Consider the following 111,163-nt stretch of genomic DNA (forward strand, 5'->3'; position numbering starts at 1 on the left):
CTTTTGCTCCAATGACCCAGATACTTCTTCCTGAGAAACAACTTCAGAGTTTATTGGCCTAATATTTACTTCTGCAGCTTCAACTGCTCCAGTGGACACTCTCATTCTGCCATTTCAGTCAGTATAACATAATCAATTACCCAACAACATTGTGCTTTTTCTCCAATTACTGCATCTAAAAAGAAAACTAAAAGATCTGAAAATAGAAAGAAAGAAAGAGAAGGAATAAAACATCAATGTACTAATAGCGTTAGCCAAAATGTAGATTTTTTAAGAAATAGAATAAATAAATTCCTATATTACAAACTAAGTAAAAGAAACTAGTCCACATAAGTAATAAAAGTTTCTAAGATCACAGGAAGATTGTTGAATTTAAATTACACACAATGTATTCTCTTACTTTACTTTTACCCTCTTTTTCCATAGTATAAGGAATAGCTACAAAAATAGATGTATTTTTTGGAGAAACCTTCAGTGTTGTAAAAGAATAAGGTATGTAGCCCATATCAGATATGTCAGTTTTTCTAACAAATCTCCAAAATGAAATTGGAATTTTCTCTGCATTAGAAAATTGCATTGAAGTTAGATTCTCCAATGTACCTCCACAGGACTAGAAAATGCATCTAATTGGTAGTACAAGTAAGAAGAACAGATACATTTAGCTGAAGAGATAGTACAGAATTTGCTGTGAATCTTTGGAACCAACTTCAAAGCTTTTAATAGTAAGGAGAAAAAATCATATAAATGGGAACCCAGTTATTGAGTGCATAAGCAAATTACATTAAAGATGGTAATATGAATAAAAAGAAAGGAAAAGGTTACAGAGTAGCAGAGTGAAGTTGAAAGTATAACCTTACTTTCTTTGGTTTTGCAGTGTTGTATGAGCTTGAAGAGCAGAGCAGGAAGAATGTGAGATAAGCTCTTTGTAGTATGTATGTATACTTAGAAGAACTTGTGTAGCAGTAGTCTAAAAAGCTCCATAAAAAGCTGGGAGTAGGAATATGATATTCAAATTGCAACTGGGATTCGTAGCCGTTGGATCCCAATTAGAACCATTTTGTCAATGTCCTTTTTTGTGATATTATGATTCCCACGCTGAACAACATAGAGACCTGTTCAATATAGTATACTAATTTGGAAACAACATTAATAGTTTATTACATGCATGATCATGATCAATTACAACACACCGTTAGTTACATTAGTTTGTCTTCTTCAGTTGTTTTGTTCCTAACCTTTGTTTTGACTCTCTCTCTCTCTCGACATGGTCCTATTAAAAGTCCACCAATCAGCACTATGGTTTCACACTTCCATGAGGAAAATGTGGACAATTTGACCGCATTGTACATTACACCTGGGGATGGGGTGGGTAGAAAAATTTGAGATAATCTCCATCATTCCTAACTCAAATGAAAATTCTCCTTAACGTGTAAGGAGTGGAGTGGAAGCTTTTTGTTTTATAACTCAAAAAATTATTGTATTCAATCTGTAAAGATTTATAATATAAGTCCAGCTGTAAGGAGACATTGTCACAAGAATTGGGGAATCAATCCTATTTAGTTCAAATACACATTCTAGATTCACAATGCCGTTCACATAACTTAAACAACAAGGCTTCTTGTGTAGTTGTGAATCTTTTTCTCTTTATTTTTTTTTTAAGGATTAATCAATGTAACTTTCACCCTCACTTAATTTAATTTGTATTTTTCTATTATAGTATTTATTAGACTACATGCTTGGGTAGGCTCATACTCATATACTTTATTTGATTTGATGTGTACTCATATTACTTGTACGTACAGCACTCATATTATTTATATGACATTCTTATTACGTGCCTATATATAGGTCTCTCTTGGATAGTTGAATAAATATATAATTGTTCTTACATTTTCACTCCTCCCATGTTCAACTTTTAGTATTGCTTGTAAAAAAATGCCAGTCATCATACCATGTTAAATTAAGAAAATATTTATTTAAAAAAATGTAAAGGGAATAAGGGAGAAAACTAATTATAATTTATAAATTAACATGTTAAAGAAGCATAGAGATAGAATAATAAGGGTTTGTGTTTTGATTTGCTTCCTTGAAAATATTTCAAAATATTTATATATTCAAACGTACATATGTACGTATACTGATAAAAGCTTGTTTACAAGATAACAGATACCTATACTATTGTATTTAGATTACATGAGAATTCCCTAAATGCTATCAAAATGCTTTGGAGGTATTTGGATTAAAAAGAGGTTTGGTGAGTCTCTACAAGTTGATCTTTGGAAGAAAGGAAGCAGAGGAATTGATCATATAATGCCTTGATTTTAGCTATAGATAATGTTGTCTCAATAAGACATACATTTACGGTACAATTAGTGTTTGTTTAGCAACTTCCTTTAACCTTTTGAATTATTTGTTTATGTAAACGTCACATTTTCTAAATACAATTACACTTCAACAAATAATGAATCTAGATTAGACTAATATAATGAGTCTTTGTCTAGAATAAAACAATCCGGCTTGAATTCGTGAAATCTCTAACATTGCCCCCCCCAAACCCCATCGTCGGAAAGCAAAGGCAGAGTTAAGTTGAGTGAGAGTGACTCACACATTACTGTGTGGGCATTAATCAAATTAGAAAAGTTGTAGTAGGAGATGAAAGATGGTCTTAATTATTGTTTGATTATATATGTACTGTTTATTTAGACAAACAAGGCTAAAGACAAGACAAGGTTTGTGGGCCAGTCACGTTTTCTAGAGTATGTGGGCCCAATTCTATAAACGCAGTCGCGCGTCCTCGTAGACTATTTGGTATTTGCAAGGCTGTGAAACATATTCAATTAATAAACAATCTTTTAAACATGATTCTGATGCCAATAATAATAATAAGAATTGTTGGGACTTTCATTTTTATATATGTATAAAATAAATAATATAATATGATAGAAAGAGATGAAAGGTATATAAAATTGTTTCAAAACTAGGACCTTAAACGAACCAAACCGTTCATGAAAAACTCGGACTCAGTTTGATAAAAAACTCAATCATGTTCTTTTGTTTATAAATAAGTCAAGTTTGAGACTTAGTTTTAGACTTGTTTGATAAACAAGCCAAGTCCAAACAAAAAGAAAATTATTTGTAAACAAACTCGTAAACAATAAGACTCGATAAAAACATGTCGACCTTAGACTCGTTTATAACTTGATATATGTTTACTAAATAAACTCATTATTATGACATTACACATATGTTTTAGAATGTTAATTCATAACTTTTTTATTCATATATGTTTTGAAATGTTAATTTATTTAGATTTGTGAAGATTATAGTTGCATGGATGACAAATGTGGATGTAAAAATTGTATTTTGAACAATTACTCAAGCTATAAACAATGAATGATGAATGGATGGATTTAATTATGTAAAATTGTAATTTGAACAATTTCTAATCACGGGTGGAATTAGAAGCATAATAAAATGAGTATATTATTTTTTTTGTTTACTTGATTTTTGGTGATATAAGCATTTGATGATGCAATTTTTTTGGATCCCAAGCTAAAAAGCTTGACTTGAGCTCGAGTTTGAGCTCAAGCTTTTTGGCATTCTTACGAGCTCGAGTTCAAACATTATTTTAGGTTTGTCTCAAGCTCGAGCCAAGCTCGAGCATTTGATTTTTATTGACAAGCCAAGCTCAAACATGTACTACTCGATAAAACTTGACTCGTTTACAGCCCTATTCAAAACCTTTAACAAATGATGATCTAGATTTTGGTTACCTTCCACAGAAATGAAAATCCCATTGTCTTTCATATTTTGGATTTATAAATTTCTCCATGTATCACTTACATTTTTTTATATATTTAAATAGGTCATTTCCTCTTTCATTAAATTTTAAATAAAATAAATATTAATTAAGAAAAATTATGAATTACTTAATTTTTATACAAACTATGAAATTTATTTATATGAGGCAGAGAGATTAGTTAAGTGTTGAAAACATAAAACCAAGAAAAACATCTAATAGTATTGATGGATGGTTGTTCACTTTTTGGACTTATATGAGAGAAATTTTTTTTTTTTTTTTTTCCTGGGAAAAGGCTATGTGATTATTTTAGTCTTATCTTATCTCAGTCTTTGTGTCGACCCTAAAAATGAGGCTCCTGCTCAACAAAGGGAAAAATAAGAAAAAACAAAAATCAATACCTAATATTAAGATTCTAACACAAGATTTACAACAAAAAGTCATTACATATATTCGAGGTGTGTCTAGTCTAGTCTACTATCTAGACTAGAGAGCTAAACTCATCCTTAATATTAATAACCTATCACATTAACAATTGAACAAAGACACCTAATCTAACTATATTGCATTGCATTGCATAAGCGTAAAATCAAAATGTACTTAACTAAGAACAAGGTAATCCATAATGGGCGCTTCCTTCTTAATTTCACAACTAACTTTATAGCTAGTCTCATACATTTATTAATTTAAGCTGACTTTAGTGTTCCACTTGCACACCTTAGTCCTTACTATATATATTTTGCATTTACATGCCGCTGCAGCTTGATATCTTAATCACCAAGTTAATTGGTTTGTGATTATTAAAAATGTTCAGAGATTCTATTTGGTTTATGTTTGTTTCTTACTTCTCCTCTTTCTGCACTCTTTGATTTCACATTACTAATTCCTATGTCTACCTGTGAACTTGAATCTTCAATATATAATAATGTATATCTTTGTGCTGTTAGGTTCCTCATCATTGGGTTTAGGTGTGTCCTTTAGAGTGAGTAATTTGAATCGTAGTGTGGGTTAGGCTTGGTGAAAGTTGGCAGGATTGCTGGCTAATGCATTGCCTGAGTAAAGCCCCATCTCACCTCCTTCTACAAGTTTCAATTTCTTTTTCTTTTAAATTTGTATATGAAATTTTGTTACAATGAGAAAAATCCATTTTTTGACCAAGTCAAAAATAGTTATGGTAGCTGAATTATCCGAAAAAGTCATCATTCCTCAAATAACTAAATTCATAAAAATGGGTAATTCTTTTTTTTTTTTTCAACAATTTCGCCTACAGATAAAGTTGGGCTACTTCAACATTTTTCTTTTTTGTCACTTTATCTTATTTCAATCTCTTTCATATTTAATTGAAGATGATTTACAGTGTCATGTTCAATTTCATGCCTAAAACAATTTTCTTTATTTATATATAGATATAATGGTGATAATAGCTATTTAATTATATATAAAAAAAAATATGTTGGTTTCATAAATCATATTAACATTTCTTTCCCTCTCAATCTTTCTTCTCCTTTTGAAACTTATGCTTCAAAAATTTTCCTCCTTTCTTACCCTAACATTACTAAGCACCGGAGGAGAATGTAGTACTGTCGTAGTAGTGTGTAGTGTGATATTGATCCAAAACAGAAGGTGGGCCTAATTGGATCTGTGGGGGAAACCAGATCTTGTTAGCGTTATTGGGCTAGCTCAAATAGATAGAATTAGGTGCACGGGCTGAGCATGTAAAATATTAAATGAGTTAGGACACAAATTGGGCTTTCGTGGCAGCCTTCAAATATAAGTTAGAGTTCCTGGCAGCCCTTGACGTGATTGATAGGCCTGGAATTAATTACTTAAATTATTAGGATAATTACAGATTATCCACATGTAGTTTAGCTTGAATTTAACTTACCTATCCGTGATTTTATTTTTGACACTTTACCCACCTAAAGTTATTTCTATTTAGTTTTTGTTACCCACCTCTGTTAAAAAAGATGGGTAAATAAATTTTTTTACACCTATTTTATGTCTCTCTTCTCCCAAAACAAGAAAAACAAGATTAAAATATGATATTAGTTTCTCACAATTCACAAACATGAAGAATGTTGGGGTACATTTCTTTACACCTAATATTATTTAAATAACACCTATTTATTTCTTTTCAAATGTCACAAACAAATTATTGGGCATGCCTAAATATTTTCTGACTATCACTATGATAGCCTACAACCTTTCTCCTCTCTATCACAAAACTGGGTTACAAATGCAAAACGCTATGGGACCCAATATTTTCTCATAAAAGCCCAAATTATTTAGTAAGTGAGATAAAATCTAATCCTTTCTAAGGCCCAAGAATTTTATACTTAACAAATATTCGAAAAAACCCATGATGCAAATTCATGGTAATATTATCTTGTCCAAATGGGATTCAACCCCATGATCAAAGCCCATGATTCAAACCCGTGGCAAATTATTCATCAAAAACCCAATTCTCACTGGCAATATCAAAAGTCCAATCTTCATTGACAATATCAAAAGTCCAGTTCCCACTAGTAATATCCAAAACCCATTTTTTATTGGCATTATTTTATCAAAGAGCCTAAGATTATTAACACTTGGCAAAAAAAGAAAATATCATGGTATAATCATTACTTAAATATTGCTATGACAAATCGTCTTATAGAAACTCACTGGGAGTTATCTTGAAGATTATGATCTCATGCTATAAACCCATGAAGTGCATGATCACCATTTGTGTCACAACATCAATACTCATGGTCAATATTCAAACGCACAAGCTCAACATTTAAATTATGATGCGGTTATTAGAAACCACAAGCATTACTTACAATGCGGAATTCACGGTAAATGATTTACAAAGGCATTTTGAAGCTTGTCCTATTGTTTCAAATATTACAACTAATTGCCCAAAGGCCCATTGCAAGTATCTATGAAAAAACCCAAAGTATTCACCAACAAAAGTCCATGAGGAATGAAAACCCATGGCAAACATGTGTTATTAATGTCCATTTTGTAGGATGCACACAACCTGGCCCAAAGGAATCAACCCATGTAAGCAAGCCCAATCCAAAAGACACCAGCAAGAGGCAAAGGATTGAGAGTGGACAACTAGCCCTTGTTCATCCCTAACCAAAAAACAACTAGAAATCCCTACAAGAGAACCAAGCCTTTGAGAATGAACTAGGGGCTGTCCTATTAGTTTTTTGCCATCCTCTACCTGACATGAATAGTGCCCAAGGGCTGTCATATTAGCTGAAGTCTGAAGGATGATGGAACTCCATCATCTTCCTCAAGATTGTATCTCCAGTGGAAGGGGGACTGAAACCAAATTATCCAAATCTCAACAAATTGATGCTATAAATGTTAAAAACATTCAAGACATGATTCATGTGCCAAGCCCATGAATCCTAAAGGGAAAAAATTGGGAACATGTGGTTTGGAGGGTATAAAGGGATCTCCAGCGAAACCCCCTGAAGTGGACTTAAAGCTTGACACCTGGATTGGGGTGTTAAATCTTACTTCTTAGGGGTCCAAATCTCAGTTGCAGCATTAGGATTCGTTCTTGATACACGCCTTAATCACATTCATTAAGCTCAACCCCAGAAATCCTAGCATTTAATGCAAAGTACTCTAAAATCTCATCATTACCCAAAGAAGTAAGGCAGCCCCTAAAGTAAATCTCCTACTTTTGACCAAAAATCCCAGGAAGATTAACCTTGATTCACTACCTCTGATTAGTCCTACATTTTTTGGATTCTTGTTAATTAATGCTTTTCTAAAGCTCCATTATAAAAACATAAACACCTCAGCTCACTGGAGGACAGCTACCTTATCTGAAACTCTGGATTTGTTTACTACTTTGCTCATGGTTTACCTTTCCTTAAGCTCACCACTCATCATCTTTAGCCCACACTCATCTAATCTCAGATACTCTTTTCCCCCTTTCATACAATCACAACTCATAAATGTCTCTCAACGAGTCACAAACAACCTACCACTCACAAAAAGCCTTAATCTTAGCATTAATTCTATCTCACTCACTCAAAATAGCCCACATTCACCTCATTCATGCCTTATAAATACACATTCACCAAAATCTTAGTTTAACACTTGCTGCACTGAGCTGGGATCTCTCTCTCCCTTCATACCATGCCAATTAATCCTTCTTTTCTTTTTCCTATGAAACCTTTAATTTTTACTTTTTATTTTATAGTTGAAGGATATGATATATTTATAACAATCGAACTATTCCCTCACATTGATGTAATAATGGCCAAAAGTACAATAAGTTCCTCTTTATCGAGACATACAAGGATCCCTGGGAGTTAATATTTTCCTAAATTTATCTAATTATTTATTGTTGGACTGTGTAATTTCACCCCTACTGTTGGACAATTTATCTTTTTGGACTTAAGTGTAACTTTACCCTTACCGCTGGAGAATTTATTTCCCTTGAACTATCAAAACAGGATCACTAAGGGCCCGTTTGGTTATAGAGTTAAAAAATTGTTGTTTAAAAAGATGTGAAAATTGTAGTTTAAAAAGTGTTATTGAAATACATGTTTTTAGTGTTTATAAAACAAAAAAATGTGTTTGGTATCATGGTTTAAATAACATGTTTCAGTGTTCAAAAACATAAAATATGTGTTTGGTATGTGTGTGTTAGATGGTAAAAAAAAGCTAAGCAAAGTACAAAATAAATATTTTTTAAATCAGCAAAGTACAAAATAAATATAAAATATTTTTTAAATGCTGCTGGGTTGCTATCTGTGTGGGTGAGAGAGTTGATCATTCTTTCAAAAAGCTGACCAGTGGGCCCATAATACTGTTCAACCTAATTACGAAAGTGCCACTCAACACTAGTTTTTGTTGTTAAAAATCAGTCCGAAGGTGATTTCAAAAACCATTGTTTTAAACATATGTTTTGAGCAATATTTTTCAAACACCCCTGTTCTGGAATGGTCCACCAAACGTATTTTTTTTGTTTTTGAACAATAGTGTTCAGTGTTTAAACACTAAACAATATGTTTTGAAATCAATGACCAAACACCCTCTAATGTACTAAGTATTGTAAAGTATTTTTCATTGGGTTTCTGTTGCTGTTTTGTTAAGTGCAGCCTTTGTTTTCTTGCTTGGATAGGCTTGTCATCACACCAAAAGCTTTTGGATATCATCTCAAGAGCCCATAGTTGAGTTTTGGCTTGACTTCCCAACATTTTATTCAGAGACATCAATTTCCCCCTCAACAAGGAACATACACAAACATAAAGAACATACACCCAGAAAACTAATACAAATCAAATCAAGTAATACCATCAAAGTACAAACCATAGATCTATCAAAATACAACCCCAAAACCCAAGTCAAAATATAAACATCAACACACCCACACACATCCAAACCCACGGATCCATCAGTAACCATGCCTCAAATCCCATTTTTCAAACCCCAATAACCAAAAGAAACCAATCCCTAAATCAAATAAACAAAGAAGAAGAAAAATATAGCACAATATTTGATCCCACGTTTTATACCAGATTGGCTTCAAAATTAAGCCCACTACTTTTTTGAGGTTACCTATCTCTTGGACATGGTGGTATTCTTGAATTACAAAGCTTTTTCATGTGCCCATGGGCCCATGGTAACATTAGAAGGAGACAGATTTACTTGGCAGTCTAAATTTGGGTTCATCTCCTAAGTACCCAACAAATGCCTCACTTACAATTTTTGCAGCTAAAGACGAATTTGAACATGCTTTGCTTGGTTTTTTTTTTTTTTTTTTTTTGTGATTTTGGTATGGGTTTCACAATGGTTTGTGTGTTTGGATTTGAGTTTTTGGCTAGGTTTAGATCTCATTGTTGCCGGCGTTGGATATGTTGTGGTGGATTTGCTGGGTTTGTGTATTTAAACATACAAGACATCATTTGAAAAGGAAAAAGTATGTGTGTTTTGGGGGAGAGAGGAGTGTTTGATCTGTTTTGGGTTATGTTTTTGTTAAAAAATGTGTTAGAGTAATGTCTGAAAGGGAAGTGGGTTTCAGAGTAGTAACGGAGGGAAGCATACGTGAGTAAAGTATCAAAAATGAAACCATAGGTGGGTAAGTTAAATTCAGGCTAAACTATAGATGGGTAATATGTAATTATCCCTAAATTATTCAAAAGACTCTTCTTCACCACTATTCCCTACCTTAACTAAGAGCACTAGTATTGGGGGTGTAAACGGTGTAAACACTCCCAGTTGCTATTTTACAACCCAAGTCACTTAAAACCCACTCCATTCGAATTTGTAAACTTAAAAAAATTTGCAACCTATAAATAGTAAGGTTGCATATATGCAACCTTACTATTCATAGGTTGTAAAAAACTATATTAGTTTAATCTTGTGATTGTGTATGAAGACATTGAAGAGAAAAAGTGAGTGGGAGGAAAAAGAGAGAGAATAATACTTTATATTCTTTTATTAGGTAGTTTATATTATTTTATTGGGTTGTATGTAAAAATAAAAACTAGGATGTAGGGTAAGTTGTAAAATAAGTTGGTAAAATAGATAAAATAGTGTTTGAGGATACAAAATAGGTTTTTTTTTTTTTTTGTGGTATTCATGATCATAGCATTAAACTAAGTAGGAATAAGTCTATTACAATAAGAAGCCTCCTTATCAGCAAGTAGAAGGCTAGCCATCACAAGCGGTGGAAAAAAAAAAAAAAAAAAAAAAAAAAAAAAAAAAAAAAAAAAAAAACAACAACAACAACAAAAAAATTATAAATGGAGCTCCCCCCAAATCTTGCCAGTGCGTCCGCGCAATGTTTAGCCTTGCGGAAGGTGTGCACAATCCTCTTGTTGGGGATGGCAGCTAGCAAGTTCCTGCAATCAGATAGTAAAGGTTTCATTAATAGATTTGCCGTATTATTATTCATTAACATGACAATGCTCAAGGCGTCCATCTCTACAATCAGGTTGTCTATTCCAAGCTCTTTGGTGATTTCAAGGCTATCTCAGAGAGCCCATAACTCAGCTATGGAGCTGTTGGTGTTGCTGTGAGCCCTTGCATATCCTCTGACCCAATTTCCCTAGTGATCGCGAATTAATCCCCCTCCTCCTGCCTTACCCGGATTTCCCAAGGCAGACCCGTTGGAGTTGAGCTTCATCCAACCCATAGGAGGCTTTTCCCAAGCCACTTAGATCATTTTCTTCATTCTGTTGCACCGAACCTTAGCCTTTATGGAAAAAAATTCAGCACTTTCTCTAATGCACTTCGTGTGGATCTTTTTATCAACAACTCCCAATCTGAACAGAAAGTTGTTACAAGCGATCCACAAATGCCAGATTCCCATAAGGAAGATAATCTTCCACGGTATGCCCATATGGTCTGAAATAACCCCAGCTTTACAGTTAGTCTCCAACCACTTCTCTACTGGTTGGTCAAAAGAATATAAAAGTCCTTGAGGCACCTTGAGTCTTCACCATAACTCTTGAGCTACATTACACCTTCGCAACAAATGGTCCACCGATTCATCACCTAGGTGGCACATAGTACATATCGGGTTGAGGTTTAAACCTCTTGAACCTAGGACTTCTCCACTGGGCAGGCTGTTATGCGAGCACAACTAAATGAAGAATTGAACCCGTGGGTGTGTTTCAGCTTTCCAAATCCACGCCATGAAGGGAGTATCTAGGTTCAAAGGGTTTAAGCCCCTTGTTAACAGATAAGCTAATTTGAGCGGAAAAAAAAAAAAAAAACATCCTTCGAGAATGCCCAAGTGAGTGAATCGTCGAATTCTTGGTTCAGCGAGAAAGGTATAGCCTTGATTAAGCTAAGGACTTGTTCCAGAAGCTCGAAGGAGATGTTGCACTCATTTCCATTGAGTCTTGGGTTCACATATTGCTGCACAGTCAGCTGGTCTTCAACCCGGTTTAAAGGTCCTTCAATGAGCTTACGATCGAACCACAGGGCAGCTAAAAGTCCTTCCAGAATTTTATAGATCTTCCATTTTTCACTGTCCACTTAAGCCCTTTAACATACACTAGCCCTCCTACCTTGCAAGTAGCCCATATTCTTGAGCATGGCATCTTTCCTTTATAACCACTATGTTGGAATTGAGCTACCTCAAAAGGTTGGATTAGTGATTTGTAATTAGAAATTTAAACATAAACTCCATTACCACTTGAGTCTATGATGTATAGAAGTTATGAATATTGTTTTGGACCTTATTTTAGTTTGTCCATTAGAACGAAAAATTTCAGTATTGACGTTATTGCTAAATGATATTACACCACTTAATATTTTTCTTATTGGATGTGAATTTTGACAAATTCATCGTTGGATTATATTATCTTCATATATTCTCCTTACTTGCGAAATTTCAAGACAATCAAATATCAATAACTAGGTCATTGATTAAATATTTAAAATGTAAGTTTTTGTAGTTTAAAATTATGCATGAAATATAAGTTTATGAATTAAATAGTAAATAACTTCTAATTGGCATGAAAATTAGCATGCATGTTAAGAACATATAAAACATATAAACCAACAGTTGGATTTTCAAATTATTAATCCAATAAAAAGTTAGTAGGTAGTATAATATTACTTAGAGTTATACCACGCAATATTTTCTAATTAGATGCAAATTTTAACAAATTTACCATTAGATTACATTATCTTCATGTATTCTTCATTCTTGCAAAATTTCAAGGGGATCAAAGATCAATAGTCATATCATCAATCAATTGTTTAAATTTAAGTTTTTATAGTTCAAAATAATGCATAAAAGATGAATTTATGGATCAAACAATAAATAACATCCAATTGGCATGTATGTTAAGAACATACAAAACATGTAATCAAACGATAAGATTTTCAAAATATGAATTCAATAATAAGTTATTGGGCAGTGTAATATTGCTTTAGAATTACACCGAGTATAAGTTACACGATTTTAAGACGATAGATTTAAAATAGATCTAATGGTTTAAAAAAAAAAAAAAACAGCATTAAATGCTAATTGCTTTATATCTCATTTACCTAATTAATAGCAATACTTTTATTTCTCTCTCCTTATTTATTATTTAAAACCTCTTTTGTTTTAGCAACTTTATTATTTAAAACCTCATTAAACGACACCCATCCATTATTTTTGTTGAATCACTTTACAAAATAGCACACCGACTTTACAAAAAAGTATGTGTAAATAAAGAGTTTACTCATATACTTTTTTTATTTTTATTTTTTTATGAATGACTTTACAAATGTATTTGCAATACTTCTTTTTCTTTTTGTTGAGTCTATAAAACTCTTATCTTTTTCTTTTCTTATTTTAAGTCGATAATACTCTTATCAATTGTGAATATAGTTATGTTCTACCTTCTTATAAAATAAATAAATAAATGGTTTGGTGTTGTTTAACAAGATTTTAAATAATAATTAAAAAAAATTAAATTAAATAATAAACAATGAGAGAGAAACAAAAGTGTTACTAATTAGGTGAATGAGGTACAATGAAATTAGCATTTAATGTTTTTTTTTAACCATTATTTCTATTAGAAATCTACAGTCTAAAAAATATATAACTCTTGTCAAGTTATACTAGGTGTAACTTGAGTTCATCTCATATATATCTAAACTTGAATTTAAAGTGATGACATGGCTATTGATCTTTTATCACCTTGAAATTTTGCATGCACTGAGAATATACAAAGATAATGTAATCTAACAATGGATTTGTCAAAATTTGCATCCAATTTAAAAATATTGAGTGATGTAACATTGCTTAAAGTTATATTAGATTTAACTTCTTATTTAGCTTTTTCCCGAATGTATGCTAAAGTATATTTATACTTTGAAAAGTGGAGTTTTAAAAAAATTGTACATAAAAAACCATGTTTACATATGTTTAGGGTTTGGGGTTTAAGTGGCTACAAAAAGCCCATGTTGGTGCCTTTTCACAAATCTAGGTGTGAGGTGAGCTCCTCTAAAAGCCACATTGATGATCTTGCTCAATCTAGGTGTTCATTGGGTGACCGATGAACCTCTTTGAATGAATCTTGCTCGATCCAAATTCTCCAATACAACACATTGAATAGAAACTTGTTACATCTCTCAATTTTACACCCAACCCAATTACAATTGATATCAACTAAATACATGAAAATTTTGCAATTACAAATGACAGTTTTGATATGGAATTTGCCAACATTAAAATAATCCTAACACAAGACAATAACCCAATACCATTAGTCTTTGGGTTAGAGTGGACACCATAAGTTATAATTATATCGTGTATAAAAAATAAAAATAAAAATAAAAACAAAAAGAGGAAAGACTATGGCTATGTTTGGTTCCCTTAACACTCATATCTCACTTCTTATAACTTATATCTAATAACCTATTTTATCCTAACTCATTTTACAGTCTGTTCAGGGTGCCAAATTCTTTTGGTTTTCTTTTTGAAAATGGCTATTTAAAACTCATTTGGTGATACCCACAAATCATGATGGCTATTTGCCTTATAACCTCAAAACCTACGTGAGACACAAATTGTCATTTCTTTCTCTCCATAGATAACCAAACCCACAGTGCTAAGACAAAACTAGAAACTCACAACAAACCTATAAATCCATAGCCTAAACGAAGAAGCAAAACCCACACATGCTCACGAAAGTTCTCTACCCTAAACACATAGATCATTAGTTGTTGAGACTCTCCCCAAACTGTTGGCCCTTTCTCTCTCCCCTACAGTGTGGATTACTCCTTTCAATACTCTCTCTCTCTCGTCATATTCTTTGTATGGTGGCTTCTTAATTTATAGGTTTTATGTATGTTGGGAGCAAAAATTTTGTTGCGATCTTGTATTTGGAGAAGAGATTTGTGGATTTTGGGAGGATAAAAATTGTTGTGGTTTTGATTGGAGTGTTATATATGTGTTTGTTGTGGGTTTTCTTGTAGTGTAATATCATAACCCCTGCTTACTTAGCTGATGCACACATACCATGTAAAAATTTTAGCTTAGACTCTATTTGACCAATATGGTGTTGATTAGTAAATTATTCTATGCTATAAGCTTAATTTTGGGTTGAATATCAATATTATATAATTATACATTTGTTTTTTGGTGCTTAGTTTTGGAAAGAAATAACATAAAAAAAAATGTTAAATATCAGGAAAAAGCAGGAATGACCATGGCTAGGGGTGTCAATGTTTGACATGACTTGCGAACATAACACGAATACGATCATAAATGGGTCGACCTAAAAGCGACGCTATAAACATATTATGAGTGGGTCATCTTGATTCACTCTCAGTTGACACATTTAACATGTCAATTTATTTGTGTTAACTTGAAATGACTCATTTAATACAAAACATTTAACTTGTATAACAAATAAATATTCAATTTATTTTTAGATTTGTCAAAAACTCCTTACATCCAATCTATATTTTAAACTTAAAAAGAAAATAAGAGAGACATAAACTATGCTATATTTTTTATACTTAACATTTGATAAGTTTTGTGGATGTTATTTTTTTGTTGAACTATGTTATTTTGAATGGGTTGAAGAGTATGCACTTCTTTTGGGATGTAATTAAAGAATTTATTTCTAGATATATGGTACAACATTATGAACTTAATATTTTATTAAGTGTTTTGATGTTATTTTGAATTTTTTGGCAATGGGTTTTAAGAATTTGATGTTATTATTAACTTTCTATTTGCATGCATAATAGGTGTTTTGATATTTTAAGTTCATATTAAATTTATGGTTTATTAAATTTATAACAATATTAATAAGGTGCTTTGAAATGGGTTAAATAGATTGAATTTGTGTTAACCCAACCTATTTAATATTAAGCGGGGTGAAATAGATATCACACTTGTGTCAACCTAACACGACTCGTTTATGAAGTTTATCTAATGAGTTGTATTGTATAAAACTTTATTAAGAGGTTGTGTTAGGGTAGAAGAGTCATGACACGATTATTAAATTGGTCGATTTCAAGTTAAGTTATTTAGCCAAATTTCCCTATCTCAACATGCACAAACATGACACTCGAAATGGCAACGTAAGAGCAATTGCATTAGTCATGGTAAAATACAAAAAGTGAAGAAATTTACACAATATGACACAAAAAAAACCAACATCAGTATTTCTAAACCTTTGTAAATATAGAAGGATGCAATAGTAAACATGTATATTTATATAGTTACTTTAGCTTTCTATCCTATTATTTTAATATTATCCTATATATCTATATTAATTAAAACTCATACGGAATCTTTTGCTCGTTTTTTTCTCTCTTTTCTAACCTGAGCTCAGACTCATCTTCTCCCTCTTCATTTTTGAACTCAAAATCCTCTTCTCCCTCTTCATTCCACCTCTCTCCCATCTCAGCTCTTACTCATTCTCTTCACCACAAAGCAAGAATGTGATTGGCTTAGGGGTTTTGCAGCCCGGTGAGGAGGGTGGATAAGCTTATCTTTATTGGCAAATTTTGGGGCAAATCTCTCAAAAAAGGTATGAGTTTCTCTAATGGAGGTTTTGGGTTTTGTTTTCTTTGGTTTAAAGCATGAATATAATTAGTTTCTCTCAACTAATTTTTTTAGGGTTTACTGGTTTACTGATACTATATAGAATTTATTTTTTTATTTTTATTTATGCCGAAACCATATAGAATTTCTTGAGAAATCTATCTCGTGTTTTGAGATAGAGAGAGAGATTTCATTGGTTTAGATGGGTATGTGCAAAATAAAAACATGAAAAGAGAGAAACAACATGATAGAATGCTTGCTCACTCCCAAATGCAGGAGATCGTAGCAATATAATTCTCGAAGTACCAAGGTCGAACCACAAGGAGTAGGGTAAATTTAAAGACAATATAATTAAACAACAATTTGGGTGATGAAGAAAAGTACTTTTGCTTAGTGATTGTTAACAAGAATAATAATAAAAGCCGATTTAAATCAATAATGTATATACCAGGGTATCGGGGTGTTTTCCTATATCGATATGAACTTTTTTGTGATTTAAGAAAATATATATTTCATAATTGATTGTTCTTAAGTAATTAAAAACTTATGATTCGGTTGAACTGAGACAATTTAAGAACGCATGATAACCTAGATTAATAATGCGGTTAGAATAGTTTTCAGAAAAACTCATTCACTTTAAAACCTGATTTCTATTTGAAACTATTAAAAATTCATCTAAAAAAATAAGAAAAATATGATTGAACTTATTGAAAGTATGAAAGAATTAATATATCAAAAGAAATCTTGTACACATAATTTTCGTAAAAAATAAATCACACGGTCACGAAATAGTATAACAAATAATCAATTTGTATTGATTTGTGTATATGTAAGTACAATCCTCTGTATGAATCTTTACAATGAAAGAGTACAATAAATTCCTCTGATTCGATCTCCAAGAAACTTTACGATCCAAGGGGGCTATGAAGTTAGATCTTGAATCGTACTTTGATGTCTCCAAGTTGAATGAATAGTTAAACGTACTTGATTTGATGTGAGGGCCGTTGGCTTGATCTAGAACTAGATTAAAGGAGAATCCCCACTTTGATTTGAAGAAGTAGGAATAGGCCTTGATGAACAATGGAATTCTTGTAAACTTTAGAGATGACTCTCTATTTTGGCAGAGTGTCAATTGAGTTTTCTCTCTAAGTGTTCGTCCCCTTCTCATACGAGAAGTTTCTATTTATAGGCAACTCAATAGTATTTAATTTGGGAATCTTCTTTCAATATTTATTGAGAGTTAATTATGAATTTAATTTAGTATTTCATTTAATAAGAACTTTCCATATAGGTATTTTCTTCTAACGTTGCCATATGGCTTTCTTCATTTGATGTAGCCACGTGACTTGATTTCATTCGCCGATTGTCCACATCATCAATTTGAGATTAATTCGATCACAAATATTTTATCATGAAAAATTGGACGATTATGAATACATTATAAAATTTTGATGTCTACAAATCTAATTGAACAATCAAATATGTTATTGTCTAAAATCTTAGAAAAAATCACATTGAATATTCATACCATATAGAAGAAGCATAATCCCTAACCCTAGCAAAGAGTTTAGGCTGCCATTAGATAAAGGAAAATACTAAGTTTTCTCTCCAAAATTCGTTCAGCTTAACCTCCATTCAAAACCCTCACGTCAAAGTTTCCAAAGAAAATAAAAATTTTACTATTTTAATTTTTGTCCAGATTTATAGTAGTAACTTGTGAATTAGTTTTGGCCTTAAAAAATTGTGAAATTTGAAAAACTCAAAATTGGAATGTTGTAGATATTAAGTCATGGTTCCAACCTATCTGGCCTTGTGTCAATTGGATTTTTGAGGAGAGAGATACGCCCAAAATACTAATCATTATTCAAATCTAATTTTTCCTTTTTAGATTCTGCCTCTTCAATTTCTTTCCATATTTGAAGCTTCCAAACATGGTAGATGAACTAAGCATTCCAACTACACCTCCTTAAACATTTAAACATGGTCCTTTAGCTCCTCTTTAATTTTAGTTTGGCCTTTTCTCACAAACTCTTGTAAACTCATATTTTCACATGATTTTCTAAAAGTAGAAAATTACACGCAATGAATGACATCTTATTCAAGAAATTGTGTAAAGATAAATAATAGAGACTAAAGCAAATCATGGTTTAATTATACAAATTAATCATAATAATAAGGAGATAACATCCACATTAATATATAATAAGTATGCATTTTAAGGCGTTATCAGAGAATCATGCTTAACTTTCTAACTTTCCATTGGTGAAGGAGAAATTGGATATGGTAGGTGATTGAATCCTATTGATTGTCAACCACCTAAAATCACGCTTCCTTATTTTTATAGATTTTTTTTTTTTTTTTTGGTTGGAACCATATATAATTTCTTGAGAAATCTATCTCACGGGTTGAGAGAGAAAAAGATTTCTTTAGTTTATATAAAAAATATTATATGATGAGCATTTCCTATTTAAATGGGTATGTGCAAGTTTCTCAAAAAAATGGGTATGAGTAAAATAAAACGTGAAAGAGAGAAACAATAGAAGAAATTTAATTTTTTGACTTTCCATTGGTGAAGGAGTAGCTAGATATGGTAGGCGATTGAATCCTATTGATTGTCAACCACCTAAAATTATGGTTCCTTATTTTTTGCGCTTTCAGTTTTAGCATTAGATAGACTGAAATATTTTGGTTTCTTATGAAATGGATATCATATGGTATATAGTATTTGGTACTATTAATAGTTGCTAGTGTAATTGGTTTTTGTTACTGTAAGAGATTTATTACTGATTGTACTAATTTTTTTTTAGACGATAGACTCATAAAATCCCTTATTCCTTGACATTTTACAAGAGGAGAAACAAGGTTTTGGCAACAATAGTATTTTGATGGCCATTCCACATTCAGACGTGAATGCCCATCAATCTCCACCCCAAGTTGAAATGTGACAATCTACACCCTTCCATTGAAATAAAATCAACTACTAAAGAAAGATCAATGGGGAAATAACTTCACCATAGATGGAGACATTAACCTAATGTCGGCGTGGCTCAATGTTAGCTTAAATGTCGTGACCTTAACTGACCAAAAGTACACAATATTTTGAGATAGAATTTGGTCCTCCTTCCACAATGACAAAAAATTTAACAACTCCAAGGACTCTTTAAGTAGTCGGTGGTCAACAATTCAATAGGAGACTAACAAGTTTTGGGATTCTTGTCCCAAATTGAGAACCAAAATGAAAGTGGTAAAACTAAGCATGTCAAGGTATATCTTCTCAACATCTAATATGTATTATACATCAATGCACTGAAAGTTTTATAATACTCATTATTTTTAATTTGTTACTTTTGTAGATCGATGGTGCAAAAATTATATATAAAAGTAAGAGCAAAAACTCATTTCAATTGGAATATTGTTGGAATAATTTGAGGAATGAAGCTAAATGGTTGAATTTAAGAGATAATGTGAAGGCTTGTGCAAGATAGCCAATCACACCATTTTATCATACTTTTTCAGGTTCAATAAATTTAGATGAAAATAATGATGAGATGATTTCCGGCGAAACCTTGGAGAGACCTATAGGCAGGAAGGCTGAAAATGAGAAATTAAATAAAAGAAAGACTAGCGATGATGTGGTCCCAATATTTTTCCTCCCAATTGGATGAAATCAATGAATAAAAGAGGAAAATGCATTATGAGAAAAAGGAATGTATGTGCATTGCATCAGTAGAATGAAGAGAGTTAATGCACATTGTATTAAAAGAACAAAGATAGTTGATTCATATCAAGAAAGAGAATAATGTAGAATATATGAAGTGGAAGATGAAATTATGATGAAATATACAAGCAACATGGATCTCGAGCAAAAATAATATATTCGTCTATGTCGTTTGGAAATCTTGGAGAGTCTAAATTTTCATCATAATTTAATTATTATTATTATTATTATTGATAATATCTAATCAAGTAATTTGTGTATAGTGCAAAGATACTAGCACATGGTTGACATAGATAATTTGATGTTAGATATTTCTTTTGTAGTATTTACTTGTACAGGGAACATGATTGTTCAATATCTAATCATGTTAGGTATATTTTTTGTAGTTTTTACTTGTGCAAGGATAATAGAAATGTTGTAATTTTCGTAATGTGCAAGGATAATAGCACTTGGTTATAAAAGATAATTTAATAGCATTTATGTGATTTGATAGCACTTTTGTATTTGTCATTGCTTTCATTGTTGTTCATTCAAAAGGTATTAATGGGAAAGTTGCCTTTGTTGTTACCTGTCATGGGAAGCAAGGTCAGTTGATGAGTGGGTATAAAATGATAGTCTGTTTGTAGTGTGTCTCATTATGTCTCTATTTTTGTAGTTGTGTTTTGGTTGAAGTTGGTTCTTTTCTTTGTCTTGCATTTGTGCATTATACTATATTACAATCGCAAATCATGCTTAAAGCACTCCAAATGCACGCTTGATATCCTTCCTTGCCGCCTTTTGTGCAGTAGCAAAATGTTGTCTTTTACTTCCTTATGACACTGGAATTGTTTTGACAAATGTTGCCCCATAATGGATATATACCATTTGCAAGATATTACCCTATCAAATAGTCATTACAATTTATTGAGTAATTAAATGGAAGAGCACGCCCTCTAGCAAGCTCGGAAAATACAGAAGACCGCCCTAGGACATTGATGTCATTGTGAGACCCCAATAACCCAAAAAATGCATGTTGTATCTAAAAGTCATACGACACCTTCCAAAATTATTGTTGGATCATGGGAATGACTAGTATATTGACCTTTCCACTTACTTGGACAATTCTTCCATTTCTAATGCATATAGTCAATACTCCCTAACATTCCTAGAAATCCATGGTGTTGGCCGATTGCTAACAATCTTCCAATGTCATTGTCGTTTGGTGACCTTAAATACTCTTTAGAAAAGATTGAAGCTACTGATTTAACAAATTTTTTAAAGCTTTTTATTGTAGTACTTTCTCCAATCTTCAAGTATTCATCCATGAAATCAGCCAGCACTCCATAAGCAAGCATTTTGATTGCAGTGATCATCTTTTATAGGGAAGACAACTCGAGTGTGTTAGTTGCATTTCTTTTTTTTAACAAAGTATGTTTCATTAGCTTCAACTCTCGAATGGATACATAGAAAAAGAGAATGACTCATTCCTTCGAAATACATTAGGAGGATATACTAGTGTTTCAGCAAAATAATTGTGGTAAAGCCTTTCATGACCTTGCAGAGGATTGCGCCAGATAAACATGCTGGGTTGAACAGAATGATGACGTGATATTAACGCTCCTTCATTGTTTAATTCTTCTATGGCAATAGCTAGAGTAAGTTCCAAATCATTATCAGAAGAAGATGAGTCAAATTGAAGCTTATCATTCGAAAAAATAAAATCAAGTTCATAATGGAAATCTATTAAGAGAAAACAAATACTGAATGGAATAGATAATTTGGTAGAAGTGGATAGAAATTAGAGAGAAAATGCTCTTATTTATAGAGCAAGCATGTGACTTGAGTTTGAATTTCAAAAATATGACCATTAGGTTTGAATTTATCGTTGGATTTGAATTTAAAAAATATGACCTTTAGGTTTGAATTTACTGTTGCGCTTGAATTTCAAAATTATGTCCGGTGGGTATAAATTTAAAAGTTATGACCATTGGGTTAATTAAATAAATGTTAGGTTTGAATTTACTATTGGGTTTAAATTTTAAAAGTATGACCGTTAGGTTTGGATTTACCGTTGGGTTATTTGACACCGATCTTGCGGTAGTTGTCAGAGCCACTATTTCGACAGTGGTCATTAGAGCCACTATTCTAGCAGTTCAGTGATTGGAGACATCGATTCAGCGGTGGTCGCCGGAGCCACAATTTTGATAGTTCAGTCATTGGTGATGGCAGTACGGATGGTCAGAGACATTGATCTAACGGTGGTCGCCAAAGCCATTACTATGGCAGTTCGGCCACCAGTGTTGGCGGTATGGGGGTGGAGACATCGATCCAACGATAGTTGCTGGAGCCACTATTCTGGCAGTTTGACCATTGGTGTTGGCAGTACGGGGGGTGAAGACACCAATCTGATAGTGGTCGTAGGAGCCAGTATTCCTGCAGTTTAGCCATCGACCTCCGACATAAGCAGCTCGACTAGCTAAGTACCAGTCTTGGTAGTTTACTTGAAATATAAGTTCAAATTAAAAAAGTATGACCATTAGAGAAAATAATAAAAAATTAATGAAGAATGAATATTTTATTGAAATATCTTTTAAAATAGATAGATTAATATGAGTGTTTTGTAAAAGTGATTGTATAAAATAGAAAAAAGAGAGTAGATTCTTATACTAAATAGGCGAAATATTTTACACATAGCAATGTGAATACTCTAAGGGTGGCTATAAAGTCCGTTTGAGAAAAATTTATTTAGCTGAAATTGAAATTTTTTTGCTGAAAGTACCATAGATAAAGCTAAAAGATAACTGAAATAATACAATGAGACTCATAAATAGTACTAAAAAATGCAATATAACTAATAAATAGTAACAAAAATAAGATAAATCATAGTAAAAATGAACTAAATAATTAAAAAAACTGACTTTTTAAGCCAATATAAAAGACAACCATATTTATGACCAGTATACCGTTTGATAAAAAAAGAAAAAAGAAAAAAAAGAGAGAATGACGTGTTTACGTAAAACGTGACAAGTAAATTAATAAAAGAAAAAACAATGTTGGCATGTAAATATATTATTGGACAAAAGACGTTAGCTAATAGCTACTTAAAAAGAAAAGAAAGTAGTGGAGTAATTGCTCTGTAATTGTAGGAAAGAAAATGTAATTAATACAATATACAGTAGTAATTCCTTAATAATAATATGTGAAAAGCGCATTTTCTGTTTTACTTACTTCGGTTTTCTAGCCTTCGCACTATCACGACTCAGAGAGGATCCCCGACCGAGCGAGAGAGAGAGAGAGAAGCAGAAGTAGCATAATAGCGCAATTGCTGCAGCGACCTGTCACTCACTCACTCCCTTCTTTTCATTTCAGGTGCTCTAACTCTCTCTCTCTCTCTCTTTTCTTTTGATTTAAAAATGTTCTTATTCGAAATTCTCACAATTCAATTCAATTGATATAAAAAACCCCAGATCTTCGATCTTTCTTGGCAGTTCGTGCTTCATATTCAATTGTTATGTGAATTTTGAATCCAATATGTACCGATGAATCTATTATCATAAACAATTTCTGGATTTGAATTCTCATTTTTCCCTGTGATTTGTGATTGTGTGTTGCATGTTTTCTTTGATTCTTGCTGTTGTAGATTCGGATCATTTCATTGATATTACAGTGATTTTTGTTGAAGAACAAAGGGGGATCTGATCTGTGTTTTTCTGGAATTTGATTTTGATTTTGATTTTAGATCAATGGCAGCTTTTGCCCCTCCTGGGGCACCTAGGCCCAACAGCAATAACAATGACCCATCACAACAACCACCCCATAATTACAACCCCAATTTGAATCCAAATTCGTTAGCTGCTAATTTCAATAATTTGAATCTCAATCGACCTCCTCCAAATTCGGCTCCTAGGCCTTCCCCTTTTGGCCAAGCACCCCATTTCCCTTCATCGGCCCCACCCCCGGGGGTCCCATCCGGGTCCCCACCCTTTTCTCGGCCTGGCCCACCACCTGCTGCCTTTGCTCGACCACCCCAACAACCCACATTGCCCCCTAATGCCGCCCCAGTTAGACCCACTGGGCCACCCATTGGCCACCCCTCCTCACCTTTTGCGTCCAGACCCCCTCCTGCTTCTTTCCCATCCTCCATGGCTGGTAATGTACCGCCTGCTTATGGGGCACCTAGTGGTCCGGTTGTTTCTTCACCGTCACCACCACCGGGTTCTCGTCCAAATTATGCCTCTCCACCTTTTGCTACTAGTCCGGTCATGCCTCAGCCTCGTTCAAGTGCACCGACTGGTTTTGTGAGTAATGGGCCACCGGCATTCTCCTCGGGGGTTTTGCCAGGTGGGCCTCGGTTTCCTCCTGCTGGTAATGTACAACAACCACCTGTTGGACCTCCATCGGCAATGGGGTTTGCTGGGGCTCCTCCTCAGGCTCCAAGCATGCGATCTCTTTTGGGTAGTCCAGCGCTTGCTCAGCCTGGTCCTCCTGTACAACCAGCGTCACCATTTTCAGCTTCAGTTCAAGGTGTACCTCCACCGCCAGGTTCTTATGGGGCACCGGCATGGCAGATGCAACCCGGTCAGGTAAGCAATGAGTGTTTTCATTGTGAATTTTGATCACATTTAAATTACTAGTAAAGCATGAGGATTGTATTGTTGTTAAGCTGACTGATAAGAGTAATATGCATGAAGCATCTATGCATAAAATTTAAGTTTTTCTGCTCCTTCCCCTTATTTTATATGCAAAGCAATTTTTTGGTTTGATTAAATGTGGAATTTATGTTTGTTATTAGTGGATTAGCACTTATTAGAAGTTTGAATAGCAGAGTTGTGAGACAATGTGGTAAGCATAATATCATCAAATACTGAGGAGGTTATTTTCATGCATGGAGTGTATTAAACTGACATACACATTGCAGGTCATTGATAAATCTGGAACTTTAAAAAAATTCAGAGTACTTATATTGCATAAAAATTCTTGCCAAGAGCCTTGTAACTCAACTGACACCTCTTGATGTTTCTAACGGAGTCGTCCAGGGTTCAAATCCCCCACTCCCGTTGTAACTATTGAACTTATATTGCATAAAAATGCCACTTGTTAATAGTGAACATGTTTGCTGAATGATTATTTAATTAGAAGATAGAAATAACGCATAAATCATCATGTGCATTCCTCTAAGTCTATTCAGCAGCCTGAATTTTGAAATTTTGAATTCCTGTAGGCAACTCCACCTCTACCAATGCCTGGTTCTGCACAACCGCCTAGAATGTTTGGAATGCCACCACATCCTCTACCAAATCAATCTATGACTTCCATACCTCCAATGGGTCAAACTGGAGCCCCTGCATCAGCTACATCAAAGATTGATCCCAATCAAATTCCACGGCCTATTCCAAGTTCTTCTGCCATTATGTATGAAACTCGTCAGGGCAATCAGGCCAATCCTCCTCCGGTATGTCTTTCTTGATCTATACTTTTTAAATTGAAGATAACTATTTGATTTGATTTTAATTTTTTGTTTAACATTTAGCTATATTGTCTTGTACCTTTTCCCTTAAGTTAGTTTTTTCCTTTCTGGTCTGCATTTTCACTTCTATTAACATTGTTTGTGTGAATGATGTAGTGATTTAACTACCAGCTTTGGCTATTTACCTTTGTTGTTTGTTAACTTCTTCATTGTACTTTTTAAGCCTGCTACAAGTGATTACATTGTCAGAGATACTGGGAATTGTAGTCCACGCTACATGAGGTGCACCATCAGTCAGGTCATGATCCAGAATTTATAATGCATTGGTTGGCAGTATTTTCCTCATTTTGTAATAATTTTACAAACACGTGGATCTTAATGTCCCACATTTATTGATATTACATTGATTTCTTTTGATGATTGGACAGATTCCATGCACTGGTGACCTTTTGACAACATCAGGGATGCAGTTAGCTTTGTTGGTCCAACCTTTGGCCCTTCCTCATCCATCTGAGGAGCCTATCCAAGTAATGCATTAGTTTTATTTGTTCCCTAATTGTTGTGTACTACACTTTTTTGGTCACTATAATTGTATGTAGTTTTCCTTTTGTTTGTTTCTTATAATCTTTTTTTTCCCCTTTTGAGATATGAAATCTTCAAGTGTAGCAAATAAATTTTGGGTTCAGAGGAAAGTACCTGACTTGTTTAAACATAAAATAACTCTATTTGGCTCCTGGTTCTGTTAGGGTGTCAAAATTTCATTACTGGTTAATTTACTTAATCTATCTTGTGGGGATTCTGTGGAATGAATCTTTATTGTTTATATTGTCTTAGACAACAATGGTACTTATATTGGTATCAGGAGTGCCCTTGTTGCAGCCACACAAAGCCTAAGCATTTGCCAATTTTTTTTCAGATAAATATATATTTTATGCATCTAATGATGCAGTCCAAGAAAAAGGGTTTTGACCTTTATTTTCTTTGAAATTCCTTGAAACAGAGAAGCTTGGTTCCTTGTTATGAACGGCTGGACATGGCTTCTTGCTTGTGGTATATGAGTCATTCAAAAAGAAGAAAAAAAAAGTTAATTTGGAAGGGTATGGCATTTTGCCTTGGGCAATGGGGGCAATATGATTAAAAAAAATTCTCCCTTTGCTAGTGTTTGGGAACTTGGATGAGGAAAAACTGGTTTCAGTAAGGTGTTTCTGCTCTTGCAATGGTGGTCAGAATTTAGGCTTTTTATCTAGTAATTAAAAAAGATTAAAGAATATTTATCTAAATGATAAATAAATGAGGTTTGACTGAGATGTACAGAGTGTCAAAATATAAAATAAAATGAATTGTGCCTCCTTACTACAATATTCTCATTGCTTTAGTAAAATCCATGATGGTCTAATCCTTTAGAGAAGGAAATTAAAAAAAATCCACTGAGAAGGGTTTGAGTACCAGGTGGCGGGGGGTGGGGATTTGCAAGGTTTTGGTAAAATAATTTCTCAAAGTTAATTGGGGTGATTTTATTTTCAAAAAATTTCCAAGGTTTTTTTTTTTGAGCCCTATCTGTCCCTGCCTCCTAATGTGTATTTCCTTTCGAATTTTGGTGCAAACTTAGGGTATTTCCCCTTCCCTGTTCTTTTCACAAAATAATTTTTTCAATATGACTTTGATAATTTCAAAATAAATGATGAAAGAACAATTAAAGAGTTGTTTGCTATAAGCGTTTGCATACAATTGAAGTTTTTGAATAAATGGTGGACTACTAAGTAGGGAGAATATGATTGAATTATTGGATTAGTTCACACAATTGACACTACAGTACTTTTTTACTTATAAACTTGGTGTCTTTCTGATTTCTAGGATTGACTGAAGAGTCAGTAGGTCCTTGTGGATGCTTGAATTATGTGGATACCTGTAGATCAGTGAGCCTTAAAGCTTGCTCAAAGAGGAGCTCATTTCTTTCCATTTTCTGATTGAGAAATGTCTTTAATATTTCTTTTTCTGGTTGTTAGCTCTTTATGGTTTTTCCTTGTTCGTTGTCTTGTTACATTCTCTTTTCCTACTATAAGTTTCCTCTCTTATAAAAGATTTAAAATCTCATATATCAAGAAGGTTTGGGATTAGCTCTGTCATTATGTTCTCTATCTTGTCTTTGGGCTGAGATTGAACAAATGATTGCATCTAATTCTTAATCAATTTTCATATTAGCATGTTATGTGTTTTTGTTCTTATAGGTTGTAGATTTTGGGGAAATCGGTCCTGTTCGATGTTCTCGCTGCAAAGCCTACATAAATCCTTTCATGAAGTTCATTGATCAGGGAAGGCGGTTCATCTGTAACTTCTGTGGTCAGTTTAAAAAATTCCTGTATATTTGTGTGTTTTTTTTTTAATTTTTTTTTTTTATAATTATAATTTTATTATTTATGGCCCGATTGGATTGAGGAGAAGGGAGGGGGAGTAGAGTAGAGTAGGGTAGAATTGGCCCAAGATTAGCCTATTTTCAGCCAACTCTACTCTACTCCCTCCACTCCCTCCTCCCTCCCCCCTCAATCCAAACTGACCCTTATTGTTTAGCTCTTTACTGATATTAGGGATAAGAAGATAGAAACAGTAGGTTAGTGTACTTTGTTCTGGTTACTTTGAGGGAACCAGTACTCCTTCGAGAAGATAGAAGGGATAAGAGATTGAATCAAAGACTAAAACAATTGTCATTTCTGTTATGATCCTCCAAACAGAGTACATTCCTCTTTAATAGTCTCTTCTAATGCCTGCTGGTAGTTACAGTAGGTTAGATACTCTTAACTGTATCCCAACTGACTTAACTACCCCTAAACAATCACATGCCCTCTATTCATCATGTGCTAAATCCTAATCATAGAATGCTTCTCTATCTATTAGTCATCACTATATTACAGATAACAATACAGATTGCAATGTATCCTACACTATTTCATAGCAGCTACATCTTGTACAGCAGCTACAGCTTGCATATTATGCAGCTCCCACCTGTAACAATACTCCAGTGACGCATCCCTTGACATAGTAGCTCAATCACTAGGTGCATATGTACTAGGGCCTTAACATATATCTAGTATTTGTTAGCTTGTTTGTATGTTGTGGTGATTGGACATTTCATAGATCAAATGTTATGTGATGTGTACTACTCCTGGGTTTCAATTTTGTCAAGATTTTAGAATGGCATACACAACCAAGATATGTTATTGGAAGCTGTGTAACTTAACATTCTTGTCATAGTTATTGGTATACAAAATAGCGCCTACAGTTTAAATATTTCTCAGTATTCATTATTGCATCTTTTTGATTTGTCTCTTTAGTCCATTCCATGTCTTGCCCATGTACTAGTGGTCAATAAGGTGGTGGCTTTACACATGGGCATTTCTTGCAGGATTTACTGATGAGACCCCCCGTGACTACCACTGCAACCTGGGTCCAGATGGTAGGCGTAGAGATGCTGATGAAAGGCCTGAGCTATGTAGAGGAACAGTTGAATTTGCGGCCACCAAAGAGTATATGGTTAGTTAATTGACAAACATGTTATGTGAGCTGTAGTTTATTTATTTATTTATTTTCTATTGGTTAGTTTAGTTCTGTTTAATGACAAATAAGATATTTACTTTCAATAATTAGCATGTTGGGTGCTTGCTTTTAGGGCACATGTTGTCATTTTAGGATATCTGTGTAAAAATCCACCTTATATTGCTTGTTGGATTTATACAAACAGGTGCGTGATCCCATGCCAGCTGTTTATTTCTTCCTCATTGATGTATCGATGAATGCCATACAAACTGGTGCAACCGCTGCAGCTTGCAGTGCAATTAGTCAAGTTATTTCTGATCTTCCTGTAAGTTTATGTCTATTTGCATATCGGCATGGTACTTGATTGTGCCTGTTTACAAAAAAATTCTCTTTATTGCTTTTTTCCCTGCATTTATCTGCTCATTATCTAAGGCCTGTTGCAGTTTGTTTGTTACTTGTATAATAACATATTCTTCCTTTTTTGGTTGGATATGTCTTGAGGCTTAGGCTACATGTGCTTTCATTTGTACATGTTAATGACATAATAATTTTATTGTTTCAGGAAGGCCCTCGGACGATGGTTGGAATTGCGACATTTGACTCCACGATCCATTTTTACAATTTAAAACGTGCATTGCAGCAGGTTACTATTAGTTTGCAACAAATTTTCCCTTCTTCAAAAATCTTAACAATTGAATTCTGAATAAATATTGACTCTAATTTAACAAAATCTTTTTTTTTTTTTTTTTTTTGTTTCATAAAAATATGCTTGAATTGGTTGTTTAGGATGATTTTGGGATAATCTGTGAAAGGGATAAAGGGTTTCTTGTGGTTAGATCTGTAATGAAAATTATATGCATCTTCATCTGTGTGCTTATTAGTCCTGGTCCGTGATATGGAATTTTATTTTTGTTATATCCAGCATGGTCATGTTGTCTAATTAAACTTGAGGATTATTGATATCCTACTGTTGGAAGGACAATATAGGCTTCATGACATGGCTGACTCAGAGCTGAAATTAGAATCAGTGTTTGAGATAGATATAAGTTTTGTAGATTCATGTTTTGTTGGGCTAGGCTGTTGGTTTCAAGGTTGAAGCTTTGCTAGGGCTTGGAGTTTACTTGATGTATGTAATGGATGGAGAAGAAGAAGATTCTATGAGAGTTCTGGTAATAGAAAGGTTTCTACATGATTTTGTTATGAACTGCATATCAAATTTCAATTTTGTCCCTGAAGTGATGATTTTATTTTATTTTTCAATTTAGTCCTTGAAGATCTAAAAATGTCACAATGTTATCCTTAACTGCCTTAATGTCATCATGCAAACTGGTTATACAAACTTTGTCACATCTTTAGTCATTACCAGGGAAATTTGGAAACAAGTAATGCTTAATGTGGGATGATATGTTTCTTATAAAAAAAAAAGGTGGGATGATATGTTTAGCTCTCTCTCTCTCTCAAGGAAAAACGAGTCCATTGGTCTTAAGATGGAATGCAGTAGCTTAACTTGGAATGGGAGAGGTACTTGCTAAAAAAGATTAGAAAAGAAAAAAAAAGAAAAAAGAAAAAGAAAAACTTGGAAGTTGGCGAGGTGGGCAAGCTAGCTGTCACTACTTTGGTTGAAACTATCTTGCATGAAATGAGGTCGATCTGGAAAATGCTGACTATGTTTAGTTGAGGCATCATTCAGAACCTTGAATATGGGACGTATATCATATGGGTTGATGCCTGGTCTAGTAATAGATCCATTTATTGGCTTGATATGTCATTTAAGTGATGCAAAAGAGATATACAATGTGTCGATTGCCTTTTCTTGAGAACACACAATACTGTGTAGGAGTTTGTAGCTATATATTAAGGGTACTTCTAAAGGGTTTGCCATATGTCCATGCTAAGGTGCCAAGTCCTTGTATCGCTTGAGGTGTGAGGCACCAAAAATGAACTCACTCAAATGAAGTGAGGTGCTGATCTCTAAATATAGTTATTATACATATTATTAACTCAAATCATATGTATCTAATGCTTATTAGGCGCAATTTGAATTTTTCAAATTGGTAGGAGGCTCTTTTAATTAATCTAAAAATTGACCTTACAAAAATCTTATCTAAAGTTTTAAAACACAAAAAGAGAACAGCTACAATTCTAAAAGATTAAGAGAGGCCGGCCCCTTGTTAATTGGTGTTGTTTATGTTGTTGTGATGGGGAATCTGTAGACCATATGTTGCTACACTGTCAGTTTGCTCATTCTCTATGGTGTGACATTTTTTTGGTATTTGGGATCCAGTGGGTGATGCTGAAGTCGGTTGGGTCTCTTCTTTTTTCATGGAGGAATTGGCAGGGAAGGCACTAGTCAAAGATCTGTAATATGGTTCCGGGGTGTCTGTTGTGGTTAGTTTGGCAGGAACGCAGTACCCGTATTTTTGAGGATAAAGAAAGATCTTTGAATCTTTTAAAATCTCTTATTTTTGGTACTTTGTTTCAGTGGTCCTGAGTTTGGGGTCATACACAATGTACTTCCATTCATGCTTTTTTGCTTTCTTTTAGTTCTTTTTTTTTGACAAAAGCTTTCCTTTAGTTCTACTCCTTGAGTTTTTTTGTATTTGCTTCAAGTTTAGAGTGTTCATTATCGTGAACATGATGTTCTTTTTTTTATCAATAAATTCTCTATTACCTATAAAAAAAAATTATTGAAGTTTTTTTTTTTGTTTTTTTTTAAAAAATTTTATTTTATAATTTAAAAAAAAACTACTTCTAAATTGATTCGAAAAGAGACGTGAGAGAGAGAATACAGGAGGAGAAAGAGACACTTCCTAACTTGAATTAAAGTATAGAAGTGCATATTTGTGTCCAATTATAAAACTGCTTTTTTTTTTTTTTTTGGGTTGAATTTCATTGAGGCTCTTGCCTTAAGTGCTGTACATAGGCTCAAGTGCCTCACTAAAGGCACCTTGCCTGGTCCAAGCACCTAGGCGATTGCCCAGCTTGCCTTTGACTACACTGTTTCATATGCATATCAGACATAGGCGAGGGCCTCAATTTGCCCAAGCATCTAGACGAGTGTTTGGCTCGCCTTTGACTACAATGGTTCACATGCAAAAAAACACCAGCTGGAACTCACCAATATGTAAATGATTTTTCATAAAACATAATACTTGGCATTGCAAAAGCATTTGAGCCAATGTCCATAGTTGCTTTGTCTTTGCATATCTTAGGGAAAAAAGTCATGTGGCTCATCTTTCTTGCATATTTGGACAAATTTTATTATTATTATTATTATTTTACCTTATAAAAAATAAACATAATATATATATATATATATGTATATATATAGGTTACTTCTTGGATTGATTGATTACTTATCAGAAATATATACTTTTTTTTCCTTCCTTTTTAGCCTAGGCAACACATTAGAGACATATTGGATATATGTCAAATGCCAAGAAAACATCGTTCTTTATTGAAAACATAAGAGTGGTTGATGGGGGACTTTGAATGGTGTATAAATTTTGGATTCTTGAATGATTTAAAGTTTTTTGAATGAAGATAACAACAAGAAGAAGCCTTAATCCCAAATTTATGGGGTCGGCTATGGATCCTTAACAGATTAGTTAGGGTTAGCCACATGCATTTTTGCTCTCCATTCTATTGTATTGAAGTCAAAATCTCTGTTACTTTCTTAATTGATAAGCATGGAATTTGGTGTTACATAAAATAATCAAGTTTGAGTGAATATGTGTAGCATGTAAAAGATGAGAAAATGTACAAGGATCTTTGGACTTATTATTTTCCCATAAAAAACCTTCAAAAAAATTTCCCCTTAATTAAAAGTGGGGATAGATACACATAACAAAGAGGTGGGAGAAGATGCTATAGGATAAATTTCATTTAGTGGGCTGGGATAAGGTTTGATCTCCAATTGAAATTGGGAAATTAGGAGTTTGGAGAGTGACCACTCTTAATAAAGTTTGGTTGGGTAAGTGTTTATGGAGATGTGGGGTTGAACATGAGCAAATATGGGGTGGTGTTATTAAGGCAAAACATGGGGAGCAGTGGCGTGATTGGTCTACGGCGGTAGTGAGGAGACCTCATGGTTGTAGTTTACAGAAAGGCATCCGGGTTGGTTGTGATAGATTTTTTTTGTTTTGTGTCTATTAGGGTGGGGAATTGCAAGAGAATCAGGTTTTGGCATGATGTTTGGTGTGGAGATCAATCTTTGCAGAGAATGGTAGGAGCAGAGGTGTTGGAATCTTAGATTCCTCAGGGATTTCCATAGTTGGGAGCTAGAAGGGGTGAATGAGCAAATGGATTTACTTTACTGAAAGAGTAGTTCAGTGTTTGGTCCTTTTGCACTTGTTTGTGACATTCATGTAACTCCGTGTTCCCCTATAAAGGTGTTTGGGGTAGAAAGGTTACTTAACGTAAGGTTTTTTATTTTTATGGACAGTAGCTTTGAATTCCATACTGACCATAGATAAATTTGTTAAACGGAAGCAAGTGGTTGTTAATAGATGCGTAAAGGCAATAGTGAAGCAGTTGAGCACTTGTAGTTGTGGTATTTTGTTTTTAAAGGTACCTTTGGTAATGTCTGGCCTGGTATATTTGTTGACTATCTGGAGAGGGGTGTGTGGACGTCACTGTAATAGGGTTGTGTGGCAAGCTATTATGGATTGCATTATGTGAACCATATGGACTTTTGAGAATGAATAATAATTTATGCAAGATATTAAAATTTAAAAACAGCCTTTTGAGATCTTTGTTTGAATATTGTATTTTGATGGGGGGTGTCTTGTTCTATTGCTGATTTTTTGGACCTCATGAGTGTTTGCTTGTTATTCTTTAAGGGAGCACTGCACTTTAGTGATCATTCTTTCAAATAAATTATTCTCTTACTCGTAAAAAAATATGCTATGGAGATTGTCAAACTCTTCTCCAACTGATTATGGATGGAATGGGCTTTTTAGTTATTTGTTAACTCAAATTAGCTTTGACTTTTAGTTTTACTGTCAATTTTTGGAATTTGTTTGACACTGATTTCGTTTTTTGACATATGTTTGCAGCCATTAATGCTCATTGTTCCTGATGTACAAGATGTTTATACTCCTCTGCAGACTGATGTTGTTGTTCAGCTTTCTGAGGTTAGTTTAAACTGTGAAATTTTTTCTATTGAAAAAAAAAGTTGATCTCTAACACGTTTATTTAGTTTTTGTTAGTTTAACAAATTTCAAATGACTTTGTTATTTTAATTGTTTGTTTTATGTACTTAGTGCCGTCAACATTTAGAGCTATTACTGGAAAGCATTCCAACCATGTTTCAGAATAACAGAACTGCTGAATCAGCCTTTGGTGCTGCAGTCCAGGTATGCTTCCATATAAGGCAATTCTGTCAATTTGTTGTGTGTGGTCTATGCTATTTCAATTGGAAGTGTTAAATCATGTTATAGTGTAGTGGTTTGTGAATATGCTTTGCATTGTATCATGAGTGACTTATATAAAAAAGAAAGATAAAATCTATGAGCTTGAAGTCTGGTTTCAGCTTTGAATAGCAATGATAGATGTATTCAACATGCTCAATCCAACAAGTCTTATTGATATACTACAAGAAGACATGTTTTTATTGGGGATGAATGTTAGGTGTTAGCGTTTTGTTGGGTTCATAATGAAATAAATGTCAAGTATCCTCAAACTTAGGACATTACTTGGTGCAGTATATGAATTCTTTGCTGCATATGAAGCCTTTTGCTTTATTTCATTATATTATAGTCTCACTGATTGTTCAGAAATATACTTCTTTCTGCTGTTGTCATATGTATGCAGATTGAGAACTTTAAATGTCGTATAATTTACTGAAAAGTATATGTATATACTTTGACAGATATTTGATTATTTGTCCATTAATCTTTTTAGTGCATATATATATAAATATATTATATTTTTTCACAAAAAAGAAGAAGGTATTTTGTTATTGTACATTACAACATTTTAAAGATTTTGTTCTCATTGTAGGCTGCTTTCTTGGCAATAAAGAGTACTGGAGGGAAACTTTTGGTGTTTCAATCAGGTAAGCTCATAATTTTCTATACAACAAATTTTGTCCTATTGTCCTGTTATAACACAATATTTGTTACATTGTAGTTTATGTTTCACATTTCATATGCAGTCAATTATGGGGTTCCCCCATTCTGCAGTTTTCTTCTTAAAGATGTCTATATAAGATTACACATACAAAAAAGAAAAAAAAAAGGCAACACTGCTTCTAGTTTGATTCATGTGTCTGTGATTCTGTGACATTCTAATGTAGCTATGCAAATGCAAAATTTGGAGATTTGTGTACAACGATTATTAATGATGATGCAATTGGTCACCTGTACAGCCAAGTCAATGTGGAAATCTCATGCAGAATAAATAAGGAAATAAAAATATCACTAGGGTGTTAATATTTGGGCTTGTACCTAAGTAGAAGAAGTTGAAAGAGGGATGACCTTAGAACATAACATAGGGACTCTTTGAGACTTTATGAGAAATAGTGCTCAGGGTTATGTTAATCATATCTAAGTGCTGCATTTTTGAAAAATCAGTTGAGCATTTGGTTAATTTTTTGAGAAAGGTTGCTTTTGTTAGTTAAGCATTTGGCTAACATTGCTATAAAAGTGTTGTTTACAAAAAAGCACATTAAACTTTAAGGTTTTGGATTTTTTTTTTTTGAGGCATTCAATGTTAATGATTGACAATGATTGTAATAACAATGATGATGTTAATAATGCAATATTATTTTTTATTTATTTTTGTTATGATTTAGTATTCATTTTTTAATTTCTCTTTTCATGGAGCATGAAATAACTCATACGCACATGCACACACTTGTGTGTTCACATATATTTCTATATATTAATAGACTAATACATAAATATAAACAAATAACATATATATAATTACAACAATATTTGGTTCTGTAATATGAGGGCATTCACTTATGAAATAAAATAAAATATATATTATTTTGAGATTTATTTATTTATTTTTTACAAATAGCATAGAAAAAGTTCAATTTCAAAATAATCATGGACCCTTTCTTATTTGTCTCACAAGCACACAAGGCTGTAGCATTCCTATGAAAAAGCAGTTCAGATGATTAATAACTTCACTAGTGTCAGGTGTTCCTTATCGGCTCAAGCATGGAAATCTCACCTTATTGACCTTTTCCACACTCCTGCTCACCCTTCTTTTCTCACTTTCCCCCGAATACTTGTTTTCATAAAAATTCAGATCTACAAGCCCATTCAGAAATACTTAAATCTGAGGGTGGAGATTGGATTGAGCCACTCAACAAGGCCCGGTGGAAAATGGAGAGGACAGCCAGCAGAGTAGCAGCTGTGAGACTGAGAAGAGACTAGAGAGAGAAAGCAGAGAGAAGAATGAGAGAGGGGATCAGTTTTTGAGTTGGTATTTTTTCATTTTGAATTTAATGAGGGTATTTTTGGTAAAGTTCACTCTAGAAACCTGCTGTGAGAAAGCACAAATTTGCTTTAATAACACCCTTATTTGAAAAAGCTACCCCAGTACTAAATTTTGGACGCCCCTTCTGGTTCTTTCCCTTGGAAGAGTATTTGGTGTGTAAAGGTACCTAAAAGGGTGTCTTTCTTTTTATGGATAGCAGCTAGGGGTCAGATTCTATTTGTTAAGAACTTACTCCTTGTGAATTGGTGTTGTTTTTGTTGTTGTGGTAAGCAAACTGTGGCTTAGGGATAAGGAAGATTAGACTTTTCAATGAAGCTTTACTTGGAAAGTGGCTTTGGAGATTTGGGGTTGAGGAAGATGCCCTTTGGAGGCAAGTGATAGAGACAAAGTATGGTTGTATGTGGGGGGGCTGGTTTTCCAGAGCTGTGATTGGCCCTTATGGTGTTGGTTTATGGAAAAATATCAGTCAGGGATGACCTTTTTTCTCTCACCATATTCTGTATAATATTGGTGATGGATCTAGAGTGAAGTTTTGGCAAGACCGGTGGTGTGGAGAGACTTCTCTTGCTGTTAGATTTCCAGACTTGTTCAGATTTTGTAGGAATAAGGATGCCAGTGTGGCTGAGCTTATGATGTTCGCTCATGGTGTCCTCTTTTGGGATGTGAGATTCATTAGGAGTGTGCATGCTCGGGATCTAGAGTCTATGTCTGACTTCATGGCATCTATTTATGGTTCGCATATAAGGGGGCGAGGTGAGGATAAAATGTGTTGGATTCCTAACAAAGTTAAGGGTTTCTTGGTTAGTGGTTATTATAGAATTTTAGCTGGCACCGCTTCCATTGGGTTTCCTTGGAAAAGTATTTGGAAGCAAAAGATTCCCTCTAGGGTAGCTTTCTTTGTTTGGACTGCTGCTTTAGGGAAATGCTTGACGATTGATAATTTACGTAAAAGGAAGGTGTGGATTCTGGATTGGTGCTACATGTGTAAGAGAAATGGTGAATCGGTTGAGCATCTATTTCTTCATTGTCCTTTTGCTTCGGATCTATGGTCTATGGTTTTGGGCCTTTTTGGAGTTTCTTGGGTTATGCCGCACTCTGTTCTGGGGCTGTTATGGTGTTGGCAAGGCAGCTTTGGTCGTCATCGAAATGGTTATATTTGGTCCATCATTCCTCATTGCTTATTGTGGTGTCTTTGGAGGGAGAGGAATAGTAGATGTTTTGAAGATACTGAGAAATCTATTCCTGACCTCAAGCTTCTCTTTTTTAGAACTTTAAGGGATTGGTTGTTTGCTTTGCAAGATAAATCTTTCCCCTCTTTTATTGATTTCCTAGACTCTTGTAATTTTTGTATTTGATTTCTTTTCCCTTGTACACTCCCTGTGCACTAGGGTGTCCCCTTTTTTATCAATATATCTTTTACTTATCAAAAAAAAAAAAGTTTGCTCATGTGCTGTGGAGTGAAGTTTTTCTGATGTTTGGGCTTCAATGGGTGATGCCGAATATAGTTGCCTCTTTGCACTTTGCATGGAGGAATTGGTTGGGGAATTTTTCTTCAAAGGTTTGGAATATGGTACCGGCTGTCTTATGTGGCTTGTTTGGCGGGAACACAATTCTTGTACTTTTGAAGACATTGAGAGACCTGTAGATGTATTGAAGTCTTTGCTAGCTGGGACTTTGTTTGAGTGGTCTCGTATTTGGGGTTTTACGCACTGTCTTACCATGTCTGATTTCTTATTATCTGTTAGCTCTTCTATTTGATTTGTTTGTACTCATCTCAAGTGCAGTGGGTTTACTATCGTAAACACATTGTACTTTTCTATTCAATAAAACTTCTATTACCTATAAAAAAAAGTCCATTGATGACTGAGTCTGACAGTTACTGTTGGGAAATATCCAACATAATTTGAAACGTGCTCATCATTGATAACTAGAAGTTAGCAAACTTACAATTATTGGTTCTTTTCCTTAGCAGCAATGATAGCACAACTTAATGAGCACTATTTCCACAGAATATTGTACATAGATATGGCCTTAGATGGAATGTGTCTGCTAGTGTGGGATATATAGTTTTTGATAGATGTTTGTACATTGCATCATGTGGACCGGAGTGTTGCTTTTCATTCTGCTCCCTGTTTTTCATTTTTAGATATGTTTGAGCATTATGATTTGACAGTTTGATTATACTTCTTCCCAAGTACACCGGGGGTGTACTTGGTTTGTTTATTTGTTTTTTTCAATAAAATTTCTCGTAACTTGTCCAAAAAAAATGTGGGATATATAGTTGTATGTGCATTAAATGCCCCCTGGGTGGTACAAAAGTCCATCCTACTTTCATGGAAAATTTGTGGATTGGGATTTTAGCATTAGAGGCAATTCTGAAGGATCTCATAGGGCTGACATAAATAATGTCTTTATTTGAATGGATTAGCTGTTTGAGTCCGTCCCTATTTATTTTGTCTTGCTAAATGTAGACAGCCCACAGCATAAAGTCTGAAGCATGTTTGCATCTCAATCCTCGATGTATGACAGTAGATTTGTGCCATTGGTGTTTGTCATCCCACAGAATTAATGAGATGCTCCAGCTTTATAGATTTAGCTATCATATAACTTACTAATTCTCTCCTGTGTATTGTGTTCTTTCTCATCTGTTATTCCTCACTAGTCGTAGAGCTTTTAACTTGATATTCAAAGCCATTTCTGCGTTTAACTTGGTCATTTTCTTTTCCAAGAGCTTTAGTCCTTTGAAACTCATAAAAAAAAAGTACTAAAAATTTATTGTATTGGGGGATGCTGATGATTGTAGTATGTTGTGTGCAGTATTGCCATCAACTGGCATTGGGGCACTTTCTGTTAGAGAGGCTGAAGGGCGAACTAATATTTCTGCAGGGGAGAAGGTATGAATATTTTATAAATATGTTTTGTTTCACCATCTGTGTCATGTTTGGATAAATTTAAATAGTATGGGTATTGTTCTTGCTTTTCCCGCATTAAACTTTCATTTATAGAGATGAGGACAGGTTACTGCCCTCCAGAAAAAAGGAATAAACCAACTTGTGTATGTTATGTTGGTTGGTTCATTATATGTACCATTCACTTTGTTTTCCATCTTGTCTCATTGTGTTTGTTCATTATATGTAAAACTACAATTATTTGTAGTGAGCTGCTGGTATTAATCAGTTCAAGAGAAGACTTTAGTGGTGTGCTTTTGATTTGAATATTTTCCCACTGGATTTCAGGAAGCCCATAAATTACTCCAACCAGCAGACAAAACTTTAAGGACAATGGCGATTGAATTTGCTGAATATCAGGTTTACTCTAATTTCATCTCACTTGAATGTGATAAAGGTTTTATGATAATATCTGCCAACAGACAAGTATTATTGGGCATAGTAGCTAGTGAGCATAAATATCAGGGCTAATCGTTCTTATCATGATATATTCCAGGTCTGCGTTGATGTATTTATAACTACCCAGAGTTATCTAGACGTAGCTTCTATCTCTGTTATCCCAAGAACTACTGGAGGACAGGTATCAAAGTATTTCAGATCCCTGTGTTTCTCTTTATGTGCGTGTGAGAGAGAGAGAGAGAGGTTGATGTGAACTGTTAGCCCTTGATTTTCTGCCCTAACAGAAATTTAGGAGCACTGTCTGTGGCAAATTATCATTATTGCAGTTGAAGTGTATTTTTTTTTTCCTTACCAATGTTAAAATGAGCCTGCCTATGTGTAAAGGATGACTAGCAAAATTTTAAATTGCCTGCTGGTAAGTAGTGTATAGTGCAGTGATCAATGTGATCTTCCTTGTATATTGTTAAAACCTGCAAAGCTAGGTTGAAGTAAGCTTAGTCATCACTGTTTTTGATAATTTCTTTATATTCTTCTCTCCCCCCCCCCCCCCCCCCTCTTTTTCTCGGGAAGCAGGCATGCCCTTCTAGTTCACCTTTTGTTTTAAATCATATATTGACATCAAATATCAAGTCTCAATTGTTGATCGACAAATTGGCAGTTTTTTATATTCTGGTTTTCTTCCCCTCCTATGATGCCAGCATCATTTGAGCCTAAGCCTGTGGCACCTGTAATATAAGTTACATAACAATAGTTCTCCGGTTGCATTTGTGATCGAATTTTGCTAGTATTTCATTTGATCTTGGGTTGCTTGAACTCCATGATCAAAACTTGACCCCTGCTGGGTGTGTGCATTTCTGCTGGGTGTGTGCATTGCAAATCTTTAAGTATTTCTTTCCCCTCCTCTTGTGGGTATGGTAAAATAACAAGCATATTAGATCAATATCTGCACATGTTTTATTCAATCCTCAAATAAATTCTTTCTTTGGTTAACAGTAAAACTTGAACCAAACCCATTCTGTTCCATGAATTCTTTAGTATTATGCTAGCAGGGGAATTGTGAAAGAACCCAGCAGTTTCTTGTCTTCCAATTTGATAGTTGCCTTGAGGCAAAAAGTCCCTGTTGGTTTGGACGTTTTGCAACCTTTAAATTTCCTTCTTCTGCAACTCCTAATTGCTATGCATTACCTCCATCTGCTCTCTTCTTCATCTTCTTGGATAAGTTATGCACTCAATTGGTCAATGTAATTCTAAATATAAAATAGAAGATTAGCTCAACTTCTACTCTTCTTCACAAGATATGGAGGTGCCTGACATTGAGAGAGAGAGAGAGAGAGAGAGACCTAAGACCTCTCTTATCCCATTTATGTAGAATTCCTAATAATGGGTCAAACTTCAAAGATTCTAACTGCTGCTTAGGAAACCTGTGTTGTTTACCCATTAAAGGGTCTCTTGCATAGGGCTTGGTTCTGAAGGGTAAAACTTGTTTTATCTCCCCCCCCCCCCACCCCCTCTAAAAAAAAAAAAAAAAAAAATTCATAAGTTTTTGACAGTTGACACTGAATGTCACTAAATATTAGAGAAAATCAAAAAAGGAAAAAATGGGTTACAAGTGTGTGTAACTATTTTGTTTCGACATGAACTGCATTGGTGTTATAACTAAATTTCAACCTAGCTGAAACATGGGATGATGCTTTGATCTTATGGTTCAATGGATTGATATGCTCTGGTCATAAGACTGATTATGCAAGTTCATATGCATCCCAAGAACCCTTGTTGCTGAAGGCACAATATTTTGACCTCTTAAAATCTCTTCTCTTTGGTACTTTGTTTCAGTGGGCTTGTATTTTGGGTTGTACGAATTGTATTTCAATTTCTGAATTCTTTCTCTGTTCACTTATGCTCCTGATTTTGTTGTATTTATTTCTTGTTCAGATTGTTCACCATTGTGAACATGATGTTCAGTTTTTTTAATAACAGTCTTATGACCATCCAAACAAAATTTACAGCTTTTATGTATAGTATCAACTAAAATTAGGAATTCAAGAGTGCTCCTATTTCAAATTCCTGCTTCAACCCTTTGCCAAAGGGCAAGTGCACCACCTGGAATGGTTTAAATTATTGGATAGTGAATCTTCCTTGTTATCTTGAAATCACCAATGTCAAAAATCATCAATGATACCTGTTTCCTTGCAACCTCCCTGTTTCAAGCTGGTTGAAGGATTTTTCAACTCTTCTTCCTGCTTAGTAAATTTATGAAGCAGATATCAAAATAATGTAAATGATGCAATTGTAGACCTTTTATGCATGTTCAGGTCTAATATACAGATTAAATTTTGTTTTTCTCCTATATGTTGACCTTTCATAATTCAATTTTAAATGTCATTTACTATCTTCCAGGTTTATTACTATTACCCATTCTCGGCTCTTTCGGATCCTGCAAAGCTGTACAATGATCTTAGATGGAATGTCACAAGGCCTCAAGGTTTTGAGGCAGTGATGCGTGTGAGATGCAGTCAGGTAGTCTTTTTGGTATACTGAAGTTACTTTATATGTAATAATAGGTTTTGTTTTCTTGATATTTGCTCTATTCTAATGTGTTGGTATTGTTTTCATCATGTATAGGGTATTCAAGTTCAAGATTACCATGGAAACTTTTGCAAACGCATCCCAACTGATGTTGACCTACCTGGGGTCTGTACATTTACATAATGCTTGTCAATCATTCTGTTATCACATTTGTTTTTGTTTTCCATGACATTTTCATTTTACAGTAGCACAACTTATGTTGACCAGCAGTAACATTGAAGTTTGAAATTTTTAATCATTGTCTAGCAATAGTCTGAAAGGTTTTGGCATTGTAACTTTGAGCTGTATAAGTGAGTGTTATTCTTATAGAGATGATTCTATAATTGGTTTTCTTAATTTAAATTCGAGTATCAGACTGAATTCAACTTATATTCACAAGGTTATTTTTTTACTACAAAGAAAGAATAAGGAAAACAAAGAGGTTGATAATTCTCTCTGCAATCACATCTACTGGAGAGAGCTATACACACACATACATTTTTTCAGTAGGCTTTCCTTTTCCTTTTGTGTTGTGTGTATCAATCTTGCTAGAGGAAATCATGCTTATTCTTCTTATTTGCCATAGATCTGTGGTCTATTCTCTGGTTTTTCTTTCTACAATTGTGGTTGCTTTTTGCTTGAGGCAGATTCTGTAGTTCTTTTACCATGTTTTTTTAATCCTACTATATCTTTGTGCTTTGCAGATTGACTGTGACAAAACTATAATGGTAAGCTTAAAACATGATGATAAGTTGCAGGATGGCTCAGAATGTGCTTTTCAGGTAACAATGAATTTCTCTGCAGTATGGAGTTAGTAATGATTATACTTCTCTTATAGTTCATGGAGTGTTTGTGTTATCTGTTGGTGCAGAAAATTAGTTTCTTATTATAATTTTATTTTATTTTTGTGTAGTGTGCCCTTCTTTACACCACTGTTTATGGCCAAAGAAGAATTCGAGTTACAACTTTATCTCTACCGTGCACCAATATGCTAAGTAATCTTTTCCGCTCGGCTGACTTGGACACTCAATTTGCTTGTTTCTTGAAACAAGGTATTTGATCTGTTTTTTACCTCCTAACAGGCAATTTTGTTAGTTTGTAATGTTCTTTTGTCAATGTATTTGTAACTATTAATATTTAAAACCCATGACAGTAAAAAGTCATATCCAGTGCACAAAATTTTCACTTTTTGCGGGGTCTGGGAGAGGTCATGGTAGGCAGCAGCCTTACCCCCAATTTTTTATACCCCATAATAATACTTATAAAAAAGTTAATTACCCATAATAATGGCCTTAAAATTCTAATTTGGATGGTTAAATTTTGGGTTCAAAACCCCTGGATGCATGTGTAACTTACCAACAACTAATAATTATAATAAATAAATGGCCTTAAGTCAGAATATAAATGCTTCTCCCTGGAGGGTGGGGAATTCGGTGGTGGTTGCACTGCCTCCTCTTGGTAGTGTTCTGCATTTCTAGAAACATCATGATTCACAATTTCATCATCTTTTGAATTTATTAATTGTATGTTTATTATTATTTTGATTACTCTTTGTAGCGGCAAGTAAAATTCCTTCCACTCCTCTCCTGCAAGTCCGGGAACAAGTGACAAATCTTTGCATCAGCGTTCTGCTTTCTTATCGTAAATTTTGTGCCACAGTCACATCATCTGGACAGCTTATTCTTCCAGAGGCACTTAAGCTTCTGCCTCTATACACCCTCGGTATATTCTTATCTTCTAATTTATCTGCTCATATGGATGTATTAAGTTTAAGCAGCTAACTTCTGATGAAACTTTGTATGGCTAACATTTATTCTGTAGACCTAATGTTTATTTTTTCCCTTTTATGTGTGCATACTTTTCTGTGCATGGTGATAGAACTTCCATTCTTCAATAAAATATTACAAGAAGGATCTTAGTACACCATATTAAGGATACCCTTGTGGTTAAATGCCAGCCTATTGGAGATCAGAGTTTGGTGATTTTTGGCATGGAACTAGGAAGATTTAACAAATTTGGTGGGTTTAAGGAGTGTTTTGCTGCAGGCAGCAAAGCACATCCATTTCCTGGGGAAATAAGGAGGGCAATGAAGATTACACCTGGGCATTCTGAGCGATCACATTTAGCAAGAAAGCAACAAAACTATGTCAGAAAGAGCTTGAAAGCTGATTGCATTGATCTCAATGAAGGTTTATGTATGCTGATTGCAACTTCCTAATTCTTATTTTAATAGAAGTTAGAAATCCAAATCAGGGTCAATAAAAATTCAAGAAAAGACTGCACACAAATCTCAATTACACAAGTGGTCCCAAAAGTAAGACCCTTACACCACAACCAAAATAACCCTGACTACTAAATTTATTCAAAACTTTAAAAAGGTTCCAGCATCATTATAACTTCAAATACACAAAAGACTCAATTTAAGTCAAACTTGAAATTACAAGTTCGCTAGTTTCCCCAACTGAATTTCAAAATATTTATAATCTTCTTGGTGTGTAGAGGTTTCTGTTTTTTGAGTGTCTTGTCTTCTTTTTTAAAAGATGACATGATACTTTTAAGTGTTATACTTTTAAAAGTATGTACCAACCCATGCATATGATGATTGGTAAATTGTTGTGGAGTTTTACCATTGTTTTCTTTTATTTTCTCTTACCTCTCATTTTGCTTTATATAACTTGAGTCTTTCATACATTTGAGAATTTTCTTTATATTTTATGGTTAATGATAATTCTTGATTTTATTGATAATGACACATGGTTGTCATCAAACATGTCACTTCTGCTTGGAAAATTTGGAGCCACATATACAGTTTTGTTAAAAGTGCAAAGCGCAAAGCCCGAGGGCTGAAGCGTTTTACTTGCCTGAAGTGAAGCTCATTGCTTCTTCTTTTTCATTTGTTTTTTTTGGAAAATCACAAGGAAGTTCATTTATCTGTTTTGTTGAAAAATATATAAGAATCTCTAAATTTAATTGTTGGATCTTACAAGAATTAATATGGATTGCTAATTTGCTATATGAACACTCTTTTATGGTATTGTACAATTAAAAACGAGGCAAGATTCTCTTAACTCTATTTTTTCTAATCTTCTTATTTTTTTCCCCTCAACTTGCTTCCCTCGTCCATTTAATATATTTTTATTTATTTTTAAATTATTTAGTAATTGAACAAATTAGTAACTTTAATTATGACATAATATTTATGTTAATTCCTTTTTTTATAGGCAAGTTAGAGACATGCACCCTATGTTTGTTTAACCCATGACCTCATCCTCCGCCTTGCTCTTGTAAGGGGAGGAGGTGACATTTGAATTAGAGCTCATTGGCAATACTTATGTTAAAATTGAGGATATCCTTTTTAAAAGTCTTGAGGGGATCTTTTATACATTGTGGAGATCAAATGCAATAGGCTAAACATATTACCATTTTGATTATTATTATTGTTGTTTTTTAATATGGTATCTTATGAATCTTTCTATTAAAAGTTATACTGAATTATATTTGCTTCAATCAGGTGTGGTGGTGCATGATTGCACTTCACACTCTGCTTTGCACCTAGGCAGGCTAGGCTCTATGTGACCTTTGTACTCAAGTGCGCTGGCACTTTTGACAACATTGCACAAATAATATGTGATATCAGCGATCTTTTCTATATTAAGTATTGTTGGTTGATATATTTAATTCTTTTGTTTCTTTTCAGCATTAATGAAAAGTACAGGGCTGCGGAATGATGGGAGAATAGATGAGCGGTCTATTTGGATCAATTATGTTTCTGCTCTCTCTACTCCTTTGGCAATTCCACTGGTGTATCCCAGAATGGTGGCTATTCATAACCTTGGTTCGAAGGTGCGAATTATGTCATACAAAGTTATGCGTTACATATTTTAATATGATCTCAACCATTCTGTGACCTTCTCTTAATTGACAGGATGAGGATGAATCACTTGTTCCTCCTGTGATTCCGCTTTCTAGTGAGCATGTTAGTGACGAGGGAATTTATCTTCTTGAGAATGGTGAGGACTGCTTGATCTATATTGGGAACTTGGTGGATTCAAATATCTTGCAACAACTGTTCAACATCTCCCCATCTGATGAAATTCCTACTCAGGTAGTTTTTGTCTTATCCTTTCGAAATATGTAATGTCAGCATTATATGGTGACAACTTGTCTCAGACTCAAGAATGTTAAGCATGACAGTTTGTGTCTGAGTCTCAAGGATGTTAAGCACCCAAACTCGATTCTTGAAGCATAATTAGGCTTACTGTCTCAAAATAGGCCAATGTAGGACATTCTCTGCAAAAAGATCTTGAGGACCGGATGGCATTGAACCATTTAATCTTGAAACCTTGCTTAGCCTTTTTCTTTTTCAAAAACTTCAGTGGGAGTGTGGAAATAGTGAGCAAGCTCTTGACACATGAAAGGAATGCAATCTAAGTTTTTTTTTGGTTATGTGCTTCAAGATTTTTATAATGGGGTGCACCTACCTTTTGTTTTGATGTAAAACGTGACATGGGCAAGGGTGTGCATAAAAAGACTGATCACTCAATTCATTTTTTATTAATGATGCTGTGGCCGGTGGCGTGGTTCTCTGTTGTTTTGCCTATGGTTTTTGGATCAAAAGGAAATTTCTCCCCTCAATAAACAAGGGGTATGGGGTGAGGTCACGGTTAGGTTTTGTTGACATTAAGGAAAAGGAGTAAAAAGTTTCCTTTGGTGTTTGGACTTTGGGGGATATGCGTTTTGGATTGCGACAAATGAGGGCATTTATCATTGATGTATATCTCTAGAAATCATTTGCTGGGATACATTTCCAGCTCTGCAACGTTGCATCTTCTAACTTATGACTTTGTGATTCAGTTCGTGCTGCAGCAGTATGACAATCCACTATCAAAGAAGCTAAATGATTTGGTAAATGAGATTAGGCGTCAAAGATGTTCCTACCTCAGGTATGATTTTCTTGTTTCTGTTACTTTTTCTTTGTTCTTGAGAGAAATTATTACAGTATCTTTTGGTATATTTACCTAATTCAATTTATGATTTCTTTATTTAATGCGGTTGTTGATTGTCTTTGTGACTTTTTTTTTTTCAGGATGAAGTTGTGTAAGAAAGGAGATCCGTCAGGTCAGTGCAGTTGAAACCTCATGAGATAACTTGGAATCTAAGATAGATTCCTAGTTTATGATTTCATTTCAATCTAAGATTCCTAGTTTATGATCCAATAATTCTATTCTGCTGGAACAGATGATCTTTTCATCTTAAGATTGGGATGGGAAATGGACATTTTTTTATGATTTCATGTGCATTGGAACAACCCTTACTTTCATAGTTGATTTTACAGACTACTAGACAAAGAAATCATTTCTTTTGAATGAAAAAGGTCACTCAGTTATATCCATAGATCACATAGCTTTATGCTGTAGTTATATAATCTTATGTATTTAAAATGGCAAATGATCTTGTTTATTTATCTTGTTTCTATGTTAATATACTCTATTTGTTTACTGCCACGTCACTATTCATAGTATGCACTGTCCCTTCTCAAGTGCTAGGATTGTGAGACAGAGACAGGGTAACATATTAAATTATCCCTTGTTTTGTCACTAAGATACTATCAACTAGTCAGGCATGTCTTATCAAAAAAAAAAAAAAAAAAAAACTAGTCAGGCATGTGCTTAATTTGAATATTTCATATCACTGTTTTTTTTTTTTTTTTTTTTTTTTTTTTTTTTTTTTTTTGTATTTGCATTATTCTCTTTCTAGGGCTATTTTATGAGATGCAGAACATAGTTTATATATAATCTTAATTTTATCTTTTAAACAAATTACTGTCACTTTTTGTGTTGTCATTAAATGCAGTAAAGGGATTTTTTTATTTAAGAAATTATTTCATGACATTCTTTTTACTCAAGCTTTTCACTATTTATTGCCCCCAGGAACATTGTTCTTCTCCTATTTGGTAGAAGATAAGAGTCCAAGCGGCCCTTCATATGTTGAATTTCTAGTCCATGTCCACCGGGAAATCCAAGTTAAAATGTCTTCTTGATCATTTTATGCCTCTTCAGTCTGATATACAAGTTTTGATCACCTCTGGCAAATGGCATACTATGAAATTCAAAAACAGAGGAAAGCTCAGATTCTTGCCATCTGTATGCAGTCATTGGCTATCCCTGCGAAGTATTGATTTGTTCAGAGCCATGCAAGCACAGTTAAAGTTTTGCTACAGGAGGTTTGTTAGTATAGGCAATGTTCAGTGGAAAATACAAAGCGTACTTTAGTTTATGTATTTTGGTTGTCCCCATCCCAGACATCCCCTGCCCCGGGGGGGTAAGGGGAAAGAGAATGTATAAACGATTTTGTTGTTGATCACCATTGATAACTTGTAATTTTATCATCGAAGAAAGAAACATTTCACTGGTTTAGTTAAATAGATAATTTATGTTCTGTCATTTGAAGATGGAACTCTCTCTCTTCTTTAGTCTGATGCTTGAAATGACTCAATAAAGGGGGTAATTCTAAACATTATCTAATGGAAAAAATCATTCAGTTTATTATTTCCTCCTCGTTCTTTTCATGTTGGTAATTTTCATTACTTGGCTTAGGTACTGGAAGTTTACAAATAGAATGAACTTTGTGATAGAGAAAAAATGGTGAAAGGGAAAGATGGTTTAAAAAGCTAACTTGTCTAGAGAAAAGAAAGAATGAACTAACTCTTCAAGACATATTCTTGGAATAATAACTCATAGGTAGATTTTTTGGATTCAAATTCAACTAGTTACAATAAGGGCAGTCTTGCTTATTTATAGTTACATAAGCAAGTTGCTGAGTTAGTTACAAGAACCCACCAAGTGGCTGCCATGTGATTGGCCAAAGCCTAACCAACTTCTCTACCCAACTAATAGGCTATTGCACTTATCACTAACAACCTATCAGTTAACTTGCTTTCTATCGTAAGTAATAAAGGCTATTAAAAGTAAAAGAAAACTAGGAGAAATTACACTTTACCACCCTAAACTATACTCCGGATTACACTTTGCACCCTAAACTATTCGAATGCATGCTTTGCACCCTAAACTATTACATTTGTTACACTTTGCACCCCGATGTTAATTTTATTGTTATGTTGGATGGAAATCTTGAGCACATGACTTGCACATGTGTATTGCTTAAGTGGCACAAAGTCAAATGACCAAAACCCCCCTCTTTCCAATTAATTTCAAACAAAAAGTTATTTCTTTATTTTTTTACCCAACTCTCTCTTTCCCTCTCTTGTGCCTGCGTAGCAACTCCTCTTCCCAAATCAAATCATCAATGGCACCACTACTGCTCCACTAGGACCACCACTGCAACGAACGGCCAACTTGACCTCTTGAATATAAATGGTTAAATGGTCTTTACAAGAGCCACTGAACATGTCCCTGAGGGAAAGTGAAAAACAACCTTTTCCTTAATAGTTAATATGTGGCTTTGCCAATTCCACGAGGCTGCCAATTTTATGGCACTGGATCTTTAATTAATATTAACTTGTAAGCCATATATCAGCTTTTTGATAGCCACTTACTGCAAAAAGGAGTGTAGACTTACCTTGAACTTAATTATAATATTCAATGGAAAGACATAATTTCAAATGCTCACTTGATGGTGGAGTGGTGGTGGTGCCATTGATAATTTTGTTTTGGGGATTTAGGGTTTCACAAATTTTGATTGGAGAGAGAGAGAGAGCTAGGTAAAAAATAAAGAAATAAATTTTTGTTTTTAATTAATTGGAAAGAGGGGTTTTTGGTCTTTTGACTTTGTGCCACTTAAGTAATACACATGTGCAAGTCATGTGCTCAAGATTTCCATCCAACATAACAGTAAAATTAACGTCGGGGTGCAAAGTGTAACAAATATAATAGTTTAGGGTGCAAAATGTGCATTCGAATAGTTTAGGGTGCAAAGTGTAATCTAGGGTATAGTTTAGGGTGGTAAAGTGTAATTTTCCCAGAAAACTAATTATACAACATAAGCTAGTAACAATTAGCTTTAAAAATGAACTGCATCAAGACTATCCCTCTTTGGAACACACTTGTTCTCAAGTGTGGCTAATTGTAAGATGATTTGGTGCATGACAGGGTGGTAAGTGATGCACATTGATGCTATTGGAGATATGCACATGATTTGGTAGTCCCAATGATCTGCATTCTCATTAGTTGATGTATTAAGCTGTTGCATCATGCTAGAGATTAAGGTCTGTTGTTGCTTTGTGTCAAGGTTGCAAGTGAATCAAACTCAATCTTGAAGTTTGATTCCCATTTTGGTTCTCCCCTTGGAGGACTAGGTACTTGTCTTAGAACACCTCCTCTAGGTTAAACAATTGGGTTACTACAGTTGTTGTGATTATCAGTTTCAGTATCTTTAGTAGGTTCATTTCTAAGATGATAACGCCGATTTCTTCTTACTTCCTCAGTCAAGGAAACAAGCTGCCCCCTTAGCAGCTCCATAGTTTGCTCCAATGTCACCTGGGGTTCTCCTTCTTGGTATGGTTGCGGCTGTTACCTAGGATGAACCTGCACCACAGGTTCATGTGTTGCAGAAGCTTTCTTGTCCCTTCTATTGTATACTATTGGTGCCATCTACACAAATCCTTAGGCTCACTAGTAGAGAATAAGAAAATGAAATCAAAATAGGATCTTGACAAGTTCTTGATGACTAAAAATGAAGAAACAAATTGCAAACCAACTTGAATCCTACGGATCTCAAGGTCTAATACTATGATGGAGGAAAAATGGTGAAAAGGAAAGATGTTTTAGAAAGCTAAGTTGTTTAGAGAAAAGAAAGAATGAACTAGTTCGTCGAGAGACACACTCATGGAATAATACCTCATAAGTAGATTTCTTTTATTCAAATTCAACTAGTTACAATGAAGACAGCCTCGCTTATTTATAGTTACATAAACAAGTTGCTAAGTTAGTTACAAGAACCTACCATGTGGCTGCCATGTGATTGGCCAAAGTCTAACTAACTAATAGGCTATTGACCTTATCACTAACAACCTATCAGCTAACTAACTTTCTGTTACAAGTGATAAAGGCAATTAAAAGTAAAAGGAAACTACTTATTATATAATAATATAAGCTAGTAACAACTAGCTTTAAAAAATGAACTGCATCACTTTAAATATTTGTCAACTACTGTATGCATTTTCCCATTCAGTTTATAATGGTAGAACTTCATATAGAAAGTTGTGCAGTTAGGACTTGGGAGAGCATTAGTTGCCTGCTACAATGCACAAACTACATATCATCAACGATTATGGTTGGGAGTTACAACTTACTATTTAGGTCCAAATTGAGTTCCCATGACTAGATATTCTTTATCCCACTTTTTGTATTTCACTTTGTATTTATGTTACTTTGTATTTACCGTTGTACACCATTGGTACAATGGTCACTTTACTTGTATAAGTGCTTGTGGGGTGTGGGGGGCAAGAGGTGGGGTTCAAGTCTCCAAGAAAAAACTTCACACACACATACACTTAGATTATGTTAGAGTAGAATTTTTATTTTGTATAAAAAAAAATGTTACTTTGTATTTATTCGAGCTCTCTTATCTGAGCTACAACTATTGATGACTAAAATTTGTCTATAATTACTAAAAACAACTAACCAAGCTTAGTTCTTAGTTTCCTAATCTTTCAGCCCTAGGGAATAATCATGTCATGCAATTTCAAGTTTGAACTAAGTCAAGATTTTGTTGGGCTTCAGGCTTCGTTTGATTGGGGAGATAGAAAAATGGGGAGGGATGGAAAAGTGTGTGTGTGTTGGGGGGGTGGGGGGGGGAGAGGGTGATAGAAAGAGATTTAATTCTCTCATGTTTGGTTGAAGGAGTGGAAAAATAGAGGAATGAAACACTCATTTGTTTGGTTGAGAAGATAAATGTGAGGATAGAAAGTGTAGTTTGTATGAATTTACTCTTATACCCCTATTATATATGAGAAATATTTTTTAAAATAGAAGTATATTAGAAAAGAAAAAATTTCCTGGAGAGAAAATATATAAGAAATAATTTGACACATAATAAAAGTGACACAACCCAATTATTATTTTAACTTCTCTCTCTATATATTTATTTTTATATATAAAAGATGTGGTTAATTAAATTGTTTAAAATAACAAATTAAAAAGAGGGTTGACTCTAGATTTTTAAGCAATTTGTGATATATATATATATATATATATGTGTGTGTGTGTGTGTGTGTGTGTGTGTTAGGTTCAAGTTACACCTGATGTAATTCTAAATAATGTTACATTATTCAATATTTTTTAATTGGATACAAATTTTGACAAATCTACCGTCTGATTATATTATCTTTGTATATTCTCCATACTTGCAATATTTCAAGGTGATTAAAGATTAATAATCATGTCATCAATCAATTTTTTAAATTCAAGTTTTTGTAATTTAAAATAATGCATAAAAGATGAGTTTATGGATCAAATGGTAAATAACATCCAAGTGACGTGAAAATTGGTATGATTGTTAAGAACATATAGAACATGTAATTCAACAGTGAAATTTTCAAATTATGAATTCTATAACAAGTTATTAGGTGGTGTAACAAGTTATATATATATTTACATAAAGTTACATAATTCAATATTTTTTAATTGGACGTAAATTTTGAAAAATTCAATTTTAAATTACATTATATTCATAAATTCTCTATGCTTTAAGGTGATAAAAAATTAATAGTTATGACATCAATCAATTATTTAAATTTAAATTTTTGTAGTTTAAAATAATGCATAAAAAATGAGTCTATAGATCGAATGATAAATAACAATCAATTGACATGAAAATTGGTATGCATGTTAAGAATATATAGAACATATAATTCAACTGTGACAGTTTCAAAATATGAATTCTATAAAAAGGAATTGGGTGGTATAACGTTGCTTAAAATTAGTGTAACTTAAACTTAACCTTTGTATATATTCATGGCTTCAAGTCGGGTTAACGTTCCGGATTCAATTTTGTGAGGTCTAGCTGAATCGAACCTATACGACCCGGCTCAGTGTCTTTGTAAATTGTAATTGTGCGTAACAAGTTCGGCGGCAATCGTGTGTCGTGATTGGGAATAATGTGGAAACCAAAAGGCTAAATTTGTCATTTCCAATCGATCTCAATCTGATCTTTTTAGGGGGGTCGAAGGTCGTTTCGTTTGTTTGTTTGTTTGTTTGTATGAATGGCGGGAAGAATTCTCCGACAAATTCCTACCTGAAATCAACAACCTAAATCACCCCCAAACAAATCCTTTATCCCCAAAATGTCCTTCCTCGATGAATTGCAAATCAGTAAGCTCTCTCTCTCTCTCTCTCTCTCTGTGCTTCGATTGTACTATAAACCCTAACCCTATTCCTCTTTTAGTATTTCTTTTTCCTTCTTTAAATATCTTTCACTTCCTACGAAATTTCTTCAATTTTTGGCAATCAATCCTAGTATACTCTGTTATAAAATTTGTTGAAACATATGTATTTCTGTTTTGATTGCACAATTAAGGTTAATTTCTTATTAATAATACTTTTCCAGTTTGTACTTGTGTATGTGTTTTTATTACATTTTTTTTTTCTTTTCTTTTTCGGTTTCTCTGTTGAATGAATGATAATATGTAACATCATGTTCATGTGCTATGTAACATTACACAGATTTGGAGTCATTGCCTGGTATTCTGCAAAAGAAGTATGCGTTGTTGCGTGATCTAGATAGAAGCTTACAAGGTATGACTCAGCATCAGTAACAACGTCATTGTTTTCATTCTCACCATTATCATCCTTATAAATTTTACTATGGCTATTTTTATAATTTATAATATGCCTGACTTAACTGCTATATAAATGTGAGGAAGACCAAAAAATTCAGTCACCACTGGTTTTGTGCAATATGGCTAAGAGCCTTGTAACTTAGTGGCATTGACTGGTTTCCTTTACGAGAGGAGAACTAGGGTTTAGAGCTCCCGTTCCTCCATAAATTGTAACAATCGAATTATTAAAATAAGAAATTAAAAATAAAAATCGTTTTGGTGTCATAATATATATATATATATATGTATGTATTAAAGTAATGTACTTTATTGCATAAGAACTAACTTATGTGTGTAAAAAACACAAGGTAGTGTAAAAAATATATCAAAGATTATTTGCACTAGGTTAGCAATAATTATATATATGTCCTGTACCCACAATAATTTTAATCCCAAACCTCCATGTTTGCAAGGAGAATTACTACTACTCTACAAGGCCATTGGTGGGATAATTATGTTCATGAATGTGTACTTAATTCTTAGAATTTGTTAAGAAGACGTGAGTCAAATCTTTGTTTTGACCAAACTACTAATTAAAGATCATACCTAGTGCATAAAGCTCCCACTTCTCTGGGGTCCAGGAGAGGTCATTGGCAGCCTTTCCCCAAATTTCTTTAGGGAAGTTGATTCTTGGACTTGAACCCACGAAAATGTCACTTTAGGACTTATTATCACATTAAAGCCTGACCTAAACCAGACTCAAATGAGGTTGTTAACTTGAGTTAGTTTTGGAAGAGTAATTTAGCAAGCAATGATATTACAGAATATTACTACAAGAGTTTTATTATAATTTACACAAACTCTGTTTCTACTTTGGTTTTCTCTTTATTTTATTTTTGGCTTTTGACTTGCATGAGAGAGCCTGGACACCTCCTCCCTATAAGTTCTAGGTGCAGGGTGAGGTTGTGGGTTCAAGACCCATTGGGTGCATGTGTAACTTATCAATTAAAAAAAAAAAAAAAAAAAAGAGAAAAAAGAAAAAGGAAAAGAAAAAGAAAAAGAAGACTTAAGTTTTATTTGCATATGTATAGCTTTTGTTGTACTGGACTTCTTATGCATATGAACAGAAATTCAAAGACAGAATGAACAGCGTTGTGAACAAGAAATTGAGGAGATGAGGAGAGGAGTTAGGTCTGGAAATATTACACCTAATTCATCACTTACCAAAATTTCGGATGAAGCACTTGATGAGCAAAAGCATAGTATCAGGATTGCAGACGAAAAGGTTGCCTTGGCTGTTCAGGCATATGATTTGGTATGTGAAATCTCCATCTTTCCTTGTACTTTTCACTGCATATTGCTTGTTTTGTATTTTATCTTCATTAACCAAGATTGGCAATGGTGATTGTTATGCCATTCTGGCAATTGTTTTTGTCAATTCTGTTGCTGCCAAATTTTCTGTTCATGTATTTGTGATTTTTCTTTCCTAGGTATTATTTTATTAGGCTAAATCATAAGTATGAAGATGCTGCTAGTTTGTTTTTATACAAGTTATCCAGAATGGACTGTTCTCAAAGAATTTTTTTATACAACATTATATTATGTGTGTTTGCATGCGCGCTTCAAAGATGAAGCTATGCATGCTTTAATGCATATTTTCCTTAAAATGGGTCATGCATTTGATGTTAATTCTATACTTGGTTTAATTTTCCATGTCATTTGTATAATTTTAGATCTATGTTTCTTATGAGAGCTCATATTTGATCTCATAAATCTTGGATGAAAATGTTTGCTTTTCTTGCTTTAGATGACACACTTTCCATGCCCTTGTTATGAGTGAAATCATATATTTTGATTGTATTCTGTTCCAATAGACTTGTTTAAAAAATTTCTGTTCCAAGTCATGGATTAGACCTATTGGAACTGATTGTAGCTTGTAAGAATTTATTGGACATATGTTTCTATCAATAGTTAAAATAGCAGTAACTACCAATTATAAGCTATATCTTGTGAAGGTTTTTTGTTTCTCTTTGCTGCACAATCCCATAAATGCAGCATGAGATTTAAGTGACATCAGCAGTAAATGATGTAATTTTTTCTTTAGAAAATTGATATCATAGACTATCTAATAAAAGTTCAGTCCTGGAACTGTGGTTGCTCTAAATAGTTATCTTTTATTGAAGGTTTGAATAAATTATATAATTCCTGCATAGTGTGGGTTGGTTTCAAATAAAACCTTAAATTTTAATAAAGTTTTTAATTAAATCCCTGAAATTGTTTCAATTCACATCCTCAATGAGTCTCAATTTCTGATAATTTATTAGTTGGAGGTGTGGCATTTGAACCCTAGATGTCTCCGTTGAATTTATCAGGAAGTGTCAACTAGTTGAGTTACAAGGTTAGCTAAAAGTACTAGAAATTCACAGATTTTATGACTAAAACTTATCTAAAAACAAAAAATCCTTTCACAACATGAGAATTTCAAAATTATATAATAATCAATCCTTTATGATGTATTGCCACAAAAATATGTTCAATGAAATTACATATTGTATAGGTTCATGTCCAAATCATTTCATAACAAGTATCGTATTTGGGTCCTATAAGTTGTGGTTGGGCTAAGTTGTTAAATTCTCTCTATAACAGGTTGTGACACTCTTCTTTGTCCCAAATGGCTATCTAAATTACGTGATTCCCCTAAATTTTGGGGTAGTTTCAAATGAAACCCTAAATTTTAAAAATTGCAATTAATTCCATGAACTTTTAAAAACTTTTCAATTCAGTTATTGTCACCAAACATTCATAATAAAATTACATAACATATAAGGTTATGTCCTAATGATATCATATTCCAATAAAAAAATAAAAATAAAAATAAAATAATGATATCATATCACAGACCACATAATAAAAGTTATGTCCTACACCTAATGGTTTTGCCAAAGGATGCCCTTTCTTTTTTAACATTTTCTTACCCATATTTTATGTCTTGCACTATAAACATGTTAAAATTTTAACGTAGTTTACTTTAAGTGAAACTCTATTACAAATTTTTTTTTTTATAAAAAAAATTAAAATTAAAATACCACTGATTAAAAATACCCAAAAATTGAAGAATTTTACAAAAAAGGTTTGAAAAAAATTTAAAAGGAGTTCCATTATTTAATTTAAATTATTTTATAATCTATCATAATTATTTGATCTTACACAAAAATACTTTTCACAGTGTAACTTGAAGTAACTTTTTAAATTATATATTTATTGTTCAATTTCAATTGTGCGTGTGTATATATATATGTATGTATGTATGTATGTATTTGAATTCACATACGTTTTTTTTATTAATATGTACATCACATGGTCATAGTACTTGTTCACATAATAGATCAATTTATTTTTGTGAAATTGAGATATGACATTCATTTTTTGAGAAAAAGGTTACAGTATTTGGTACTATCAGAACAATGCACTCAAAGGCTTAAAGTTTGGATTTTCCTATTTGATTTCTTAGCCACTTGAACCACATACAGGAAATGATACCCTCCGCCAAAATCAGTAATTTTCCTGAATTATCTGTTAATTGCTAATCAGGTAGTGACAGGAGTTTCTTTTATATTCTGATTTTATGGCCTCATTGATGAGGTTAAATTGCATGTCTTAATTCTAGGTAATCCTTATTATTGCACCTAGTATGGGGTTAAAATCTCTCTCTATTTTGAAGGAATTAGCTTGGAATTTTTGTTGTATACGTTCTCTGCTAATTGTGTCTATTCATAATTCTGCTTCAGGTAGATACACACATACAGCAACTTGATCAATATTTGAAAAAATTTGATGAAGAGCTTCGACGTGGTACTCTACTTATTGTCCATATTTCCAGAGTCAATAATATGTATCGACTTCCTTGCACTTTCATAGGTTTAATGGTGTGTGAATACTAAAGTATTTCCAACTTTATTTGGAAATTCTTTATTTTTATATAATAATAATATTTGTGACAGAGAAAGAGAATGCTGCTGCAAGTGGGGTGCCCTCTCCAAGTCTCGATGGTGGTGGGAAAGCTGGAAGGATGAGTGAAAGTGGCAGAGGAGGGCGTAAGAAGTATTTATCTGGCCTATATATGCTCATTTGTAGATAGTTTCATGGCAGATTACTTCACATCTTATTTAGCTTAGGCTTTTGATCCTGAATTTTTTTTTCCCTGGAAGCTCTTAAGTTGAATTTTTATTTAAGTACTTCTGTTTTTATGGCTTTCTGCTAGAGTACTTATTTATATGACATTAACGGGATGCTCCCAAAGTTAAGTAAAACATTGGCTGTGTTAAAATATAATTGGATATTGAAAAATATTTTAAAAACGACAAGAAGGGGGAATAGTGCAAGGACCTCACAACATAACATGAAAAAGAACTGAAGGGGTGGACTAATCCCTTTTATGAGAAAAATTCATTAATTTTCAAACTATAGTAGTAGCTTCACCACATCCAATTTAAGAATGTGAAGTGTGATTGCATGTATATTCAACACACTTGGTAGAAGACATGGTGTAACATCGATTAAAATAACATTTTTGTCAGAACACGCCAGGCAACAGCGGCAGCTGCAGCAGCAACAGAAGCAGCTACTACTGGTGCAAATGCTACAGGTATGGATTTAGAGCTGCCAGTGGATCCAAATGAACCCACATACTGTTTTTGTAACCAAGTTAGCTATGGGGAGATGGTTGCTTGCGATAACAATGATGTATGTAATCCCTTTCTATCTTTTTCATTTTTTCTTCTAAATTTCTCTTCTACATTCTTAATTTATGATCTGATGAAAGCCCCTGTTATCCTTTCAACAGTGCAAAATAGAATGGTTCCACTTTGGTTGTGTTGGTCTGAAGGAGCAGCCAAAAGGAAAATGGTACTGTTCAGATTGTGCTGTGCTGAAAAATCGTCGGAAAGGCAGATGATGCTGGGAAGCTATTCTTGGGCACTCTATTATTTGCATTTGCACTGCCATATTATGAAATAGAGTTATTTTTTTCTTTTTTTCACTGGATCTGTGTATATTCAACTATATTTTCTTTATTTTATTTATCTTTGCAATAACAGCATATGCTTTTGGCCTTGTTTAGTGTGTCATTCTTCCATTATTTCGTTTAAGAGAACTTATGCGGGCTCTTCTTCTCTTTTCCTTTTTATTTTTTTATTTTTTAAGAGAGAGAGAGAGAGAGAGAGAGCTTTCAAATGGTTCAACCGCTTAGATGTATTTTGAGGTCTTACGGAAGTATGATGACTCAGGGTATTTGAGTTAATTTTTCATCTTTTTGTTTTCTAGTCATCTGAATGTAACTTCGTGGTGTTAAATTGTGGGAACATCCGAGTTGTTTAAGTAAATTTTCCATTTTTCTTTTCGAGTCATCTGAATGTAACTTCATGGTGTTAAATTGCAGGAACATCCGAGTAACTTTCCTTCTGATGAGCTAAAGCTTCATCAACCTTTCAAGGTTTTGATAGAGTAATTTTTCACTCTTAACCAGATTTTTTTCCGCATAAGCAACTGTGGTCTGTTTAGGACCATAGGTCCGTCATATCCAACATTCATATGTCAGTTTAGAAGTCATTAACCGGTGAGGATGGGTTTCATTCATGATGATGGTACCTTGATGGGAAGGCGCATAATGCCTGTGTAAGTGTAACACCTCGGGGTTGATTGTAAAGACTCAATCTTTGCAATGAAATGGTCCATCTTCATTTAAAATACAGACGGAAAGGGTCCTAATTTGACCAGAATCCCTTTCCATTCTGGGCCTGACGATTTTCAAGAAGTTTCCTTCGTATTCTAGGCAGACAATTGAACTATTATCCATCATAATATCCCATATTACAGTCCAATCATACTTCGCACTAGCTTCCTACTGGTATGGTGATCCCACAATTAATCTAATCAACTCCTTGTGATTAGTCGTAGTATATTGTTCTCTCTTCTTTTGGTATCCACAGCTTCTACTTAATTCAATGATTCTTGTATTGCCTCTAACTTGAGAATCGCCACATTAATAATATCTAAGATTTCTAAGTATAACTTCTAGGGCACCACTTCATCATGGCTTATCCATCCATAATATCATGATAAATGCAAAGGAATAGAACATTTTGTAGTTTCTTTTGACCTTGTTTTAGAATGTAAGTATCGAATATATGTGTAAAGGATTTCTATGGGGGCACGACTTCGTGCAAATCCTTCCTGGGTTGTCTTAACTCTCATTTGCTTGTCTATCAAATACCATCCTAGATCTGAAACAGGACGACGTTAAACCCTTTCTATGTGTACTTGCATTCCCTAGAGGCATGGAGTTGGGCAAATTTGGGTTGGCTCAGCTATAAGGTCAGATTTATTATATTGTGTAACCATTGCACACACCACTTCTCTCACATGAATGAAGACCTCTCAAGCTTGAGATACACGAACTGTTATACAAGATATCACCTCGTAAAGTTAGGGACAATAGGATTAGACTTTTCATCATTCCAAATATACAATAGACACGAGATATTACTGTGAAACTTTTGATCATTCCAAAAATAGCAATTCATTCATTACTATAAGCTTTTAAGGAGCAATATTTAGGGTGTGTTTGGTTCAGCTTTTTCATGAGAGGTGTGAGTGAGGAACAGGCGTGAGAACTGAGATGAGAGGAATGAGGAACAGGCGTGAGAACTGAGGACATGAGCATGATTTATTGAAGGGTAATTTGGTAATTGTCTGAAGAGTCCAACGGATAGTTGATCAATGCGAATGGATTTTTTCTAAAATAGACCTCCAGAGCTCTTTTATGGCTTGCGCGTTCTCAGCCTTGGTCCAAAACACAACTTTTTCCAAAAAGTTGCGTTTAATACCTAACCAAATGGGTTTTGTGGTTCAGTTTTCTTCAAAATGGGCTTTTTGAGTTGAAAATGTTGAAACAAACAGGCACTTAGATTGATACAAATAAGTTAAGACCAAAGGGGACACTAATAGCTAATATTTTAATAGTATATATTGAATTACTGAACTATTATTTTAAAGTTTTGGTTAAAAACATTCATATTTGGTCCCCAACATTAAAAATTAAACCCCTCCCCCCAAAAATTGAAATATGGCTCCAAAAACCCCCAAAAAAAAAAAAAAAAATGAAGTGACCAGGATATTTGCCGAAACGACTCCTTCCAAAACAAAACAAAAATCCCTTTTACTAAAAAAAAAAAAAAAAAAAAAAAAAAAAAAAAAAACAACAACAATAAAACAAAACGCTTAGTATAAAAAACAATGGCTAATATATTATAACTAGTTTTTTTGTATGACAACGAGTTTGCAAGAATCACAAATCATGAAAAAATATTGTTGAAAATGAAATTTCATCGTTATGAGCATAGTGTAGCTCAACAGAGACTTTAAAAAATTATTAAATATTTTATAATTATATAAATGGTTAATAAGAAATGGAAAATAAATTTATTTTTAAAGTGGTTTTAAGTATTATTACTTCTATGCTTTTTTTTTTTTTTGCAATTATGGAACAAAAATTTTCAAAAATAAATTTTATAAAAACTGTGTTTCATAAAAAAATGGAACATGATATTCTAATAGATTCTTTGATTTTATATACTAAAAGAGAAATTGAGGCAAATTTAATTTTATATATTAAAAGGGAAATTATTTTAAAATTTTGAACATAATCAATCATAAATAATTTTTTAGATTTAATAAAAGTCAATGTCCATTTTGATGTATCATACATGATTGAGTTTGAGTTGATGTATTAAAAAATCAAAAAAAAAAAAAAAATTTGTCTTACGTAAACTTTTTTTTTGTTTTTTTTTTGAGAAAAAAAAGTTTTTTAAATAGGCTTATAATATATTACATAACCATAGTCCCACTACAAAAGACCTAACCTTTGTAATAGTAACATGAAATTATAAGAACTAAAACTCTAACACATACAACCAATGTAGAATAAATATCCCTATTGTTTAAATATAGTTCTCAAATTGTATTTAAACACTTTATTGCATTAGCGAATGAAACACCAATGCTATTTAGTTTTTGATAATTAATTTTCACTACCCTTTTATATCCTTTATTTGTTATTCTAATTATATTTTTATTATATTAACTTAGTTTTAAATTTTAATATTCTTCTCTAGAATGATCAAAATTTTTGGTTGATGTTTAATTTGGCCCCAAAAACAGAATACTAATTGCTATTTTTACCGTTCATATTAAAAGAATAACCTCCAAAAGCTTAGCCTGCAAAATTGCCAAGTTTGTTTGACACACTATGCCAATTCCGCTAAGCTAAGCCTGGGTAGATTTGAGATATACAAGCTTTGACTTGATGATCAAAGCTAGTTTCATGTATACCCAATTTCCAAGTTGGTTTAGCTCATGATGTCAATTCCGGTAAGTCCGAGAAGATTTGAGATATACACACTTTCTCCTCAAAATCTGATTCATTCATGCATATACCCAACTCTTTAGGATTGATAATCAATGTCCAATTCCCTCCAGCATCCAAAAATTGATTTCTTTATCATTTGCATTTAAAAAGGAAGGAAACCGATGGTTTATTTGGAAAAAAATAAATAAAGTTCCGATACATGATGATTCCTCATTGAAGCAACAATCACAGGTTTCATCCTAAGTTACCAAAGCTACCTACTTTGTTCTCTATGATTACATGGATGCCTTGTGACCAAACCAATTAAGACATACAAGAAAAATTCCTGATGATTGCATCAGTTATGGATCTTGGAGTGAAAATAGGGATGATTGTTCAACAAGCAAAAGAGCCTCAATAATCCATGCCACCCATGCCACCCATGCCACCTCCCATTGCCGGAGCTTCTTTATCATCCTTGGGTATTTCAGTCACAATAGCTTCAGTGGTCGTCATCAAAGATGATACACTATACAGAAGGCAAACAACATGATTAACACATGATAACAATGACAAACCATAACTGTAAACACAAAAACTGGTGGATCTTTATGCCTACCTTGCAGCATCAACCAAAGCAGTTCTAATCACTTTCACTGGATCAATTATTCCGGCTTTGACCATATCAACATATTCACCTGTTTATGCAATTGAAAGGTAGAACCAACCAAATCAGTACAAATTGAATACACAATTCATTATGGTAATAAGCACCCGTGTGCAAAAAGAGCTGGGGAGATTGAGATACCTTTGGCTGCATCATATCCTTTGTCAGGGTCATTTTCCTCCAACAGCTTACCAACAACAACAGCCCCCTCAACTCCAGCATTACAAGCAATTGTGTACACAGGTGTCTGACATTATTAACAAATGCAAACAGATAAGCCCAGACAGCCAGATAACAATGTTCAAGATTTATTAAAGCTAAGAGATCTAAGCAGTATTCAAGACGAATTTTTTCAGAACTCAGAAAGGGTTTTTATTTGGAAGGAGGGGGGTTGGGTCACTTGGGATCTCTTTAATACAAAAATAATAAAAAATAAATAAACAAAAAAAAAAAAGTTAATCTAAAAGCTAAGTGCTGTTATATACTTTTTTTTCATAAATAAGTGCTGTTAAATACTTGTATATGAAAAGTATTGAGTCAAACCTTCAAAGCATTCTGAATAATCTGAACACCAATCTTCTGATCAAAGTTAGCAGTTTCCAGCTTTTCCAACTCTTTTGATGCATAAAGAAGAGCAACGCCACCACCTGCTTATTGAAAACTCAAGTTAGATTTGTACGCTATTTCAAATTCAACGAGATAACCCAGAAAGAATAGATAGATGATTCACCTGGCACTATACCCTCTTCAACAGCTGCCTTTGTGGCATTTAAGGCATCAGTCACTCTATCCTTCTTCTCACTAACTTCAGTTTCACTAGCTCCTCCAATCTGCAAATAAAGAAAATTTTAACCACTGTTTTGTTCACCATACAACGCCCCAAGTTGCAAGGACAACAAAAGATATAGATAAAGCTAGTTTGACCAGACCTTCAAAACTGCTACACCACCAGAAAGCTTTCCCAATCTCTCTTGTAACTTTTCTTTGTCATAATCAGAGGTGCTATTTTCAATTGCGGACCGGATCTATTATCAAATTATTAGCATTATTAATCAAGTTAGGATCTGACGAGATCTCATTATGTTTTAATGAGAAAACAGCAACATCATTGATAGTTCAAATATCAAATAATGCAAAAAGGTGGTTAAACACAATCTAGGAGGTAGCAAGACAGACCTGTTCACATCTTTCCTCAAGAGCCTTCTTGTCCCCAGCACCATCAAGAATAACAGTGTCATCCTTTGATATTGTAACCTAAAACAAAAACCATTAATCATGCTCTGAAAACCATCATATGATATACTAAGGGTTAGGAAAAGGGGGGAAACCCTGAGCTTTGAGTGCAAAAATCCATTCAAAACACTGAATACACATAAACTTCAAGTGATAATCAAGCTTACCTTTTTGCATGAGCCAAGCATATCCAGATCCACTTTTTCAAGATTCATGCCAAGCTCTTCAGTAATAAGCTAAATATAAAAGTTACATACATCAGGATATCAGGGTCAAGCAGGAGCATGAATTCAGAGGTTCAAACTTATACAAGACAGTACACTTACTTCGCCTCCTGTAAGAATGGCAAGATCCTGCAGATTGGACTTCCTGTTTTCACCAAAACCAGGGGCTTTGATAGCACAAACCTGTAGAAATGCAGTCACTTAAGTTAGTAAATGATGAGATCATAGTATAAAAGGAAATACTGCCACCATAGTATAAAGAGTAATACAGGAAACAAGTAATACTGCCAACCACAATAAATAGAAAGCCAACCTTGATTCCAGCACGAAGCTTATTGAGAATGAGAGTTGCCAAAGCCTCACTTTCCACATCTTCTGAAACAATTAGTAACGGCCTTTGTCTCTGGAAAGAGGGGGGGAAAAGTGAGAAGAACACAACAGTAAAAGGTGAAACCAAATAAAATTGATTTACCAATAGTTGCCTCACCTTCAAAGCCAGTTCTAATACTTTAATGATGGCATTTAAACTTGAGATTTTCTTCTCATGGATTAGAATGAGAGGGTCTTCCAGTTCCTGTCAGCACATAGACATGGACATTGTGAATTGAACAAACATAAAGGTCTTTAAAAAATATGAAGACAAAAACAACTTGGACCACTGGTGACTTAAAGCTGTTTCACATTTTCCAGTCAAAAGCATGCCATCAGAGCTTTCACGATATATGCCAGGAAGTTGTGTCCTGAAAAGTAATAAACTTACACATTTCTGGTTTTTCTGGTTAGTAATGAAGTAAGGGGATATGTAACCCCGTTCGAGCTTCATGCCCTCAACAACTTCCAACTCATTGTACAATGTTTTTCCATCCTGCAACAATTAAAGAAAGTACAATCCATGTTTCAGGGAACTTTTGGAAACAGCCACCAGGCAGGGGGAGTGGGTTGGGTATGGAGGATTTGGCAGTGACAGTGAGAAAAGACAATGTATCAATAGGTAAGTTACTTACTTGAATTGTGATTACTCCCTCTTTGCCAACTCTCTCCATTGCCCTTGCAATCAACTCACCAATTTCTCTCTCTCCATTTGCAGATATTGTCCCAACCTGTCAAATTATCACATATCAGACACCTGGATTAAAACTCCCACATACAATCATAAACCCCCAGCAACAAGGCAGGCTGAGTTACAAGAAAGCAGCTAACACACCTGTGCTATTTCGTCACTTTTGCTGATCTTTCGTGCACTACTCTTCAAATGATTAACAACAGAATCAACTGCCATGCTAATACCACGTCTTAGGTCCATTGCATTCATCCCTGCGGCAACGGATTTGCACCCTTCGGTAAATATTGCCCGTGTAAGTACTGTGGCACATGTGGTCCCTGCAAACACATTGAAAAATTCTCAGTTGTTCAGCTTAACATGGTGTCAGAGTTACTAAGTAAAATTATTTGAGGTTCCATTACACCCCTTTCATGGAAAGAAGATCTTACCATCCCCTGCTGCATCATTGGTGGCACTTGCAACCTGCTTCACAAGGCTAGCACCAATATTCTTGACTTTGTCCTTGAATTCAATGCTCTTTGCTACAGTGACACCATCTTTTGTCACTTTTGGGGCACCCCAACTTTGTTCGATTACCACATTACGTCCCTAAAATAGCAAAATACCAACATTAACAATTGTTAACCATATAAAGTGGTCCAACATTAGGATTTTTTTTTTTTTTTTAACAAAGCAACAAGCTGATTCAAAATCAGCTATTGAAGAAAGCAAATACAGAGAACTTCAAACACTGCTTCTTTAGATTTCTAACTTTCTTTCCCTAGTTTTCTTTTATTAGATAGGAAGCATAATATTTCCAGCAATTTCCGTACATTTTAAAAGGATCTGTATATTTTCAATGTTCAAGTGTTCCCCTCCACACTCCTTCTAAAAGTCAGAATTATTCAAAACATTGCCATCGCACTCTCACTCACACACAAAAAGTAAGATCACAAATATCTTCAGCACTCAAGCAATAAGCAATTTTATAATAAGCACAAACCCAGATATCTATACATCAAGCTCCACCAAGGAAGTACATTCATTATAAAAGATTGTTTTTTGGGCCTAAACTCAGCAGAAACATCAATGCTAATCAAACTTCTTACTGAAATATGAGTTGCATAGAAAGCAAGTGTTGGAAAGATCAATTGATGAATAGTTTAATTAGGTAGTTTAATAGTTTAATTCAGCAAAAAAGAAGGTAGCTTTTAAATACCTTAGGACCCATGGTGACCTTAACAGCATCAGCAAGCTCCTCCACACCCTTTAGCATCAGAGCCCGGGCCTCCACCCCAAATCTTATATCTTTGGCGGCATAGTTTCTACTAGAACTCAATCTACTACCAATCTAAATCACCAACACACAAACAAAACACAACACAGATCAATACAAACAATAACCAACACAGATAATCATAGTAAGTTTCAAACTTTATACAACCACTGATTCTCTCACCTGCTGGGTTGTGTTCCTAGCAAGCCTGCAAAACCAAAAGGCACCCAAAAAAGAGAAAAAAAATGAAAAACCACAAAAGCAATAACTTTTACTAGGTCTAAACTATAAACCATGAACAAAAAAACGAAATCAGAAATCAAAGCTATTAACTTTTTAAACTAATTGTCTTTTACTGACGATTTTCCAACATTTTCTCTGGAAAAAGAGAAGAATAAGAAAAACCCAGATGGGAAATAAAGGAAATGGGACGTACCGAGCTTTAGAGGCGAGACTTGAGGCAAAGCGGTACATGGCTGAAACAGAAAACAAAGAGAGAGAGAGTCTGAGACTGTGAGAAAGAGAGAAGAAGACGAGAACAACGATGGGGTTTTGAGAGAAAGTGGGGAAAAGAGTACGAGTCTTTTAAAGGGAAAAGAAGGGTCTAGAATAAGTCACAGCACATGAGTAGGTTCTAGGGTTTAAGGGTTTTTGTGTTTTTTATTTTTATTTTTTATTTTATTATTATTATCAATTTGCTTGCTTCTCCGTTTACCAGAATAATAAATAAATAAAAATTTTGCTTCTCTTTTTTTTCTTTTACCATTAGTCCAACCCTAACTTTTAACTCGTAACTTGGTTTAAGCTGGTCTCTTTATTATTGACCTTTTAAGTTTTAACCCCCTTAATTGGACCGTACAGAGAAACTAGAAAGTCCACATTTAGTCATTTAAGCCCACGTACAATTTTTTTTTCGGGGGCTAATTACTTTTTTTTTTTTTTTAACACTAAAGTATTGTCTCGAATACATTTAACCTTTTTATTATTATTATTATTATTATTAAAGAGTTTTGATTTATGACGTCGGCTTCTGGTGATTGTCCTCTTTATCATCAGACCAAAACATCAATCAATTTTTAGTATATGCGAGAATTGAACCCCAAATCTCTTATTCAACCATCACAATTACACTTAACCTATTGAATTATCAAAATGCACAATCAATCCCCGTAATTTTAAAAATATGTTATACTTAACCCTTACTAGTTTGTTTACTATTAAATTTGATGTAATTTAGCATTGAAATACTAATTTATATCCATTTGTCATATGATTTAGAGGGAGGGATAAACTGGATTTTAAAAAAAAAATACATTTTTTCATACCTAACACTAAAATAGACAACAAGGAAACATTGAAACAAAATTATAATTTTAGAAGATCAATCATGCACTTTGATAGTTCCAGAGTTAGTGTAATCTGGGTAAATGATTAGAAAAAGTATATTTTTCCCTTATTTTTATAAGACTATCTCATGAAGCACTCCTCTCTTTCTCTTAGTATGTAGATCTCATAAAGGACACGGATTTCCTCCAAACCTGTTTGGAGGAAATCCTGCAAATAGGGGCAGCTGTCACTAATAGAAGGAGACACGACAGTTGGGGTCATGTGCGTGCTGTCACTAACAGAAGGAGACACGACAGTTGGGGTCATGTGCAACGCACATGACCCATTTAGCACATGACCCATTTAGGCGTGGAGATCTTAGGGTTAACAGTGTTAGCCACACTTTCTTCTCTTCTCAAACACACACAGCCCAGCCTTATGCCTCTCTCTCATCTCCTCCACCTTTGTTTTCTGAGCAAACTCAGACCGGCGAGATCTTGTGAGGCGAAATCGACGGCGGCCGCGTGCAACAGCTGCCGATCTCACCGGACAACTGACAGCCCCTCTCTCTTATTTTTTAAATTAGAAAGAAACCCTGGTTTATAATAAGAGACAGACTAGTCTAAATCTAAATCTAATACACAGACACAGCCGCAAAGCAAAGCAAAGCAACGCTACTATGGAGATTTGGACATTGTCTTTCCCTGCCGATAGTCCGCCGCCTCTACCGGTGATTGTGGCTGCCAAGCTTGCCGGCCTTGCTCTTCCAATCGATACTTCCCTACCTCCTAACTCTACTCCCACGCTTCTCTTCTCTAATGGGTATTCATTCTTCTTCTTTTTCAATAAAGATTTGTTTTTTCTTCCTAAAGCTTAGATTTTGTGTATCTGTTTTTATTTTTACTTATATGGGTCTTTTTAGTTGAATTGATGTATTGGGTTTTGTTTCTCTCTTTTGTCTTTGATGTAATTATATATTTCTGCTGCTTCCACTACTTATAGGGATTCCGCTTCCATCTATTGATGTTCTTTATTCAATCAGTGTACCCCTTTTATGGGTTCTTAAGTTAAAACCCAAAGATGCTGTCTTTTATCGATATGTAATGTAATCACTGTGAGAGATTTTAGAGATTCTACAGTACTCAAACTCAACCTCTGCATTGTAGGCATAAATTACATGGAACATATGTGCTTCTTCACTATATTGCTCGTGTTGCTAGCCTTCCCAATTTCTATGGACAGAATGCATATGAATCTAGCCAGGTTATTTTCTTTGGAATCTTTTTTTAAGTTGTTTTCTGTTAATGTTTTACTTCATTCTAATCCTGTCGTTGCTTCTTCTCAGATTGATGAGTGGCTGGAATATGCCCCCGTCTTTTCATTGGGTCCTGCATTTGACAAAATTTATGTGATGGTAGTAGTTGGAGTAGCCAAATTGAAAAGGAAGTTTCAACTACTCATGACTCTGGTATTTCACAACTCATGTCATGTTTAGAGCATGATGGCCTCTCCATCATGAATAATTTCTAAATTCAAGCTCTTGATGCTAACATCCATCCGTTTCTTCTTGGGCAGAGATATAACCACTTCAGTCCCAAGTTTTGTTTTCCACTTGCAAGTTGATGACACCTGAGTTTCTAGCTGACATCAAGTTGATAGTATTTAGCTGGAAGAGCTTGTTTTTCTCTTACTGCCAATGTAGCTGGACTGGAAGTGCTTGGTTGGACCATTTTAGCTTTTGCCCAAATGGGTCTGAGCTATTTGTTTGTTGGTTGGTCTCACTGGGAATTAGAGAGGAAAGGAATTCTCTGGCATTTCACCATACTTGTGGTCAAATTGAGTTTGTGCTACTAGCACTTTGAGAGTAAAGCAGAAAAATTTGTAAAGTATATCATGACTTGTAGATGAGGTGAAACTAAAAGCAGAAGTGCAGAAAATTGATTGGAAATTGTAGCCTTGACTTCCCTCAATTATTATTATTTTTTTTTTTTTTTGTAAAAAGTGGCTTTTTTTCCTCTTTTGCGTAACCAGTGGCACTTAGTTGGTGATTTGTGTACAAGTGCATGGTAGCATTGATGTTTTTCAGCAGATTATCTTTGATGATGTAATGAATGGAAATGTAATGAATGGAAAGTGTTATTGATCATGTATTTTTCAAGCTATGTTGTGTTATTATTGTGAGGCAAATGAGCCTTTTTAAACAAAGAGATGCAGATGGGTTATGGTATGGATATTTCTTTTTGATGACTGAAAGGGAATAACAAATGGGTTTTTCTTTCTTTCTTTTTTTCTTTTAATTTACCTTTCCCTTTTTCTTTTATGTTTTCTTTCCTGAGAAGAGAGTGGCCTGATTGGCAGATTCATTTTGTTCTTAGTAGGGAAGGAGGAATCAAAGAATCTGACCCTAGAGGCTGTCAATTTGGCCATTACTACACATTGCTTTTAACATACAGTACTAATAGCACCATTACTACACAATGAGATGCAGGTTTGAGGAGTTTGAGAGAGAGAGGGGTTGTCCAGTTGTCCAGTGAGATCGGCGGTTGCTGCACGTGGCCGCCGTCAATTTCGCCTCACAAGATCTCGCCAGTCTCAGTTTGCTCAGAAAACAAAGGTGGAGGAGATGAGAGAGAGGCGTGAGGCTGGGCTGTGTGTGTTTGAGAAGAGAAGAACTAACGCTGTTATGGTTAACAACTCCACGCCTAACGCACATGACCCCAAGCTGTTTTCATAAAAAAAAAAAAAGAAAAAAAAAAGAAAAAAGAAAAAAAAAGACCCCAAGCTGTCGTGTCTCCTTCTGTTAGTGACAACTGCCCCTGTTTGCAGGATTTCCTCCAAACCTGTTTGGAGGAAATCCGTGTCCTCTCATAAATGTGTTGTACTAGTCAAATATTAGGAGATGCTCCCCAAGACAATCTCATGAGATATATTTTTCTGGTCGAATCATCATCAGTCATGCTTGAGATCCTATTTTTTATATAACGTATTTAGTATTATGTGATTAAAATTTTTTTATTCAGTTAATATGGCATAATCTAGCATGTCAACCATGAACACCAAAAACGAAAACAAGCCAAACAACTATAATTCTTGTTATTTTTAACATTAAGTTTGAACGTGTGGTTGTGATGAGAAATGTAGTCCTTACCAACATATGCCTATTTTGGAAAGTGCATACTGTTTTAGTCTTTGATCTTAAGGATTTATTTCAAGCCAACCTCATTCAAAAGAAAATTAGAAAATTAGAAAATAAGTGTTATTGAATAAAGAAGCCTGCAATACATTATTAAAAATCACATCTTGTTGTTTCTATTTTTTTTTTAATAAAAAAAATCACATATTGTTTAGAAGTAAATTTGAGAAGAACTTCTGAAGTCCCTAAAAGGCTAAATCATCAATAGTGTGAGAATTACCGTGCATAATTTCTTTTTATTCTACCATAATGCTTAGCTTATTAATTTGTGTAACGATTGTTATCAAATATATATATATATATATATATATATATATATTCATGTGTGTGTGTAACGATTACTATTGGTGTGGGTATCATTATTTGAGGCTCACTTAGGACGTGGCTTTTGATTATTTTTTCTTTGATTTCAAAGGTTTCAATCAAAGAATAGTTTCCGTTTGGCCTATATTGTAGAGATCCAAAAGGAGAGTCTGCAATTCATGGAATCACTCCTTATAAGCATATTCCTATGTGCTTTCCCAAGCGATGTAGGAAAGATCGTAGGAATGAGCTTATAAAGAGTGACCTTTCTTTAACGTGTAGAGGTCTTCTCCCCCATTGAGGATTGTTCCAGTAGAGTAATTCACAATTTGATTGTGCTAACATAAATGAAAAAGTGATGTTAATGGCAAGCCTAAATGAAAATCAATAAGAAGTTGACCATATCAACAATTTGTAAAAATGTTGTAAAATATTTAATTAAAAAAAAATGCACCTATTTAGTATTATTATTATTATTATTATTATTATTTTAAATAGTTAAATTGCGACTTCAGAACTTGCCTTCTTCAAGCACCAAATCCACAATGACAAGTTCGTTATTAGACTGGATACTAAGGGTACGTTTGGTATGCTGTAATAACTCCTATAATGAAATAGTTATTCATGTGTAATTAGGGATTTCAATTTTTTCCCGCCTCGCTTAACCCGCCCCTCCCTACTATGTCTCGCGCGGGTTTTCCCCGCCCTACCACCTTTGTGGGGCGGGGATGGGGCAAGATTTTAGCCTCGCACCACAGGGCGGGGCAGGGATAGGTTTAGACTTTTTAGACTCACCTCGTCCTGCCCCTTCACATCCCCGCCCTGCCCCTCGTTGCTAAGGGTTATAATTATAAATTTCTTATACCCTAAAACCCTACTATTTAAACAAACATATTAATATTAATTTATTTTATTCTACCTAATGTGGTTCTCTGCTTTTATTTTGTCATGTGTTATACTATGAGTTTTTATTTTTTATTTTTTTATTGTTTTGTTAAATACTTGGATATATTATTCAATTTTTTCTAAAAATTAATTTGATTTGATGGGATAAATTTAGTTGTAATTTCAAGTATATTTTTCTTAATGAAATAGGTTTCATTAAAAAATTTGTACTAGTTGTAAGGTAAATTAACAAAAAATAGAGTTTTATGGAGTAGAGCGGGGCTTCACAAGGCCCTAAGGGGTGAGGATGGGACAAGAAAATGTTTCTCATCATGCGGGGCGGGGCAGGGGTCGGGCAAGACAAAATCTAGTAGGGCAAGGGCGAAGACCCCATCCTTCGAACCCGCCCTGCCCCATTGCTATCCCCATGGGTGCAATTCGGTCATTTGTTGCATCTTTATTACATGGATTAGTTATTACATTGGAATAACTATTTTTTAAATTGAAGAATAACTATTTATCTTTAAAATGGATATAATAACTATTCCTTAGTACATATAATAGCTTTTAAAATTAATATATTTTCAAAAATATAAAATTTACTTATACATCATCTTTTTCAAATTTTCTATATGTAATAACCAAATTTATGAATAGTAATAGTTATTCTATTACAATGTCTTCTATTCTTAGTAATAAAGATTACTATTCCTAATATAATCTACATTTAGTGTATTAAACGTACCCTAAGTAAAATACACATTCTTATAACTCTTACTTTAATATTTTAGTCATCTTCATCAATATTGATTTCATTCAAGAGATTATATCTCCCACTTTGTTCATCCATCCAAATAAAACTATATAAATGAAAGCATGCAATAGGATTAAAGAGTTAGGTTTAGGAACCTTACCTTAGCAATAGGATTTTTATTACTCGTAACAATGGTATCCCTAAATTTATAGGGAAAAAAAAAGGATTTTAATAAAGAAAAACAATTATGAAGTAGATTTCCTACTTAATAATATAAGTTTACTTTAATCGTGGGATGGCACGTAAAGATAAAAAAGCTTCAAGCATTGCACGAATTTTTATGCTATAGTATTTTGCTTTAAGCCCCAGGAATCACCACACCATATATACATGATCAGACTCACTTTACAAATTCAAAAGATATAAGTCTAAAAATATTTAAAATTGTTGTAATATATTAAAATAAGAATTTGATTTAATAATCACCAAACCATAAAAATTCATGAAATGGTCCAAATTTCTGAGAATTAAAAAAAAAATACAACTTTCTCAACATTAAGCGAAAAGAAACTCACATATTAAAGTGAGGAGGAGGCAAGCAAACTTGGGTGGGTTTTGCTCCATGAAACAAAATAGAGGATATATAAAATTAGAGAGAATATTCCATCAAATAAGGAATTTTGAGTTGAATCACCTTAAGATTTTTTATCAACTTCGAAATTTTCAGTCACTGAAGAGAGAGAGAAATAAACAAATCCCTAATCACATGATATTATATTGTAACTCCTTAACATGTGCTTTTGTAATGTAGCTCACTAATTTTTCATATAGTTTATTAAGATAATTTCAATAATATTAATAAGATATCTTCTTTCTTTTACATACAATTTTTTATTAGTCCGTGCCACGAAAATATTGCTTGTTAATGAAAAAAAACAATGTTTCATTATCTTCACCTAAAAAAAAGTTACTAATTTTACTTTTTAACTTCGTATCTTGGTTGCAAATGGATCAATAATTGGAAGTTGGAACATTGGGCTTGGATCATTAGTTTTACTATTTTCCCCTAAATTTTGTCTATGTTTTATCAATGTGATATTATTTTACAAAATATAAGACATTTATCATGATCATTTTCCTCTCTCTCACACCTTTATTTTTTTGATAAGCCCAATCTATTTTTTTAAAATCATCTTAATAAATATAACTAGTCGCTAACCCGTGCAATGCACGGGATTCTTTAAAAAGAAAAAAACAATATTATAATTATCATTTGCTGGACTAAATCAGAATGTCTCAAGACTCACTAATCAAATAATACAACTAAATGGAGAAGACCCAAGCATAACATAAAATCTTCACTAATTCAAATTGATGAACTCTGGGATATCAGTGGACTGAAAATGCCGGGCCTTGGTAAACTTGCAACTGAATCCTGAGAAAACAAGTAAAAACTCAGAGGAGACCGGTGGAAGCCGGCCAAGAACCCTCCGATGGTGAAGTTAGTCTCTGACTGAAAGAATGTAAACTTAGTTTCTCAAGAACAGAATGCCTTACTCTTCCATTGGCGTGTGCTTATATAGTATACGGGAAGCGGTTACTTGTTTAGTAACCGCTCCTACAGTTGGGGAATCCAACAGGCTTGGAAATAACTTCCGTAACTGATGTAGAAGTTCGTATTTCGCAACGGTTGGTCTTGGCTGGCGACGGTTCGTTCTTCCACTCGGCGGAGACGTAGTAATCCTCCCTTGTCCTTTATGGACGAGGAGATGGTAGCAAGCTCGTCCGTCCTTTACAGACGGACGGATGCTAAGAAGCCCGTCTGTCCTCAAGGACGGACGGATGATAGTAAGCTCGTCTGTCCCGTCTGTCTTGAGGACAGACGGACGAGTGACTGATGACTTACCTCGTCTATGATTTGGACGACACGTATGGACAGGAGACGACTTGGCGAATTTTCGTTGCACATCACAAATATTAAACATTGTCAAACCTAGTACACAATATGCTTGTGCCCAATAAAAGAAATCCTGTATATCAGCTCCATAAAAATACATACATGCCGAAAAGATTAATACCACTACCATAGGTCCATTGGCAATGAAGATATTTTCATAGTTACATATATTCTATGAATAAATAAACAAATAAACAAATTGCAATAATGATCGCAATCTTATTTTCATAATAAATAAATAGAATATAGTTACTAATGTCAAATTCTTTTGCTATGACTCAAAAAGAGTAGAGAAAGAACATAATACAACAAATTTGTATTATATAAAAGAGTACATCATATATTTATTTAACATAAAACATTGAGTTCTATAAATTGTTATTTAGAACAGAGAAAGCAAATATTTGACCTCACACCACATGGAGAGAGAAAGAGAGTAAGGAAGCTTTTACGAATTTGAATCAAAAGAGGATGTCCATGGCATCTTGATTTTGCTCCCTTCAATCCCAATTCTGCAAAGCTCACAAAAAACCAATAGGAAATCGATTGTCAATTGAACTGAAGGTGAAACAAAGAGAAAACAAATCTCTTCATTTACTTTTAATCGCTTACAATCATTAGGAGCAAAGACAAAGGAGAAGGTGCACTAAAGACGAAGCATAGAGACTGGAGAGAGAAACGGATGAGAAGCTATGGTTTTCCTTCTTCTTCTTCTTTTTTTTTTTTTTTTTTGATAGGAAGGGGCTATGGTTTTTGATTTGGGGGGTTTCCTACGTATTAGTGTTATCATGGGAAATTTTAGCACAGTTCAAAGCATACCACATCAATGATTATGTTTGTTCAACATTAAAACAATGCTAGAATGGAGGGGCATAAAGCATTTGAACCAAAATAGATAGAAGATTGAAAGCAATCACCAACCTTATTAGATCTTAGAATATCTATCAGTCCACCGGTGAACTTCTGACCAATGGCCATGTGATAAGGAAAGGACCTTGTAGCCTCCACTAAGTCAAATGGATTGTCCATGCACATGGCAGCCGTAAGCGATGTACTCTCTCCAACTTCTGCCAAGTACTTCGTCAACATGTTTGCACCATATTCCCAGCCAACGGCCATCAATGTAATCCATGGCCTTGCCTTATTGATGAACTGTACAGCTGTGGAGATATCATCGCTGTCAGCAGCTATAAATAACCTGCAGAAAATAGAATAGTAAAGAAGCTCCTACTATTAGCACATTTAAAAGAAATCTGTATTAGACGATTCTCCTATTCATGTACCTGAGCATGAGATTGATTAAAATTTACCATGAAAACAACTACTTTGAAGTAAAAGCAGCAAGGTTTCCTCCCATGCCCACACCCTTGAATTTTTTAAAAAAATATTAAAAAAATGGTCAGTCCTAATTCACCCCACACATCTGGAATGCGATTCCTCATTGCTTGATGTGGTGAAATGAAAAACCATGTAAAGTATATGTCATGGTAAGAACATGGAAACACATTCTTACAAAGATGCCCTAAAATCAATGCCATAGTAGTGAAGTTAAAATTTTCTTAATAGTGACTTATGAACAATTATGAAGCATATATAAATCTTTAAACAAACTTTTTTAAAAATCAATTACATAGATAACAGATACTCACAAAGCCTTGGCAGCTTCTCAAAATTATCAAAGGAAATAGAAACTCAACCACAAAGCCTTGGCTATATTTGTCCATTTTCACCACCCTTTCTTCTACCAAAGTTCCAAACTTGTCCTGTAAATTCACCTACTTGGCTGCCCTGTTTTCAATTGATATAATGGTGGTTAGGATGTTGATATAAGGCTTTGAGCAAAGCACCTTCAGTGAGGAACTCGCTTTTAGCGCCTAGGGGCCTCATTTTGGTGCCTCTCAACTTGAGAAATTAGGCATTGGCGACTTAAGGTCACCTTTTGCTTATGATTACAATAGTCCAAACTGAGTAGTGAAAGGAGAAAGAATATCCACAATTTATAACCAAGGATAAACGCTCAAACAGGGTATAATCAAGCCAAGTATCACATGTGTATGAGATACAAATTGCAATGCATGACAACTCTGTGTAATGTCAAGCAATAAAAAGTTTGCATTAGAGAGCATAAAAACCTAGCCATTGTTACACTACACCATTGCATTGCCTTGTAACTTGAACATTGCAAGCTGTAAAAAAATCAGCATAGCCCTTTTGCATAAATCAACACATAATGAATGACTCTAAAGGGTTTTCTAGCAAAATCCTGCTGATGGCAGCATAGTAACCGTAACAAACAGCAATTAAACTTCCTCAGCTCCAGGGTTCAATTGCTGTTTCAAACCTAAATTGCTCAATTTTGTTCCAGATAATAGAAAATAAATAAAAAATTGTTGTAATTCTGTCAAATTTATCATTGCTCTCCATATGCAGAATCCCACTAAGACCTATTTAAATTGCCACAATTAAATGTGCAACCACCATTCAAAATTTGAGAGATAAGTAGGATAATTAATTGATATTTAGTTATAATAAAAAAAGAAGACGAAGCAGAAGAAGTTACCCATGACTGGATTAGACTATAACTGAATCAAGCGAAGAATGAACTTTGCCCATACGCAGAAATCATCTTTCACCATTGTCATCCAAAAATCTCTACTTAAATCTCAAATCATGAACCTAGAAACACAGAAATCACAGGTCCTCTTCTTCGGCTTGCTCTTGCTCTTGCTAAAATTTGATATATTGAAAGGAACCAAAATTGAGGGAGAACCTATATTAGGGTTTTGAGTATTGATAAAAACCAATTCTAAATCAAAACAAAATCTGAACCAATTTCGTAAATCAAAACCAAACAAAATAGCCAACCTAAATCCTATTAAACACCCAAAATTAATATAAAAGATTATACCTGTAGCCGTTGGTTGTGAGGCGAAGCGTTTGTGGCTTAGTGGAATTCGTTTACTGTCGCAAGGGAAGAGAGAAAGATCCGCGTCTAGCTTGTTGGGCTGAGTTTGCGTTTGAAGGAGACAGAGACTGAGAAAAAGGTTTTTGTATTGGGCTTTGTTTAGGGGTTGAATTTGCGTTTGAAGGAGAGACAGAGACTGAGAAATAGGTTTCCATATTGGGTTTTGTTTAGGGGTTGTTACTCTGCTGAGTTTGCGTTTGAATGAGAGACAGAGAGACTGAGAAATTGGTTTTTGTATTGGGTTTTGTTTAGGGGTTGAACTGAGTAAATTTTACCGGGTTTTATTGGGTTTGGTTTAGGGTTTTAATTTTTTTAATAGTTTTATTTTTTTAAATAATGCTGATGTGGAAAAATATGGTAGCTTGAAAAGCTTTGGTTATATATATATATATATATAGATAAGTCATATGAGAATCATTTGCTACAGTCACAACTTTTACTATCCAAATTTATTATATAATAATATATAATTTGGTTACAATTTTTTCCAAATCCAATATACAAATATATATAATTCCATTGACCACTAGCTGTTGTAAGTTACGAGGCCATAACCTCTAGAAATGTTTTTGTTAGATTATTTGCATCCTATATATGAAAGGGCAACATTATAGTGATTTTTTTTTACCACATAGTGATTTAGCAAGAAAAGCATAGGAGAAAACGAGGAGTACATATTTTTGGGACACTGAAAGTCCGTTTGGTACATGTTTTTAAACACATATTTTCAGTTTTTAAACAACATTACACGTATTTCCACACACTTTTTCATCCACACATATTTTCAAAAAATACAAACAACGTTACTAGAACAACATTATCAAACGGGCCCTGACTTGATAAAGATTATTAACAATTTTTAGCTACATGTGAATGGAAAATTGCCTTACACCTTATCATTTATATTGCTAAATCATCCAAATTATGTTTCCCATCATCAAGGGAGTCAATTTCGTATCGTATCAGCTGGCTAGTACTGTTGGAATTTTTCATACTAAAACCTATGCCGGTATAGAAACACGATTGTTTTCTATCGGTTTAAATACCGGCCATACCAGGTCGTTTCAGCGATACCGAGGCATATATTGGATTTTGGCTTAAAAATTAATACTGGACTAAACAAAAAACAAAAGAAAATATTGGGTTTTAGATCTAAATCCCTCACTTTCCTCTCGCAATAACTTACTTGCTCTTGCTCACAATGCCACCTTTGTCTATGTGCTTTCGGTAGCAACCCATATCAGTATATCACCATCTCTATTCACCTTCCTCTTCTTTTTCTTCAGACATTCACCCAAACCATACGCTTCCTTTGCTATTTCAATGAGACGTTTCTGCTTCTTTTTAACTTGCTTTTTCCTTTTTAATGTTTTTGTGGGCTTGGCAACCCACGTGACCATCATCAAAATTTCAAATTTCAAGTCTTTTATTTTTTTTTAATAAAAGTATAAAACTAATATTTGATTTTGCCTTTCTTCCTTTTGGGTGCCTTGCTAGTTACTTGTTCTCTGTCTCAGACTCATGGCAACTTATTTTTGTTTTGGTAATTTGGATATTGAATTAAAACTTAAGTGGAAAAGTCCACTTCATTACAAATACGTTCCTGGGTCGTGCCCAGTTTGTCCAAAATTAAAATGGGGGCAATAACAGGGGGAGGGGCATCAAAAACAACAAAATTCTCCACCATATCCGTTCCTAGTCTTGCAAGTCTGTCAGCACATTTGTTTCCTTCCCTGTAGCAATGCTTAATCCGAGCTTGAGGTATTCTCTTCAGCATGTCCCTGCAATCATCAACAAGAGAAGCAATCTCACTATTAGTTTCTGCTGCGTTAGCGAGTAAAGTGACTACGGATGAGGCATCCACTTCCACTTATACTGCATTGATCCCAAGACTCAGGCAAAGCCTTAGGCCGTCCCTCAGTGCCCAAAACTCTGCAGCAAAGCTGGTGGTAAAACCGATAGATCTTGCTGTAAGGTTGAATTTATTCAACCATCTAATTGGCTTTATTCCGTGCCAAATTTGCTTGTAATTCAGCATTTAGTAACCCTGTATTTAGGTGGAATTGTTGTAAGGGTAGTGAGTGAGATAGAGTGAAGATTGCTCAAGAGTGTGCAAGAAAACAGAGTGTCGCGGCTGGGACTCGCGGGTGGACTCGCGGCTTCAACCCGCCAGAAGATGCACACATGCCAAGCATGCTGGAAGATGAATAGTCATGCTAGCTGGAGCACTACAGGACAAAACAGGACAACTGGCCATACGGTTAACTCGCGACTGGATCTCGCGACTTGGTCAAGCCGCGAGGTCAAGCCGCGAGCCACCCCTGTTTTGGAAAAACCTGACGTTTCACATTCCTCTTCACTCCAGTATAAATACCCTTTTAACCCACGATTGAAAGAGAGCTTCCAGAGAGAATTTTGAGAGAGAAACCCTAAAGAAAAACCAGATTGTTTCACCCACAATCTCTACCTTAGAGTCTCATCAAATTCCCTCACTTTCTTCCTCTCCATTGTCAAATCCTTGAGAGGCATTATACCAAACCTGGTTCTCACCATTATCATCTCTGTGAGACAGACGTTTGGAGTTCTGGGAAGCAGTTAGGAAGGAGCCAATCTTCATTGGTTGATGCTACGGTGTAGTAGCGGAATCCGGAAAGCTAGAAAAGAAAAAGGTTCGGCGCAACCTCGTTGGAGCAAGAAGCTTGGAGGGCTTAGGTGCATTGGGTAGATTAGGCTTGGAGGGTCTATTGCTGTCCTTGTATCCCAACTGTATTTTCTAGTGGATTGATTACCGCTTGGAGGGCGGCGGAGAGGTTTTTCGCCGAGGTCTTCGGTTTCCTCTTCGATAACACATCGGGTGTTATCTGTGTGTTTGCATCTTCCTTCCTCTCTATCTCTGTCTTTACATTATCTGCTGTGGTTTATTTTGTTATGACTTAGATAGTTGTTTAACCAATTCCATATTATAGCATATGTTAAGTTTCCGCACACTAGTTGTTTGACATATTGCTTGTGTTGGTTAAATTGGTTTCTGGGGGTCTAAACGTTCAAAAGTGTTTTTGTACACGTTATTGAACTTTCAATTGGTATCAGAGCGGGTACACAGCTGTTTGGTTTCATTACCATTGTGTGATCCTTGACTCCCTTTTTGAGATGGATAGGTCTCAATCCCTTAATGCACCTCCATATTTTGATGGAAGTAATTATGCGTTTTGGAAGGTTCGTATGAGAGCTTTTTTATGCTCTATTGATGAATCCTTGTGGGATGCTGTTGAGATTGGTTGGACCAAACCTGAGGCAGCCAAATCCACATGGGATAAGGCAGCACTTGCTGCATCTAATGCTAACAGTAAAGCACTAAATGCTATTTTCTGTGGTGTGTCTCCAGATGAATTTCACAGGATTTCTCACATTACCATTGCCAAAGATGCATGGGAAATTCTGGAAACAACTTATGAAGGCACGAAGAAAGTGAAAGATACCAAGTTACAAATGCTGACCACTCGGTTTGAGGAGCTCAAGATGAGTGAGGATGAGTCTTTCGACTCTTTCTATGGGAAATTAAATGAAGTGGTTATCAGTAAGTTTAACTTGGGGGAGAAGATGGAGGACTCAAAGATTGTAAGGAAGATCCTTCGATCATTGCCGGAAAGCTTCCGTGCTAAAGTGACAGCCATTGAAGAGAGCAAGGATCTTGACGACATCAGAGTACAGGAGCTGGTTGGTTCACTACAGACTTATGAGATGTCGCTGCCAAATCAACGGAAGAGTAAATCCCTTGCTCTAAAGACCATTATTGAGAAGGTGGAGGATCAAGGCTCATCGGGAGAAGATATGGTGGACAAAGATGTAGCCTATCTTGTTAAAAATTTCAGAAAGTTTTTGAAATTCAAAAACAATGGAAAATTTGATGATAAGAGAAAATTCCAAAATTCTGGAAGGGAGAAGAGGGATTTCAAAAAGAAAGATGGAAAAGAATCCCAATCCACACAAGGTGTCACTTGTTTTGAATGCAACGGGCATGGACACTTCAAGAAGGAATGTCCTAATTATTTGAAATCGAAAGGCAAGGTGTATGCCACGACCTTGAGTGATTCAGACTCGTCCGACTCAGAATCTGAAGAGAGCTGTGATGGAGAAGGGAACTATTCAGCTTTCATGACTATTGCTCATGTTGAGTCTTCAGATGAGTTGAATGTGCTTGTTCAAGACCTTGGAGATCATAGTGATGATGACTCACTAGGAATTGTCGAAGAATCAGAAGCTGAAGAAGAAGAAAGCACAGCAACTCTTCAAGAGAATTATAACTCACTCTTGGAGAAATCGGGTGAGTACACAAGGGTGGCCAAGGCTGCTGTGAGAAAGATGAAGAAGGCTGAGGAGGACTACAAAAGTCTCCTAATCCGGTATAGGGAGGCCAAATGTAAGATTGAAACTCTGAATGGTGAGCTGTCCGAAACTTACACTAAAGTGAGATTTCTTGAGAACGAGGTGATGCAAGCAAATGCTAAAATAGAGAGGGTCACCACCAAGAAGCTAGATGATGTTATATCTTCTCAAAAGAGCTTTTCAGACAAATCCGGACTGGGATATACCGGAGGAAGTAGCTCAACTGGAAATGTCACCAAAGAAGTGAAGTTTGTCAAAGCCAAAGATCCAGTTGTAGCTGACCCTACTGGTGTGAAGCTCGAGGTGGAGGAGAAGAAGAATGTGGTGGACCAACGGATGCTGAATCATCGTAATCAGTATGTGGGCAGGTCTGAGTCTCGTGCCAAGTCACGTCCACGACCACAAAGAGGTCCTAGAGGAATGTATGTGTGCCATTATTGCGGACTTCAAGGGCACACTCGACCAAATTGCCAAAAGCTGAGAGCAAAGAACAGTGCAACTCCTCAAAGGTTAGGAGGACCAAGAATTGATAGGAGAACTTGGGCAGGTGATCAACCCAGAGAGCAAAATGGAGATCCCGGAATGATGAACGTGATGAAGATGATTGGTGCATTCACCAACTGCTTGGAAAGCTTCTCACGAAGGTTTGAAAGCCCTAACTCTCGTACCCAATCCTTTAAGGAAATCACCCCAAACGCAAGTGACGTGTGGGTGAAAAGGGGTACTCATGCATAAGCATTACAACATGTCCATGCATTAATACTTCCTATGCTTTGTGACTATGTTTGTGTGGTATGCTTGTTGTTTTTGTTTTTGGTTGTTTGCTTGTCTTCTTGTGAATATTTCTTAATTGTGTTTTATCAGTCTTTTTGTTTCTTGAGTCAAAAATCCAAAAATTACATAAAAATTTGAAAATCAAAAAGCTTGATTGACTTTGTTGAGTTTTGTCTTAAAACTCGTTTTGCCTTGTACCTTTGTGCTAATGGCTTTGTGCATTTTCGAGCATTGCTTGTTTTCATGCACTCATATCACTATGGGAAAAATCTTGAAATCTATGTGATTGTTGTAAATAGATCTTCAAACTTGTCATGAATGATTAGTGAATGGTTATGTTGATCTTGAAACATGCATAGACTTGTGTCTATATCTCTTCCCACTTTTTATTTTTTTTGCTAAAAAGAGCTCACCAAATGTAAATCTCCAAATGAAAAGAGATATTGAGCTGCAAAAGCCTGTCGCACATTCTAGTATTTGACTAGGAAAAAGGGTAAGCGACCTTATTTTAAAAGTGAAATTTCATTCAAAAAGGCCAAAGGCCTGTTCTTCAAAGAGAAATGTTACATATTCCTCTCACAATGAGAGATGATTGCCTCAAAAGATCAAATGTTATGGCTGAAAGTGGAGTAAAATGAAAAGCTCCAAGTTATGTTATCAAGTTATGTGGGAGGTCATATATTCATATTTCTATAATTGAGATTGGTCACATGATCTAGTGCTAATTGTGTATGCCTTGGTTGAATTGATCATTGAAGCTTCACATTAGACAAAGGACTATTTCATTGTTGATATCCACACACAACACACAAGTTTATGTTCGATAAATGCCATATTCATTTGTGTGATTGTACTTGATAAAATGTGTTTTCACATGCTCAATCTTTGTTAATTCAAGCACAAAAAGATTTTTGAGTGTTTTAGGTGTTTTTGGAAAGTGTTTTGTTGAAAAAATCTGAAAATGTCAAAAATACAGTTTTGCCCTGTTTTGGCAGCTCAGTCGCGGGTATGTCAAGTCGCGAGCCTCAGTCGCATCTTCGCTGGTCAGTTTTGGCGACTTGTTCGCGAGTGGAAGGTCCAGTCGCGAGATTCACTCAGAGATTTTCGCGGCTCAGCTCGCGACTCACTCGCGGGTAGACCTTCCAGTCGCGAAAAACACTTAAAAAAATTTTTCAAAATTTTGTTCTTGAGTGCTTTGGCGGCTTGAGCTGGCGACTGTGTGGCGACTTAATCCAGTCGCGAAAATCGCGTGTTTTGCAGAAATAGGAGCAGTTTTTAAACTTTTTCAGTTTTTCCCTCGAATTTTTGTGACTGTTCATCTTCTTTCTAAACTCTCTCCCTCCCAAACACTCCGTGCTCCCTTTTCCAATCTCTTGTGTTGCACTCTTGCAGCTCAAAATCGTCAAGTTACAGGTATGGGTTTTCTGATTTTCACTCTTTTCTACTTGATTCTGTGCTTTTACCTTTGATTTTTCGCATATGATTGTGTTTTTGAAATGGGTTTGTGTTTCGGTCTCTGCTCCTTGTTCTTGCTTAGCTTGTGGATGCTGTTGCTATAGTTTGTGTTAAATGATTGTCATATGCTTATTGCTCTTCATCTTGTGCTTAGCTAAGTGTTTCTTTTATTTCAATCTGATCTTTGAGCTGTTGAGTGATTTCTATTGGTTCGTTCTGAGGTTGTGAGTTTTACTGTGCTAGATTTGCATGTTCTAGTGTGTCTCTCTGTGGGTAGCTTCTGTTTGGATCAATATATTGTTTGAGTGTCATATCATTTTTCCATTATCTGCCTCAATGTCATTTATCTGCCTTCAGGATAGTTTCACCATGTTGTTCATGTGTTTCCTATCCTAGGCTTGGTTTATCCATATGATTGAACTAAATAGCTTGCTGTTTAAGTTTTTGAAGTTCATTTGTTTGGTTGATATCTCTCTCTGTTTACTACATGGTTCTGACTGGTTCTGCACATATATTGCTATATGTTGTTGTGGCCTTTTCTGATTGTTCACAGATGGCTCCCTCACCTCAGAAGAAGAAATCTACTGCAAAGAAGGCTGACAAGAGATTAAAGATGGATTCTAGATTGTTTAGGTCTGTTCACCACTTTGAGAGATACAAGGATAACTTCTTGAATGCAGGAATCATTCAAGAGAGATTTGTGGATTTGGAGGACTTAAGGCAAACTTTTATTCCCAGTTGTTTTGAAGGAAGAGGATGGGAAAAGCTTTTGGGTGGTTTCCCTGTTGTGTGTGAACCCTTAATTAGGGAATTTTACTCAAATGCTGTGATAAAGGATAATGAATTGAGTTGCTGGGTGAGGGGTAAAGAATTTGTCTTGGATGCTCATGTCATAGATGATGCATTAGGGCTTGAAGGATTAGATGATGAAGTATTTATCAATTACAAGGATAGAAGTGTGTCTATTGAAACAATTCAACAAAGGATAGGTGGGCAGAGAGAAGGGAAATGTTTGAATACCACTGCCTTTCCAGTGGACATGAGGTGTCTTACGATAATTATGATGTTTAACCTCTATCCCATTAGGAAATTGACTACAATCAACTGTGCTAGAGCAGTCTTTCTGATGGATCTCAAGGAAAAGAACTTCATAGACATAAGTTCCCACATTTATGACACCATTGTGGATGAGACTAGAACAACCTCTAGGCCTAAATTGATCTTTCCAAGTTTGCTTATGAGGATTTTTAGGAATAAGGGTGTTCCAATCCCTCAAGACATCAGTCCCATGTCTACACCCTCTGCAATCAACAAGCTCACCTGCAAAAGGATAAGTGTTAGGCTTCCAGGAGAAGAAGATGAAGGTGATGAAGGAGAGGCTGCTCCAATGGAGACTGAAGCAGAGGCAGCAGGGCTTGCATCAACTTCAACACCTAGGAGAAGTGGCAAAAGACACAGAGCTTCAACTTCTGCAGACACACCTCCAGATGCTTTCCAGATCATTCTGGAAAGGCTTGATGGGATCAGGGCAGTCCAAACTGAGCATTCTGACAGGATGAGAGCCATGCAAGACCAGATTGATGTCTTGGCTGCTACACTTGACAGCTTCACAACTCAGCATGACAAGTGACCCTTTGGCCATTCCATGTCAAAAAGGGGGAGAAAGTTCATTGATGATTGAGAAGCAGAAAAGCAGCTCTTAAGGGGGAGTAATTAGTTGAGGGGGAGTAATGTGTTTATATATGTTTATGATTTGGGTATTTTAGTGTTTTTATGGTTTTGATACACTGTGTTGTGGTGTATAGTTGGTTTCTAACTCTTTTCATATACTCTTGGTTTAAAACTTTAATATATGTTTGATGATGTTTTTCAGGAAGTTGTTGTTTGTACCCATATGCTTATGTAAGCTTTTAGGGTTATTGTTTTATGCATAGTTTGTAGGCTTTATGGTATGTACCTTGCTTAAGTGCAGCCTTTATGCTATGTTGAAATCAGTATTTTAATCTAAATGTTCTGCATTTTGGTTTATGTACTGTCACTCTTGTGCCCTTGTAGGATTGTTCCTAGATGCATATGTCTTGTGTGCTATGCATTGGTTGAGTGTTGAGCATACAAGTGTCTTGCCTTGTGCTTGTTAACTTGTATGTCCTTGGGTTCATTCCAAGTGTGAATGAGCACTGTGATCACTACCTTGTGGTGTTCACTTGGTTGATCAAGCCATGGTTTGTTTATTAACTCCATTTTTGCTTGATCTCATATTGCCTGTTTCATATGTATTTATAATTTTCTGCTTACAATGATCATGGTGTATTGTTGTGTTTCAGGAGTTTATGTTCATATGATTCAAGTGCTTCACAGCTTCTAGAGTTAGGTGTGAGTGAGTTTTGATCAACTGTTCCCAACTCACATGTTAAGTCTAGAGTCTGTTTTAGGGTTTTGTCACGGAATAGCCAAAGGGGGAGATTGTAAGGTTGAATTTATTCAACCATCTAATTGGCTTTATTCTGTGCCAAATTTGCTTGTAATTCAGCATTTAGTAACCCTGTATTTAGGTGGGATTGTTGTAAGGGTAGTGAGTGAGATAGAGTGAAGATTGCTCAAGAGTGTGCAAGAAAACAGAGTGTCGCGGCTGGGACTCGCGGGTGGACTCGCGACTTCAACCTGCCAGAAGATGCACACGTGCCAAGCATGCTGGAAGATGAACAGTCATGCTAGCTGGAGCACTACAGGACAAAACAGGACAACTGGCCATACGGTTAACTTGCGACTGGATCTCGCGACTTGGTCAAGCCGCGAGGTCAAGCCGCGAGCCACCCCTGTTTTGGAAAAACCTGACGTTTCACATTCCTCTTCACTCCAGTATAAATACCCTTTTAACCCACGATTGAAAGAGAGCTTCCAGAGAGAATTTTGAGAGAGAAACCCTAAAGAAAAACCAGATTGTTTCACCCACAATCTCTACCTTAGAGTCTCATCAAATTCCCTCACTTTCTTCCTCTCCATTGTCAAATCCTTGAGAGGCATTATACCAAACCTGGTTCTCACCATTATCATCTCTGTGAGACAGACGTTTGGAGTTCTGGGAAGCAGTTAGGAAGGAGCCAATCTTCATTGGTTGATGCTACGGTGTAGTAGCGGAATCCGGAAAGCTAGAAAAGAAAAAGGTTCGGCGCAACCTCGTTAGAGCAAGAAGCTTGGAGGGCTTAGGTGCATTGGGTAGATTAGGCTTGGAGGGTCTATTGCTGTCCTTGTATCCCAACTGTATTTTCTAGTGGATTGATTACCGCTTGGAGGGCGGCGGAGAGGTTTTTCGCCGAGGTCTTCGGTTTCCTCTTCGATAACACATCGGGTGTTATCTGTGTGTTTGCATCTTCCTTCCTCTCTATCTCTGTCTTTACATTATCTGCTGTGGTTTATTTTGTTATGACTTAGATAGTTGTTTAACCAATTCCATATTATAGCATATGTTAAGTTTCCGCACACTAGTTGTTTGACATATTGCTTGTGTTGGTTAAATTGGTTTCTGGGGGTCTAAACGTTCAAAAGTGTTTTTGTACACGTTATTGAACTTTCACTTGCGAATCCACTAATCCATTCTCCATGACAATCTCTGATAAGGCCTCCTCCACCTGCAAGACCCGGGCTGCCAAGCACTGACCCATCAGTGTTCAGCTTTGTCCATGAAGGCTGCGGTTTGGTCCATCCCACTGATATCCGCATTGCTCTTGTGACATTTGCATGGTCCAACACACAGTAAAAGTACTCCGCTACCTGATTCTCCACTGCCTTACGAAGACTAAAGGAGAATGGCCTAGCAAATAATCTTTTATTTCGAAATAGCCAAAGATTCCATACTCCAAAGAGAAAAAAGGTGGTCCATTGCTGATCCTTACCAGGCACGTGGGTGGAGGAGCAGGCATTCAACTTCAGCCACTCTGTAATATCAAGATCAAAAGAACACCGGAGATGGGATGGGCAGTCAGCCTCTGCCCAGAATTTGGATGCAATCGGGCAGTCTCTGAGAACATGTGCAATGGTTTCTTGATCCTCATGACACCAGTCACAGGATGTGCCTCCATTAAAACCCCTCAGAGCTAATATGGACTTCGTGGGGATGCTTTTTAAAAGACATTTCCAAACAAACAGTTGGATTTTGGGCAGAATTTTTAGCTTCCAAACCCAGTTACCTGCAAATTTGGGGTCATTTGGGTTTAATCCTGTAGCTAAAATATACGCATTCTTTGAATCAAAATCTCCTTTTGAACTAGAAATCCAACAGATGTGATCTTCCCTTCTCGAAGCAGCCCAAATGGGCATGGCTCGGATAGAATGAACCAAAAGGCGGGGCAGCTCAAAAGAAACACTATGCAGACCCCATATTCCATCCTTTTGTACATCAAAGACCCGAAGGCCCTCCTCACCCTTGTTCAGGGGTCCTTCCACACAACTCCTAATTGACCCAAAATCAAGCCATTTGTCTGCCCAGAAGGAGAGTTGATTATTGTGTCCAATAACCCATTTCATACCTTTCTCACACAGAGTGGCTCCCTTATTGATTGCTGCCTAGGTTCTCGACTTTGGCACTTTGCTAGTATCCATTCTCTTGCAATATTTATGCCTTAGAACTTTAGCCCATGGTTTCTCCCCCTCATTCTTCATTCTCCAACACAACTTCGTAGCTAAGGTGAGGTTTCTTTCCTTTGCTGCATGAAGGCAGAGACCCCCTTTGTCTTTTGGTTTTGTTACTTTGTTCCAACCCACCAAATGAATCTTCCTTTTTTCTTCAGTGGAGCCCCATAAGAAGTTCCTACTAATCCTGTCAAGATTGGTGTGAATCCTCTCAGGCAGATAGCACCCTTGCATAGCATATGAGGGGATGGTTGATAGGATTGCTTTGGTTAAAGTTAGCCTCCCTGCCATGGAGAACAGATTGGCTTTCCATCCCTGAAGCTTTGCCTGGACTTTGTCAAGAATGTAATCAAAATCATGTGTGGAGGAGTTTCCATACTTAATGGGGAATCCCAGGTACTTCCCAAAGTTGTGTGTAGATGAGATTCCCAGCAGATTGCTAAAGGTTTCACGGGAATCTGGATCAACATTAGCTGAAAAAAGAACTTTAGACTTGCTCGAATTAACTTTCTGCCCCGAAAGGTCACATAAAGTATCCAAAACATCCCTCACGCTTTGGCAATTCTTTCTATCAGCCTTCGCAAAGAGGACAAAATCATCTGCGAAGAAGAGGTGAGAGAAGGCAGGACCAGATAGGGATGCCCTAAGGGGGTTCCAGAGATTATTTGCACACATATCATTAATCAAGAAGCCCAACAACTCCATGCACAGGATGAACAAATACGGGAGAGTGGGTCCCCCTGTCTGATACCCTGAGATGGAAGGAAAGGCTCAAGGCATCCTCCATTGAAGAGCATGGAGATGGAGGAACCAGAGATGCAGCTCATGATGATGCTAATCATTTTTGGGGGAAACTTGTACATGTTTAACATAACACGGATGAAGTGCCATTCTATTCTATCGTAAGCCTTCTCGAGATCCACCTTGATTGCCATGTAACCTTGCTTTCCTTTCTTCTATTTCATGGTGTGGATGAGCTCTTGGACGATGATCATATTATCCATACCTTTCTTGCCCGGAACAAAGGCAGCCTGAAGAGGAGAGACCAGGTTGTTCAACATGGGTCTCATTCTGTTAACTAGAACTTTAGTGATGAGTTTGTAAATCGTATTGCATAGGCTGATGGGCCTAAATAAGCCCAAGTAGTCAGCCCCGGGGCATTTGGGGATTAGAGTAATGAGGGTCTTGTTTAAGTGGTTTGGCATTGACCCACTTTCAAAAATATTTGCAACAAGCTTAGCAACCAAATCTTTAACAATATGCCAATTTCTCTGACAAAACCCAGCATGATACCCATCAGGACCTGGGGCTTTGAAAGGCTTCATACTCCATAGATTGATCTTGACCTCCTTCCTAGTCACATCTTCATCAAGCACTTCTCTTTCCTTCTCCAATAAGCGGCTAGACCAACTTGGAATGTCCCAAGGTACCCTCTGAGCTATGCACTGGCTAGTTTCAAAGAGAGCATAGAAGCGTTCCCTTAATAGGCCAGCAATCTCCTCCTTCCTGTGAACAAGATTCCCCAGCCTATCTTTAAGGTAGGAAATTTTATTCCTTTTCCTTTTAATCAGTGTGGAAGTATGGAAGAAAGTTGTGTTCCTGTCACCTTGGATTAGCCAGTTATACCGAGATTTGACAGACCAAAACTCCTATTCCTGCTGATTGACTTCCTAGTACTCCTCACTTAGCTGCTTTTCTAACCTAATGAGGAACCTACTGGGACCATTAGCTAATGCTTTCTGGATACCCTTCAGCCTTGCTTCAATTCTTGCCTTTCTTTGAAAAATATTCCCAAAGACCTCCTTATTCCATATCTTCATTGCTTTAGTGAACTTCTACAGGTTGCCTTCCAACTCATGATGATTTGTCCAATTATCCGACATTAATTTTCCAAAAAGGAGGTGAGACATCCACACCGGTTGAAACCTGAAAGGTCTGGGAAGTTGTAACTCTGGGGGATTCTCTAAGGACAAAAGGATTGGGCAGTGATCAGAGTGTATCCTAGTTAAATGCCTCACAGTGGCTTTCGGATACAGATTGGACCAAGCACAATTAGCAAATGCTCTATCCAACCGTTCTTGAATAAAAAAACCTTCATCTTGTTTATTAACCCAAGTGTATCTGGCTCCATGAAACCCCAAATCTATCATACCACATGAGTCCAAACAGTCTTTGAACAGGAGAGCTCTGCTCATATTAACTGGGTTACCACCACTCTTATCATCATTTGAGAGTAATTCATTAAAATCACCCAACATCACCCAAGGCAAGTTATGTAGTAAAGCAACATTAGAGAGATTGCCCCATAACAATTTACGCTTTACAAATCTAGGACTAGCATAAATGCAAGTTAAAATCCAGGAGAGGTTAGAGGAAAGTACCTTGATGGATTTCCTGCTCAGTTTTTGCCAATTGAGTGACTTCCACCTCATCAGACTTCCACAGGAGCCACAGCCCTCCAGCGTAACCAATGGTGTCTGTGTGGATTGCTTCATCAAACGGCAGAGTGTCAGTGATATCCTTTGCTCGGTTCCCTCCAACCCGAGTTTCAATTATAATTACCATGGGTGGGTTATGCTTACTAATAAGGTTGTTCAGTGTAGGTTTGAAACGAGGGTTCGACACCCCTCTACAATTCCAGCATATGATATTCATTGATACTGGAGGAAAAGAAGCAGGATCCTTAGTAACTTGAAGTTGGTTCCTTGCTTGATTCAGCAACTTCCAACTCAAATTCCTCATGTTGGTCTTGGCCATTCCCTTGATCTTCGACAAGCATATTGCATGCTCCAATATCCCCATCGGTACTTCCCTGGATATTATTTGGAGACTGGTTTGGATGCTTTCCCCACACATTTGGATTAGAGTGATGGCTTCCAAACACCCCATCAAACTTGTTGCTAAGATCGGTTTTCCTAACATTTTCTTTATTTGTATTCCCTCCAGAAGGTTTGATTTTGGCAAGATTCGCTCCAGCGAATTTGGTGACAGTGATTTCCACCCCAAGATTCTTCCTTCCTCCCTTGATGGGATGTTTGTTGGGAATCTCCATCAGAGGCTTTCCCACTCCAGCCAAGCTGAGTCTGTCAAGTGTAGAAACCCCCTTTTCTTGCTCTTGGGAGTTAGAGGGCAAATGTGGCACCATGCCTCCAATAGATTTGGTTTGAACCAACCCCATATCATGGTGGGGCTTGATCGGATCTACTCCAGCGTTGACGAGGCTAAGCTCGTGATTTTCCCGTTGATTTTTATTGCCCATTGCTGCCGACTTTTGCTCTCCCTGGACCTGCTGTTGCAACTTTCCTTTCCCTTTCCCTTTAGACCCATTTTTTGCTTTGTGATTGAAGCGGCTGTGATTGGTGTTGGACTGAGACAAGACTACACCACTTGGGGAAGTAGTGTGGTATACGTTAAGGTCCTTCTTTAGAGGTATGGATAGGTTGGCAGTACTCGTAGTGTCCAATCCCACTAACTTGCGCTTACCTTTAGGTGAGTAGCTAGGAGGGCTAGATGGTGGAGCAATAGATGGACGGGACCGTAGTTGATGGCCTAAATCTTTCATATTAAATGCTCCAGCTTGGGATGTACTAGGCTTAGTGTGATTTGGTCGGCTAATACCCTACCTCGGGCCTTGTTTCCTCCTTTCCACTAGCATCCAAGGCCCATATTCATCCTTAACGTTACCTGCTTCTTCTGATGGTGAAGCTTGGGGATTTTCCATGTCATCTAGATTTTTTTCGGGCTCCCTGAGCACTGCCTGTGCCTCTGTTGCATCCTTAACAAGGTACGTACATGCTTCTTTTCGGTGCCCCAACCTGCCGTAGGTAAAGCAGAGGGAGCTAATACCCTCATACAAGACCTCTTGCCCAAAACGTCCGATGAAGACCTTCCTCACCAATGGTTTTGCGAGGTTCACTTGTACAAAAATCCTCGCATATCTCCCACGGGTACTGGAAGCTGTGATAGCATCAATCCGTAACATTGGGCCTATAGCATTCCCTATATCTTTCAAAACACCTATGTCATAAAACTCTATGGGTAGTCGTGGTAGGCTTGCCCACACAGCCACTTTGGAGCAAGCAGTGGCGTTGGGTTTGAAATACGGTTCCTATATGCATATGGTCAAGTAATGCTCGCCTATAAACCACGGCCCCCCATTCAAAACCTTATCATAATCTTCAATCAACCAAAACTTTATCAAGAAAAAATCCTCCCCCAAATCAATACAATCAAGTCCTTCTACGGGTTTCCATAACTGCATGATTCTAGAGTGCAAGAAGTGGAAGCCCACAATCCTTCCATGAACCTTAACAATGAGCGAGTGAGCCCATCATCCCTTGATGTGTATCTTCGTCTCTTTAGAGAGCTTGATGGCAACCTCCCCTTCCGACAGATCCTCTTTTTCATCATCAAAATAAGCTTCTATCTCAGGATCGGAGTGTACCTCAAAGGCTTGGGCATAAGCCCCAGGGAGTTCTCCCACGAGCTTTGCCTTGTAGGATAGAGGTTCCCTCGCTTGGCCACCGTCGATGGCCGTTGTGGAGCCAGGGGAGTGGTCCTTTTTGACCTTCTTTGTGCTTCTCTGTAGTTCCGCTGCTTCTTCCCCTATCTTCTCTAGCCTTGAAAATTCACACTCCATGTCTTTTGAAAAGAGTAAAGAAACACCTATCATCATGGCAACTTATTATTACAAGAAACAAAAAAAAAAAAAAAAAAATCTACAGCCACTTATGTACTTCATCTTATTTAATTAAAAAAAAATTACTATTTCCAAAGCAACCTACTCATATGTCATATCACCCACTCTCCAATACAATATCAGAGCCAACTAGCCAACACTTACCACTCTCACCTCTTCCCCTTTGCTGAGATTTGTTGGCTGTTGGTAAGTTGATTTAAGATAAAGCTTGTGGGTTTGAGAAAAAGCCCTTTCGTCTTCTTTTCACTTTCACTCCCCAAAATTTTCTCTATCCTCATAGTCTCTCTTTACAAACACAAATTTATTCTCCCTCCGACAGAAACTAAACAGCAAAAACCAGTGATAATAGAGAAAGATCCAGTGTCCTTCACCCCGCGTCTGGGTTTACATATGGTGTTTGCAGACACAGCTTCGTCCTCCTCAGTCATTGCACCATGTTCATCATCCTCCTCCAACGCAGTTCCTGCACCTAAGGTAAGTGTTTAATGTTTATGTTAAATTCAAAAATGGTATGTTTACCGTTACTGAAATTTGTTCTTGGTTGCTGTTCATTGTTACTTGTCGCTCTTGATGTTGGACACATTTTTCTTCCATGCCCTACTAACTGTTCATATATGTATATCTTTTCACTTTCACTCCCCAGAGGTCTCTCTATCCTCATAGTCTCTCTTTAAAAACACAAATGTATCCTCCCTCCGATAGAAACTAAACGGCAAAAACCAGTGATAATAGAGAAAGATCTAGTGTCATTCACCCCGCGTCGGGCATTACAAATAGTGCTTGCAGACACTGCTTCGTCCTCCTCAGTCATTGCACCATCTTCATCATCCTCCTCCAACGCAATTCCTACACCTAAGGTAAGTGTTTAATGTTTCGGTTAAATTCAAAAATGGTATGTTCACTGTCACTGAAATTTGTTCATGGTTGCTGCTCACCGTTGCTTGTTGCTCTTGATGTTGGACACGTTTTTCCTCCATGCCCTATTAACTGTTCATATATGTATATCTTTTCACTTTCACTCCCAAGAATTCTATCTATCCTCAGAGTCTCTCTTTACGAACACAAATTTATCGTCCCTCTAACAGAAACCAAACGGCAAAAACCAGTGAAAATAGAGAAAGATCCAGTGTCCTTCACCGTACATCTGACATTACAGATGGTGCTGGCAGACACTGCTTCATCCTCCTCAGTCATTGCACAATCTTCATCATCCTCCTCCAACGCAGTTCCTGCACCTGAGGTAAGTGTTTAATGTTTCTGTTAAATTCAAAAATGGTATGTTTACCATTACGGAAATTATGTTCTTGGTTGTTGTTCATTGTTGCTTGTTGCTCTTGATGTTGGACATGTTCTTTCTCCATGCCTTACTAACTGCTAATATATGTATATCTTTTCACTTTCACTCCCCAGAATTCTCTCTATCCTCATAGTTTCTCTTTACAAAAACAAATTTGTCCTCCCTTTGACAGAAACTAAGCAGCAAAAACCAGTGATAATAGAGAAAGATGCAGTGTCCTTCACCCCGCGTTTGGCATTATATATGGAGCTTGCAGACACTGCTTCGTCCTCCTCAGTCATTGCACCATCTTCATCATCCTCCTCCAACGCAGTTCCTACACCTAAGGTAAGTGTTTAATGTTTCTATTAAATTCAAAAATGGTATGTTTACCGTTATTGAAATTTGTTCTTGGTTGCTGTTCATTGTTACTTGTTGCTCTTGATGTTGGACACATTTTTCCTCCATGCCTTACTGACTGTTCATATATGTATATCTCTTCACTTTCACTCCCCAGAATTTTTTCTATAATCATAGTCTCTCTTTACAAACACAAATTTCTCCTCCCTCCGACAAAAATTTAACGGTAAAAACCAGTGATAATAGAGAAAGATCCGGTGTCCTTCACCCCGCGTCTGGCATTATATATGGTGCTTGCAGACACTGCTTCGTCCTTCTTAGTCATTGCACCATCTTCATCATCCTCTTCTAACGTAGTTGCTGCACCTAAGGTAAGTGTTTAATTTTTTTGTTAAATTCAAAAATGGTATGTTTACCGTTACTGAAATTTGTTCTTGGTTGCTGTTCACTGTTGCTTGTTGCTCTTGATGTTGGACATGTTTTTCCTCCATGCCCTACTGACTGTTCATATATGTATATCTTTTCACTTTCACTCCCCAGAATTCTTTCTATCCTCATAGTCTCTCTTTACAAACACAAATTTATCCTCCCTCCGACAGAAACTTAACGGCAAAAACTAGTCGTAATAGAGAAGGATCTAGTGTCCTTCACCCCGCGTCTGGCATTACATATGGTGCTTGCAGAAACTGCTTCGTCCTCCTCAATCATTGCACCATCTTCATCGTCCTCCTCCAACGCAGTTCTTGCACCTAAGGTAAGTGTTTAATGTTTCTGTTAAATTCAAAAATGGTATGTTTACTATTACTGAAATTTGTTCTTGGTTGCTGTTCATTGTAGCTTGTTGCTCTTGGTGTTGGACACATTTTTCCTCCATGCCCTAGTAACTGTTCATATATGTATATCTTTTCACTTTCACTCCCCAGAATTCTCTCTATCCTTTTAGTCTCTCTTTACAAATACAAATTTATCCTCCCTCCGACAGAAGCTAAATGGCAAAAACCAGTGATAATAGAGAAAGATCCAGTGTCCTTCACCTCGCGTCTGACATTATATTTGGTGCTTACAGACATCGCTTCGTCCTTCTCAGTCATTGCACCATCTTCATCATCCTCCTCCAACGCAGTTCCTGCACCTAAGGTAAGTGTTTAATGTTTCTGTTAAATTCAAAAATGGTATGTTTACTGTTATTGAAATTTGTTCTTGGTTGCTGTTCATTTTGCTTGTTGCTCTTGATGTTGGACACGTTTTTCCTTCATGCCCTAGTAACTGTTCATATATGTATATCTTTTCACTTTCACTCCCCAGAATTCTCTCTATCCTCATAGTCTCTCTTTACAAACACAAATTTATCCTCCCTCCGACAGAAACTAAACGGCAAAAACCAGTGATAATAGAGAAAGATCCAGTGTCCTTCTCCCCGTGTCTGGCATTACATATGGTGCTTGCAGACACTGCTTTGTCCTTCTCAGTCATTGCACCATCTTCATCATCCTCCTCCAACGCAGTTCCTGCACCTAAGGTAAGTGTTTAATGTTTCTGTTAAATTCAAAAATGGTATGTTTACTGTTACTAAAATTTGTTCTTGGTTGCTGTTCATTGTTGCTTGTGGCTCTTGATGTTGGACACGTTTTTCCTCCATGCCCTACTAACTGTTCATATTTGTATATCTTTTCACTTTCACTCCCCAGAATTCTCTCTATCCTTATAGTCTCTCTTTACAAACACAAATTTACCCTCCCTCTGACAGAAACTAAACGGAAAAAACCAGTGATAATAGAGAAAGATCCAGTGTCCTTCACCCCACGTCTAGCGTTACATATGGTGCTTGCAGACGCTGCTTCGTCCTCCTTAGTTATTGCACTATCTTCATCTTTCTCCTCCAACGCAGTTCCTGCACCTAAGGTAAGTGTTTAATGTTTCTGTTAAATTAAAAAATGGCATGTTTACCATTACTAAAATTTGTTCGTGGTTGCTGTTCATTATTGCTTGTTGCTCTTTATGTTGGACACGTTTTTCGTCCATGCCTTACTAATTGTTCATATATGTATATCTGCTTTGAGTTAATCTTCACTCTGTGTTGCTCTGGATGCATCACTTTCTTTTATACATAACTCTACAACTTGTTTGGTACAGTTTTCTGTTCAAATGGCCATTTTACCATTGTGCAGTTACTGGGTTAGACCATAGGGTTACATTCAAGTTGAGAAATCATAAAACAAATATTTAGGACTTAAGTGTATATGTCCTATTAGATGGCAGAGCCAACCAATGTTGCGGATTTGAAGATATGGCCTAGTCTAGTAGAAAAGCAGTTCATTGATTTTTTGTTTGAAGAAGCAGTTAAAGGGAACACTCCTTATGGGAAAATGAAGACAGACTATTGGCCATTTGTCACAGATGAATTTAACAACCAATTCGGAAAAAGCTATAGCCTCTCACAAATAAAAGAAAATTTTAAACGTCTTAAAAAGAGATACGGTGCGTTTTCCTATCTAATGGGAAGAATCGATATGAAATATGATCCTGTTACCAACGTCGTCACCAGTAGTGACGCGGCGTGGTCAGATGCAGTGAAGGTGAGTGTTATACATTTAATTAATTTCCATGCCGTTCATTCTTTAAATTCTTCATGTAAAGAATCCCATATATACTAGTGTCTCTAATCCTATGTATACCACATCTTGTCTGTTTCTAGGTGAATAGTAGGTGTATCGACTTTTGTAAAATGGGGCTGGACCACTATGAGTTGCTAGGACAACTCTTCCACATGGTTGCACAAACATTCTCTGCCCAACACATCAGTGCAGATGATATGGATGAGCAAGGCAGTAACCCAAAAGGGAAGCAATTAGCTCACTCCGACACCTCAACCGGGAAGAAGAGGAAAGCAGGGTCCCTTGACAGAGCCACTGAAAGTCGAAAAACCGTAGAATCTGCACAAGTTCTTGATCCCTTCTCAATGGCAAAGGCCACATAAATTTTGCTCTCTATTTCTGGTCTTAATGATATAACCGCGTTCAAGGCCCTTGAAAAATTAGAAAAGCTCGAATGGAGGCAAGTTTTCATCACCTTGACTCCGGAAAAATGACGGGGCTGGATTGAGTATCTAAGTAGTTTACAATAGGGGAGTTGAATGTATTGTTTTACTAATTTCTTCCCAATGCAATTATTGAAATAAATTTGTAGCATTTTCACAATGATCAAACATCTTCTTTTCTATTTCAGCACTTTTGTTGTATCCAAATAGATTTCGTTTAATTCCATTAACTGCTTAAGTCAATAAGCACATTGGTATGAATAAAAAAATGAATGGCATCCGTGACTATTTAATTATCAACCATATATCTGTTATAGCAATTAAGGTGATTTATAAATTTCAACCAGTTTGTTTTGTAACACCTTTTTTTTGTTTTTGTTTTTTTGTTTGTTTGTTTGTTTTTTTTGTTTTTGTTTTTTTTTTAAAGATATATACCTGATTGAATGACTTTTATTCAAAAGTAAAAAACCATTTAAAAGGTAAAAACCTGGGCACACTGCCCCAGCTAGTTCGTTAGCCATACAAATCAGGAAGAAAAAACATACAAGGCTTCAATAGTAAAATTCTTAAGAAGATTCAATAGAGAGTAGAAACACATTGATATCACTTTAGTTATTAAAAAAAAGTCTTAAATGATGACAATTATAAAACAAAATTCTTCTCAATGAGTTTATAATCAAACATATCTATTGTAGAAGCAAGCATATATGATGTCTTGGAAATAAAATTGATAGCCTTCTTCATGGACATACAAGGCCCCAGATTTTTGGGTTTTACACGTTGCCAAAAAAATAAACATTCTTTTGCAATTCAGAATCACTTGCAATTCATAGACATATTGGATATTGTACTTCCATGCGGATATCTAAAAATTTCACTAATACAAATCTGTTAAAAAAAAAAAGAAAAAAAAAAGGACAAAGTGTTATCATACAACCACAATTGAATTGAAGGATAGTCAAATTAGCATGTTGTGTCCCAAGAGTCAAGATATCACATAATCATTTGGTATCTAAGAATTGTATAAATATTGGACTAATAGATGCATTCATATCAATCTTTGTCAAAAAAATATAAAGTATCTGGAATATGCATTATGCAGTAGAAAAATGTAGTTATAATATATTTGAATTCACCAACAATTATCATTTGAATAATTGCACTGACTTTATAGTTTTTATTTATTTATTTCATGTACTATATGCATAGATGTCTAAAAATATGGTAGGGGAGTAAATCAAAAACTAAAATGGGATGATGAAGCTCATTTGACAATCCCAACTCTTTTTTACAAATCAAATAGAAGTAGCAAATTAAAAGGAAGCAAATTGCGTGATGCTGATCTTGCCAATTTATCCATCTTTGGGTGTTTAGAACTTTTCTCTACACCTACACGTCAATCATTATGATTAACCTATCACTGATTGTAATTGGTAAAAATCTAACAGCCCAAGAGGATTTAACCATATGCCAAAAGAGTAACTTTGGTTCCACCCATGGGTAGCTTTACTTTGTTTAACCCAATTGTAGTGTTTTTCTAATATCCTAGAACTTTTTAAGAACAAAGGCTAATCCAATAAGTTTTTCATATAAATTTAACCCAACATGAGATCAAAACTCTAATAGTGCTTGCAAATCAAGAGGCGCAAAAACAAAGTCTTATAAGTTTAATTTATAAAACCAAAATTAGCAAAATTAAATCTCAATGCAAACCATGACAGAGCAAACAATAACAAAAGTAAATCTCAACATACATGTAATATTTAGAAATGAGTTCAAGGCTTACATATGAAGGTTTGGAATATATGTTCCTTCCATGCCATTGTACACCACAGCTACCTTCTCAGGTAGAACATTTTGTCCACTATTTTCTAAAGACCTGCTTCAAAAATTGTCACAAAATTAGGCCTAAAACCTGATGATAAACTCCTTAGTCTATAAATTCAAATATACAGTTGCCCCAAAAATTAGCTAGAGGGAAAAGAATTGCACCCACACACACAAAAAAACAGGGCAGACATACTTCACATCTGGCTGTCATTTTTCTGAAGCTGATCACTCATAATTAGACTTTGCTTTACAATTTGGGCAATAGTAATCTACATTCTCCAGATCCTTTAAACCATACACAAGTTAGTAGGTAAACACATATATGACAGGAATAGAAATTAACATCACAATTCATAAATCAAGTATATTAAGCACACCTTGAGAAGCCTGCTGGAAATATTCTCACACTCAGCATGCACCCAAACATTACAACCATCACAACACACCTGATCAACATCTCTGAATTCATAAAATTGTTTTTTAAAAGGAAAAAGAATAGGAAAAATTATAAACCTAATTCAGATTTGCAGGTAATCTCACCCAATTACCGAAAAAGAATGGTCTGATATTGAGGCCGGAAGGAGAATCTAAAAATTAGAAGAACAGAGACAGAGATTGAAATTCCACTGTGTTCCAAAAATTTTATGCTAAAAATTCTAGAAATTTTCAATCAATGCAAACAAATAAAGAGAGGAATAAACTACGAATTTTTTACTAATATATTGCTGTGGCAAAGCTTCTGAGAAATAGTTTGGTACAAATCAGTTGATGAATGAAACAAAACCACTCACTATCTCTAAAAAATCATAAATTTTCAACCAACACAAACAAACCCACATTGCTCCTTTTATAGAACTTGATATACGAAACAGAAAATTGGTTTACAAAAAGTTATTCAAAACAGTGTGCAGTGCAAATTTTTGAGACATTTTATCAAACACACATCATGCATTATTGTTGTAACCATTCCTTGCATATAATGTGATCAAAGAACTACATTGCTTCAGCAGAACTACCTAGAATTTCAACAATAATAGAATACCATAATACCTCCAAAACATAGTCAAATAACAATTTCAACAATAACCAACTCTAATCAAGATTAACTCGAAATAGACAACACAATAGTTATAGTTCCAAAGCCACAAAAAAAAAAAAAAAAAAGCGCCGTTTCCAATTCTCTCAAAGGATACAACGTTTTGAACTCTTGGGTAGCACATAAACCAAAAGTCGCCTCTTTTCATGTCTTAATAAAACAATTTGTCAACAACAACATAAATCTATAATATAAAGGGCTAGAATTTCCCAATTCAATATAATTGAAGAAAGAAAACCTTGGATTTGAAGTGCGACTGCAGGTCAGCCTTGCAAGCCGTCAAGAATTCTGGCTTCTTCGTCATTGTACCAAGTTCCTTTCCTTGGTTTGTCAGATGGAGAGTAAGGTGAGCTCTGAGAGGTAAATATGATGGGTCAATCATTTCCCAACGTATCCGATCGGCTCTTCCTTCTTTCTCATCCTAAGTTTTGGATTTTGATTTTGGATTTTTGGGGGAAGGAGAAGGTTTTGATTTTTGGAGAGAAAGAGGGTTTCTAAGGAGAGAGAGGAATGGTCGTATGTGTTGCCCTTGGTTTTGATTAGAATTTAGGTTTTGTAATATCGGGTGTTGAAAAGAAAAAATCAGAATTTTTGTTTTTTTTTTTTTAAATAATGCTGACGTGGAAAATTGTGGAAGCTTTAAAGGCTTCGGTTTTATATATACTAGTCGCTAACCCGTGCGATGCACGGGATAGTTAAACAAAATTTATACACATTCACTTTTATTGGTACAATCATTTGAAAATAATTCTAACTAATACCCAAATGTAAGAGACACATTGACTTACTATTTAAAATAGCCTTCTGAAGAATTTACACATATTGTGCAACTGAGCCTTAATTTCTCATCAACAATAAAAACATGGAAAGAAAATAAAAATTACAACAATTAATTCCATTATCTTTCATGCTATACTTTGTAATTGTACAAAATTAAGTCAACTCAATTTAAGTAGTTGTAATAAAATTGGCTTCTACTATTCTCTATTCTATGGAGATATGAACATATTGGATTTCTCAAACAATTACCGGTATTGCAATAAAATGATTTATTATTGAAAATAAGAAACAAAGAAAATCTGTCTATAGCTTAAGAAACACAATATAATAAAATTAAAGAGATAAAATTTTCGGAGGACAAAATATTATAGATAATTTTAGAAACAGATTATACACTTAAAAGGGTTAGTAATTTATAGCACTTACCCCCCCCCCCACTATTAGTATACAGATACCAAGTGCGGTCGTTGTAACCTTTTGAAAGAACTTTCCCCAATTGGACCTTATAAAAAAAAAAAAAAAAAAAACACCCAATTAACAAAATTGATCCAAAAGGGTCTAAAAAGCACACAAAATCAATTCAAAAAACAAAAATATGAGACAAAGTAATTACTTTCCGTTGCCAATGAAATCATCTTTTGTATTGCTGTTCCAAACTGCAACACTTATCTCTCTAAGGCCTTCAATTAACGAAAACACAAACTTTTCTTGGAATACCGGAGTATTATGACCATCTAAACACACAAAAAAAAAAAAAAACAAAATCAGTATAACTTACTATAACTCTATAGAAGCCTCAAAAATATAAAGAGAAATTAAAGGGGTTGAATTTGATATTTACGTTTGGAGAGAGAGAGTTTGCAGAAACTGTAGCTTTATATTTCTTAACTTGAGAGAGGGATAAAGTTGCTAGGGTTTTGAGGGTAAGGTTGCTAGGGTTTTGAGGTGTTATAATGTTTTTATTTTATTTTTATTTTTTTAAATATTGTGTTGACGTGGAAAATTGTGATGCCAGCAGAGGTTTCGGTTTTATATATATATAGATTATTAATAATTTATTACAATGTTATTTAAGTCTGTCAATATTTATTATATTATATTATTATTATTGAACTAACATTTGTACTAGAGATTGAGATATTAAAAAGATATGAGTTTATAAGTTTATATTAGCGACAATCTAAAAATGGTACACCGATTCTGAAATATTTTATTTCTGTAACTAAATTAAAACGCTCTTTAGTACAGTATTGACTCTCTTTACTCATCACACAACAAATTTCCAACCTTGAAGGAACAAGATAGCAGAATTCTCTTATTTGTTATATTGATACAAAATTAATATCAAATATTAGTCAAGTGCTTCTTTATGGGTTTTTTTAAAGTGTTAGTCTAAATCTTCCATTGGTGGAGTCAAATCCTAGAAATTTATTTCTAATAAATAATGCTCCCAAGAAACTCAATACAATAGTTCCAACAATTATTCCTCTGATGGGATCATTGGTTGAAGTGAAATTCAGTAATACATTCGGGCATTCATTAGTAAGTTGACTCAAACTGATTTATCATATTTTTTATATTATTATTTGATTTTTCGTAAATACATTAGGATGCTTCAGCTGCATACACCATTACATGCAGTTCCACTTGACAAATATTGACGTTGGACAAGAGGGAACGAGCAAAATCAGATTTAAAACTATCGGTCTCTAATCTGTGTAGCGCTAAGATTTAAGGATTAGGGTTAGGTTTTAATTGGGGAAGATTGCATATAAAAAGGATTACTAGGGTTTCTAATGAGGAAAAAGAATAGTGGGGTTTGTGGATGAAACAAAGGGAAAAACCAAGATTTGGGTTGTTGTTTTAGGGCTGTGAACAATAAGGTTAAATTTGATCTTTATACAAACTTTTAGGCTAAGGGTGCAATCATGGAGTTAAAGATTGACATTTCCATGCAAAGATTTTTTTTTTTGGCAAAAATACTATTTTAGTTATTAGATTTGAGGTTACAATCAATTTAGTCCCTACATTTTGATAATAGTTAATTTGATCTATGTTATTTTCAATTTACAGTTAATTTTGTTTCTACCATTAACTCACTAACGGAAAAAGCATATATAGCACACTTAAAACCTACATGCCTAAAAAAAGTTTCTCTGATGTTTGGCATGGGCTCCCAAACCCTAGCCGCTCAGTAGAAGGTCGTGCCTCACCCTAGGGTATAGGCTATTCAGTTCTTTTCTCCTTGCTTTTCTCTCCAATACGTAGTGAGATATCGTCTTTCCTTTACATTTTCCTAAAGCTTAGTCAGTTAAAATGGAAGATCTATCTGTTATGTGGAAAAAACTTTCTTTGTCAGAGGAGGAAGGGAGCGAGTACAGTGGCCAATCACCGGAAATTTTGGGAGGAAAAGTCATTGCTGCCAAGTTTTATACACGACGTGTCCTTAATATGGAGGCCATTGCTCGAACTTTCAAACAACTATGGTCAACGAAGAAGGGTTTTGAAGTTAAAGATATGGGCAATCATGTAGTTCTCTTTGTGTTCTCTGATAAAACAGATGCGGAGAAGGTTCTGCTAGGTGAGCCTTGGAGTTATGATAAATATCTAGTGTCTTTGTGCAGGTTAGAGAAGAACGGTGTTGTTAAAGACCTTGTGTTCGAGAAAACGGTCTTCTGGGTGCAATTACATGATATACTTGTCTGTGATATGACACCGGAAGCAGCAGCGGAGATTGGTAGGGTTTGTGGGGATGTTCTACTTGGTATCCGGGATTGGGGTAATCAAGATGGTAGTACGTTCATGAGGATTAGGGTCCGGGTCAATACTTCTAAACGTTTATGCCGCGGCCGGAAACTTCGCAGAGAAGATGGGGAGATTGGATGGATACGTTTCAAATATGAACGGTTGCCGATATTATGTTACTGGTGCGGCAGACTATCTCATAGCGACAAGGACTGTGAATTATGGATTAAGAGTAATGGATCCCTGATGGAGAACGATAGACAATTTGGAGCGTGGCTTCGTGCTCCTCTCTTCAATATGAGAAAATGTTTAGCTATCAGGGTGGGGGGTGATGCCGATGATAGTAATGGTGATACAGTTGGGAGGATGACGAAGATATTGGTGGAGTTGTAGGAAGTCGTGGAGTTGTAGGAAGTCGTAGATTGTTAGGCAACAGCTTTGAGCACGTCGGAAACCATCATCAGAGGGAGGAGATCTGTGAGTAGGCAGTTACAAGCAAGGAAACCGTCGCAAATCCTGTTTCCGCGATCTCAGGGGCCGGAGTTAATGCAGTGCAGGATTTTCGATTAGTAATGGATTTTGAGGATACGTTACGCGGGATAGACGCCGCCATTTCAAAATTTGATAATGCTAAGTGGATTCTGCGCTTAGTGCTTCTGTTCCTACCTTGGGCCTATCCAAGGCCCAAAACCAATTAAACCAGCTGGGACCGGTGGGCTGTGATTCAAATGGTGACGTAGAGATGTCACAAACAAAAGGCCCACATGCAAATGAACTTAAGCCTCGTGGTTGGAAGAGATTAGTCACTGAACGGGCCCATGCTGGAACACAAAGCACTACCATGTAGAGTACTCCTACGCAGAGAAAACGCCAGGTTCGTGACAAAGAAAATGAAAATGAAGCAGGGGTGACGGGGAAGAAGTTTTGTGCAATGGACACCATATTTGACCAAACGGTGGAGGCTGCGAGATAGCCCCGCCAAGAGCAATGAGTTGCCTAGCCTGGAACTGCCATGGGCTTGGGAACCCACTGGCAGAGGATGAGCTTGAAGCTATTATTCGAGCTCAAGATCCCTTGATGGTTTTCTTGTCAGAGACATGGTCTGGAAGAAAACAACTAGAAAAGATACGGTGCAAGATAAAATACGCTGGTGTGTTTACTGTTCCTAGTCAAGGTAAGGGCGGGGGTTTGGCTCTCTTATGGAAGTCGGAAGTGATGGTGTGGGTGGATAGTTTCTCAAAGTTTCATATAGATGTTGTGGTGAACGGAATGACGGCGGAGGCCTAGCGTTTTACCAGTTTTTATGGTGAACCAAATACAAACTATAGGGAGGAAGCTTGGAGTATGGTATGGATGTTACGATCCAAACCGCACTTGCCATGGTGTTGTATGGGCGACTTTAATGAGATACTCCGGATGGAAGAAAAGAGAGGAGGTAGAATCAGAGCGCATGACTAGATGCAAGCTTTCCGGGATGTGCTAGACGATTGTGGTTTTGTGGATCTTGGCTTCACTGGACCTGAGTTTACTTGGCATAGTAGAAGATATGGTCACCTAATATGGGAACGGTTAGACAGGGGAGTAGCCAACTATGATTGGTTAGCAAAATTCCCGGCTGCTTCAGTTCTCCATCTCCATTGTTTCTCATCAGATCATCACCCCATAAAGCTGGTTTTTGATCCCAATAGCGAATCACAACGTTGGTTTCGGCAGCCTTTCCGTTTTGAAGAGATGTGGTTGGCTGATAGGGGATGCAGTGACATTGTCCTAAGAGCATAGAAGTACAACATGAAGGCAATCCCATGTTTAAGGTGTCAAAGAAGCTCAAAAAGTGTAAAAAGATGCTCAAGTCATTAAGCAAAGATCACTTTGGTAGTGTAAAGAGACAATTGGCCAAGACAAAGGAGTTATTATGGAAAGCTGCAGAGGAAGCAGCCAACGGTGGAAATTATGGGAATGTGATCCATCTGAGAAAGGAACTTAATATTTTGTTGGATAAAGAGAGTAAAATGTGGAGGCAGAGAGCTAGAACACAGTGGGTGGCAAAGGGAGATAAAAACACTAAATATTTTCATGGAGTGGCTATCCAAAGGAAAAGAAGGAACTTCATTAAAGGAATAAAAGACTTTGAAGGAACTTGGCAGATTGATGAAGGTGTTGTTTCGGGCATTTTTGTGGAGTTTTTTACTAGATTGTTCACCCAATCACAACCCCATGATCTTGACCGTGTCCTTGAAGGAGTTAAAAGGGTTGTCACAGAAGAAATGAATGCTGAGTTGGTGAAGTCATACACTATGGAAGAAATTGACACAGCCATTAAACAAATGGTTCCTTTGAAAGCCCCGGGTCCAGACGGAATGCCGCCTCTTTTTTACCAAACCTTTTGGCAACATATTGGTCCAGAGGTGTCAAAAGTTGTCCTTTCTTGCCTAAATTCTGGTAATCTTCTAAAATCCATTAATCATACTTTCATTACTCTTATTCCAAAAGTGAGTAATCCTGAAAGTGTTTCATAATTTAAACCTATCAGTTTATGCAATGTGCTTTATAAGATTATTAGCAAAGTTATTGCAAACCGTCTTAAACCTTTGTTAAATTCTATAGTCTCTGAAGCCCAAAGTGCTTTTATAGCTGATAGACTTATCACAGATAATATTTTAATTGCTTTTGAGTCCTTGCACTATATGAAAACTTTCAGTTCAGGCAAGGAAGGTTTTATGGCCTTGAAGCTCGATATGAGTAAGACTTATGACAGAGTGGAGTGGAGTTTCATTGAAAAAATCATGTTGAAGATGGGGTTCCAGGATTCCTGGGTGATTTTGATCATGCAATGTGTATCCACTGTGACCAATTCCATACTCTTAAATGGTGAACCAAAAGGATTCATTCGACCTTCTAGAGGTTTGAGGCAGGGTGACCCCCTGTCCCCTTTTCTCTTCTTATTTTGTGCGGAAGGACTAAATGCTCTTCTCAACAAAGCAGTTGATAATGGGGAAATTAGGGGCTTATCTCTATGTCGACAGGGCCCGAGGATTACTCACCTCTTTTTTGCAGATGATTGCCTCCTATTTTGCAGGGCTAACAGAACCGAATGTCAAAAAATTCAGCAATTACTTGATTGGTATGAGGTTGCTTCTGGCCAATTGGTGAACAAGACTAAAACTACTCTCTTCTTTAGCTGTAACACACCGGAGGAGGTCCAACGTGACATTCAGGTCTTGCTAGGGGTGCCGGCTATCAATCATTATGAAAAATATCTTGGTTTGTCATCATTTGTGGGGAGACAGAAAAAAGCATGTTTCAATCAGATTAAAGAGCGAATTTGGGCTAAAATGCAAGGATGGAAGGAGAAGCTACTTTCTCAAGCCGGGAAGGAAGTCATGATCAAGGCGGTGATCCAATCTATTCCCACATACTCAATGAGTGTGTTTCGACTACCCTTAGGTTTAATTAAAGATATTGAGGCGATGATTCGTAAGTTTTGATGGGGCAACCAAGATAATAAAAGGAGAATGCAGTGGGTGAAGTGGGGTACTCTTTGTTCTCCTAAGTCTTTAGGAGGTATGGGGTTTCGAGATCTCAAGCAGTTTAATGATGCACTCCTTGGTAAACAAGTGTGGAGACTCTTTCATGAGAAAGATACGCTGCTGTACAAAGTGTTTAAACCAAAATACTTCCCATTGAGCAGCATTCTGGAAGCAGACTTCAATCAGCGAAGCTCTTTTGCATGGAAAAGTATTTTACATGCAAGAGAGGTTATTTGCAAGGGTGCACGGTGGAGAGTAGGAGACGGGTCGTCCATAAACATTTGGAATCATAGGTGGCTGGATTTCTCAGGGGGAGGCAAGATTGTATCTCCCAATATTAATCCTTCTTTGTCCACAGTGAAGGATCTATTCATCCCTGGCACTAAAGTTTGGAACAAGGAGCTTATTGAGCAGAATTTCTTACCATGGGAAGCTGAGAGTATTCAAAGCATCCTGGTTAGTCATTTTCCAATGGAGGATTTGCTTATTTGGCCACTCACCAATGATGGGAACTACTCGGTTAAGAGCGCTTACCAGCTGTTATCCTCAGAAATCAAATCTGCTCTGCCTAGCTCGTCTGAAACAGAGGATTGTAAGCACTTTTGGAATGGAATATGGAAGTTACAGGTACCTAACAAAGTGAAGCATTTCGTGTGGAGAGCTTCAAGGGAGTCCTTGCCCACCAAGCTGAACCTGTTTTCACGACATGTCTTACCTGATCAGTTTTGCAACCTTTGTAAAGAACATCCTGAAGATACCATTCACTGCTGTGTGATGGAGCCAAAAGTATTTGGCTATCGGACCCATCATTTAGCTCCCTACGTTCAAAATTTTTTAGAAGTTTTGGTGATCTTGTCGCTGCTGTGTTGGAAGATACAAGTCCAAATTTTGCTGCTCTGTTTTCAATGGTTGCATGGTGTATTTGGGTTAGACGGAATAAATTGAGAGAGAAGCAGCTGGTGTGGGATGTAGGGGAAACGGCGTGACGAGCTTGGGAGCTATTGCAAGAATTTCGGGACGTTCAGGACAGCCCATCTCGGACCTTCGTTCAGCACTTGAGGCAGAACTGGACGCCGCCGGACTTAGGAGTTTATAAGCTCAATTTCGACAGCGCCATCTTTGAAGGTTCTGCAAGAGCGGGGTTGGGGCTGGTAGTGAGGGATGCTAAAGGTATGATCATCGCTACAATGTGCCAGAACATCCAACTTCCTAGTTCAGTGGACTTGGTCGAAGCCTTAGCCGCTCGGAGAGCTATCCTATTTGCCCAAGAGCTTTGTCTTGCTCACGTGGTGGTGGAGGGTGACTCACTGAAGGTCATTACAGCTATTAATAACCCACAAAAGAATAGGACACAGTGGGGTCATGTTGTTGAAGATATTAAAAAAGCCAGCTCTTGGTTCCAAACTTGTGGCTTCTGTCATGTCTATAGGGGAGGCAATAGTTTAACCCACTCCCTAGCTAAAAGAGCAGTTTTATCTGCTGATTTAGATGTGTGGTTAAACGAACTACCATAGGATTTAATTGATGTATTTTAGTCTGATTTACTTTAATAAAATTGACTTACCTGTCCCTCAAAAAAAAAAAAAAAAAAAAAACCTACATGCCTAATAAAATAAAAATACTAATAAATTTTTTTAATAAAATTAAAAAATTGTTTCATCATATTTAAATAAAAAAATTAAAATGACTAAAAATAAAAATCTTTTTTTTTTTTTTTCGCACTTTCATTTCTATTTTTGCAGTTTCTTCTCTTTCTTGCAGGGGCGGAGCCACCTATAACATGGCCCCCCCAAAACTATTGTAATCCTCTGTAATAATATATTAGTTTGAGGTGAAAAAATAATCTGGGCTTCTACCCCCCGCCCTCCACCCCAAAATTTAAGCCCAAGTTCATGGTTTGTATTTTCTTTCCTTTGAAATCTGCAATGTACAGCCAGTTCAATCCACTGTTGGTTTCTCAAATTAATAGACCCCCACCCAAATAAAACATAGCCTTTTACCAAAACCTATAATAAATGCCTAGCTGGCTGGAGTCCTTTCTGTATATATTTTAAGAATATACAAGATTGCATTGTGTTCTTTGTATATTCAATTGTTAAAGTGCAATGTACATAGGCACTGTTCAAACTTATGAGGTTTTTTCCCCCACAAATTTGATCTTTTTCTGATCCTGTTACTTTTTC

The 111,163-nt window shown here is 35.6% G+C and overlaps 7 protein-coding genes and 1 long non-coding RNA gene across 14 annotated transcripts in view; 5 read left to right on the forward strand and 3 right to left on the reverse strand.

The window, feature by feature from the left end:
• LOC126688478 (uncharacterized) overlaps positions 1–1,444 on the reverse strand; it is a 9,080-nt gene extending 7,636 nt beyond the window's left edge. For 2 of the 5 annotated variants that reach the window (XM_050383181.1, XM_050383177.1), the window contains exons 1-2: positions 853–1,444; positions 1–106 (exon numbers count right to left, since the gene is read on the reverse strand). The exon at positions 1–106 is cut by the window's left edge and continues 136 nt beyond it. In XM_050383181.1, coding sequence (XP_050239138.1) covers positions 1–105 — 105 coding nt within the window. In that variant the 5' untranslated portion in view covers position 106; positions 853–1,444. The remainder of the gene's footprint in view (positions 107–852) is intronic. The other 3 variants (XM_050383180.1, XM_050383179.1, XM_050383178.1) reach the window with 3 other exon arrangements.
• Positions 1,445–23,220: 21,776 nt separating this feature from the next.
• On the forward strand, positions 23,221–48,832 carry LOC126688479 (protein transport protein Sec24-like At4g32640). 2 transcript variants are annotated; one of them, XM_050383183.1, is made up of 25 exons: positions 23,221–23,385; positions 23,657–24,599; positions 25,238–25,468; positions 25,707–25,781; positions 25,912–26,010; positions 27,712–27,823; positions 28,884–29,011; positions 29,220–29,339; positions 29,577–29,657; positions 34,072–34,149; positions 34,279–34,371; positions 35,018–35,072; positions 39,287–39,363; positions 39,706–39,777; positions 39,914–39,997; positions 42,214–42,333; positions 42,439–42,507; positions 43,086–43,163; positions 43,295–43,433; positions 43,939–44,103; positions 46,079–46,224; positions 46,307–46,486; positions 47,236–47,324; positions 47,468–47,499; positions 48,312–48,832. In XM_050383183.1, exons 2-25 carry the CDS (start codon positions 23,760–23,762, stop codon positions 48,419–48,421), a joined length of 3,273 nt encoding a protein of 1,090 aa, XP_050239140.1. In that variant the 5' UTR covers positions 23,221–23,385; positions 23,657–23,759; the 3' UTR covers positions 48,422–48,832. The 2 variants fall into 2 exon arrangements, with proteins under 2 accessions (XP_050239140.1, XP_050239139.1); XM_050383182.1 differs by having other exon boundaries at positions 23,756–24,599.
• A 4,542-nt stretch (positions 48,833–53,374) lies between these two features.
• Positions 53,375–59,269, forward strand: LOC126688480 (PHD finger protein ING1). The gene is made up of 7 exons (XM_050383184.1): positions 53,375–53,711; positions 54,063–54,134; positions 55,285–55,472; positions 57,946–58,009; positions 58,159–58,258; positions 58,735–58,900; positions 59,001–59,269. The coding sequence occupies exons 1-7, from the start codon at positions 53,684–53,686 to the stop codon at positions 59,109–59,111; spliced, it is 729 nt and encodes a 242-aa protein (XP_050239141.1). The 5' UTR covers positions 53,375–53,683; the 3' UTR covers positions 59,112–59,269.
• Positions 59,270–62,723: 3,454 nt separating this feature from the next.
• On the reverse strand, positions 62,724–67,611 carry LOC126688482 (chaperonin CPN60-2, mitochondrial). Its single transcript, XM_050383185.1, has 18 exons — positions 67,440–67,611; positions 67,187–67,211; positions 66,947–67,078; positions 66,177–66,336; positions 65,890–66,065; positions 65,690–65,785; positions 65,446–65,550; positions 65,173–65,259; positions 64,999–65,088; positions 64,788–64,868; positions 64,629–64,697; positions 64,405–64,482; positions 64,158–64,253; positions 63,959–64,058; positions 63,772–63,875; positions 63,370–63,475; positions 63,181–63,259; positions 62,724–63,090 (listed from the first exon to the last, which is right to left on the reverse strand). The coding sequence occupies exons 1-18, from the start codon at positions 67,475–67,477 to the stop codon at positions 62,976–62,978; spliced, it is 1,737 nt and encodes a 578-aa protein (XP_050239142.1). The 5' UTR covers positions 67,478–67,611; the 3' UTR covers positions 62,724–62,975.
• Positions 67,612–68,739: 1,128 nt separating this feature from the next.
• On the forward strand, positions 68,740–70,491 carry LOC126688483 (glutamate--tRNA ligase, cytoplasmic-like). Of its 2 annotated transcripts, none has more exons than XM_050383187.1 (4): positions 68,740–69,151; positions 69,496–69,592; positions 69,675–69,797; positions 69,905–70,491. In XM_050383187.1, the coding sequence occupies exons 1-4, from the start codon at positions 69,009–69,011 to the stop codon at positions 69,950–69,952; spliced, it is 411 nt and encodes a 136-aa protein (XP_050239144.1). In that variant the 5' UTR covers positions 68,740–69,008; the 3' UTR covers positions 69,953–70,491. The 2 variants fall into 2 exon arrangements, with proteins under 2 accessions (XP_050239144.1, XP_050239143.1); XM_050383186.1 differs by having other exon boundaries at positions 69,949–70,491.
• A 5,129-nt stretch (positions 70,492–75,620) lies between these two features.
• Positions 75,621–78,621, reverse strand: LOC126688484 (uncharacterized). The gene is made up of 5 exons (XR_007644271.1): positions 78,330–78,621; positions 77,982–78,191; positions 77,071–77,209; positions 76,343–76,619; positions 75,621–75,933 (listed from the first exon to the last, which is right to left on the reverse strand). It is a non-coding gene; the product is annotated as an uncharacterized LOC126688484 (long non-coding RNA).
• Positions 78,622–105,024: 26,403 nt separating this feature from the next.
• Positions 105,025–105,846, forward strand: LOC126690100 (uncharacterized). The gene has a single exon (XM_050385231.1). The coding sequence runs from the start codon at positions 105,025–105,027 to the stop codon at positions 105,844–105,846; it is 822 nt and encodes a 273-aa protein (XP_050241188.1).
• Positions 105,847–106,911: 1,065 nt separating this feature from the next.
• Positions 106,912–107,232, forward strand: LOC126690101 (uncharacterized). The gene has a single exon (XM_050385233.1). The coding sequence runs from the start codon at positions 106,912–106,914 to the stop codon at positions 107,230–107,232; it is 321 nt and encodes a 106-aa protein (XP_050241190.1).
• Positions 107,233–111,163: the final 3,931 nt, after the last annotated feature.

This window comes from Quercus robur, chromosome 6 (genome assembly GCF_932294415.1).
Source record: "Quercus robur chromosome 6, dhQueRobu3.1, whole genome shotgun sequence".
In the NCBI taxonomy this organism is placed as follows: Eukaryota; Viridiplantae; Streptophyta; class Magnoliopsida; order Fagales; family Fagaceae; genus Quercus; species Quercus robur.

What these genes read in the sequence shown, in the direction of transcription:
- LOC126688479 (XM_050383183.1), top strand. Translation starts at nt 23,760, where the DNA reads ATGGCAGCTTTTGCCCCTCCTGGGGCACCTAGGCCCAACAGCAATAAC. An exon ending in TTGAATTTGCTGAATATCAG is followed by an intron (nt 39,778 to 39,913) that starts GTTTACTCTAAT and finishes GATATATTCCAG; the next exon opens with GTCTGCGTTGATGTATTTAT. An exon ending in GCTCAGAATGTGCTTTTCAG is followed by an intron (nt 43,164 to 43,294) that starts GTAACAATGAAT and finishes ATTTTTGTGTAG; the next exon opens with TGTGCCCTTCTTTACACCAC.
- LOC126688480 (XM_050383184.1), top strand. Translation starts at nt 53,684, where the DNA reads ATGTCCTTCCTCGATGAATTGCAAATCA. An exon ending in CTGTTCAGGCATATGATTTG is followed by an intron (nt 55,473 to 57,945) that starts GTATGTGAAATC and finishes ATTCTGCTTCAG; the next exon opens with GTAGATACACACATACAGCA. An exon ending in TGATGAAGAGCTTCGACGTG is followed by an intron (nt 58,010 to 58,158) that starts GTACTCTACTTA and finishes TATTTGTGACAG; the next exon opens with AGAAAGAGAATGCTGCTGCA.
- LOC126688482 (XM_050383185.1), bottom strand. Translation starts at nt 67,477, where the DNA reads ATGTACCGCTTTGCCTCAAGTCTCGCCTCTAAAGCTCG. An exon ending in AGGTCACCATGGGTCCTAAG is followed by an intron (nt 66,337 to 66,946) that starts GTATTTAAAAGC and finishes TTGCTATTTTAG; the next exon opens with GGACGTAATGTGGTAATCGA. An exon ending in GCTTTGGTTGATGCTGCAAG is followed by an intron (nt 63,091 to 63,180) that starts GTAGGCATAAAG and finishes CCTTCTGTATAG; the next exon opens with TGTATCATCTTTGATGACGA.
- LOC126688483 (XM_050383186.1), top strand. Translation starts at nt 69,009, where the DNA reads ATGGAGATTTGGACATTGTCTTTCCCTGCCGATAGTCCGCCGCCTCTA. An exon ending in ACGCTTCTCTTCTCTAATGG is followed by an intron (nt 69,152 to 69,495) that starts GTATTCATTCTT and finishes TCTGCATTGTAG; the next exon opens with GCATAAATTACATGGAACAT. An exon ending in TTCAACTACTCATGACTCTG is followed by an intron (nt 69,798 to 69,948) that starts GTATTTCACAAC and finishes TCCACTTGCAAG; the next exon opens with TTGATGACACCTGAGTTTCT.
- LOC126690100 (XM_050385231.1), top strand. Translation starts at nt 105,025, where the DNA reads ATGGAAGATCTATCTGTTATGTGGAAAAAACTTTCTTTGTCAGAGGAG.
- LOC126690101 (XM_050385233.1), top strand. Translation starts at nt 106,912, where the DNA reads ATGCAAGCTTTCCGGGATGTGCTAGACGATTGTGGTTTTGTGGATCTT.